The sequence below is a fragment of the Camellia sinensis genome, chromosome 15 (genome assembly GCF_055761805.1).
Source record: "Camellia sinensis isolate YWXY chromosome 15, ASM5576180v1, whole genome shotgun sequence".
Lineage (NCBI taxonomy): Eukaryota > Viridiplantae > Streptophyta > Magnoliopsida > Ericales > Theaceae > Camellia > Camellia sinensis.
This window is the reverse complement of record NC_138975.1, coordinates 112966785-113110963: the sequence shown is the minus strand read 5'-3', so window position 1 is coordinate 113110963 and position 144179 is coordinate 112966785. Positions and strand designations below refer to the sequence as shown.

At 36.0% G+C, this 144179-nt stretch overlaps 1 protein-coding gene and 2 long non-coding RNA genes across 13 annotated transcripts; 1 reads left to right on the top strand and 2 right to left on the bottom strand.

Moving 5' to 3' along the window:
• The first annotated feature begins 38401 nt into the window (after positions 1-38401).
• On the top strand, positions 38402-102680 carry LOC114293554 (AMSH-like ubiquitin thioesterase 3). 11 transcript variants are annotated; one of them, XR_014357173.1, is made up of 8 exons: positions 38402-38548; positions 39664-39728; positions 39981-40027; positions 40244-40364; positions 40508-40597; positions 40696-40758; positions 41515-41589; positions 102495-102570. XR_014357173.1 is itself a non-coding variant. In XM_082909904.1 (7 exons), the coding sequence occupies exons 4-7, from the start codon at positions 40356-40358 to the stop codon at positions 102582-102584; spliced, it is 252 nt and encodes an 83-aa protein (XP_082766030.1). In that variant the 5' UTR covers positions 38402-38548; positions 39664-39728; positions 39981-40027; positions 40244-40355; the 3' UTR covers positions 102585-102680. The 11 variants fall into 11 exon arrangements, 4 of the variants coding, with proteins under 4 accessions (XP_082766030.1, XP_082766027.1, XP_082766029.1 ...); XR_014357170.1 differs by lacking the exon at positions 102495-102570 and adding an exon at positions 45696-46009; XR_014357171.1 differs by lacking the exon at positions 102495-102570 and adding an exon at positions 45696-46009 and having other exon boundaries at positions 40508-40604.
• LOC145813790 (uncharacterized) lies at positions 42689-43017 on the bottom strand. The gene is made up of 2 exons (XR_014357177.1): positions 42881-43017; positions 42689-42828 (listed from the first exon to the last, which is right to left on the bottom strand). It is a non-coding gene; the product is annotated as an uncharacterized LOC145813790 (long non-coding RNA).
• An 886-nt stretch (positions 102681-103566) lies between the features above and the next one.
• Positions 103567-130174, bottom strand: LOC145813788 (uncharacterized). The gene is made up of 5 exons (XR_014357168.1): positions 129901-130174; positions 123651-123761; positions 122229-122286; positions 121923-122013; positions 103567-103828 (listed from the first exon to the last, which is right to left on the bottom strand). It is a non-coding gene; the product is annotated as an uncharacterized LOC145813788 (long non-coding RNA).
• Positions 130175-144179: the final 14005 nt, after the last annotated feature.

The window sequence follows — 144179 nt, the reverse complement described above, 5'->3', positions numbered from 1 at the left end:
ATATGGTTCTCTCTTGGTTTGATGAATGAAACGAAAATGATCCGTAGCTCGAATATTTCAGGCTTGAATGGCTCGAAAGTACAAATATACCACCTTCAACAAATTGGCTCTCACCTCTCTCACTCTCGCCTCCTCTCTCGCCTCATCTCTCTGATTCACTCACTCTCGCCTCATCTCTCTCACATCTCTCGCCTCATCTCTCTCACATCTCTCGCCTCATCTCTCTCATTCACCTGCTCTCGCCTCTCTCTCCTTTCTATCTCTTCACTCTCGCCTCTCTCACCTGTCTCTTGAAGGAATATGAAGGACGACAAGACGGTGGACAAACGACGTGAGAGGACGACGGAGGACGATGAACGTCGACAAAAGACGACGAAGGACGACGGAGGACGAACGACAACTTGCGATCTAAGGTAAACCTGAAATCGGAGAGTTAGGGTTTACGTTTGGCTTCAATTTTTGTAGAAATTAGTCGATTTAGAGTGATTGGGGTTGTATTTTGCTTGCAATTTGTGTTAGGGTTTGGGATTTGGCTTTAATTTGTGATGTGTTAGGGTTTGGGATTTTGCTTGCAATTTGTGTTAGGGTTAGGGTTAGGGTTAGAGTTAGGGTTTTGCTTGAAATACACCTCTGTGATGAGTTTGGTCATGCAAAATATACCTGTTATCAAGAATGAACTTTGTGATGAAGATTAACCTGGTTAACCTGGTGATGTGCCTAATTCAAGGTTGAACTCTGTTATGAAGATTAACCTGGTTAACAGGTTAATCTTGAATTAATTTTGAATCTTGATGAAATGTTCCTATGTTAAATAATTTCAAAATTAATTCAATGTTGTGTGTGTGAAAAACAGATTGAACTCTATTATCTTAATTTAACAGATTGAACAGAGTTCTGTGAAAAAATAATTCAAGATTGAACTATGTTATGAAGATTAACCTAGTAAATTCAACATATCAAGATTGAACTTTGTTATGAAAATTAATTTAAGATTAACCTTTAACAGATTGAACAGAGTTCTGTGAAAAATTAATTCAAGATTAACATGTTAACCAAATTAATTCAAGATTGAACTCTGTTATGAAGATTAACCTGGTTAATTCAACATATCAAGATTGAACTCTGTTATGAGAATTAATTCAAGATTAACCTTTAACAGATTGAACACAGTTCTGTGAAAAATTAATTCAAGATTAACATGTTAACCAAATTAATTCAAGATTGAACTCTGTTGTGAAGATTAACCTGGTTAATTCTCTGTTATCACAATTAATTCAAGATTAACCTTTGGCAGATTGAACACAGTTATGTGAAAAATTAATTCAAGATTAGCATGTTAACCAAATTAATTCAAGATTGAACTCTGTTATGAAGATTAACCTGGTTAATTCAACATATCAAGATTGAACTCTGTTGTCAAAATTAATTCAAGATTAACCTGATAAGAGAGTTCAATCTTGAACGCATCTGTCTATATTTTAAACAGATTCAACTGTGTTATCAAGACTGAACTCTTTAAACAAATCTGTTATGAAGATTGAACTCCAACATCATCTTCTACTAATAATAGGAAGATAAAAAAAAAATAGAAGAAGAGCTTCGTAAGTAGTTGAATCATCATCTTCTACTAATAGGTAGTTGAATCTGTTGGTAGGTAGTTCAATCATCATCTTCTAGTAATAGGTAGTTGAATCATCATCTTCTACTAATAGGTAGAACAGCTTGGAAGATAAAAAAATAGGAAGAACATCATCTTCTACTAATAGGTAGTTGAATCTGTTGGTACTTTTTTTTGCAGATAAAAAAATGGCTTCATCTTCTACTAATAATAGGAACATAAGATTAAAGCCAAGATTGTGTAATTGTGGAAGAACAGCTTCCATGCATATTGTACGAATCAATGAGAATGGGAATGAAGGACGTGTGTTTTTTGTTTTCCCAACAAAATATGTAAGTATCTGTTATATAAATTAATCTTTTACTTTTTACAAATTTAATTTGTCATTTATTCATTAACTAATTGTTGTGCATTGTAGAGCACGAACGAACACTGCAATTACTTCAAGTTCGCAGATGATGATGATGACGACGACGTTACCTCCACAATCCGTGCCAATGCTGGACCTCGGACAGATTCAAGAACAAAAGAAATTAATGATCTAAGGAGAAGGCTTGGTGAGATGGACAATGCAGTTCATGAGCATGATAGAAGGCTTCAAAGGATGGAGAAGATTTTGAAGGCAATGACTTATATCATTGTATTTTGTTTATTTTTTTACTTTATCATCTAAATGAATCAGTTGTTAGGTTTTGGACAATGTTATGAATGTAATCAGTACTTCTTTTGTATTTTATTTTGTATTTCGTATTTTGTAATCAATACTGCCTACCATCTTTATTTTGTATTTTATTTTATTTTGTATTTCGTATTTTGGTAGCATTGGATATGTTAGCTATGACATAAAAGTAAATAGTGATTTGGATATCAATGTTTATAGATTCTGAAATCTGTTGGCTTGAATGAGAAACATTGATAGACTAATAGAAAGTTATTGATGATGGCTTGAAGGAGAAGTGTACACACAGGTTTCAACAAATTCACACAGGTTTCACTCATGATATACAGGTTTCAATAAGATGCATACACACAGGTTTCACACAGGTTTCAACAAATTCACACAGGTTTCACTCATGATATGTTGGCTTGAATGACATGCATACACACAGGTTTCAACAAATTCACTCATTTCATGGTTCCATGTTCAACAGGTTTCTATTTTTTGGGTCTGTTTTGGTCTTGAGATGAGATGCATACACACAGGTTTCAACAAATTCACACAGGTTTCACTCATGAGATGTATGCACACAGGTTTCAACAAATACACACAGGTTTCAACAAATCCACACAGGTTTCACTCATGAGATGCATCTGTCTGGGTCTGTTTCGGTCTGTTTTGGTCTTGCAAAACCTGTAGTGATAACCTGAGAGGGAAAAACATGTAGTGATAACAAGATACCATAAAAGCAATTTATTTTTTTTAATCAACTTGTAAGGCCCCGGTGTCCCACATCGGGAATGGAGGGGGAGTTCCTGGGCTATAAAAGTAAAAACCTGGACCCTTATATAGCATCGAGACCTTTTCCCAAGTGGTGAAATCCCTATTAGAACTCCCCAGTTAAGCGTGCTTAGGCTGGAGTAGTTCTAGGATGGGTGACCCACTGGGAAGAACAAATCCGCGTGGCCCAAAGCGGACAATATCGATGACGTGTAAAGGGTCGGGGCGTTACAAATGGTATCAGAGCTGACTCTCCGGAGTACCGAGTGTGGGCCCCTGGCATCTCTCAGTGCATGTAGGCGGGCTTGCGAGCTGGCAGGCTACTGCACGGGGACGTGCAGCCTTATGGGGGGTGGATTGTAAGGCCCCGGTGTCCCACATCGGGAATGGAAGGGGAGTTCCTGGGCTATAAAAGTAAAAACCTGGACCCTTATATAGCATCGAGGCCTTTTCCCAAGTGGTGAAATCCCTATTAGAACTCCCCAGTTAAGCGTGCTTAGGCTGGAGTAGTTCTAGGATGGGTGACCCACTGGGAAGAACAAATCCGTGCGGACGTGGCCCAAAGCGGACAATATTGATGACGTGTAAAGGGTCGGGGCGTTACACAACCACATCAGCATTAAGTATGAAATAATTGTTTAGGTCAGCAAAGTAATTGAACCTGTCTAGTGAACAAATTTTAAGAACAGTCTAACTGAACTTGTCCAATTCAACCTGTCTAGTGAACAAAATAGACCAACAAGAAATTTTAAGACCAGCAACAAAACATACCAGTAATTGAACCTGTCTACTGAACAAATTTTAAGAACATAGTCTAATTGAACACAGTCTAATTGAACCTGTCTAATTGAACCAAACAGACATTGATCAAAGGAGACATTGAACACAATCTACTACATTATCACCCATAAAATATAATTATGAAAAGAAACTATTTTTCTCAGGAAACATTACATATCGTCCATGATTAACCAAACATTACATATTGATCAAAGGAGGCAGCAGTGTCAGAATTGATACAAGTTTAGCAAATCACAAATTACATATCGTCCATGATTAACCAAAAACACAAAGGGCCACACAATGGCCAACAATTACTAGTGCAAAACTAAAAATAAAATGGGGCATTTGGATCCAATATTGTTGGTATTGTAGAACTTTGACTGCTTATATTGTTGACCATTCTTGATGTGCTTCCAATATTGTCCGACGTTTCCATTGTGCAAACCCGTGCCTATAAAAACAAAGTACATATTACAAATTGCATTAAAAAAATATTGACCAATACATTCATCATTACAAATGTGTACTCATATATTGAACACGTACCGGTACAAACATGTTGTCTTCTGTGCCCACTATAGAAGGAAAATAGTAAGCTTGATCGTGTGGCACCTTATGATTATATAGTAACACAATGTTATTAATAATTTGAAGCATTAACATAAAACCCAACAACAAGCAAAGTGCAATATTTTAAGTCCATTCAACACATACCGGTACATACATACTATCTTGTGTGCCAACCATAGAAGGAAAATAGTAAGCTTCATCTTCCGACACCTATCATGGAATAGTAACACAATTTAATTATTAATTGTAACCATTCAACTATTAATCCACAAAAAGCTTACGAAACAACCTATGCCAAGTGTTTACCTGTGCAGGAGTAGTCTTCTTGTTCTTTCTCTTCAACGGATTCACTATTTGATCAACCTTGCTAACCTTCCGCTTTGTACATGGATGGCCTCTTCGGCGAGCAACCAAAGGACTGAGTACCTTGCGAGTGTTGCTTGCTTTTGTAGTATTCAAATGTGGCGGACTTTTCGGTGAAGTATGGGAAGGTGGTACAATACTAGTAGAAGGTGGTACAGTACTAGTACATGGCACATTATTCGCAGTACCCGATTCAATAGTTTTCACTCGATCCTTGATTTCCCTCAACCCAAGTTGAATCATTTTGTGTTTAACATCATCATTGGTGGCAAGTTCTAGGATCTCATCTAACGTCTTGTGATAGGAATCATGCAACTTTGGATTTGTCACGCCCTGAAATAATTCCAACATAAATAATACACAAACTACGTATATTCATCAATTACAACCATTCTCTATTCTCTATATCGAAAATATCCAAGATTTGTACAAGGGTTCCACATGCAAATATACATTCAATGATAAGAAAACACCTGAATCTATAGCATGTAAAACATTCAATCTTCAACATAAAAATAAAATAAACGAAATGCCCTTACGGGCTTACATCTTCCAAGGCAATAGCCCGGTTACACAAAATGGTCTCTCGGACCCATACCAAATTAGCCCTAGGCTTTACAAAAAAATTTCAACAAAAGAAAGGGTGATCTACTCTTCACCAAAACATATCCCCACCCTTAGCTTGGCGGGATCACAACATCTTTACCTGCACCAAATCCCATAGGGGTGAGCATAAAGCCCAGTAGAGAAATACCAAACAAAGTATATACATTTATGTTAGATAGCCAAATTGAATGCAAGTGCACATGCAATGCAGTACTCCTATCAAGATATTAACCATGTTTTTCTTGAGAAACACCATGCGTTTCATTTACAATCACAATCTCATAAATTTCCAGATTTCAACTTTTTAATCACAAAGGGGCGGTAAATACGACGCTGATAATCCCTAGGCTGGTGTCTGCAAGTAGACTCTACGAGTACTACCAAACTGTCATTTTTACTGGTATTAATCGGAAGGCTTGACACCTATCCGCGCGGTTTTCTAGTCTTTCACTATGGACACTCAGGCCAACTTATCAAATTTATCTACACCCCCTAACCGGACTTACCACCGTATTTACCCCTTACGCAGTTTCATAGTTCTCATTATAGTGTAATTCTTCTCAAATTAAACACGATGAGAATGTGCAATAATAATGACAAATCAAATAGAGACATGATGCAATACAAAGTATCTCAAAACATCTTTCCATTTCAAAACATTTCTACAACAAAATCAATTTACTACATTATTCATTACTTCTCCTCAACACTATTTCACAATGGCCATGCCATCAATTTATAGCAACAACAATCCCTCAACATGCCCAATTCATAACAAGTTATCCCCTTCAAGGTCATAAGTGATGCCTTTCAAACATCAACCCCCATACACAACCATTTATTATCTCACAACAACACACTTTTAAATGCTCAACCATAATGTTAAAATCACATTTCATTTCTCAGTATCATGTAAATTGCCATTTAGCAAAACATATGATGAAAGTTTACTCTCTTAATATTGAACAATAAGATGCTTCTAAGCATAATCACATTTTATTCAAAATCCCAAAAATTTCTAGGGTTTTATGTCAAAGCAAAACAACATCCCCATCCTTTGAAAAGATTTTCTTTCAAGACATCACCTCTCCTAATTTATAAGTTAAAAGTCCCAAGAAAAATAGTTTAGAAGGAGAGAGAGATCAAACCCACCCTTAAAACTCTAGCATTTATGAGACAAGACCAAACTTCCAATATCATTAATGAAACCCTTAAATCAACCAAATCAAACATAAATATATATATAACTCAAGAAAATTTCCCTACCTCAAATTTTGATGATGAAAGAGATGAAAACCCTAGCTTTTAGATGGAGGATTCTTCAATTTCTACTACACCAAGGAGGGTCTAAGCTTAATCTTCAAGATTTAGGAGAGGTGCTGATGCTCTAGATCCAAAGATTTACAAGGAATCAAAGTGTTTAGGTGTTTTGGTTAGGGTTTCTAGAGGGAAGGAGGAGAGAAATGAAGTATAGAGTGAGAGAAAAAGCCCCAAAATGTGATACAACTTCAACCAAAAGGGTTAAAAAAAATAGAGATCTGGGCTGCCCGTCTGCCGCACGTGTGGCACCCTTCCCCGCACATGCGGGATGCGGAGCGCCCCTCCCGTACGTGCGGGGCTCCTCTCCCGCACCACATCCCACTCGTGCCTTTTAAGCAGAAAACAACTCAAACAAACCCCTGCATTCCGCACGTGCGGCCTTATTCCCCGCACGTGCGGCCCAAGGCCCCCATACGTGTGGCCCCTGGCCTCCAGCCTAGAATTTTTCCGCTTCGTTTCCGCGCACTCTGAACCTGACCCCGGACCTCCTAGAACCAGTGAAGCTCAACACTGACGAACAAAACAAGAACAAGAGCTTTAATTGGAAATAACTTCTGAATGTTTCAAACCCAACGAGAACAAAAGAAAACGAAACTAAGAAGAATGAGAGAAAAAAAAAGGACCCAGTCATCACAACCTCCCCACCATAGGAAATTTCGTCCCCGAAATTTGAGCGGACTTCTCAAAATTTAATAAACTCACCAATCAAGAGTGTTCTAACTACTATAATCATATTCAACAACATTATTAAGTTGCAACCTTATGTTACTCAACATTTACTATTTTCTTCCTCATCATTTCATCAAACATAATCGTTCAAGCTAGAAATAAAATGAAGCATCTATAACAAAATATTATCTTTCCATAACATTATGCTCAAATCAACAATACATACCACAACATGTGATCAACAATTCAACCCCATTTTCCCTTTAACACAAGGAAACATTACAATCAAATAAAACAATTAAGCATGCTCAAATAAGTTCGGGTACTTGGAGCGGACTTCCGCCTCCCTTTCCCACGTTGCTTCCTCAACTCCGTGGTGTCTCCACAACACCTTCACTAACGGTATGGTCTTACCCCGTAACACTTGCTCCCGGGTATCTAGGATTTGAACTAGCCGCTCTTCGTAGGAGGCATCCTTGTCTACCTCCAAATCAACCTAATCCAACACATGAGAAGGGTCGGGTTCATACTTCCTAAGCATTGACACATGAAATACATTGTGGACCCCCGAAAGTTGTGGCGGTAAAGCTAACCGATATGCCACTTCCCCGATTCTCTCCAATATCTCGAAAGGCCCAATGAACCTGAGAGACAACTTACCACTCTTACCGAACCTCATTAAACCTTGTCTAGGTGAGATCTTAAGGAGCACATGATCACCCACTTCAAAGGATAATGGTCGTCTCCTCCTATCGGCATAACTTTTCTGTCGGCTTTGAGCCGTAGCTAATCTCTTGCGAATAAGGGCAACCTTCTCGGTTGTCTCCCTAACAATCTCCGGACCCAACAATGGTGCATCTCCCACCTCGGCCCAACAAACAGGTGATCTACAAGGTCGGCCATACAAGGCCTCAAACGGTGCCATCTCGATGCTAGCCTGATAACTATTATTGTAGGCGAACTCAATCAACGGTAAGTGCCTCTCCCAAGACCCCTTAAAATCTAGGATACAAGCTCTAAGCATGGCCTCCAAGATTTGAATGGTGCGCTCCGACTGCCCATCGGTTTGAGGGTGGTAAGTGGTGCTAAAAGTCAATTTGTTTCCCAATGCCTCATGAAAGCTTTGCCACAACCGGGCGGTGAAACGAAGATCCCTATCCAACACAATGGTTACAGGAACCCCATGAAGCCGAACTATCTCCCTGACATACAACTCTGCTAAATGTTCAACTGAGTCGCTAGTTCGCATCGAAATGAAGTGTGTGGACTTAGTTAAGTGATCAACAATTACCCAAATGGCATTACAAGGAACTCATAGTGGCCATAACGCGTACGAAAGGTCGTCTTCTGGATGTCCTCCTCCCGGACTCTCAACTGATGGTACCCCGACCTCAAATCTATCTTGGAAAAGCAACAAGACCCTCTAAGTTGATCAAACAAGTCATCTATTCTGGGTAAAGGGTATTTGTTCTTAACGGTAACTTGGTTCAATTTACGGTAGTCGATGCACAATCGCAACGACCCATCCTTCTTCTTTGCAAAGAGAGTTGGCGCTCCCCAAGGTGACGTACTAGGGCGAATGAAGCCCTTGTCTAGAAGCTCTTGGAGTTGGATCTTCAACTGATGCAACTCCGCGGGTGCAAATCTATATAGCGCCATAGAAATTGGTGCCGTTTCAGGTACTAAGTCGATGGTGAACTCAATCTCCCAGTGGGGTGGCAAACTAGTAAGGTCCTACGTCCGGGTATTCACAAACTACCCTTGGCAACTCAACTCGAGTCCCACTACTCTCATCATCCAAAAGAGTAACAAGAAGACCACTAAGCTCATTCCTACCACGAGAATCGAATATTGGCGACAAGACCCTATCAACTCGGTCTCCTAGAAAGTAAAAACAATCACCACTCGAGGTGCACACGGTAACCTTCTGACAAAAGCAGTCTATCACTGCCCGATACGAAGACAGCCAATCCATGCCTAGGATGACGTCAAAACTTGACATGTCTATCAACACAAAAGAAAACGGGAGTCTACGCTCAGCAACCTCTATCTCACAACCATGACAATCTCGATCTAGTTCAGCTGGACCCCCAACTGGAGACTCTACTCTGAGTGGAGACGCTAATTGAATCACCTCTAGCCCCAATGCAGATACGAATGCAGCAGATATGAATGAATGAGACGCACCCGTATCTATCAACACATTGGCCAAAAATTACACACAATAAAAATACCTCTCACTACCAAGGATCGCGGCAACTGCTCTGGCGTGGTAACTGCATACACGCGCCCCTGTGGCCTCTGCTTGACCTGCTCATCTCTCGGAGCATAGGCCTGCTGCACTAACTGAGCCGAGGTGGCTCCCTGATGAACTCTCGAAGTCTGAACTGAATGAGTCTGCTGGTGACTCTGAGTCTGCCTTGACCCCGATGCGCTAGACACACCTCCCAACTGAGGGCAAGCTCTCTTCATGTTCCCTGACTGACCGCAATGGTAGCAAGTAGGCCCCTGACCCCTACTCTGAGATTGACTCTGAGATCGGTTAGGCAGTGGTGGTGGCAACACCTGTTGTCCTCCTCCCTTCTGTGGACAAGCAAAGGCCTTGTGACCCGGTTGGCCACACTTGAAGCAAGAAAACCCACTCGGTGCACTCTTTCCCGGGCCCGCACTAGGCAAGGGAAAAGTAGATCTAGATTGTTGCGACTGAGACTGGGATGAAAAAGTACTCTTACTCCTCTTGTTAGGCCTAAAGTCCCCCTGTGACCCTTGGCCCCTAGACCTCGAATTCCGAAGTCTCTCCTCCTCGGCCTCCACAATAATCTCCACATGTGCGGCTGCCTCCACAAGGCGATCATAATCTCGAATCATGTTCCCGGCAACCTTGAACAAAATCTTCATTCTCAATCTCTGCTCAAACTCGATACAACGGTGCTCTTCCATCGCTACCAATTTCGGTGCAAACCGGGACAAACTCGAAAAGGCTGCTTCAAATTCGGCCACAGACATGTTAAGTTGCTTAAGGTCCTTGAACTCTTGCCTCAACCTCTCCCTAGTAGTGGAAGGTAGGTACTTGTCTTGGAAGGCTACAACAAATGCCTCTCATGTTGCTGCTATTCGACCCTTGGCGTACTTCCACCATTGCCCTGCATCCCCTTTGAGGTAGTAACTTGCAAGAGTCACCCTCAATTCACTACCTTCTATATGGAGCATCTCAAAAGTCTTTACCGTGTGTTCTAGCCATTTGTCTGCCTTCTTTGGCTCGGGGCCGCCATGGAATTCATTTGGCTTGGCCCGCAAGAACTCCCTCGTGAGGAAACTCGCCCTTGTCTCCGCAACATTCTCCCTAGCTTGGGTCTTTGCCCTCAAAATGTTCATGGACTCCCTCAATGCCCCCGCCATTTCCCGGGCTAGAGCCCCCATTGTGGCTTGGCCGGCTTACCCCGACACCTCCGCTTGCCCAACTTGTTCGGCCATGTTAGCTTGGCCTAAACACTCTTCTTGTATCGGAACCTCATGGACCGGTATCTCATGTACACCCCGGCAACCTCGACCTCGCCTTCCACCCCTACCACCTCGTGTTCGAATCCTTCCTGACATCCTAATTGAGAATCAAGGTAAACAATTTAGCACATCATTCCAAATGTGCTCATAACTTGCTCCGCACGTTAAACTAATACAATTATATACACTCTAACACATAAACAATTCAATTCACTCCACATAAGCACGTAGTCACATAAACACATACGAATTATCCTTTAGCGATGAGATTCGTCCCATGAGAAACCAAGAATTCTTAGTAGAATGAGTATTGATTAGGTACCCTTCTAAGAAGACCTCAAGGAATCTAATATGCGCAAATAACATCCCAAAAGTCTAATCCCATACCCACATAGTCACATAGACATGCTATCAGATAATCACATAGACAAAACATTTCCTAATCATGCGAAATGAACCCATTGTGGTATAGCAACCATTTCCCGCGAGCCCAAGTATTCAAACCCGGTAGCTCTGATACCAAGTTGTCACGTCCCGAAATAATTCTAACATAAATAATACACAAACTACGTATATTCATCAATTACAACCATTCTCCATTCTCTATATCGAAAATATCCAAGATTTGTATAAGGGTTCCACATGCAAATATACATTCAATGATAAGAAAACACCTGAATCTATAGCATGTAAAACATTCAGTCTTCAACATAAAAATAAAATAAACGAAATGCCCTTACGGGCTTACTTCTTCCAAGGCAATAGCCCGATTACACAAAATGGTCTCTCGGACCCATACCAAATTAGCCCTAGGCTTTACAAAAAAATTTCAACAAAAGAAAGAGTGATCTACTCTTCACCAAAACATATCCCCACCCTTAGCTTGGCGGGATCACAACATCTTTACCTGCACCAAATCCCATAAGAGTGAGCATAAAGCCCAGTAGAGAAATACCAAACAAAGTATATACATTTATGTTAGATAGCCAAAATTGAATGCAAGTGCACATGCAATGCAGTACTCATATCAAGATATTAACCATATTTTTCTTGAGAAACACCATGCATTTAATTTACAATCACAATCTCATAAATTTCCAGATTTCAACTTTTTAATCATAAAGGGGTGGTAAATACGACGCTGGTAATCCCTAGGTTGGTGTCTGCAAGTAGACTCTACGAGTACTACCAAACTGTCATTTTTACCGGTATTAACCGGAAGGCTCGACACCTAGCCGCGCGGTTTTCTGGTCTTTTACTATGGACACTCAGGCCAACTTATCAAATTCATCTACACCCCCTAACCGGACTTACCACTGTATTTACCCCTTACACAGTTTCATAGTTCTGATTATAGTGTAATTCTGCGCAAATTAAACATGATGAGAATGTTCAATAATAATGACAAATCAAATTAGACAATTTGCAGTGTTACATCCAGAGGGAAATGCAATGAGTGAAGGCAAGCCTGTACATATCAAATGAAGTTAAAATAGGGGAAGAAGTCAAGTGTTTATAACAATAATAGTTGTTCTCCCAACTCTTTAACAAGCATAATCAAACAAGATATATAAATGGCAAACAAGAAAATATAAAATAATTTATTCAATTGAAAGCATGACTAGATTCCAAAAAGTGATAGAAAGTTCTTACTAGGGACAAAATCAAGTGACAATCATTTCAGTCATAAAATCCAGATTTACTGTCTACTAGGGGTGGGCATCGACTGGTTTGGGTCAGGCTTCCACTTTATAGTAAGAATAAATGCATTATCCCAAGGCCCGCCCAACCTCGGCCCTAATCTAACCATCCCAAATTCGGCCCTAAAAATACTTCTACATCCCAAGCCCGTACAATTAACTCGGTATATTCTTTGTGCAGGTCATTTATGTCAGGATGCAGTCCTATCTTTTTGCAGTTCCATTTGCAGCGTTTTAAAAATTTAGTTTGCAGTGCTTAATCATTCACGTTGCATATAATTTATGTAAATTATATGAAAGAGAGCAAATATTTGATCCATAGCATAGGAGATCAATATCTGTTTGGTGAGATTTTGTGCTGTAAAATCACAAAGATTGCTCAATGAACTATTTTGGAGGTGTATAGGGGCAAAGAGTCCTAGTTTTTTTTAGTTTCTTGGTAAATATTCTAAAATTGAAATTTAAAAAATCTAATAAACTATTTACCATTTTGAAGGAAGGTTGCCCTGTAAATGTCTTCTCAGCAAGGTAAGTAGTAAACTGAACTTCTCCAAGTTCAACCATCCCAGTATTTGCCATGCCATCCAACAGAGAAGCTAAACAAAGAAACAAAAACAAAAACCACTTATATCAACAAAGTAATCTAGAAACATAAAACTTCATAGAGAAAATGAAATAGAACCAAGTTGATCAGTCCAACCAAGAAAAGGGAAAAGACAAAAGAGAAGAATAAAGAATGATACACGAAAACAAATATTAGCCGAGGTAAGCAATTTGTTACTTAGATTCTTATAGCAGATTAACTCCTTTTTCAATGTTCACCGAGTACAAAAGACAAAATGCATATGCTTTTGCTTCCAGATTTGCATCAGCCAAAAAAAATAGACAAGAACTGTGTTGGCATTCTTTTAAATCAATGGTCCAAAAAAAATTTTTTTTTTTGGCAAAATTCGTTTACCACCCTATGGTATGGTCCCCGTAGCACTTTACCCCTTATCTTTTGAAAATAGCCACAAGCCACCCATGTGGTTGTGGATTAAATTGCAATACTAACTGTTAACTTTAGTGATAAAAAGACAATTATACCCTTGTTTTCTTCCTCTACTTCTCATTATTTGTGTAAGAATAAATGTAAAAATAAATAAATAAATAAATCAAACTTGCCTCAATTAAGAAACTTGATTTTTTTTAACTTCTAACTTAATTTCTAAATTTGTAACCTAATTACTAATTTAATCACATCTTAAGTTATAATATATTCATATACATATATATATATATATATATTACCATTAGCAAGCAAAATAGAGTTTGAAAAAAAAAATTGAAAGTGTATACAAAAATAGAAACATAATAAACAAATGGCTAAACAATAGAAGAACTGTAGAAGCATGGAAGGGTTGGTGAATCTCAAACAAATGCTGAGATTTGTCATTACGATTTTAAAAAAAGGGACCAAAATCAAACTCGATATCATATTATTTCTTCATCACAGAACAAGATTACATATTACCCAAGTTTCTGTGTATATATAGTGCGTATATATATATATATGAACTATTTAATAAGTTAAGAATGAGTTTTGTCGTTCAGTTTGCTGGAATCGTAGATTCTGCCAATTGCATTGCAGTGACAGGGGAGTTTGTACAGTGGTTGAGAGGAGGGAACCGGTGGCTGAGTGGCAAGGAGGTAGGTGGTATCCAGAAGGTGGGGAGAATGGCAGGGAAAAGTGAGGGGGAGTGGGGGTGGCTGGGAGGTGGGAGAGTAAGGAAGGGGTGGCTGGCATGATGGAGGAGGTGATGGTAAGTTTAGGTTTAGGTTTTTTTTTTTTGGAAAAGATGGTGAAAGGTGCGATTTTGTCTTTTTACCTTAAAAAGTTGACTTTATTTAATTATTTTTCTTCCTAACTCTCTCAAAATGCATGTGTAGTGTAATTTATATTAGTTTTAGACAGAAAATGTAACGGGAGCAATTTAGTCCAAAATCACATGAGGGTTAATTGGCTATTTTCAAAAGACAGGGCTATGCTATTGGACCAAACCACAGGGAGGTAAAATGAATTTTTCCCCTTTTTTATTTAAATATGTTGATCTCATTTTATGCTTTCTAATCAGAGTGCTAACTTTCAATCTATAACATGAAAAAATAGTTAAAGTCTAGAACAATAGGGTTTGGCAATTTCATGACTCATATTGTAGCAAGGGTGAACAATAATCCAATATCCATAGAAGGGTTTGGAAAGGGAAAACTCATACAAGCCTCAAGCACTTGACAATTTCAAAGAGGCATTAAAGAGTCAAGGAATGATGAACTCAAGTCATAAATAAGAAAGATGTCCAAGTGACACAAGAAGACCAAAATGTCTTAAATAGAACCACCTAGGGTAAAGACTTGACTTTGGAAGACATTTATGTTGGTCCCGATCAAGATTGGTGACCATTTTGGTAAATTAAGTATGACCTCCTAGCCATCCAAAACCATAACTTAGTGTAACAACCTTCACCACTGTTTACCGATAAACTACCAATTTCTGCTAAACTGAGACTGATTATGAAAAGTAATTGAACTGATTGAAATACTGAACTGACTAACTGAAATCTGAAACTGATTGATTGACTGTATCTGTTTAAATGCATTATTTATCTGTTGTCTATTTGATTATTTGTTTGTGTTTTATGCTTTAAATTGCAAATTGAAGGCCTTTTTGGTGGCCGAATCTGAAATTGATTGACGTTTTATGATCATCTTAATTTATGTGATTTTGTGGTGTAATTATCTGAAAACTGATTAGGTATGATTAAAATAGATTAAAATAAGCTAAATTACATAGTTCGACTTAATTACTTTAGTGCCATCTAGTGGGCCACTTATTTGACACTTTAGAGGCTCATTCTTATGCATTACAAAACATTGGTTCAGCCATTGTTCCTTGTTATTGCTTACTAGAGAGAGAGAGTGAAAGAAAAAGAGTGTATTCAACTTGATTTTGTGCATTGGCTTGAAGAATTGGAATATAGGTTGCAAATTAAGCTTTCTCACCTTGTATTGGAGACTTAGGTAAGGGAATTCAACCTCTCATTGTTGTGTTTAAGCTTGTTCTTGCACGGTTTTGAGCAAAGTTGAAGTCTAGAGCCAATTTATGGCTCAAATTGTTGAATTGGAGCTTATTTGTTGCATGCATGTCTATGTATTGAAGTTTTGAGGTTGTAGTCCATAATTCCTCACACGCATGTCCATGTTTTGAGAGTAGACCATGATTTCATCATGTTTTTGTAAGAGTTAGTTCATTTGAGCTTGTATTTAAAGCTTTGAAATGATTTAAGTTCATACATGTTCATCTTGTTCTTGAAAATTGGTTTGAAATTGGATTTAATTGAAACATCCTTGGGCTTTGATTTTACAATTGAGCTTTGGAATCATGTTAAATTATGAGTTTTGGAATGTTTTCTAGAAAATTGGCCCAAGAGGATCGAAATTTGTACATTTGAACTTGGTTTTGAGCTTGAAGTTCAAATCTGGAATTTCCAGAATTTGGACTCACGCTCGAGCGGGGTGACTGGCGCTCGAGCGTGAAATTCGTGCTCCCAGCACTTTGCACTGTTTTGAAGTCCGCTCGAGCGGGGTAATTAGCGCTCGAGCGGGACCTTATGTTTTACGCTCGAGCGGCTATCGAGCGCCCAATCAAGCGTGATTTTCACACATCCAGTACTTTTGCCCTGTTTTGCGGGAGCTCGAGCGGGAAAGTCTATGCTCGAGCGGATGCCTTTGTCTGCATTCACGCTCGAGCGGGGAAACCTACACTTGAACGGGACCTCTGTTTTCTGAAAATTCTGAAAATGTTTTTAAAGTGCATCCTTGCATCCTCATTCCATTCTAGGCATTCTTAAGCCTAGTTTGAAGCATCTTAATGATGATATAGATGTAGAACCACACCGAGTCTAAGTAGGGACTAAGTCTTGTTTCCCGAATGTAAAACTTAGTGTGTGTTCGTTCTGTCACTGTATAGGGTTGGCTTCCGGAGACGCGCTCTAGCTGCTTATAGCCCAGAACTCTGTGAGTAACAACTGTGTAAAAATATGTTCAACTGTGAATATTTCTGACTGTTTAACTGAACTGTTTTCTGAACTGATATTGTTAATTGAATGAATGTATGTCCTATATTCTGAACTGTATTGTGGCATCCTTAGCAACTACTGTTTACTGTTACTGTTACAGAGATCTCTGTCGGTTCCCTTGTTGGAACCACTACTGTTTACTGATTGATGGCTATCATTGACTGTTCGATCTTTTAAGACCTACTATTTACTATACTGTTATGCTAATGGATGTACCACATATGACTGTTATGACTGAATGACTGATATACTGAATCAACTGATTGTTTTCAATACTGAAAGGACATTCATTTTTAACCTCTTTATGCATTATGTTATTCATTAGGCTTTAGCTCACTGTTTATATATATATATAGGTGTTCAGGCACCAGACCGGAGCTAGGAGCATGGGTTAGACTCCCCTTTTTGTCAAACCAACCACTGTGCCTCACTGCGAGGTTCCGAGCCTGCCAAGCTATGGCTTAGGGGTGTTTTAATTTTCCCCCCGTCTGTCTCTGTATCTGTTTTGTAATAACTGTATAGACTGATAGCACTGTACTGTACTGTTAATAGGGATTAGATCCCTGTTCTAATCGACTATAAATGTTGTACATACTATTCTGTACTGTTCATGTATATACGTATGAAAAATCTTTTTACATACAGACTCACAGCTCATTGGACATTGTTTATTTACTGTTTTGGCTTCCGCCAGCCTCTGTACTCGATTTTACTGTCCTACTGTTAAGCAGGCCTTCGGTAATTCTCGGATTACTGGCCGGTTACGGTACTGAACCCATAGGGGCGGGTTTGGGTCGTGACACTTAGGATCTAGGCTTTTTTCTTTTTTTCTTTTTTTTTTATCGACCATAACTTAGGTTCTAGTTTAAAATTTTGAATCCTTGAGTACGACCAATTTCAAATGAAACTAGATTTACAAAGTTTCAATTTGAGCACAATTTTCACCCAAAACAGAGTTAAAATAAGAGTTAATAATCTTTCGAAGTTAGCCCTGTGTTGCGGGTGGAAGAAATCAAAGAGACTTGAATGATCAACTATTTTGGCCGGCCAAACTGGGTGTAGTTTGAAAAAAATAAACTAGCCATTATCTAACAGTTGGAACACACGCATTATACATAAGTTTCTTTCATTTTAAACCCAGAACTTGATGATTTGAGACCCAATATTACCTATATACATTAGAGAACATATCTTGAGAGATTTGGGAGAGCTTAGAAAGAGTATTCATCATACGCCAACTATCAACAACTGGCCCAAGCTTGAGAATATTGAAAAGCAAACTTTGGACAACTTTTGGGCTTCAATTTAAGGTATAAATTCTTCCTATTAGTGTATTGTTGAGGTACGTTTACCACCCATTGATATTTATTTTGTAAATTGCAAAGGTTGGGGTAGGACTTGGAAAACTCTTAGTGTTGGTGCCTGTTTGACTCTGATAGTTTGTGGTAGTAGGCTACCCATTGTGAGTTGTGCATTGTGAAAGAAGTTGTGGGGGAGCCTATAAACCCATTGTGAGTTAAGGACTGTGGTTGAGATTGCAGGTGATCCTAGAAACTCATTGAATTCTGAATTGAGGAAGAGGCTAAGGGTGACCTTGTAAAACCCAGTGTGGTGGGTTCTAGGTGAGCCCTTGAGTGAAAACCTAGAGACTTCAAGTAGTGGGTTTTAGGTGAGCCCTTTGTGTGAAACCTAGAAAGAATAGTAGTGTTCTTCAAGACGAAATATTAGGTAGATTAGTAGCATATAGGTTAGCCTAGGAGAAACCTTCATCAAATGCAAGTGTAATACTTGAATAGGAGACAATAGGTAGATTAGTGGGTTTTAGGTTAGACTAGGAGAAACATTCTTCAAATCCTAGAGATTGTCTTTGCGAGGAGAATTTAGGTGGGTACTGGCGTGCCCATTGTAAGTCACCTGTTGTTTGGATGATTCATGGATACTTCAACCGAGAAGGCAAATAAAACCTGAACCTTTGATAGATATTTTCTATCACATTGAATCACTTACTAAGTTTTAAACATACCGAATGGTTAGAAAAATTAAGATTGGTCATTGAGGACTGGTGAAGAAAAAAACAAAAGAATTGTCCTATTCACCGCCTTCTAGGGCATTTTCATAAGCACATAACGAGACACAATGACGTGCCAATTCAGGTTGGTTTCCAAGGCAATGGACTTCTGCATGAACCTTAAAAAATTTCAAAATTCCTAGTTTCAAGGTGGACCAATTATGATATGCATTGAGTTTTATTAAGAATCTTACTTGCCTTATTTCATGTCATGTTTGTTGTGCCAAACACCATAACATGAAATAATCTCCCATCCTCCAGTTATATCCTTCTAGAAAATCAAATCAAAGTATTAGGATTGAAATAGAGCAACTTGTTTATTCTTTCCCAATTAAAGGAAAAAGTTGAATGATGCCAAGGAGTTCTTTCATATCTTCTCTCTTACAAGTTGTAAAATAGCTAGCAAAAATGTGTATGGATGTTGGATTGAACATTAATAATTGATACGATGTCATACAAGAACAACGGACAAATGGTGACAAGGGCATCCATATAAAAGGGCACTACTTTAGTAGCATTCAACTCCTTGGTTGATATGTGAGACACTATTTAAAGTACCACCTCAGGTTTCCTCCTGCCCCCCTCTCAAACACAACTCAATTCAATTTATCCCACTCAACAAAGCCTTGTGCCATTTGTCTCGGGTGTGAAAGTTCTACTTATCCATTCCACTCATTCAAGGGCTATAACTTTGGTTAAACCACCAACCTACGTTTTAAGGTTATGATATTATCAAAATCAACGAATATCATGTCAATATCCTCATTAGACAGACTACATCAAACATACTTTCTTTAATCCTTCATATATAATGAATAAATATTCGCTATAAAATGAGTTAATAAAATGTGATGACAGCCACAAATTGAGAAAGAAAATAAATAAGCTCAAACTGCAAAATTGAACAACTTGAAGAAAGTTAAAAAAAAGAGAAAGAAATATGTTAAAGAGCAACAAGTTGTTCAACTATATACCATCACATAGCAACTCAATTATCTCAATTATCCATAGACATGTCTCATTAGATATTTTGATTGATATGTGCAATGACAAAATTGAGACATCCATTTCCCTAGTATTTTTACTATTATTGACATACTTCAATGATTATCAAAAGGCTACCAACATACGATATGTCAAAATCATTGGTTAATGGTTATATATATTCTGTTTGGGTGTCATATGCCATGTTCTCAAAGGCTGATTAGCGCTCATGTCAATGTTAAATGTACATTAAAGTATAAATTACCATCAATATAACGTACAAATTGTGTTTCATTTGGGAGACATTAAATTTAAATAACTGTACTCTTAGGAAAATTATGACAAAATCACCTCCATTTGGATTTGTGGTGGGTTTAGGGCTGGAATATGTTTTAGTGTTAGGGTTCTAAAAAGACAAAAGATAACTTCTAGTGTTTGTAGAATGAAAAAAAAAAAAAAAACACTAAATTTGTAGAATTTCAAAAACAATAGCTTGCTAGATTTTCAAAAAAGATTCTATTCGAGAGTAATTTAGTGGCTAAAATGAAGGACCTAGGGAGAGGTCATTGAGGGCCAATAAGAAGAGGAAGGGGAAGGGTTAAGGTTGATTTAGGCTGGAATGGAAATAAAAAGGTAATTTTTCTAGGGCTTTGAACAGTAGTACGAGATCAGTGTTTACAGATGCTTTTGAATATCAGTAATTTTTTGGATCACTACTACATTGCCGTGATTTTTTGGTTTTGAAATTTTGAAAGCTATCCTGGAGTGCTGTTGATTCAGTGGCTGATGGAGAACATTTAGATGCTTTCAGAGTTAATTTTAGTCCAACTGTAACTTAAACTTTAAGGTTGGAAAGAATATAAGCAAAGGAGGAACTGGAATACCTGCGCTCATTTCTTTGTCTTATCCAACATAAAGTTTTCCAGCTCCCATTTCTTTGTCTTATCCAACATAAAGTGAACACAAATGAAATGTTTCAAATAATTAAAATGATACAATACAATATCATTTAATCCATATTCCGAAGATCCCAAGTCTTCCCACTTTACATCCAAATCTAAAAACCTTATGCTGGCCACATACTCGAATGCAAGAAGAGCAATAAGGATGAATGAGATTCAATGAATTATTAGATTTTGCATGCAAATAAACCTATTCTGTTACAAAAGTAAATAAACTAATTATGTAAGTAGGTTTACTCCGCCTTGTGTCGGAGAAACATCTATTGACTATGAGAAAAAATAAGTTTTTAGTTTGTTATTTCACAAAATTGGAATCAAATCATTTCACTTGAGTTTCATTTAAATACAACTCGTGCCTAACAACTTAGTTTACTTTGAAGTAAAATCTTTTATTGGGTTTTTTACACCATATCTTTTTCAATGAACTAAGTTTCCGATAATGAGAAGCACAAGCTATGGAAAAGAGATTCATTTTATACAAATATAGGTTCCACATCTTTATCATGGACATATTAAGTACAACGAAGGAAAGAAGGCAAGCAGAGAACATATCAAAAAAGAAAAAATATAGTAACAAAAGAGGGCAAGTAGGCAGATATAACACGAGTAAACAGCATCATCAATAACAAATATGTGCAACAAGTAATATCAGAAATCCATACCAATTTTCTTCCAGTTATTAGAAAAATGGGCAGAGCAGTTACTCCCAAATGAAAATACCTGAACCAAGTTTTGATAAACAACAATAAACACCTATAAAAGATCTCTTTCCAGTACACTAATATTAGAATAACCACGACAACAATAGGAATGACAAAGACAAGATCAAGAGTTCATAATATTTACAGCAGCCTTCTATGATTATTTTGTATAGCTGGTATTTCACACATTTTCAACATTTGACTACAAACTCAATTGTTGCTTATTAAGAAAAAAATTCCAACATATGAATAATGTATCTAAGTTTTTATATCAGCATGAAGAGTCTTTCCATCCACACTGACATTAACATTGAAACCCTAGATTAAAGAAAAAGGTTTAAATTTCAAGGATTTTCTTTTTCGCTGTTATTTATTTTTCAGATTTTGGTTTTCTGGGATATTTCAAGTTAAGATATTTGTTACATATTACATGAAATATCATTTGTACAAAATGAACAAAAACAACACAGCCAGTCCTTTGTACATAGATTCTAAGCTTCATGTACTAGTGTCGAGTGCAAGTATGTGTCTAAGCATCAATTCATCTAATTCCCAAGTCCTAGGTCATCAAGCATGTTACATATAGATTTCTAATACTGTTTATAATTTCACAAGCTAAAATGGTATTTCAAGTGATCTTAAGTGTTATACTTCACTCACTTTGAATAAAATATGTAACAGAATTGATGTAGTAACGAAGTTTTATGTATAATTAAAGTTGAATAACTTTACATGCTTGCTAGGTGAATGTCCAACTAAAAATGTTAATTATTTAGAGAGTCCATGTAACATTGGTCCACTAAGTACTTGCTCTTTTGGTAATAGCCAAGATATATCAAGTCACTGTACCTATTGAGAATACCTGAATTAGCAATGCCTCTGAATTTTCAAACTTAGACAGAAAGTTCTCAGAGGTGATGACCTCAAAATCATGATCTCCTGGATCTGATTTAACAGGAAAAGAAAATAAAAGAAAAAGATGATGACATCATATTAGAGTTATATTTCCCACAAAAAGAAACATATAGTACATGTTTCCAAATTAAAATCTTTGGTACAACAGCAAATAGTCTAGAATGGAACAACTCAACTAACCATAGGAAGCAGACTCTAGCAATGGAAGGTCAATTTCAAAAAAAATTGTCCCAGCATGTCGCTCCTTGTAGCACTTGTGTCTTTCAAAGCTTTTTGGGAAGTATTTGAATCCTTTATTTTGTTTTAGGAATCTTTGGTGTTATTGTATCTTGGTTTTGGATGAGTGAAAATTGATTTAAACTTGTTGGGATTGCTCGTTCATGTTGAAAAGTTGTTTGAAAGCTTAAAAATCTTGTTCTGGGGTCGACACCGGTCTTGGTGGTGTCGACACCTTCTCTTTAAGTTGGCCGCAAGGGTCGACACCAATCTGGGAAGGGTCGACCCTTGTTCTGAAATTGCTCACTGTATTTTGGTGTCGACACCAGCCTGGGGAAGGGTCGACACTTGCTGTGCAGTCAAACTTAGTGTTCCAGCTTTTCTTCATAAGTGTTGACACCTGTGCTGCAAGGGTCGACACCTACAAACTTTTTTTCAGATTTCAGTCCGGTTTTGGGCCTATCTTTTTGGGGATTTTGACTTGATCTTTTGGGTTGACTTTGGGACTTCATTTTACTTTGACCTAGCACTATAAGTAGGTCCCTTACTTAACCTATTCTTTACCTTTTCTTCTCTTTTTCCTTCTCCAAGCCATGAGGCTCTTCCATCCTCTCCAAAATCACTTTTTTGCTCAAAGATCACTTGGAAGCATCTTCTTGCCTTGCTCCTTTGAGATTAAGTGTAGAGCTTATCAAGAGCTTCGTTTTGATCCAAGTAGAAGTTGGTTTCGACAACTTTGGAGTTTCAACCTTGTTTTGCTCATCTTCTCTTCTAAGCTTGAGGTAGGGATTTTCTACACTCTAATATGGTTTTTAGCTTAGTTATTCGCTATTGTGTATAGATTATGAGATTTGGTTGTGGTTTGGACAAATCTAGGATTTGGGTATGGAATGAAAAGAGGGGTATTTGATGAATATGAGGTAAATGAGTATGAGGCTTGAATATAAGATCATGTTGTGCCAAAATAGTTGATTTTGGTGTTTGGGTTGATATTTGGAAAGAGGGACATTAATTTTGATTAAATTATTATTTTGTATAAATAATTGGGATTAGCATTGAAAATGTGAAATTGGAAGGTTATGGGTATAGATGGTGAAATTAGATATGTATTATCTAACACTTTTGAAAGTTGTGAATAAATTATTATCTTGAGATTGAATATCTGTTTAGAGATGAATGTACTGGGCTATCGGTGGATGATAGCTATGATTATTGTAGAAATTGCATGAGGATTAGGCGATTTAATGCTAATCAAATGTTGGTTGTCATTGCATATGATTATGTTTATAAATACATTGTATATGTATGTTTATTTGGGAGGAGAAAGAGGATGGATTCTGCTGAAAGCAAGCTGGCCGAAGTGTCCTAGGTAAAAGACCCGAAATCATATATGGGTGCCGATTCCCGCGGACGAAATATCCGTAAAATGGCATATTTGAGAAAATATCCATTTGTGTCGATTCTCACGGACGAAAAATCTGTAAAATGGCATATTTCAGAAAATATACATGGGTGCCGATTCCCGCGGACGAAATATCCATAAAATGGCAGATTTGAAGTGTTTATGTGTGTTTTGCATAATTGGAAACCATTGAGTTGTAGTCTCATTTTGGTTGTTGAAAGATAATGAATTTAACTCATGAATTGAGTAACATATATGAACTTGAAATGAATTGAAGGAAAAAGGAAATGAGGTTTGGTCTTAGTGGCATATGAACATGCAGGCCTTGTGGATGTTTTAGTATCGGTATTGTTTATGCACGTAGTATTTATACCTTTGCTGAACCTCATATATTGTGTTAGATTATTTCTACTGGGCTGTTGGCTCACCTTATACGGGAATGCCATTTTCAGGTGCATGTGAGATATTTCCTCCAAGGCAATAGCGGGGATGGACTTTCGGGAAGCAAGAGCTTCTTAATTATGTCTTGTTGTGTGTATGTTTGTTATTTGTAAAGCCAAGGGCTTAAGATGTAATGAGCGAGACTCACTTTGTGCAACCAAGCAATGACTTGGGAAGATGTAAGCCTACATGGCATTTAACTGGTTGTTAAACAGTAAACTCTGATGAATGAAAGGATTGTATTTCTGTTATATTCTTCCGCATGATAGATAGGTTTATTGTATTATTTTGGGGGCGTTACACTCCTTGAGACTATCAAGAACATGATACAGTCAACAAATCAATGTCATGCATCAAAAGATTATTAGTAAAGTCTATTGAGCAAAGAAAAATAGTAAAGGTTCAAACAAGCACCATAGGCTTCATATTGATAGGTTGATAGTTAAAAACTCACAATGTGCTCGTCAATACCGAATATGTCGTAATTCCTCTTCCATAAAGGATTTGTCAGCAGCTCAAAAGCATATCGAATCTGGAAATCAGACCACATAACTTAAATATTTACAATACTGGAAGTACTCAAGCTAACTCAAGTAGGATTTGATATTGGTGCCAACAAAACCACATAATTTCTAGACCAACCAAACCAAACCAAACCAAACTAATCCAATCAAGTGGTGTTGGCAACATTAATTCTTTTTTATCATTCTACTTTGTCGAGGGCTATATGCTCAATTAAATTAAATAAAATAAATACATATCATTTTTTACTATAGCATCCCATATCAATTTAGGTTTGGGGCTCTCCCTAACATTTCTATTTATGTTGATCATATCACTATCTGTTACTATTGCATCTACACTCTTCATTGTACATGATCAAACCATCTTAGCATATTCTCTTTCAACTCATCTTAAATCGGTGTTACTCCGGTCATTTCACAAATATATTCAATTTCTAATCGTGTATTTCCTAGTCTTACCACACGTTCTTCTACGTATATCTCTTTCTCAGCTACACTCATTTTATAAACGATATTAAATTCCTTACAACTTAGTCGTGATGGATGGACTTTACAGGTAGCCATTCAATAGTTGACATCTCAAACCCATTTTGTTTTTTTACTTATTTTCAATTTCTCCTCTGGTTTTTGTCTTCTCTCTCCCAGATTTCTCACTCAGTTCTTTCAAAACATCTTATTGATAATATGATCTACATACACACGTAAAAATCTGACTGATAATCTACAATGTTCAGACTATATTATTTATCTGATGCAACTAACGGAGGGGGCATACAATCTTAAGAATACTTTATGAGCAAGAATATATAGAAGCTATGATATCATGGAGATCAAAATTACAAAGGATTGCAAAAAAATAAAAATAAAAATTAGTAAATAAATTTTTTGCAGTTGATGATGATGCAAATCCCCATCCTTCCATGAGTTAGTATTGCAGAATCTTGTAGATCTTATCATAAATTCCATCTTTCATAAAATAATACAATAATTTCAAAACAAAACCCAAAATCTTGTAGAGCTTATCATAAATTCCATCTTCCATGAAATAATTACAATAATTTCAAGACAAAACCCAAAACCAAATCAGTTTTTCTAGATCGGAACTCAAGAGCTCTGTTTCTAGCTTGAACATGCGTGGCTTTTCATTCCTCCAGTCACCAGATCTGACTTCCATACAGCCTTAATCGACAGCTTCTTCATCAACACATCACTACCAATGATCTGGATTCTTCGTTTTGATTGCTTGGTTTGTACCATTGTATAGAGAGGGAATGAAGAAAAAGCATCGAGAGAAAGAACTAGAGAGAAGAGAAAACCAGAGTGGTGGACATCTGTTCAATGGCCAACATAGCATCTGTTGAGTGGCCACCCGTAAACTAGGTGGTTTACGGCTAAGCCGCGTAGAATTCATTCTCTTTATAAATATGTTGTTTTAGTTGCCCAACATTCTATCTTGTAAAGTATCACTAACCTCATAGTTCTATGAAATTTCCATTTCAATTTTGTTAATATTCATCGATCACATAATATGTCAGTAGCACTTCTGTACTTGAGCCAACCTACTTTTATTTTATGGATCACATTATCTCTAACCTCTCCATCCAAATTAATAATCAAACCTAGGTTAAAAAAATGTCCACTCTTTGTAATTTGCTAATTTTTAATTTTCACTTCATTATTTCTTCTACTATCGATACTAAAGTTACATTCCAAATATTCATTTTTAGCTCTACTAATTTAAACCCTTTTCACTTGAGTATTTCTTTCCAAGGTTCTATTCTAGTGTTAATTTCTCCCTTAATTTCATCCACTAGAACAAATATCATCTAAATGTATACAAGACATCATGCTAACTAAATATATATAGTTAATTCATCCATAACAAAGGCAAATACATAAGAGCTCAAAGTTGACCCTTGATGTAATCCTCCAGTAATTGGAAATTCACTAATTTCCCCTGCATGTAATTATAGTTACAACCTCATCATATATGTCCATTATCACATAAATAAATCCCTTGGTCACACCATTTTTCTCTAACACCCACTATATCACATCATTAGGCACCCTATCGTAAGGATTTCTTAATATATATAAATATTATATGAACAGAGATGACTTCCACGTTAAGTAACTCTTTCGAACTGGGCATGGTGCCATATCTATGTTTTGTGATATAAAGTAGACACGATAATTAAGACTTCATAAAGCATTAGATTTATAAATCAAACACCATTACAATAAAAAATAAATAAATAAAACCTTATATTTCAGAAAAGAAAAGTTTCAAATATTTTGAAGAAGCAACCCAAAAAAAAATTAAATGTAGAATTTGGTCAAATTTTCAAAATGACTCATAAACAAGCCACAGATTGTATAAGTAAGAACTTTTATAATTTATCAAAGGAGATCCTTTCGCCTTGAATAATTTCATTGTCGTAACAGATTCCAATAAAACAAAGGGGAAATTTATTCTTAATTTCAAGAAGCAATATCGAGTGCAATGCAAAGAATCTGTACAAATTATCACATGGCTCAACTCAATAAAATATTATGCTTCCATGGATCTTATTTCACGAATATGTCATCTGGGACTGGGTCCAAAGTTAAATCAAAATAAACTTACATGTTTTTTCCAGTCCTTTTAGGTCCTTTCTTTGTATTCCCTTCATTAGGCAACACCTTCAAGACATTGCTCTCTAGTTGGCACAATTATTGACCTTTGTTTCACATGATCAGCCAATCTAAGTCTGTCATCCTGTACCAATTAATCCTACCACTACCCTTCCAGTTCTATACTTCTGCTGTATTTCTACTAATCCATCTTGGAAAATTTATTCCAATAATGTCATCGTGGAAAAATTTTGTTTCTCAACTTCCAATAAATAATGTGGCCAAATTGGAGAAGCATAACAACAGGAGAACATATATACAATACAACGATATTTCACATATGACATAAAAATATATAACAATATTACAAGATGTTCAAAACCCAACCCCCACGCGAGACATACACACATATATGCATAAACATACACATGAAACTGATTTTGTAAATCGCCTTGAGAGCAAATGGAGACTTACAAACATTGATAAACTCAATTATAGGAGGAACTTTTGTGCCTGAATTCCTGAATCAATGCATTTGTTAGTTTAATATAAAAATATTTGGCATAACACCAATTACAGGGGGGGAAAAATACCATATATACAGTTAGTTACATATCTTATTAGCATCGTCTAGAAAAGATCAACATCAACTACGTAAGAAAAGTTACTGTGGCTAATTCACAACAATGCATAATCGTGCCAACCAATATAATGACACAAAGTGACATAAACACACTCATATTGTAGCAGAAAAATAAATTAAAAAAACAAACAAACAAACAAAGTAGAACCTTGAGTATATGACAATTATTAAGCAAATTAGTCATTTTTCTATATTGGTAATGAATCAGTGATCATAAACATCCATTATTAAACTAATGCTTCAACTTTTAAAGTGCACAACTTTAACCATCATCAAACTTCAGAACCTGCAAAAAAAGAAATTGTTGTTTACAAGATTTAACTTCTAAATATTTCCACAAGTCAATTCTCCTTCTGAATAAGAGAAATATAACCAGTTCAAAGCTTAAATATAGTTATTCACCCCCTCTCCTCCCCCCAAAAAAAATGCTTATTGTAGTGGTCATTATTGGTTAAGAGTAGAGAAATCATTATCGTTAAGAATAAGACTGGTCACAAAAGTAGTTGAAAGGAAGTGGAAATGATGTAGCTCTTATTCACGAAGACAAGAATGCTATGCTCAATTTTAGCAAGTTGAGTAGTTGTAGGGCTGAGGAAAGTATGTTAACCAGAACTTTATAATTCAGTAGTTGAATTTAAAGGACCATAATAGTGTTTTTTTACTTTAAAGCTATAAATCAGAGAAGGGCTAGCCATAGAAATGTGGGAATAACAAATGAGGGTGGTTCAGTCATACTGATCCAAATGAAGTAAAGACATTGTCTCATTTTTTGATAAACTTTTAGGGCCCACTACTGCTGACCATGGGGCTGGTGATGACATAAAAACCTGTATCAAGAAGCAACTTACTGAATGTAAGAAATGTGAGTTGCTTAGGTATGTTGCTCCTGTAGAGATGAAGCACTATGTTCTCATTGAAAGATGAAAAAGCTCCAACAGCTGATAGATACAATGCTATGTTCTTTAAAAGAGCTTGGCCTATTATAGATGATGATGTGATTGCTTGGATATCTTTTTTCTTCAGTTCTAGTGCTTGCTAAGAGAAGTTCAATCTATAATGATTAATTGGATTGGCAAGCTGCCTAATCCTTCAAATCTAAGTGACAGACCTATCCCTTATTGTAATATCATTTATAAGTGCACTACTAAAATTGTAGCAGATAGACTTAAAATGGTTCTTCTTTCAATTGTGTCACATTGTCAAACTGCCCATTATGAAGGATGGAGAGGATTGCTGATAATGTGCTGCTTTCTTAGGAAATATCATTGCAGTGCTAATGGCAGGAAATGTGCTTTGAAGGTGGACTTAAGAAAAGCCTATGATTCACTGAGTTGGCATTCCAAGCTCCAGACACTTGATGGGACGGGGTTCCTGAAAAGTTTATCAGTTGGGTCAAGGCATGTATTACTTCTCCATGCTTTTTAATTAATGGCAATGATAATGAACTGAAAGAATATTTCCCAAGTGCTAAAGGCCTTAAACAAGGGCACCCATGTCATGCTACTTGTTTGTTTAGGCTATAGAAATTCTGGCAGGTATCCTGAGAAAGAAGATAACAGTGAGTAACTTCAAGTACTCAAGGTATGCAAAGGAAAAGATTACTCATTTGACTTCCACTTATAACTAACATCATGCTCTTTTGCAAGGCAGATGTGAGTTTTATTACTCTATTTAAAGAGGCTTTCACTGTTTACCAGAGTTTGTCTGGTTTAACTCCGAATCCTGCTAAGAGTGACGAGTCTTCTAATATGGCGTTTCTAGCTTAATTAATTCAAAGTTCATGGCAGAGTATTGCAGATGTCTTGTTGAATCATAGCTAGAGTTAAGTTCTGGACTAATGTATAATCTTGTGCTGGCAGATTTCAATTGATCAAAACCTATGTACATAGACTCGGCCACGGGTGTTGAGTGTAGATATGTGTTAAGTGTCAAATTCATATAATTCTCATGTCAAGGACACCTAGACACGACTATATTTCATATATGTTATTTTCTTTATATTTTAAGGATAAAATGATGTTTAAAAACTAAAATATAGTATTTATATAGAAAATATAAATCTTATGCATATTACTATAATAAACTCGACAACTTATACATACTTTTTGGGTGCATCTCCAACTAGGCATATCGGACATATCCCATACCCTTACTTAAGTGTTAACTTTCCAACACATATACTTCATAAATTTAGAAGAGCCCATATAATATTGATCAAGGCAGTGTTATTCTCTATTCAAATATACTAGTCCTCGATGTTACATGGACCTCTTCAAAATAAATCAAATACTCGTGTCGGACAAGGGTATGGAATATGTGTCGAATACTTTCCAACAGATACTTCTTATATAAGTATATATAATAACACTATTATTATATGTACATATTGTTGTATAATTGCTGTAAATGTCTTTTTGACACTGCAAGTTACATATAGCACCATTTTATCTTACATACTTGATTAAAAATATAAAAATATGACATTTTTTTGCAGAGTCCACGTACCCTTAAATTATGGTTTGATGAGTTCGACCTCTAGATACATACCCACACCGGACACCCGTATTCAAGTCCATGTAACATAGAGTCCAGTATGTTTATTCTCCAAAAGAAAGTTCTCACTTCCATAGAAAAAGTTTTACGAGCCTTTCTATGGAAAGGAGTGGATCTCACCTCTACCATAGCCAAGATTGCCGAAGATTCTATATGTTTGCCAAAGGAGGACCATGGTTCAGGTTTTAAGAAACATGAAGAACGAAATAAAGCTTAGTTAGTAGGCATTCATGGATTTTTTTTTAATTACTAATGTTGGATCTTTGATTTGGGCAAATTGGTATAGATGACAAGTTTAAAAATTCTTGAGGACTCACTTGGGCTTGGACAAAGAAGTATTTTTTTATTGGCAGCAAAGAAAATTATATTAGAGAACGTAGCGAGGGGCACAACCCTTCTACAACCAAATAAAAACGAAAGGAGGGTAAAAAACATGAAAAAATTCAAAAGATAGACCCAATACCCCTTATAACACACAAACACACACCTAAAAAAAATTAATAATTCTAGGTACCCACCCTTAACTTCCCCAAATTTACCCCGATGGGATAGTGTGGTTGTGATTGAATTTGTGTGGTGTGGGGTCCATGTGTAGAATAAATCTCAACCACAAGATGATAATTTTGGATAATTTCTGAGTAGTTAAGTTTGGGTTTGTAGTATTATTGGAAAAAAAAAATCCACTTCAATTGCTAAGATGACGTCACTATGGTTTAACAAACGGCTGCCTCCTTTTTTTTCTGTTCTTTTCTTTCAACTGCCTGAAAAAATCCACTCCAATTATATTTGATTAAAGTACGTGCAAAGAGGTTTATGTTTCCTCTATTATTTCAGGCAATTGCTGGAAAGGCCAAGTGCAGATTCTATCAAATTGACAGATTAAAAGAGAGATTCTCACTTACTTCTCCCCTTGCAGTAAAGACCCCAAAAAAGATTGTATGGATATTTAGTGTTCAAGCTGTTTGGAGGATTTTCACAGCCTAAGGTTCTAGGGTAGATTAGAATAAGCTTGTGTGGTCTCACAAGTCTATTCCCCATCATCATTTGGTTATTATAGTGAAATAAACATGGTTCACGCCAGTCCAACCCAACGGTTCCACAATTATATTTTACTTTTTTCTTTAACAATAAATATACACACCTTTTAGGTTTTAAAATAAAGAGTTTTCACTTTATCTTTCTTCATATTCTATAACACTTTGTACTTTTGGGTTTAGAATTGAAGTGAGGTGTAATTGAAAGTTGTCAAGGTTTGGTGGATATGTATGGTGCTCTCATGCTTTGTTGTGAACTAAGGGTTGTTAAGAATTGGTGAGCATAAGGTTGTTGCTATTTTTGTTAGAACGGATGCAATTTCGATGATGAAATTTCTTAAGGTGGGAAGATTGTAAGGACTCGGATTTTAATTCACATTGGATTGATGTAAAGTGGTGCCCGTCACCTTAAAACTTGTACGGTTGTCGGACTCTTGATGTTGATGGGTGGGCAAGTGAACTTTAAATATTATAATTGAGGACCCTTAGGTGATGTTTGGAACCTTGATTGAAGCCTTGACAAGGTATTTAGGTAGATTAGATAAAAAGCCCCAAGTTTGAGTTTGAGTTTTTGACCAGCTATCACTCTTTTGCTCTTTTCTCCTTCCATACTTTGAATTTGAATGTGAGGCTGGAACTATTGGAAAGCTTGTTTCTGGAGCTTCAATTTGGACACAAGAACGGCCTAAAACAGAGTCCGAACGAGAGAGTTACACCTGTTTAAATTTTGAGTTTATGTGCTGAAAGCATGCTCGCCTGAGCGAGATTTTATTCGCTCGAGCAACCAAGTCGCTAACAGACAGTATAAAGTGATATTTTGGCCCAAAAGCTTCATTTTTTCATCCTCTCTTCTTCTCCCCTCCTCCATGTCCGAAAACCTAGCCCCCAAAACTTTGATTTCATCCATTCTTACCAACAATCCACCATGGATCTTGCATCAAGGTTCAAGAACAAGCAAGGATCAAGGCGTTGACCGATTATTTTGGGGATTTCATTGAAGTTTGAAAATGGGTCTTCACCCATAGCTTCCAATCTTGAGGTAGGGGTCCTAGTTCTCCTTCAATGCTTACATTAATAGATAGATTTGTGGTATTTTGGATTATATAAATGCAAAATCTACATTTTGAGCATATAGTGTTAAACCATGAAATTTTGGGGTTAGGGTTTGAAATGTTGGGGTTCTATTATTGGGTTTAGATTATGGATTATGGACCTAGGGTGTATAATCAATGGGAAAATTGGAATAAAAAGTAAAGGTTTAAGAAGTTTGAATTTTTCTTGAAATTCTAGATTTTTCTTGAAAACCCTAAGTTGATTCATGATGATAAATAATGAGTTTGCCCAAATTGAAAGTAGAATCATGAAATTGAGGTATTGAATTGTATATATATACAAGTTTAATTGAATTTTGGAAGTGTTTGAAATCATGTTAAAAATTAGCGATTGAACCTTATTTATGGATATTGTAAATCATGCTATGATATGAAATGAAATTTGGGGAAAAGGATTAGTTAATGATATGGATAACATGAGCCTTGGGATGAAATGATGAAATCAAAATTTAGGAGTACACTTTGAATTATAATTGTAATTAGTGGTGTTGAGTTAAGATATGTTGAATTGTGGTGATTATGTGGAATTGTATTGATTATGTTGATTTTGGTTTTTGTGATCTAAAATGTAGAGTTTCCAAAATGGGTTTAATCTCAAATCATTTTATTAAATTCCTAGTGGGCTTCTTTAGTCATTCAACTCAAGAGAATGATTCAATGGGGTTTCTTTATGGGGATGGGAAATGTTTGGTTTTTGGTGAAAATCCTAGAAATTTAGAGATTTTTGGGGAACATGGAAATGTTCATAAAACTCCTTTCTTTCTTTGAATAGAAGATGAATGGGTGTAAATTCCATAATGTGTTTTGCAAGAATGGTAATCTTTTAAATATATTGAGTTAGAGAAATGGTTTTGAAAACTTCATGTGTAGTCCTTGATGAGGCCATGTTGCTATGACTTGTGAAATGAGGAAATTGATGGTACATGGTTGACTTGAAAAGGAATGTTATGAATCATGGAAATTTTTGCATTTGCATATCATTTCATTTATTATTGTGCATTGTGGTTCTAAATCGAAGAGATTTGCATTCATGACAGAAAATGGTTTGTATGAGAAATATGGAAATGTGTATGGGATAAATACGGTGGTAAGTCCGGATAGGGGGTGTAGATGAATTTGATAAGTTGGCCTGAGTGTCCAGGGTGAAAGACCCGAAAGCAGCGTGGATAGGTGTCGAGCCTTCCGGTTAGCACCGGTAAAAATGACAGTTTGGTAGTGCTTGTTGAGCCTACTTGCAGACACCAGCCGAGGGATTACCAGTGTTGTATTTACCACCCCTTTGTCTAAAGTTGAAAGTTTTGAAATGTGTTGAGATTGCAAGCTTTTATTGAGAAATAGAAATCTTTGAGAAGAACATGGAAATTAATTATAAAAATGGTTGGTTTTCGAAAATGTTTTGGGTGCCTACATCCCGCCGTATGGTAGCCGGCAAATGTGGGAGATGGTTTTAAAAAGTTGACAATTGGTTTTTGAAAGAAAATGGCTTTTATGAAAATGGTTTTTGGGAGTTCACTTCCCACCGTATAGTAGCCGGTGAAAGGTGGAAAGTGTTATGAATTGGGTGCCCGCTATCCCGCCGTAGTAAGTCGGCAAAAGGTGGATTGTGTTAAGCTATGTGTTGAGAAGTGTGTTGAGTTGATGATGTTATTTGTTGCTTGTGATGAACTTGTGAAATTACATATTGATGTGTAATTTGGTTTAAAGAGGAAACGTGCATAGGCATTATTTGTAAATAATGGAAACCAAAAATAGATATGAGGATTATAGACTATGATGGTAAACTTAATGAAGTAGTTGTGTTAATAAAAGTAAATTGTGAGCGTTGTTCTATAATTTAATAAAGGATTGGATTGAAAGGGGTTATTAATATTGTGTTATCTTGAAATGAAACTTTGCGGGTGTAGTTAACGGTGTGAATTGAGTATAGGAGAATTGTTGGCGAGTCAAAAAGGAACCTGAACTTGAAGTTATGGGGTTTTAAATTAAAAATGAAGAGTAGAAAAGAAGAATGAAAGGAAAAGAGGAGTATTAAAAATGGAAAATTAAATAAGAAATGTCTTGGGAATTGGTTAATAACTTTTAAATGATGTTGTTTCTTAAATATGTTTGTTTCACACGGATCAATGGTTTTCTAAAGTTAAGGGATGATTTTTTGATGGTTGAAGGTTTTTCTTGAAAGTATTCAAATAGTTTTTGAGAAAAGGTACTCTACTTATGATATTTTGAAATTATAAAACATCACTCTACTATATGGTATCACCCTGCATGCATGATCATTTCTATCTATGTGTTAGTTATTGATTGAGAACTATGAGATTCCTACTGGACATTAGTGCTCACCCCGTTGTTGTTTTATCTTTTTACAAGAAGAAAGTTTGGATTATTTGATTGAAGATGTATGGAGTTCTTGAGTCCATTTGTATAACTTCATAGTAGATGTAAAGGAAGTGGATTTTGTATTTGTATTTATTTATTTGTAGCACAGTAGGAGATTGGCATGTATGATTGTCATTGTAATATTTATTGAGAGAGAGAACATGTATTATTGTATTTCTATTACTCAAGTGTAATAGATATTTGTATATGTATAAAAAAAAAAGGACCTAAATTACAGGCTTTGGTAATGTTTTCGAGTAATAAAAATTCGGGACGTGACATATTCTACTCTATTTAGAGTTCATAGGTCCATCTTTTGAATGTCAAGTTGATTGAGAATATATTATATAAACATAACACTGCCATTCACATAAATATATTTCATTATGGGCCTGTTTGATTCTAGTATTAGAGCATAGGATTGGATTGTTAATCCAGTGATATACACATTCCTAGGTTTCAATGGCATAAATGGTGGCCGGCTTAGTAATACGTAGGATTTCTAATCCCACAAAATCGTGGGATATTCAATACCATATGGAAGTAGGCATTATTATTAATAATCCACTAAGGGCTTGTTTGATTAACAAGGATTAATAGCGAGGGTATTAACAATCCATGGGGTTAGTATAGGATTAGTTATCCAGTTGGAATGCTGAGATTAGGGGTGAGCAGCGGATATACCGATCCGCCCAAACCGACCGAACCGAACCGATCCGCCGCATTTTGGACGGATGCGTGACGACGAGTGGACGGTTGCAGATTGATTTTTTCCAATCCGCCTAGTTTTGGACGGATGGCGGATTTGAGGTTTATTTGGTCGCAACCGAACCGCCAAACCGCCGAGCACCCCTAGTAATTTGAAAGATTTTGTGTTTTCAATTTGTTTATATATTTTATTTGTGTTTTCAATTGAAAAAGAATTTAAATATTCTGTTGAATATATTATGTTGAAAAAGAGTTTTCAACTTAAATATATTTTTTGAATTGAAAAAAATAAATGTATTATTTATCTATATATTTTAGTTTTTAAATCTAACTCTAAAAATAATAAATAAAAAAGATTATATATGTTGGTTGGTTTTTGTTTTCAAAAACAGATATGGATGTAACAATACAGAAGCATACAATCTCTACTACTGCTCTGTTAATGGTTTTGGTGGTTTGAATTGTTTTTATATTTTAAGAACCACGTATTATAATACTTTATGTGGATGAGGCATGTTGTGATTGTAATATGTGGATAAAGTTTCAAACTTTCTGTCTTTGGATGAGGCATGTAGTGATTGTAATACTCTATTAAGTCATTGACTGTAATTTTTTTTTTTGTGGAGAAAGTGCACAAGTTGAATTATGTTAAAAATTTATAAAATTTTAAACCGCCAAACTAATTCTCATCCATCCACCAATCCGCTCAATCCACATCCGTCGGATTGGCGGACGGATGTGGATTGATTTTTTCTAATCTGCCAATTTGGCGGACGGATGGCGGATTAGAAGTTCCGTGGCTGCAACCGACCCGCGCCCACCCCTAGCTGAGATACATAATTTCCTATTACCTAACTTTATATTGCAATAGATATAAAAATTCATTATCCCAATTATATTTATAAGTTGTAAGATTAAACAAAAAAAAATCATCAATTTTGTTGGATAGAATGACTATTGGAATCTCATTCGAATAATAAAATTTGCTAGCAAACAATGGAATGTGGGCCCTATGAATTAATAATCACAATCTTATGTTATAATCTACCTAATCAAACAAGCCCTAATTGAGTTGGACAGTCAATCCAATGGTTAATCCCATGGATTATTAATCCCATCACTATTACTCCAACCAATCAAACATGCCCTATTGGTATCGTATACCATTGTATACCATAGTAAAGCCACTCCATGAAATGTATGCCTTCAAAATATTAGATAGAACACAATATAAAAAATTGATTAAAAATGACGTAAAGCTATGAAGCATACAAGAAATTACACTTTTGGCGACGACGTCAATTTTCATAGCCAAAACTATATTTTTGGCGACACAGTGATCAATTTCGTTGGTAAAAGTAGACCTTTACTAACGTAATTTACTACCGTCGATAAAAAAGCATAACATTCATTAGGTGTCAAAATTATTGGTTGACGTCAAAATTTCAAAAATTTTAGTTACGCGAAATATTTTTTAGCAACACAATAAGTGTCGCTATTAGTATGCTTACTTTGGTGACGACAAGTTGGCGTGGGCAAAGAGTTAAACATTTAGCGACAATAACACTATTCGTCGGTAAAAGTTTGGCTGAAATGAGGTGATTTGATTTGTGTTTTTATTATAATTTTTCAAAGAGTTTTAAATATTCTAGTTATTGAACTGTAAAATTAAAGTGATCATCGAATTAGATCACAAAATGAACCTATCAAGCCCAAACACACTCTTAAGTTGAGATGGCTAATTTGAGATAATCTAAACTTTTCCAAAGAATGTAGTTAGATTATCAATTTCAATATGTTTAGTTTTATTTTCAGAAACTTGTTTCAGAATTTTTTTTCTAAAAAACTAAAAAAAAAAAATAAAATTGGTGAAAAATAAAAAAATACTTATTGTTTTTGTATAATTTTGTCTTTTAGGAGGTCATAAATAATTTTTAAAATTTTAAAAATATATTTTTGATTTTTATACTTCTCAAATTAGTTTTAATTTAAAAAAAACTAAAATTGTTTTTATTTATTTATTTATTTATATTTTTTTGGTGATCTGCCTCTAAAAATTGAGGCGTGGAAAGTTTCCTCTCAAAATTCCCTCTTTTTTTTTTTTCTTTTTTTTTCCAAACGATAGGTAAACCCCTCGTCAATCTGTACGATTTTCATTCTTCTTCAGCGGCAAGATTTCAACTTGGAAACGGTGCTCTCTTTTTGGTTATGAGACTGCTTGGGCCACTACAAGAAATTACACTTTTGGAGAGCAAATTTGATGAGAATAAAATTTAGTGGCTAAAAATTATGGAATTGGCAACCAAAAATTATATTAGTCGGCAATTATTCAGTTGTGGTGACTAAAAAAGTAGTCGCTGTATAAAATTATTTACTCCTTATTTATTAACATTTTCCGACAAATAAAACATTTAGTCGCTAAAGCTCTAAATTTTATAGACGGAATGATTTCATATTCGTGCCTGTGTCTCATACATTTAGCCTCTCTGTGTATACACAACCACAAAACCTCTCTCTCACACAGATCAATCACCAACAAACCTCACGACTGCGCATCCTCAGCACCGTCGGTCCCCGTACGCCGCAAATCAACACCACCACCGCCGCTAACAGGTTCGCTCTCTTTTTCACTCCCTTTCGCTCTCTTGCTCTCTCCCTCTCTGTATCGCTCTCACTCTCTCTATCTCGCTCTCGCTCTCGGTCTCTCTCTCTCTCTCTCTACCCCTTCTTCTATTTCCCCAACTGTGAACTCTTGCGCTAGGGTTGTTTATTCTACCCATTTAGTTTAATTTTGTCTTCATTTCTGAAATGGGTTTGTTTGAAGTGGTTTCATTACTAGAGTTTTATGGGTTTCATGTTGTAAATAGGTTTGATTTTAGGGTTTGATACCTTTCCCCCTCTTTTTCCTTTCTCTCTCATTAGTTTCAAAGCCCTAATCCATTGATTGTCTATGTCTTTTCATGTATGGCTACTCATTGATTGTGTATGTTATCTCATGTATTCTGATTATTTTCATTGAAATTTGATGCTCTGATTGCACTAGTAAATAATTTATTTGCTTCCCTTTGATGATTATTTATCAGATTTTGGGCAATACCCATCAAGTCATACATTGGGGATTTTTATTTATTTTTTTACTTTGTAATTGCTCGGCGAAATAGTCTCTCGGCAGTGAAATAGTTTCACTTTGGATATAGTTCTCATTGTAATAAGTAAAGCTGCATTTTGGCAATGAACTAATGAGAGAAAAAGAAGTTTCATCCAGCATATGGGGATCTATTCTGTGATCGTTGATGTGCTTCTGTATTTTTTATTATTATTATTTTTTTTCTAGTGATGCAGATATTCATGCAGTTACTTTTTTTCTTTGGATGGCTATGTTCTGTTTGCTGTGGACCTAGACAATTGGGGAATATTCATAAAAAATGAAAGTATGTTCACTGGAGGGTAGCAGTACCAAATGACACTTCTGTTCATAAAAGGATGCTTTAGCAAAGTGATATTGATTCTAAAGTGAATAATATATTTCTGCTTGTTCAAGTACATTAAAAAATTTCGTCTATTGTTATATTGAAGATTGCTTCTGTAGCATAAACATTCTTGAATTTGGTAGTGTTAGTATATAATTTCCTAAGCAAAATAAAGTCGTAATCATATTGTTGATTTTCCTCCCCTCTTATCTTTCTGATGTACTGTACTTTATCTGTTGGGAAATTTCTAACGTCCAGGCAAGTATTTATCGGGAGGAGAACAACGTTATAGACTTGTATATCATACTTCTTAGATTTTCAAGGTATGTTAAGGAGAATGTTGCTGACTTTCTTTCAAATTGCTTACTTTGCAAGAAAGTATGTATGTGTATGCTTAATTATTTACCTCTGCCAAATAAGGAAACGTTGTCTAGGCACTCTTTTTTGGGCCCAAATGGTCTTTGGGGTGAATGGCTGGGGCCTAGCCCAGAGATAAAGGTAAAATTTGTCAGGTTGCATTTCATTTTGTATTGATTTTTGAACTCTTTTAAGTTTAATCCCATTGTACAATGCAGGTTCACTATCTAAGCAATACTGACTTGACTCCAAATGAAAATTCAAGGTCAGGGCTATAGCAACCTTGCACTTCTGTTACTACCTGGTTTTATACTTTTAATTTGTTTTTCTTGAGGCATTCTTATGTACCAAAACTATCTAATTATCCCATTGCTGCTTTATGTTACGTTTCTCCCCAAACTTGGCCCTTTTGTAACATTTTCTTCCTGGTATTATCCTGGATTATATCCTGAATCAGGAGGTTGCACAATATGACCTTCAGGAAGTAAAAGATGGTGAGTCAGAAGTGGGTAAATCTACCATGGAATCATTGCTGTCTTTGGATGATGGAAGACAGTCACTTCCTGCTGATGACTCTTGTCCTCCCTTAAATAATGAAGCAAGTAATGCTCCTCTTATATTAGGAAATATTAGGCAACCTTCTCCACCTCCTGTTTTGATTACAATTTTATGCCTACATAACATTTTATGTTGATTTTTTATTCTTGCTGAACATGATGCTAGTTTCATTTAACTTTCATTGCAGCCAGTAAAAATGATGGATGATTTTTTGAGATTGGCACGAGAAAATACTGCAAAAAATTTAGAAACATGTGGTGTTCTTACTGGTTCATTGGTAATTGGTACAAGATTTGTGAATACAAAAAGAAAATGATAACTATGTTTAGATATTTTATACTTGTGGTTACTTATGTACTTGATCACATTTTGTAGAAAAACAGGGTGTTCCATATCACTACACCGATAGTTCCAAAGCAAGAGTCAACTTTAGATTCGGTAAGATAATTTTTCTGTAGTGTGTTAATTACTGTGATGCTGTTAGTTCTCCCCTGCTTTCTCTTCTGCTTTTTTTTTTTTTTTTTCTTTTTGATTCTAAGTCTTGTCTATTTTTGTCTTGATATTTCATCTTTGTCAGTTTTTGATGTTGTCAACTTGAAATTAATGAATAGCTAATTGCAAATTGAGTACAACTTTGGTATTTTTTTGGTAGAACTAGGCTTCTAAGGTTCTAAGATTAAGTGATATGATATCTAAAAATGCCAGAATAGTCCCATTTTCCATTTTGATATATTTATCATGCTTTTGCCACTTATACAAATGAAGCAACATTCCTCACTGGTTAATGTGTCCTAAAATGGAGGTGAGGTGGTTATAAAAGAAAGCAATTTAAATTAAGGGTTTGGATGAAAATATTTTTTGATAAGTTGCAATTTTAAAACATGGGCAAAATATCATGGTTAGTCTCTTGATATTTGAAAAAAAATAAAATAACAGTAGAAGAAATTTTGTTGTTGTCGTTGTTGTTGTGAAAACATTTAAAGTTTGATGGAACTCTCAGTCATAGCCGTTCCACAGCAGTGGCATCAAATCTTATAGAAAGCTTCTGTGTGTGTCATCGATGTCGAGTCGTGCCCCATACCTGCAGCATGTCATGTAGTGTCCATGTGGGCCATTTGTTTCACGATGGCAGTTTTTTACTTGTAGCTACTGATAATTTGAGTGATACTTATCAATACATTTTTTAATGTTCAGTGTCAGACCTTGAATGAAGAAGAAATTTTTGAAGTCTAAGACAAATATTCGCTTTTTCCTCTTGGGTGGATCCATGTTAGTGTTTCAGTACCTTGTTGACAACTTAGTGTTATTTGTTCTACTGAATTAGTTGTGTTCTACTTATTCGTTTGCTTCTTCTTCTTCTTCTTTTTCTTTTTTTTTTTTTTTTTTTTAATAAAATTTGTGGCTTGACTGAAGTTAAAGTTGCTCAAATCCATGGAAGAACGTTTTGTCTGTGCACTTAATAGAACTTATTATCTAATTTAGGCCTTGTTTGGCGACTAGGATTTTGGCTAAAATAGCCAATCAAACAAAATCTCACATCCTATACATCAATAGGAAAAACTGAAAGAGAAAAAGCCTACTTTGGCTTAGGCACTTACTCAGACTCTTCAAGCAATGCACAAGTCTGGGTGTTTGAATCTTGTAGACATTGTTGAAGGCAGGTTTTGCCATCGTTTTAAATTTGATTTATTGCGATAATTGTTGGATACCTTCATGATTTGTTCTGCCATTAATTTTTTGTTTTGATGATTCATTAGCTCTCTAGTTTTGTCTTTTGTGCTGTTTTTGGTATGAGCTCATTAGATTTTGATTATGAACTAAACTGAAGAAAGTTATAAATCATTGCAATATTGAATGTTTAGGTGCATATGAAAGTTCAATTTTTTATATTATTTTATTTATTTTTTTTGCGGGATAAATTTTTATATTCATTGATAAGTATATGCAATTGCAATTGGCTACCTCTTGTAAATCTGTATATTTTTTCGTTTTAATTTATAACTTACTTACCCCCTGTGGACATCCCATTTTTGACCACCCGCAAGGCTCGAGCGCTTTGTCCGGTACACTCAATGATGAAAGTGGTATTGTGCATGGTTCGAGGTCTCAACGAAGGAGCCTTGTTTAAGCTTCAAAACGACTCCAAACCTTTCATATTCCCATTGATTATACCCAAGAAATCCTTTTTTACACATTGTGCCACCCTGTGCTGAGGCTGAAACAAAAAAACAGGGGAACACATTGAGGCCCGATTGTGCCTCAGTGAGGGCCGACTGTGGCTATTAAGGGCCGGCCGGGCCTTGGTAGTGAGAAACACTGTTCTGGGCGGGAGGTCGCCAGCTGTCCATTTTTGAAGATATTTATGATATTTTTGGCTCAATTTCTATTAAAACGACCATATACCTCTGTTTTGAGGGTTGAAGAATTTCAAGAAAGCCTCTATCCCACCTTGAGAGCTCCTTCTTCTCCTTCTTCTTGTGCAAGCAACACTTTGAGCTAACCTATCACCTTGAACCTATATCCATACACCATATACACTTTCATACCTTAGTTTAGGAACCTTGGTTGAGCCTTGAACACCATAATTCAAGCTTGAGAGTGTGTTGGAGCCTAGTTTGATCACAAACAAAAAGCTTACTTTCTTGAGAGGTATAAGCTTGCTATCTTCCCTTTTGCTTTCATCCCTTTCATTTGCTATATGATTCTTGTAGTTTCTTGTTGCTTTGATTCTATTCTAAGTGTTTGAGTTTGGGTTTGGAGAGCTACCAAAAGGATAGAGAGAATTTATACTCTTTCTACACCTTTATCTATAGCTCAAACCCTTACTTCTACACTCTTTTTCTTTGTTCTCTACACTAATTTTCAGAGTTAAAAAAGGGGCTAAAAATCATGCTTTGAGGTTTCAAAAGTGGAGGGGTTAGCCACCCCTCCTTGTTCTTGCTTACTAGTCTTGTTTTCTCTCTTTGTTGTTTAGCTTCTTAGGCTCTTTTCATGCATTATAAGCCACTGATTTTCATCTGTTTAGGGCTATTTTAGAGCTGTCTTAAGTTGTTTAAATAGTTCATACTTTGATTAGCTTGGTTGCTGTCTCATAAGTTTACATGCATAGCATGTAGTATATTGTTATAAGCTTTTCTTCAATTCATTTCCATGTTTAAGAACCTCATTTTAATAATCAACTTACCATTCATCTCTTTCATTTGAGAGTTGTTTCAATCGGTTGACGGTTATTCAAAACGTGAACTAGCGATTTACGTTTAATGGCTTAATCTCTACGGAGGTTCATTGCCAACGGTGTAGTCTTTTTTTTCACGTTGAGAATCACCTCTTGATTGACATATTTCTCACTTAGTGGACATAACAATTACCTTGGACTTAATAGATTAAAGGATGTTAAAGACTAATGAATGTGGCTTAAAATGAACCAACTCACATAAAGAAAATAAGTTATATTGCTTGGGGTTCGGCTGGACGTTATGTCGGATCCATTGTGTCAAGGGTCGTCTAACATCAATTCATGATGTTTTGGATGAACTTTGAAGCGTTTCTACCTCCCTCTTTGAGTTCACTTCATGATAGGAGGAAGGGGTGGTTGTTGTTCATTTCATTTATTAGTTTTTGTCCAAATAGTACATCGAAATCATCAAGCAATCGATTTGCTCATTGATGGTTTTAAAAACAATTCTAACCTTCTCTCAAGGCTTTCCCATGACAGAGAAGTGTGAGAGGGACAAACAGAGTCCAGAACACTCTGTCTGCACTGTTTTCACTTCAGAGCACAAAACAGAATTTTACATGAAATTGAGGCATGGCTGGCCTTCTTTAGGCCCTGGCCGGGTTTCATTGAGGGCTGACTGGTCCTCAATGTTTGGTCGACAGTGTTTTTTTGCAGAAAACAGAGGGTAGTGGCTAAGATGAAACAGAGCAAGCCTAGGGCAGACAGAGCTGTTCTTGGACATTGTGCACGTGCATGCAACCCCTGCGCATCATTGCTTACATCATGATCATTGTTGTAATTAATTTGTTTATTATCGTTGCAATTAATTATTGTTGTTAATAATTATTGTTTATTTATACTTGTTATTAGCTGATTAAACTTAGATAGTTAGATTACTTGTCATGATTACCTTTGTTGTAATAGCCTAGTTAGCTAGTTAATGTTTTAATTTATTTATTCGGTTTTGTAATAAGTAGTTTAATTAGGACTTCCGAACTTTGATTCGCAGCCTCTTGCACGAGGGCAATTATGTAATAAGTTATATGTCTTCCAACCCCACGTCTTTCTCCCTTTTATTTACTTGCTTACGATGGTTAGAATAGAGCATCATTTAAAAATAGCATACTCTATGTTTTGTATTCATTGTCTTACATGCATCCAAAGATTCAGTTCATCATGCTAACCCAATATCAAATGTTCAAATCCATTGCTTGAATATGTGCTTTATCGTATGTCTTGAATAGAATCATATGCCATGCTCATAGCTGAGCCTATAAAATACATAATATATGCATTATATTAGTCATATTGCATTAAATTAGGAACATGCATATTTTTCTAACTATTTTGCTTTGTTTTGGCTCGGAGTACTAGGTGAGCTATTTTGAGTTTTAGCATATTGTGTAAATGTTTGTATTACCATGTCAAAGCATACTTCCATGAGGCTAATTTCTTAAATGATATAACTGTTTGAATGTCTGTGGATGAAGGCTACTTGCTTGAATTTGAATGATTTGATTAATGTATATTTAAGCTCACTTTTTCAAGTGGCACATTTGAACTCTTTTCAAAAACAAAACATGAAATCAAAACGTTTCAATTCTTGCAAATTAGTCTATACCTTGTGTTCGCATCACATAGTAAAATAGCTAATAATCTAAACAACAGCATATAATATAAATAAAAATCACATTATGATTAGTAGAGGCTAATTCTTGATCCGGTGAGTGGGGTGCTCAATTCATGACCTTCCTTTCTCGTACCTAAGTTTCCGAGCCGAGACAACTTTGGTGATGACGGACTAATAGCCTTTGGCATGAGTCTTAGGTTTCCTAAATTTTCCAAAAATATTTAGGTGACGACTATGAAATTTGACAAAACAGTTCATTTGCATTTTTTATTCAAAATTGATTTTTCAAAAGAATTGTCGGATTTGGACTCTTTTTGTGTTTCCACTGTTTCACATTTCTCTTGTGAAATCAGATTTAGAACCACAGGTAGAGTCCGAACTGTAGGGCTATTCGCTTTCCGAAAGGAGGGCGGAAAGTCGGGCTACACCCCCCCTCCCACCCAAAAAAAAATGCTCTTCTTGTTGCTTTATGATTGGTTTTACCTGTATCATCTTGGTAATGCTTATCTACTGCTTCATAATGGACAGGGTTACTTGATGCTCTTTGGTCATTTTGATGTTCAATGGTTTGGCTTTCAAGTTTGGTGGTGGCTAGAACTTTTTTCGCCATGCTGTGTCAGTGAAGTGGATCATTCTACAGTTTTCAATACTTTTTGTATACATTCCTCTTTGATGTTGCTGCTACTACATCCATTAGTTTAGTACCTACTCTTACGGGTTGTGTAGGAGATTATAGTATAATTTTTGGTTGGGTAGTTGAGGTAAGTAATGGTGATATGGATGTAATACTTTTTTGTTACTGTAAAATAGTGTTGTTGCTGCCAAAGAAGTTGGGTTTACAACTAGTATTCTACCTTGGTCCTGGTGCTATAACAAGTGTTAGGTTTTATTTCTTGGCAATCCCGTTTGACAAAACTCCTTTGAGTTGTAATTTGTTTCACACTTTTTATTTCAGTGAGGCTATGAGTGTTTAGATGCGAATCCAACCCGAATTGTGCCTTTCAGAGAAGTTTGTGATGATAAAGCTTTCAAGATTGCCACTTCGCTGATTATGACGGGGATCGAGCTGCCCGGTCAGCTCGCAGGGGTCCAGGGGGCAGCGCCCCTTGGCGGGTCCGGGGCAGCGCCACGGCGGGGTTGAGGGGCAGCGCCACCGAAGCAAATTGCAAAAATGCATTCAAAGTTGCCTGTCCGATCATGTTATTTTTTTCCAGTTTTTTCCAGTTTTGGCCTTCCCGCTCGAGCGGGGAAAGGGACGCTCGAGCGGAGATTGGAAGCTCTCAGCATCTCTGCAGTCGCCTGTAAAAATATTGGAAGGTGTGATTTTACGCTCGAGCGGATGCTTCTACGCTCGAGCGCATCTCAGTTTGTTCGCACGCAGTTTTTGGTCAGTCCGCTCGAGCGGGCTGTGTTGAGCTCGAGCGGAGATCGCGGGACAGATTCTATAAATTCGCGTGTTGGGTTAGATTTTAGGATTACTACTCCAGATCTTCTTTTTGATTTCTAGGGTTTATATCTGGAGATACTTTGGGAGTTTTCTTTGATGTTTCTATTGAGTATTCAACTCATGATCTAAAGAGAGTACATCAAAGGTTTGTTTGTTATACACAAACGAGAGAGTTATTCTTCAGTTGTGGATTCTGAAGAATTCGAGCCTGAAGCTTTGGTGGAATCCGGAGTGGCTCATCAGAAAGACAATTCCATGGTGAAGATGGGATTGGAAGAGGCACATAAAGGTTGGTTCAATTAAGCGTTGTGGATTCGCTAGGTAATTGAGAGTATACCTGTGTAATTCCTTTAATTCTTCTTATTGGATTGTCTTGTGGCTGTTGCCCGTGGTTTTTTGATCACAGTTGGAGGTGTCCAATTGTGGTTTTTTTCCACGTTAAAATCTTTGTGTCTCTTTGTCTTGATTGTTTGATTGTTTGATTGGGATTGTTATATTCTGCTTAAAATTGATACATAATCACAAATCAACATCTAGGAGATTTCTAGATTTTTCAACAAGGATCATAGGGGAGCATTTTATAGAAAATTATTGTCATATATGCAGTATATATATGCCAGCGATTTTTGCATTCTTAGCGACAATCAATTTTCTGTAAAATAAATCTTATAAAAAATACAAATGATTTTCAATTATTTTGGCCAATGCAAATTTGTTGTTGCCAAAAAGTAAAGCTTTCTCGACAAATATCTCGTCGATAAATGTATTGCCAAAAGTTTACTTTTACCGACCCATATTGTGTTGCTAAAAGTATATTTTTTGTCAACGCAAATTTGTGTCGGAAAAAGTGCCACACAATCATCATATTTGAACTACTTTTACCGACGCAAGATAAATTGCCGATGGCGGATTAAAGCTTTTACCGATGACTATATTTGTCGCTAAAGGCATTACTTTTACCAATGCAATGATAACTTCGTTGGCAAAAAGTTTTGCCGACTCACTTTTACTTACGGGTTGCCGACGTAGCTCCGTGTGTCGGCAAAACTTTTTGTCGACGAGTTTTTCCTTTTAGCAACATATTTTGTTGCGTTGTGAAAAATGCAATTTCTTGTATACTGGTGTCTAACATATGTTGGACATTGACACGGACATGCTGGGATACTTTGGACACGCTATGGACACGTTGAGGACACGCTAGGGGCACCCTAGGGACACATTGGAGACACACTGAGTACTATTTTTTTTTAAAAATTAAAATTTTTAATTTTTTTACTAAAATAGCATACCGAAGGTTGATAAATTTGATCAAATTAAATATTTGACATAAAATACATATTAAATATTTAATAATATACATATAACAAAAATATATATTTTGAATGTGTGCCAACATGTCGTATCTTGTATTTTTTTTTTAAATTTACGTGTCCGCATAGGCGTGTCTTATCACATGTCCATGCATCTTAGAGGTAAAGACACAAAGGGCCTGTTTGGGAAGCACAAAATAAGGCTATTATAGCCTATTTTGACAAAGTAGCCCAAAAGCAACACTATTGCAACCTTTTTCAAAAAAAAAAAAAAAAAAAAAAAATTCTGCACAGCCGGCAGTGTAGGCTGTGCCTGCACTGTCAGCTACAACCTTTGTCCCATCAATAAGTAAATTACCATTTTACCCCTTGATATCAATTTAAAAATATATATTTTTAGGGATAAATTTGTCATTTTAAATTTAAACATCATTTCAACACACTTTTCAATACAATAACTCAACTAAAAAATCATCTCATCTTCCCAAACACAAAAACTAAAATAGCCACTAAAATAGCCAAAAAGCCAAATAACCTACTAAAATAGCCACTTCCCAAACGAGGCCAAAGTTAACCTACCAATTTTGTATCTCACAGGTCACAAATAAAACTGTCAAGGGTTAAAACAGAATATAAGAGTACAAATAACACATAATTGAAATGATACCCAGAAAAGGCTAGGCTGTAAAGTATCACACTTCACTATGCATGCATATATATAGATTCAAAATTTGATGTACTGAAAGATGAGATTTAAGAGAGTGAAGAGCATTAGTACCACTCGGATGAGAACTTCTCGTAGGCTTCAGTGACTTGTTCCATGGAACTATACCTCTTGATCCCCAAAACTGAAATTACAAAAATTGATTGTTATGAAAAGTAGATAGTGAAGAGAGAGAGAGAGGGGGAGAGAGAGATAGTGAGTGAGAGTGGACCAAAAAATTTTAAAAAAAAATTGATTAAAATATTGTAAAAAATTATTAAAAATATAAAAATATGAATTGAAAATTGAAAATTTTGTTTTTGAAACTCAAAATTAAATAAGGTATTTTTTAAAATTTGAATTAGGGATAATATGATGAATTTAAATGCTTATAAATTATATACCCTTTTTTAATATTGATTTATTAGGATGAAATTTAACGTAATGGACTAGAATAGGGAGAGTAGTGAATGATCATTTAAGGTGATTTATGATTTCAGTATTTTTTTATTATTCTTTTAATTAATCAAATATGGAAATAGATTTTTTTAATATCATTTTAATGAATCAAATACCACCTAAGTTTTAAAATGTTTATTTTGCCTCAACATTTTTTTAAGATATTGATAGGTAAAATAAAAAAAATAAAAAAATAAAACTTATAGATAAATAAGTTTGATCAATGGAAGTGACGGTAAGTCTCCTTAAAATAAATAACACAAATCATTTTATATTGATTTTAAAATAATTTTTTTATGACAATTAAAAATAGTTTCTTACATAAAAAATTAATAAAATATATATTTTTCAAAATTTTGAAACAAATTATGCAACCTAAATCTAAAAAACAAAAGTAAAGAAAAGAAATTTGGATTGCTCCAGCACTGCACAGCATGTTTGAACTGAAGACCTCTACTATAAGATAGGGATAGTATACCATTGGGGAATGTTTGATTGCAGTATTAGAAGAAAGGACCCTTTTCGAAGAAAGTACTAAAAGACGAATTGAATGTGGAGGAAATATGTGGGTCCATTAAAATATTAATTCAGTATTTGATTGTGGGAGAAGGGAGATGAGACTGAAGGTGAGGAACATGTTGATCTCACCTAATAATCTAATTCGGTATTTTCTTTGCAAACTAAATTTTAGATAGTTGTAGTATTGGTATGGAGAATTAAATAACAAAAAAAAAACAAGAGAATTAAATAATACCATAGGTAATGTGGTATTAGAAGAATGAAGCCTTTTTGGATTATTTTTTTATTCATCATTCAGTCAAAAATAAGCTTTCGTTTGGAAAGTGGGTTGGCTTTTGAGCTTTTTGGCTATAGTCTGGACTAAAAAGTCTCGTTTGAGATGTGTTTTTTGACTTTTTATTTTTTATTTTTTTGGCTTTTGTGAGAGAAAAAGTAAAATAATTATGGTTTGGTTATGACATTTTATCTTATTGATTTTTTAGCTTATTTTATTTTTTTTGTAGCTATTTATCTTTTTATTTTATCCTAACCAAATAAAAGGGTAAATTACCGATAGGTTCTACTTTTGAGACTTATTACCCATTAAATCCTATTGATAAATTTATCAAGTGATACATTTATCAATCTCTTGTTTTTATGAATAAATTTATAGTGATAAATTTATCAATCTCTTTGTTTTTATGCATAAATTTATAGTGATAAATTTATTAGTCTCTTGTTTTTATAGTGATAAATTTATCAGTTAGGACCTGTAGGTAAATAAGTCTAATTAATAGGACTAATTGGTAAGTGCCCCCAAATAAAATACCTCACTCATTTTATTGATTATCTCATGCTATAATCTTGTCCCTCACAATCTTGTCCATAATTCTATTATATATACAATTCTTATTTTATCTTATTTCATAGTACAATTTTATCTCCCACAGTTTTATTAATAATCTCATTGAATATAATCACATAAAAAATAGTATACTACAATCAAACAAACATGGCCTTGTAGCACAGAGTAATTGTCACGACCTAAACTTACCCCTATAGGTTTAGTATCGTAACCGGTCAGTAATCCGTAAATTATCGAAGGCCTTTTAAACAGATTCAAAATATTAGGGGCTAGCGGAAGCAATCATACAAATATATAATGTCCATTGAGTTGTGCAGACATATATGAGACAGAAAACTTTAAACTTATATTTACATATATTATAACGTCATTCGTGCGTCATTTGTATACCGATAAAACAAAAGGGTCTTAGCCCTATTTACAGGTTAATAAAAAAGTTGTCCACATAGAACAAAATAATTGAGTGAATTATATCAAAGGGTTTTGTCTATTTTATTTATTCAACACAAAAGAGAGAGTTGTTCTTCGGTGGATTCTGGGGAACTTGAGCCTGAAATTTTGGTGAATCCCGAAGTGATTCATCGTCGTGGATTCAACATCAGTATTGTGGATTCGTTATGGATTCAACGTTAGGCAAGACAATTCCGAGGTGAAGATGGGGCTGGAAGAGGCACATAGGGTTCGGTTCGATTTAGGTGTAAATTCGCTAGGTAATTGAGAGTACACTTGTATAATTCCTTTATGTCTTCTTAGTGGATTGTTTTGTAGCTTTTACCCGTGATTTTTTTTTATCACAATTGGAGGCGCTCCAATTGTGGTTTTTTCACATAAAATCGTTGTGTCTATTTGGCTTCGATTGCTTGATTGGGATTGCTATTTATTGTTTAAAATTGATACATAATCACAAATCAATATTTCCGGGATTTTAGATTTTTCATCCATTATATTTTTCACATGTGCTTTAACTTAACTTTGCAACTTCTCTTAACTCCTAATTGATCAAGAAAGTGCCACGTGTCCTGCAATAATAACAATAATAATAGTAATAATAATAATAATATTACTATTTATGGTGTCAACATTACCCCTCGCGACTCTTTAAAAATGATATTTATTTGAATTTTTGAAGAGCCGAACTAAACACAGAATTAGTATGAGTAATAAAGTGTTTCGAATACCACAACAGCACCAACGAAGTGCTTCGAAGGGACACTACACTAAAGGCATATCCTTCGAATTCAACATGAGTGCTTCAAAGTGATCAATTCGAATCAAGAAGCACCAATTTGATTTGGACACAATACATACCAATCATGTTTGGTATAAGTCGTGAGTAGAAGCTTTGTACTTTCTTAGATGGCAAGTTCAAAATTTCAACTTGAGACACCAATTTGTAATCAATGAATGCATGCACTCACTGTGTATGGTGTCCAAAAATCATGGCTAATACTTCAATGACATGGCAACACTACTATGTTCATTATAAAAAACCTCTTTGAAGCTCTTTTGGAATCCTTCAACGCTTCTATGGAACCCTTCGAAGCTTACTAGAAGGTTCATTATAAAGAAGGACATATTAAAGCCTTCTTAGAGTTACTTCGAAGCTAATTCAGAATGCTTAGAAACCACTCCGAAATGATTTGAAGTTTACTGCCATGTAAAAGTAGCAAATGTCTCACTTGATATTAGCCAATATCATGGAAAAATTTATGAGACGTCTCGAATTCTTGAAGAGTTGTAATTCAAAGGATGAAAGTCATCCTCTAAAGGTATTACTAGAGGGCCAAAATATTCTTTCGAAGGTTGAAGGTGCTGACAAAGGACTAATTACATCCTTAGAAATACTCGGCAAAGTTTCGAATGTTCACAACCACCATTATTTTTTTTCTTTGAAGCTATTATTGATGCAAGATAGAGTGCTTTGAACTAAAATATTATGGCAAAAAGGGCTTTCGAAGCACACACGTTGACCAACAACAAAGCCAAAATGATAGTTGTTTACATACCCACTTCGAAGACAATCTGGAGTATAAAAACGTCATGTCTAATACATAGCAAAGACTAGCTTTTGGTCAAGAATGATGGTTTTACATTGCATGGTAGAAAACAACAAACATGTGAACTCATTGTGTTTTCTACAGAGCTTATTCTACCTTGGCCAACTATAAATTTGTATTGGCCACTATTTCACATATAACCATGAAAATAACCAGGGCCATTATTATTGTTCATTTTCATGCTTCACATTGTGAAAATGTAGGAAAAAAACTCAACAAATATATTTTCTAGACTTTGATATTTTGTTAACCATTTCATCAAAGTTAAATTTTGATGTGAACCACAAATCCAAAATGGATTTTGAACAATGAAGATAGTGGTATATGGTGTTTTTAGAAATTCAAATATTTTGAGATTTTCCACATCATCAAAAATTTCAAATCCACTAGCTGTGGGTTGCTCATCATTTTTAACCAAACTTGGTTTAAAAGCATGCTCCCTAACAAGTTTTTCATGACTGGCTCTCTACAAATGGATGTATGAACCCCCTGAACCATATATAGAACATCATTCTCAGCCATGTTTGACTCAAGAACATGCTCTTTCATTATGTTAATTTCATAATTTGGCTCTTTAAAAACGGGCTCTTGAACTCTCCGAGCCATTGATGAAGTTATTTTTTCACCAATTTTAGTCATAAAAAACTTGAAAACATTTTGTAAAATCCCATAAAATTCAATTATTAAAGACTTGACAAGAAGGGTTGATAACTAATGTCTCAATTGGCAAATTTTCATATCAAGTTGATGAATTACTCCAATTAAACGGTATATTTTTTCTTGTACCAAATAATATGATAATGAAATAACAACTTGAAAAATAATTTCATCAAGAAAATGGATCTCTTCTTGAAGATCCAAAATTTTTCTTTCACGCCAATATGTTTCAAATTGATAAAGTTGAATGACAAAATCCGATTTGTTTGTCATTTCTTCTTCTATGCCTTCTTCAAGGCACTCATTTTCTCCTTCTTGTCTTCGTCTAGCCATTATAATGATAGTCCCATTGGGCGTACCAAAAATAATGTTTGCTTTTTTGGCTTTTGAATGTTAGAATTGTGATTTGAGCGTGCCAACAAAGATCAATAAGTCCTCACAAAAATAGTAAATGCCAACCAATTTTTCAGACGATTGCTTCAAAGTTCTTTTAGCCTCAATGAAGAGGATTTTCACTGATGGCTTGTTTTAGGAGAAAATTAAGAAGACTAGTCAAAGTCCAAGAAAGAGGAAAAAACAATGTTAGAAATCAAATTTCATTAAGTAACAAGAGTTTACAATTATACTTTTGCACTTTTACAGTTTCGAAGAGGGTTACAGCAATAAACTATCTTAGAACTACTCCTAGGAATTTGAAATGCAATGCAGGAAAATAAAGGACTGAAAAGAAAAATATAAAGTAAATAAACTGGCTTCTGAATTTGGTTCTAGGTATGTAAATGTAGCCATCAATGGATATTTATAGAAGAAAAAAAAAAAAAAAAAAAAACTTCCAGCAATAATTGCCTAATAACCACCTAAAACTACCCCACTCTTCCACCTTCATTCCCACAATGCCATATATCCCTCCATCACTAAGTCACTTTGTCTATCATATTCTTCACATGCTTTAACTTCTTCCACATTGTCTTTCATTTTTCACTATGCAAGACTACTAACTTTGTAACTTCTCTTAACTCCTAATTGATCAAGAAAGTGCCACGTGTCGTGCAATAATAATAATATTAATATTACTATTTATGGTGTCAACAATATTATAACTCTTTAGTAGTGATGGGTATCACATCTACATCTATTGAGTCATAAACCATATGAATTAATTTACAAAATTTGAATCTTGACTAATTATATAATAGTATAGATTATTTATTATAATCACATTTGATAACGTAACCTAATAAAATTAAGGGTAAATCATAAATACACTTCTTGAAATTTGTTTAAAGTACAAATTTTTTTCTATGATTTGAAAATTTATAAATACCCCATTGTCAAAAAAATTTATTTAACACAATTAACTGAAAAAATAAAATTCATAATTGCACTCCTATACAATAATAAAATTACTTCAATTATTAATTGAAACATATTTCTAATATCATTAAAAATTGTTAATTGACTTAATAATTTATTAATAAAAGGGATAATTTGTTATGAAATTAAAAATGTGAAATGTAATTTCTAAAATCATAAAGAGTAATTTGCATTTTAATCAAATTTTACATAGTGTATTTATAATTTATTTTAAAATTAAAGTAATAGAATAAAGTCACCACTAAAGTCAGTCTTCATTGTCTTTTGCTGCCTTTTTTGTTTGGGGAAATTACTCGGTAATTTCATAAAGTTATTATAAATTTATAAAATAAATTTTATAATTTTAATTATTAATATTTATAATATTTTTTGAAAACTTTTCCTTTTATTTTTCGTAAATTGTTAGCATACAAACATCTCACTCGTTTAAATGACATCCTTCAGATCAAATCAGATCAATTCCTCTTTTATACTCCCCACTATCTGTTTCCACAAGTGAAAATTACATTTTACGTCCTAAATTATTATTCCATCCGTTTTAAAAGGTTAGTTTTTTATTTTATTTTTTATTATTCTAAAGTATTAACTTTTTTTCAATAACTAAAGATTAAAATAATATGAATTTTTTATTTTATCCTACTTTTAAATTCATTAACTTTATTTGAAGTATAATAATTGTACGATTCATGGATAATTTCAGAAAGTTAATATTTTTAAAATGTAATAATTAAAGATTTTTTCAAAAAGAACTATTATTTTAGAATGGAGGGAGTATCTCATATCACTTTATCCCTTAAATTAAAAATTATAACACATAATCTTCATTATCTATTAGATCTTTTTAATTTAGATTTTAATGATGAAAATATCCTTTTTACTATAAAAGTAAATTACACTTTATCTCTTTAAACTATCACTAAACATCACTCTACTAATCAATTTAAAAAAATGTTTGATATTTTTATTTAAAATACAATTTTTAGCCGCTTTTGTAAAATAATTTTTCCATTATTTATTTTTAGTAATTTTTTTTCATATTTTAGTTTAAAAAATTAAATTTTTAGATGCACCTACAATATAAATATTTGTGATTTTTTTTTAAATTACTAGACGAAAAAAAAAAACTGATATATTTTTATATTTCTTATCTTTAGTGAACATTTGTTAAAGTTAATCACATATATTTTCGATGTTTGGCTTTCAAAAAGTTAAATTCTTTTTCTAACAAACTAAAAATTATAAAATGAAAAAAATAAAAGAAGTCCAAATTAAATATTAGGTGATAGTTCAAGAGAGTAAAGTGATATGAGGTGATAATTCAAAAGGATGGAATGCAATTTATTCAATTGATGAAAATGTATTTTAGTCATGAAAGTCCAAATTGAAGAAAAAATTAATATATGAGGATGGTTAGTTGTTACAATTTTTAATTGTGGGGGCAGAGACATAAAGTGATACATGACAATAGTTGAGGGGAGTAAAGTATAATTTAATTGTCTTCTAATGCAATAACACATGAATTGGCCCCCACTCCGAAAGATTACTTACTTTTAAACATCCCTTCAAGGGTGTATATCATATGCACCTTATTATAAATTGACATAATATTATTACAAAATTTAGTAATATCAACCATAAAATACGTAACCTCATTACATATTGGCGTAACAAAAAATATCGTAACCGAACCACAAACTTTTTATTACATAAACTATAAAGTTTTAGACATTTTTTTTATGCTAATTTGTGATGAGGTTAAATATTTTATGATTAATGTTATAAAATTTTGTAATAAAATTAGATCAATTATGATAAGATGCATATAATACACACCTTTAGATTTTCCAATGTTAAGATGTTTTAGGCGTGAGAAATGATTCTCCTCCATATCCTTAAAATATAAATATGTATATATATATATATATATATTGAAACCCAAAATTAGTTGGGTTCTAAACTCACATGAATAAACTAATCCATAAAGGAAAATTCTATTATGCACCTATGTGAAAGAGGCTTATTATATGTATTTTTAGTTATGTCGTTTTATTCGTTCTGTCATTTTTTTATTTAATCATGATATTATTTTAGTTATGACTCATAAAATCTTTAGTTATAGTGTTTAGTTATGATTTTTTTTTTTTTAAATTATGACTTAAAAAATATAAAATTATATCATTTTATTTTTTAATTATAATGTGCATATAATACATACTTTTGAGAGGTGTGTATCTTTTCCATCAATAAATCATTTTTTTTTTTTTTTTTATAGAGAGAATCACTTAATAGTTGAGCAGAAAAAAATTATAAAAATATAAAAAATATAAGTAATTTTGTGATGAATTGTAAATGAAAAGGTTTGAAGCTACCACGTTTTTGTAATTTTATTTTTCAATAATTCTTCCTTTCTCGTACATAGATGCCCGCCAAAGGCAATTATTGCCTTTGATTCCCCTCGTCATCAACGCTTACAAATAACACTTTACAGCTGTGATTGGATAGTAAATTCAGATAAAAATTATGACAAACGTGCTTGTTTCTTTTTTTCAAAAATATTTTTCACAAAATTTTATTTTCTTATTTTTCGTATTTTTTGTTTTTATTAAATTTTTTAATATTTTAAGTAATTTTTTTTTCTAAACATACCTAACATAAATATATCTAAAAAATAATTATATCATTTTATTTTTTAATTATAATGTGCATATAATACATACTTTTGAGAGGTGTGTATCTTTTCCATCAATAAATCATTTTTTTTTTTTTTTTATAGAGAGAATCACTTAATAGTTGAGCAGAAAAAAATTATAAAAATATAAAAAATATAAGTAATTTTGTGATGAATTGTAAATGAAAAGGTTTGAAGCTACCACGTTTTTGTAATTTTATTTTTCAATAATTCTTCCTTTCTCGTACATAGATGCCCGCCAAAGGCAATTATTGCCTTTGATTCCCCTCGTCATCAACGCTTACAAATAACACTTTACAGCTGTGATTGGATAGTAAATTCAGATAAAAATTATGACAAACGTGCTTGTTTCTTTTTTTCAAAAATATTTTTCACAAAATTTTATTTTCTTATTTTTCGTATTTTTTGTTTTTATTAAATTTTTTAATATTTTAAGTAATTTTTTTTTCTAAACATACCTAACATAAATATATCTAAAAAATAAAAAATTTGTGAAAAAAATCGTTTAAAAATTCACTAAATACCAAAAATACAAAAAAAAAAAAAACGAGAATTCAATATATTTTTTTTTATATTTTTATGTATTTATTAATTTTTTAAAATATTTTTCACAATTTTTTTACTGTTTAGATACATCTAAGTAAGGTGCATCTAAAAAAATAAAAAAAAATGTTTAAAATTTAAAAAATATTCACTAAAAAAGAACACGAAAACCAAAAAATTCAGTTTTTAAAAAATTTAATCTAAAAAATTTAAACCAAGCACACTTTTAATAGTTTTTCATAATTTTTTGGATTTAATTTTTTTTTAATTGAATTTTTTATTTTTAATGAATATTTTTAAAATTTTAAACAATTTTTTTTTTTAAAACTGTTTAGATGGACATTACCTAAATATATCTAAAAAGTAAAATATTTGTAAAAAAATATTTTCAAAAATCAATAAATACACAAAAATATAAAAATGTATTAAATTTTCATATTTTTTTCATAATATTATACTTTTTTAGTGTATTTATGTTAAGTGTATCTAAAAATTAAGAAAAAATTACTTAAATATTAAAAAAAATCAGTAAAAATAAAAAAATACAAAAAATAAAAAAATTTAATTTTCTAAAAAATGAATTTAAAAAACTCAAACCAAACATAGTGATTAGTCACAGAAAAAAGTATTACGAACTCATGATAAGAGTTACGATTATTTATTACAACCGTACTAGGGAGCTCGAAAACGAGCTCCCCCGAATCCCCCTAATCTTGATTTTTTTTTCCAGAAGCAAAGAAGGAGAAGAGAAGGGAGGAGGAGGAAGGAGGAGGAGGAGGAGTGGACTGGAGGGGGCCATAACAATGGGAGGAGGCGGAGGCGGGGCCGGAGGCGACGGCGAAGCTGCTGCGACGATTGGAGCTGGGCGACGGCGGCGACGGACTGGGCGATCGGCGGTGACGTGCTAGGCGACGATCTCTTCTCTCTTCCCCTCTTCTTCTCTGTTTCTCTCCCTCTCCCTCCGAGCTGTTGCAGAGTCGAACATGGAAGAAGAAAAAAGAAAAGAAAAGAAAAAATCCCCAAAACGACGTCGTTTTGGGGATTAGGGGGATTAGGGGGGGGCCAAATTCGAGCTCTCAAACATTATTCTATTTATTATTTGTTAGTAATTAATTTTTGTTGACATTACTGTAATGTAATTTTTATTTAAATGCATAATTTAAATAGGATATACACATTTCATAAGACATCAGATAATAGAATAGAATTATTCATATTCAAAAAAGCAATTTTATATAGAAGTAATAAGATTAAACTAAACATAAAAATAAAAATGATTCATGTACCCAACTTTTCTACCTATATCCTCTGGAATGAGACTCTTATATAAAAAAAAACAAGAAGATACATCCATCTAAAATTAAAATTCTAATTGAGCTCTAGTGAAATGAAAAATCAAAAAAAAAAAAAAAAAAATAAAATTAAAACATCACATCAAATAAACCCCCACACATATATATTAAAACTATTAAAACTCACAAGTTAAAGTTTCAAAACATTTCTCATAAAAAAACATGGAAAGGATTTGGAGAGAAAAATGGTGTGCACAAATTATTAATAACAGACTTACTATAGAACTTAACGAAATGACCGTTGGTGCGATCCTAAGTTCTAGTGAGGCCCAGCATGACCATGGATGTTCCAAAGAAGAGAAAGATCATCTAATTCGTAGCACTAAGAAGGTCAAAGGTATTTCTGATTCAGCTGATGATGGTATGGAGGTACAAAGCTCGGTGGATGATACTTAGGGGAAGGCGAACCATACCCTTTCGATACCTGAGGAACCTATGTTGGAGGCCTCCCTGAGCCAGCAAAAGGAAATTAGGTCGAAAGCTCCACCTCCTCCCATGGAAGGGCAGTCAAACCAAGATCGATCGTTCAAACAAGCCTTGCTGCATTCTTGATTTAATGAATGTGGAAATGAAAAGAATTTTGACTGTGATGTTGAGACACTCTCTTCGGATGAAGATGATTTGGCCAGCGACACAGGTCCTGAGGATCACATGGAGATCAATGAAGGAAATAGGGCAGGTATTCCTAAAGTTACCATACCAGCCAATCTCCTAAAAAAAATTAGGGATCCTTGGAAAAAAATGTTTAATTGTAAGGTTGCTAGGGAAGAAAATAAGGTATAAACTGTTTATGATCAAAATGACAAAGATCTGGGCCCTTCAAGCTGATTTTAAAGCCTTGGACATTGGTAATGGTTTTTTTATTGTCAAGTTTGATATGATGGAAGATTATACAAAAGTGTTCACAGGTGGCCCATGGGTTGTTCTGGATCACTATGTGACGGTGAGGAAATGGCAACAAGATTTCAAATCTGATGAGACTGAAGAAGATACCACTGCCATTTGGGTGCGGTTTCCTAATCTGCCAATTGAGTATTATGATGAGAAAGTTCTTTATCATATCGCGAAGATCTTGGGGATGCCTCTAAAGGTGGATATAAATATGGCCATGGCAGCTAAGGGGAAATATGCTAGAGTTTGTGTGGAAGTTGATCTTCGAAAACCACTGATTTCTCAGTTTTCTATAGGTAAGTATACATATGTTATAGAATATGAACACTTACATGGTCTCTTCTTTTCTTGTGGCAGGGTGGGACATCGCAAAGAAAGTTGCAGTGAGAATTTTTCACCGGTGACAACCATTCCTAACCATGATCCGACCGGAGAAGAAAACCTAGGGAAGAAAGCTACTATAAATGGGCTGGACTTATGTAATGGAAGAGATAAAGAAGGGCCAGAGACTGATAAATATGGCCCTTGGATGAAGGCCACCACAAGGAGAAGAAGGCAAGGCCAAAAAAATTCTAAAGGGCCCAATGCCCATGTACGTAATAGATTTGAAGTTCTAAGTAACGTGGAAGCCCCACCACGGATGATAGAAGCCCAAGATCCTTCAGATCAATTCCTACTAGGCTTGATCAAGCTAATTTGGGCTTAACACACAAAGAACAATCTGCCAAGGCAGCGGACAATATGGCTAATTTGGGTTCATCAAGTGACTTGAACATGGATAACCAGAGAGAAGAGATTAGACAAGGCAAACAACAGAGTTGCACTACTGCAACAAGTCTTCAGAAGTGAGAACAGGAAATAAGGAAGTCTATGTCATCCATCCTAATCCCCATCAGCCCCAGGACTTCTCAACAAGTTAAAAGAAACCCTAAGGCTAAGGTTAGAGAACCACCAGATCGTAACGGCGGAAGAATGAGAGAATTATCCAACAGAGAAGCATATCCTGAACATGCACAGAGTCTTGTTAATGCTTGCACCAAACAAAGAAGTGTTTCACCTCGTCACTGCAAAATGGTGGATAGAGAGAGCAAAGCTGAGAATCCAACCTTGGAGACAGATCGAAGCGAGCCAGGAGTGGCACTTTATAGCATTAACACCAACATTGTCAATGGAGGACAACCAGAGTAAAGCTAAGGGTATTCTGGGCTTGTCTAACCAGAACACTCTCCCTACCCTTAACCAGTCATCTATGAATCTGTTGGTTTGGAATTGTAGAGGTACAGGTAACAAGAAGTTTCGTAGGAATATGAGGGAATTAGTCCAGATTAACAAACCTGATATGCATTTGGTTAGTCTGGAACCCCATCCTTGTGAATGTGAGAGTCACTGAGGCCAGTTTCCAGTTGATCACTGCCACCGTTTCGAGGCAAGATTATCCCGATTGGATTTTATCTGCTATCTATGCTAGTCCTATTAGCCAGAAAAGGGATGAGCTTTGGAATAATTTGGAAAGATCTTCCCAAACTATCATTGATCCTTGGCTCTTAGCTGGGGACTTTAATGACTTTGCTTCTCTTGATGAAAAAAGAACCATGTCTGGAAGCCAAAACCAAAGTCAAGATCAAAGGAGAGCTCGGAAATTTACTGAGAGGGTGAACAATTGTAACCTGATGGACTTGGGATGTACAGGTCCTAAACTCACTTTGTCTAACAATAGAAAGGGATGGGCTAATACTATGGTGCGACTTGATAGAGCCATGTGCAACACTGAAGGAGGACGAGCTTCCCGATGGTTTGGTCCAGAATCTCCCTCATACATACTCTGATCATTCTCCTTTGATGATCTTCACTCAAGGTAAGCATTCTTTTAACCATGCTTGTAAACCCTTTAAATTTGAAGCTGCTTGGATCTCTCATGAAGAGTTCCAGTCAGTTGTGGATTCTAATTGGAAGTTCCCCTCTTCATCCGTTCTAGATAAGCTTGATAACCTTACTAGCAAAATCACTGTTTGGAATAAAGAGGTGTTTGGTAACATTTTTAGAAAAAAAAGGATGGTTACTTGGTAGAATTGAAGGAATTCAAAAATCCCAACTGTGTAATTTTTCCCATAACCTCCATCTTTTGGAGTTGGATTTGGTGGAACATTATAACAAAATCTTGTATCAAGAGGAGCTACTTTGGTTTCAAAAATCAAGGTCTAAGTGGATTACCCAAGGGGAAAGAAACACTAAATTTTTCCATCTTTCTGCTTTAGCTAAGAGGAGGAGGTGTAATATTGTCATGCTCAAGAATGAGGCAGGGACTTGGATTGATCAAACTGAGAGCCTTAAAACTCTGGTTATTGATTATTTCCAGAACCTGTTTTGTTCTTCTTCTACTGTTGGTTTGGCTCATTGGAATAATTGCATTGCTCCTAAAGTGGATGTTACTGATAATCTTTCTCTCACTAAGTTTGTGACTAATGAGGAAATCTGGCAGATTGTTAAAAAATCCAAGCTTTCAAAGCTCGTGGGAGAGATGGTTTCCAAGCTATTTTTTACCATACTTATTGGCCTATTGTTGGGCCTGATGTCAGTGCTTTTGTTCAAAACTGCTTTGTCAATAAGTGTATCCCTCCTGTTGTCAATAGAACACTTGTGGCCTTGATTCCCAAAACTGAGAATCCTGGGACTATTAAACAATTTAGGCCTATTAGTCTTTGCAACATGACTTATAAAATTCTTGCCAAATCCTTGTTAGTCGAATCAGACCCCTCTTATCTAAACTTGTCAGTCCTTACCAGAGTAGTTTTGTCCCTGGGAGAACTACCAATGATAATATTATCATTACCCAAGAAATTATCCATACCTTGAACCAGAGAACAGGTAGGAGTGGAGGGATGATTCTTAAAATTGACCTTGAAAAAGCCTATGATCTTGTTTCTTGGGATTTCTTAGAACAAACTCTGGTGGAATTCAATTTTGAGGCTAATTTTATTGAGCTCATTATGAGCTGTGTGACTTCTGTGCAAACTGCCATTCTCTGGAATGGTGAACCTCTTCCTGAATTCAAACCATGCAGAGGTTTGAGGCAAGGAGATCCCCTCTCCCCATATCTTTTTGTTTTGTGCATGGAAAGACTCTCTAGTATGATCATTGCCACCTCTGAAGGCAATCATTGGAAAGGCATTAAGACCTCCAAGCATGGGCCCTGTCTCACTCATCTGTTTTTTGCTGATGATCTAATGCTGTTTGCTAAGGCTGACTTCGCTCATTGCAATATTATCATGAGGATCATGTCTGAATTTTGTGATTTATCTGGACTTAAGATTAATGCCCTTAAGTCCAAGATATTTGTCTCTCCTAATGTTGATAGACATAAAGCTAAAGAGTTGAGTAAAAGGTGTGGCATTCCTTTAACTTCTGATTTAGGGAAATATTTTGGGGTTCCTCTCATTCATGGCAGAGTGAGTTGGAGACACTATAATGGCATTCTGAATAAGATGCAAATGAAACTTGTTGGGTGGAAAACTAGTGTTTTATCACTACCTGGTAGAACTACGTTAATCCAATCTGTTAGCTCTGCTATTCCTGCTTATACTATGCAGACTGTGGCTTTTCCTAAAAGGGTTTGCAATGATATTGATAAAATAAATAGAAAATTTCTTTGGGGTGATACCCTAGAGAAGAACAAAATTCACTTGGTCAAGTGGGATGTTGTGTGTCAGCCGAAAGGGATGGGTGGGCTTGGCATTAAGAAAGCTAAGGATCAAAATCTTGCCCTACTGTCTAAACTTGGCTGGAAAATGATTAGGCATGAGAATGGTCTTTGGAAAGAGGTTCTTAAGTGTAAGTATATGAGGAACAATTGTCTTCAGGCTTGTTCTAAAGACAAGAAAGCCTCTCATACCTGGAGAGGCATTCTTAACTCTAGAGCCATCTTGAGGAAAGAGGTTAAATGGACAGTTGGTAATGATGCCACTGTTAATTGTTGGAAGGACTGGTGGTGTGGAGATAAGGCCATTGAGGATCTCACCCTCAGTAGCTCACAATCTGCTCCCGTTTGGGAGAGTGATGTTAATGTGAACAACCTGCTTTCTGAGCAAGGAAGCTGGAATGAAACTGCTATCTGTGAATTGTTGCCTCCTACAGTCGTATTTATCATCCTGAACAGGCCTTCTCCAACCTCTCTTGAGCCTGATGAACCTAACTGGAACGGCTCAGCAGATGGGATTTTCTCATCTGCTAGTGCTTATGTTCTGGTGAGTGGTAATCAGCCCCAAGGTGAGGATTGGCAATGGCTTTGAAGTTACGGATTCCTTAGAAACTGAAAGGGTTCTTGTGGTGTTGTATCCATGGGAAACTCCTCACAAATAAGCATCGTTTGAAAAGGGGTTTATCTTTGGAGGCCACTTGTCCCAATTGCTGTAAAGAGGAGGATATGAATCACCTCTTAAGAGATTGTTTTAAAGCAAAAGAAGTGTGGTTTGCTATTTTTGGAAGGCATTGGTATTTGAATATGAGTAGCAAGCCTTGGAAGGACTGGCTTATTTATAATTCAAAAAACAAAAATCATTTTAATGATAATCTTACTGTCTACACTGTTTTTATTGTTACTCTTTGGGCTATTTGGAAGAATAGGAACCACAAAGTCTTCAATAATAGTGTAACTAATAGTCTTGACAGTGGCAGGTTCATCATGAAATACTCTAATGATATTCATCAAGCTCTTGTTCTGTCTATTGTTAATCCAAAACCTGCTTTTAGACTCATTTCATGGTCTCTCCCACCTACAAGTGGATTGAAGTTAAACACAGATGGTTGTAGGAGAGTGGGAGGGGAAGGTGGATTCGGAGGTCTAATTCGTGATGAAAGGGGGAGATGGGTGTGTGGCGATTATGGGAAGCTTCATAGTGGCACTAGCTTGGAGGCTGAGCTATGGGCGATCTACAAAGGGCTCACGGTGATTCTACAAAAGGGAATGAACAATGTAGCCATTGAGACAGATTGTGAGCAAGCAATGAAGCTGCTACAAGAGGAACCAGATGTTAAATGCCCATTGAAGGGGCTGGTGGAGGATGCTCGCATCATCATGAGAGGCTGTGAATGCACGGTGCAACATGTGAATAAAGAAGGCAACCTCTGTGCTGATGCTCTGGCCAAATTTGGTGCTAATCAACCTGAAGAGATCTTAGTGGTTAATGAACCACCAGCTGTTCTTAGGGACTTCCTAGTAATAGACATGATTGGCATGTCTTGTGAAAGGGCTTAGGCCCGTGTTTCTTTTTTATTTTTGTTGTACCTAAAAAAAAAAAAAAAATCATTAATAATAGACAAAATACATAGAATGAGAAATGTTCCACACATTTGCGCCATCACACAGGTTTCTTCCCGAAGGAATCAATCTCTCTCTCTCTCTCTCTCTCTCAACCCAACTGGCAACCACCATTTTATCAAGATTCTGAACCAATTCAGTCCATTCTCCAACCCCAAAGGCACCTTTTCTCCACCCTTCATCCACCCACCCTTTTGAACACATTTTTATTGTTGGGGGAGACTGGTGTGAGTTCAATTGAATTGACCTCAGATTGGAATGGAAATGCCTGTTGTATCCATCATTGTAAACAGACTCGGAGTTTTGTTATTTGAAGAAGCTAAATTCTTAGACGAAGTAAGCGGCTAAGTTGAACAAATCCGAGCCGAGTTAAACCGAATACAATGCTTCTTGCAAGACACAGATTATGCAACACAATCTGATCATCATGTAGATGCGAGGGTCAACAACTGGATTGCGAAAATCAGAGAACTTGAACTCTGCGTTGTGGAAACGAGAAATGCTGCTTATGAAACAGAAAACATCCTCGAAACTTTTGTTATCCAAGTTTCATCTAAAAGGGGTTTCCGAAACACCCTTAAAATATTCGCTTGCATCTTCAACGATTTGATAGACTTTCATAGGGTTGGAAGTGAGATGGATGCCATTGAAAACAGGATCACTGTCGTCGCTACTGTACTCGCAAGTATACAACCTATAGGTGAGCTAGTTCAAGTGTAGATTTTAAATTTAAGTTTTTATTTATTTATTTATTTGTTAATAATTTTAATTATTGTTATATTTTTATTTAAAGTATATTTTTCTCTCTTTTGAAATGTAAAATTCATTAATAATTAAAGTTTGAAATTTAAATTGTGTTAATATATTCCGTTAATCTTTCCGTGCGACATTATCAATTTTAGGGAAAAAATAATATTTTATATTTTAATTTTTCTGGAAAATTTAAGGAAAATTAAAAAGACATCTCTCTATAAGTTTGTGTAAAAATTTAAGGACACCAACAATTTATTTACTAGTTAGAATTCTTGAGATTTGAAATCTTAAAATAATAGGGCAATTTTTTTAAGGTCCCTGGTATTAAGATTTTACAGGATAAAGGACACTCAATATTTTCATAATGTCTAAGGTCCCTCAAGTTGATCAAGAGAAAATTGGTCCAGAGAAAATTCATGTCACAGAGAAATTTCTCACTGTAAAATTCTCTGGACACATCACAGAGAAATTTCAAAATTTCTCTAGACTCCCCAAACCCAAAGAAATTCTCAGACAAAATTCTCTCACCCAGAGAACCCAGAGAAAATTCTCAAACAAATATTTCCAGAGAAATTCTCTCAACCCAAAGAATTTCTTTGGACTCTACGACCTAGAGAAAATCCCAGAAAGTAGGAGCGAGATGGTTTCTATTGGCGTCGGAGGTGGTAAATCACTGGTTTTGGCTGTAAGCGTTCCATCTGTGATACTATTCGTTGCAATCACCGTTGTTGGCTGCATCGTGTGGCTCATTCTTCACCCACAAGAACCCGTCTTCGACGTCGACTCACTCTCTGTATCCAACTTCAACATCTCCGACTCGCAGAAAAATGCCCGATACGAAGTCCAATTGACCGCCAAGTCGAAGAACAAGAACCCAAATTAATTCAACACACAAATTGACTTCGAATTCAACCAGCAATCAAGAACCCAAGTCACTTCAGGTGTTTGTGCGAAACAGGGTGAAACCTCATCAAAGACTTTCGGGTCAATTTCAGATCTCACCCCAGCCTCTCTGAATCAATTTTGGATCTACCCCTGGGTGTCGAATGTGGAATTCAACAGTTCAAATTTCTTTGTTGTTCATTCAGATCGTGATGGGTATGCGAATCAAATCAATCAAAAATCTGGGTCGAGTGGAGAAATGGTAATCAATTACGAGAAGCCCAACAATCTGGTTTCGATTAGAGTGGATCAAGATGGCCGGTTTTGAAATTCAAAGGTCACAATGTTCGAATCAAGGACGAACTGAAACCGCAAGTCAAATTTCTCTGATATATGTTAGGGACCATAGACATCAAAAATAATTTTGTGGATCTCTTCCATTACTAAAAATGGGAGAGGGACTGTCACGCCCCACTTTTTATTACTCGAAGTATTACTAATTTCATTTACTTAATTCCATTTCAGAGATAACATGCGGAAATAAACTCGTATATTCAACTTGTAGAAGTGAATAACATTGCTCTCATTCGTATGCAAGTAAATACAACATGAGAACACTAAATAAATTGCCCTTGGGCTTACATCATTAAAAGTCAAGAAGAAGGGTATAACCCTTTTACATAAATGGCATTCCGCCAACACAAAAGAGGCCCCGTGGCCAACAAATAAGAAGATCCAAAACCTTGTAGAACATCCTGGCTATCACCTGAAAAAGATTCAACAACGTGGGATGAACAAAAAGTCCAGTAGGGATCTCAACATGATCTCCAACAATAACAACTTACAGATAGCTATGATCATGAATGTTCATTCTCATACTAGAATAGTAATGTGGCAGTTTATACAAAATATACATAAGTATGAACTTTTCTCAAAAAACAGCCATTTTATTCGACGCTATAAGCGGTTCACCTTTTTCCCTTTCCTTTTTATTACTCATTTTTCCAAACTTTCATGACTATAACAGTTTTAGAAAAACAATTTCACCAAGCCCATTACTCTTCCCCCATTTTCCGTACTTACAACAAAATGACCTTTTTTGAAAACATGTTCACAAATACCCCATTTTCCTTCACACTTTCCAAAATCTCAAAATGGCATTTTGGTTTGTTCCCAATACATTCATATCAATACATGCATGCCTTAAATAAAAGGGAAATAACAAATCATCAACATGTATATAATCCACAAATGAGGCAGCTCGGCCTTTCAAAATTGTAACCACTGCAACCCATAACATACTTAGACACACTGACGATAACAATTAAAACTCTGCTTTACCGGCTATATGCACAGTAAGCTAAGGATATGCCAAAGCGATAAGCGAGATAATAACTCATTTTAAACATTTCATACCTCATAATAGATACACATTTTAGTCCTGTATCAATCTCAGACAAAAACACTTCCATACTTCACAAATAATACACATTTTGGTGTTGTATCAATATCAAACAAAAACACTTCTATACTTCACAAATGATACACATTGTAGTGCTGTATCAATGTCAAACAGTTTCCGGTTTAGAGGTCCATCCCCTATCTTCCCCTAAACCGTGGAGTACATCCCCTATCTCCTCCCACACAAAACAATGTATGTAAACAATTATCATATACAAATTCCTCAATACAACAAAGCATCAATAACAAGTGTAATACATACACATAAACTATTCAATAATGTTTAACCAACACAAGTGTAACGCATACATCACAATTCAACACACCAATGTCATCCTCCACCGATGACCAAGGACAAAACCTCTAGATGCATGTATTCAGTACACCTAATAAAAGAGACTCAACTCTCAAGCAAACCTTAAACCCAACAACGACACTAGTACGATGGGTAAGGATAAAACCCCCAAATGTGTGTATTCGACACTCATGACACAATAGTTTAATTCTCAAATTTATTTTCCGAGACTCACATAGAGTTAACATTTCATTTACCATTTTTAAGATCAACTTCATAATTTTCTTAAGTCAACATGTTCCATCACTTATTCCAAAAACACTTTTCCCTTTTCACAAAACCGATTACATTCTCTTCATTTTACAAAATCAATTCCATGGATAATAAGCCATAACCCAACTTGATTCAATACGTTCATTTCAAAATAACCCCAATACCATAATTAATCCCTTAACTGTTAACACCTCCTACACAACTCATATTAACAATAGAAATTTACTAACATTGTTCAACCGTAAATCCTTTTTATTTTACCAAATTAAAATCCGTAAATCCTTTTTATTTTATCAAATCAAAATATAATTTAGGGCTTTCTCTTCTTTCAACAATAACATACTAATTTTACTCTCTAATTAGTCCAAACCACAGTCAGTGATAACAAAACCATTCTCAAACAACCAACCCTAGGTTCCCCTCATGATTTTCAAACAAATCCAACATGGATATGATTTTCATGCAATACAAAATTACCACATGTCTATCTATAGACGGAGTATTGAAAAAGAACAAAGAAATCCCTACCTCAAATGGAGAAGATGAAGGCTAAAAACCAAAGTGCTCCAAATCGCCAAACTTTCAGATTAAAATGAAGCCCTCAACCCACTCTACCTTTCTTACAAAGGACTTAGTCTAGATTTACACTAGAGGGAGATGAAAACCTAGAGAGAAGGTGTGTAGGGAGAGAGAGAAGATGGTTCTAGGGTTTTGAAATCAAAAGGGAGATAAACAAGTGATATTGAAAGGTTGTTATTAAAGCCCATTAATTGGAAAATGAAAGGACAAGTTAGAATTAAATGAACACTAACTAGCATTAAATGAACACTAACTAGAATTAAATGAACACTAACTAGAAATATGAATGGACAAGTTTGAATATGAATGGACCACTAATAAGGGTAGTAACTGAACTACTAATAAGGATATTAAATGAACAAGTTTGTAACCACTAATAAGGATATTAAATGAACCACTAATAAGGATATTAAATGAACCATTATGAAAATTTAATGGACACTAACCCTTGGTTTCCAAACACAACCAACGTGTTTTAAACCTACCCAACACGACCCAAGACTCATATACAAAGAGTAAAGGATGGAAACTAGAAAAAGACAACAACACATCCACGGAACCGAGTCTGAAATACAATTAAACAATGAAAGGAAAACTGGGATCGCTATAGGGACCTTAGACTAATTTTCCCAAAATAATAAGAGGAAATATCATTTTGCTCTCCAAACTATCACGCATTTTTCACGTTGACCCCCAGACTTCGATTAATATCAATTTTACACACAAACTTTTACATTTTTAATCAATTTGGCCCCTGCTGTCACATTCCATCTACAATTGGACGGAATGTGTTGACGTGGCACTAAAGTTCATTTAAAAGTTCATTTTACCCCCCAAACTATACCGTAAAAAATCAATTTACCCCCCAAATTAAAAATCAATAATTGCCTCCCAAACTATACTTTAAAAATCAATTTGCCCCCCACATCAACACATTCCGTCCAATTGTGGACGGAAGGTGAGGACAAGGGTCTAATTGATCAATTTGTAAAAAGTTCAGGTACTAAATTGAAATAAATCGAAATATGGGAATCAACGTGAAAAACTCGTGATAGTTTGGGCGGGGGGAGGGGGGATGATATTTCCTCAAATAATAATAGGGCAATTCTATTTTCACACACTAATTACCCTCAGTACACACACTTAATGAACACATTCTCAATTCAAAAAAACAAAAAAAAAAGAATCTCACTAGACATCTCTTTATTCCAATAGGGAAATTATTCCAATAATACCTGTATCTTCAATTTTAAAACTGTAGGCCATGTTTCGTTTGGTTTGATTTCCAAGATTTGTTTTTTGAATTTTTTTCTAAAAAATAAAAGATTAGTTTGGTAAAAAAAATAAAAATAAAAAACGCTTATCCTTTTTATATAGTTTTATTTTTTTGGAGGATAGAAATAAATTTTTTAAATTCAAAAATATATTTTTGATGTTTATTTTTGTCAAACTAGATTTTATTTTTATTTTTTTTAAATCCAAAAAATAGTTTTAGAAAATTAAATCAAACATGGTCCTAATTTTTCTTCTATCTATCCGTCTCTTCTTCGCTCCCATTGCCACTACTCTTAACCCTTCATCGCCAGGGGCTTCAACAAGAGGCTTGTGGGAGTGTATGGTTCTTGACAAAAGGTGGTCATAGGTGGAAAGAAAAAGTGGCTACGAGACAAGATGGCAGAGGAAAGAGGTGGCATTAACGATAAAAGATAGTTGTGGTATTTTATAATTAGGGTTTGGTGGAAGAAGATAAGGATAATATGGTATTTTCTTTGTAGGAGAAAATTATAATAAGAAAATTTTTCATAAGTGTGTAAACTGAGAGGAATTAGTGTGTGAAAATAGAATTACCAATAATAATGACAACCTTTAACATATATAGTCCAAAATGCCCTCATAATCTTAAAAATGCTAATATTTATTGTTGTTTCTCTCGTAACGTCATTTTTCTCTCAAGTGACCTTTTACGTTGTTGAAGTGATTTCAAAATTTTAAATTTAATAACTTTTGATTTATATCTCCATTTTTTTTTTGGTTGTAAAATTTACATTTTTAGAAATTTCATTGACATAGACTAACTTGGTTATCAAAATTTCACTGATCAATCGAAATTTTACCGACCTGTCTCAGGTTGGTAAAATTTTGTCAACTATTTTTTGAAATTTTGTATTCATCATAGATCTTGATGAAACCATTCCAAAAAAATACAAATTTTATGAAAAAAAAACAAAAATCTAGATCAAAATTTATATAATTTTTAAATTTTTAAATGAGTTAAAAAAGTAATATGTGATACCTGAAGTGGTGTAGTGGGAATAATTTTGTCATCGTATATTTTGGAGCAGCTATACTACTATAAAAAATTGTGTTATCCTTATCCTTCTAAAATAATATTACTAGAAATGATAAACAAAAAATCCCCTAAATTTATAGAAACGTATAAAAATAATATTTTACAGTTTTAACCTCTAATTTTTTTAATATATTTTATAAAGGATGTATTGTTATATGGTGAAAAATGATTTATAAAATAGAATTTTTATACAAAAAATTCATACAAAATTATGTGACACTATTATTTGTGGGCCATAAAATGAGTGTTTTTTTTTTTCTCTTTAAGATGAAAGAATCACAAAAGAAAAAAAAAACATCATTTTATTTGAGTTTTTTTGTATAAAAATTTTATTTATATGACATTATTATTGAATATCAATTGTTAGAAAGACTAAACTAGTACTGCTCTAGGTGAAGGCAAAAGAAGTTCGACAGTTGAGACGCAACAAGAATTGAGGCAATCGGATCAACCTGTTGTTGAAGAGGATTTTGTTGGGTTTAAGAAAGACTTGAACAAGGTTGTGAAACATTTGGTGCAAATTGATGACTATACTCCTAGTCGAGTTGTCTCTAGCTGCGGCATGGATGGCTTGGGGAAGACCACTGTAGCTAAAGTAGTATATCATCACAAAGACGTCTAGGGTCATTTCCATGGTTTGGTATGGGTACACATATCTCAACAGTACCAAACAAGAGATATTTTGCAAGGAATCTTCATCAAACTTATTCCGGAGAGGAAGAAAGAGGTTGTGAAGATGACATATGACGAGCTTTTTAGGCAACTCTATCAAGTCCAGCAGAGGAAAAAATGCTTGATTGTACTAGATGATATTTGGTCAATCGAGGCTAGGAACAACTTGAAACTGGCCTTCCCAACTGTAAACACAAGAAGCAAAAAATTGCTAACGGCTCATAATAAAGCATTGTCTTCACAGATAGATCCATACCATATCCTTCATGAACCCCAGTGTTTAAATGACAAGGAAAGTTGGAATCTACTTCAAAAGAAATCATTACTAAGAAGAGATGGTAGAGGTAATATCAATCATCCACATTGCTATATATTTTGATAATAATTAAATTGTTTTAATGTTAGTTTTCATATAATCTGTGTGATCTATTACCATCCCAAAAGATTAATGACCTATGGGTTGAAATTTGGGGAAAATAAAAAATAATTTAGCTCTACTAGCCATAAGGCAGTACCATATGCCATTTTTTTTATAGATTGGGAAGAAAAATTTCATTGCAATATCAATAAAAAAATCAGATCAATCTAGTACAACGATATCACAAGATCTTAAAAAGAGATAAACAATTTCCATAGAAGGAAGGATCCAAGCCTCCATAGAGGAGGAGAAAAGGCCCTCACAAGGAAGGGAAACAAACCTTCACATAGGAAGGATTATTACATGACCAAACTAAAAATTAAGAAAACCAAACAAAAAAACCAAATCCAAGTTGCCACCGAACTCATCCAAACTCCATTGCTTCGCAGTCTTCAATTTGGAATTTGAAGACCCCACCTTCGTTGGTCAAGATAGAACATTGAGGTTAAGGTGGTCGCCTAGCTTAAAACAAGCTCGTTATCCAGCGTCAACCTTCGGATTGTAAGAAGATTTGAAGCTAGATCTTAAAGTTTTGGACTCAATGGTGGAGAGGGTAAGGCGGTGATGGTCAGACTTGTGAGATAAATATCATATCTAGGTTAAGAAGAGGATCGAGGGGAGGGAGAGGAGAGGGAGATTGGACAGGTGGGGGAACCATTGTCGTCTCCCTCTCCCCTTGCAAAAAAATGTAAAGAGAAAAAGCAAGAGGGATTTAGGGTTTAGGGAGAGGCACGTAGTACCATATGAATTTAAAATATTCATTAACAAAAACTACATACAATTGAAAACTTTCAAGGTGGAATTACTTCTCAGTGATACAAAAAATAAAATTTTACATAAATATGGGGGGTGCAAGAAAGACTTGCACTCCCAGCTGTAATTCCCCCAACTGTCAATAGTTGGAATGGGAAAGAACTCATACAAAAAAATTAAATTAATCAGGTATTCAAAATTGTTAGGATTGGTCCACCAATGTGATAAAGGTGGGTCTCATATAGTTGTTAGGTTGGTTTATATATACATTTGGGTTAAGATAGTTGAATTTGAAATCTACGGGGAAACCCAATATGTGTAAGATTTGGTCACTTAATTGTATAGAACTAGAATTCTTATGGGTAGACTATTATAAATAGTCATGTAGACTATAGGATTTCTTTGAGAGAGACTGAGAGCTTAAGGTGAGGAAAAAAATAGAGATGTAAGGGTGAGAGAAAAAATACCGTAAGGACACCGAGTGAGCAAGGGCTCAACTACCCTTAAGCATGGGGTTCAAGTAGTGGTGTTGGTTTTGAATTTTTTGGTCATTTCACATGTATTCTCTATTTTATTCATAGTGAAAAATCTTTCTCCTGTGGCTATAGGCAATTTGGGCCGAACCACATAAATCTGTGTATGATTGTTTTTCTCTTTGGTGTGTGTGTAAGTGTGCTTCCTTTTGCGTTGGTGGGATGTGATATAAATCTCAACGAGTGGTATTGATCCTGGGTGCGGTTACTGCAGACGGAGGTCTTGCACAAAAGAGAAAGAACTTCTGGTAGTACAGGAAATAAATAAATAAATCAAAATCTAGTGAAGGCAACGCAGTGAAGGCAGTGCATAGTAGAGTGCACAATTAAGGGTTTGGTTTTGTGTGTTTGTCTTGTCAAAGGACTATGATCCTGTGTGACAAAAATCATAAAATCAACGGTTTAGAATATTTCTGTTATATCGATGTATATATAATAGATAAATTCACGGTGAAGGTGGATCTCAAGGTTTTCAGGGGTTGCAGTTTCATTGGTTTGGTCATAATTTTCAAATTCTGAACAGGTTTAAAGGAATAGGACAAATTCAAGGGTGATCAAAGGTGATTGCATGTGATCTAGGTGATCCAGGAGTAATCTGATTTAATCAACAAGGAGTCCAGTCATTGCGAGGCCAATCAAACGGTGTTTTTTTGATTGGACATCATGATTGGCAACTTGTACAAGTTCATGGAGTATGTTGTGACAAGAGGGAAGCTGCTGTCAAACATCAAACAAATAGTACGAGTCATGGGTGAGCAGTGTAAGTAACAGTTGCAAAGATATTTGGTGGCCACCAAAAGGAAGACAACAGGTTGTTAGACGTTCATAGAAGGAAGCTTCGAGCATAGAATCGGAGACGGTTTCACGACAAGATGGTGTACACCAAGGGAGGATGCTTTTTCTATGAAGGTTTTGGTTCGCGATAGTAGAGACACCTTAGGGAGGTGCAGCGGATCTCATCAGCTTGAGTATGAGGACAAAGGAAGCCACGAAGGACATGTTTCAACACTATTGTCATGAGGTGCAAATAACATGGGCACTCGCTTCAAGGGGGTGCAACGTCTTCTAAGTGAAAGTGAAGTGTATCACACAAACTAGGGCATCTAAGTTAGACGGTGCATATAACATTTACCCCACATGGGTGGAGGAGTTGATTGTTATGATTGGTCCACCCATGTGATAAGGGTGGGTCCCATTAAGTTAGTTTATACATGTATTTGGGCTAGGATAGTAGAATTCAGAATCTACTGGGAAACCTAATATGTGTAGAATTTGATTACCTAATTGTATAGAACTAAGATTCTCATTGATAGACTATTATAAATAGTCATGTGGCGTATATAGTTTCTTTGAGAGAGATTGAGAGGTTAAGGTGAGGGGACAAAAATAGAGATGTAAGGTGAGAGAGAATGTCGTGAGGACACCGGGTGAGCAATGGCTCAACTACCCTTGCGCATGAGGTTCGGGTAGTGGTGTAAGTTTTGAGTGTTTTGGACATCTCACATGTATTTTCTATTTTATTCATAATGGAAAATCTTTCTCCCGTGGATATAGGCAATTTAGGTTGAACCACGTAAATCTGTGTATAATTATTCTTCTCTTTTGTGTGTGCGTAAATGTGCTTCTGTTCTCATTTGTGGGATGTGATATAAATCCCAACAAAAATCACATCATCCATAATTGTTTTCTAAAAATAGATACTATATTATCAAAATTCTATTTATCGTTTATATTTTAAAGAATAAATGTAATCTTATTATGTGATTACAAATATATGATTAACCATGATTTTTTTTTTCATGGTTGATTTACTCAACAAATCTTACAATATAAATCAACAATATTACATACCCACCCTTATCAACCCAGAATTTATCTGGAAAAAGAAATCAATGGCTCAAATTCATTTCATATATGAACCCCACACTTCATCAATTCAATTTTTACCACACAAACATATTCGGAGCAAATTTGGGGACCATAAGAGTAAATTCCTAGCACTTTTCAATATAAATTATTCAAATAATCGAAATAGGCCCAAAATTGCCCCACACAAAGGGCCACAACAGCATTCCCAAGTCTCCAACAACAACTCAATGGTTATCAAACACATATAAACATAAAATTTATATGAATATATATATACATATATATATATATTTATATAGATATGATGTGACATATTTAAGTCTTAATTTAGAGAAATTCTAACAAACACACCTTTAAAAGAAGTGCACCATATGCACTCCTAATTATATCATTTTCTTCTTTAGTTATGATTCATAAGTTCTTTAGTTATGCCGCATATTGTGTTTAGTTATGACAAAATTTCTTTTTTTTAGTTATGACTCAGAAAATATGAAGTTATACAATTTTCTTATGAAGTTATACCATTTTGTTCTTTAGTTATAAGGTGCATATGGTACACACCATTTGATGGGTGTGTACCATAGTGTTTCCCATTAATTAAAATCAAAAGACTTACTAGATGGGTCTATATGCAAGTTATGACATTTGTAATTTTGGTTATACAAATTGTGATAACTAGATTATTTTCAATCATAATTAAAATAAAATAAAAAAAGAGTCATAACTAAATACCACATATGGTATAACCAAAGACATTTTGAATCATATCTAAAATAATGTCATAATCAACATCACAATCAACATCACAATAAGTCATAACTAACACAATGATGAATTATAACCAAGTCGTAATCAAATTATAACAAACAACACAATAGATAATAATATCACAAAAATTATAAGTGGAGCATATGATACAAACCTCGAAAGTAGAATTTTCCCTCAGTGGCCTTTATTTCAAAAATACAACTATCATATTATTCTGATTAAGTATTTTGCATAAATTAATTATAAAATAGCACTTTCCAAGCATTCCACTTAGAAAGAAAGCTACTTCTTTTATGTAATTTATTAATCTAAAAAAAACCCCAACATAATTGGATGCTAAAAGATTTAGGTATCGTTTGGTTTTGTTTTTAAATTAAGTTTTGGATCAAAAAATCAAAAAACATGTTTGGTTTGCTAATTTTCAAAATTCTTTTTAAAATTATTTTTTCTCTCTCCTCGCTGCTTCTCTTTTTTTGTTAATAAATCAATTAATTTTTCTCTCTCCTCTCTCCTTTCTCCTCTTTCATTCTCTCACATTCTATATATCAATCAATTAAATTTTCTCTCACACCCATCTATTCAATTACAAAAAAATAAATAAAAACTACAAATCATCCCACATAACTAAACAAATTTTTAATTTTCAAAACTCTTTTCAACAACTTATCTTTCAAAATACATCTCAAAACTCAAAACTCTTTTTAAAAACTAAACCAAACGAAGTCTTAGTGTTAATTATAATAACATCTCGTGAATTAGTACTGGATATTAGTGTCCTCTTAAACTATAAAATTACACAGTTAAACTTTTTAATTTAAAAAAATTATACAAATACCTCTGTTTAGCTGGGTGAATGAGTCTCTAGAGCTAAAAATTATTAAATACTTCCAGAGTAACTACGTTATCTACATGATCCACTCTTTGCCAATGAGAAACCACAACACACAGTAAGTAGTCATCATTTGTCTCCTAACTACCTCACAAAGATGAGTTAGCATGTTCAATTCATAAAAGTTTTTGCTATGTAATTAATTTGAAATATCATATAGACAATGACACATAATACTCTAAGACAAGCCACTAATTATTCATTAAAATTTGAATAACTTAAGTTACATGTGACAACTTTGTAATACTAGCGCTGAGAATGGAATCTAAAAGGAAGGTTAGGGGTACATACACTACCCTCTCTATTTTTTTTTAATACATTTTTTCATAAAAAAATTCAAAATCAACTAAAATAGTCAATTCCCAAACAAGGCCACAATTCACTTCTTGCCCCCCCTAACATCCTTCTCTCTGCGCCAAATCCCTGCATGAATTTGAGAAATCCTTTTTCTTCTTCTTTGTTGATATAGTACCTTTCATTGAAAAGATGCAAGTATCAATGTAAACAGCTTTGGCTTTGAGGCAAAGTTGAGAGAACGGCTATTTTGGACCCCAAAAATTGGTTGAAAAAAAGTTTTTAAAAACCTATCCCGTAAATAGAAACAAAAAAGCTCATTGATGTAGTAAATTATTTAAAACTAATGGATGATTATTTTCCAAATATATAGTTTGTGTATAGAATGTTATTGACTATACCTGCTACAGTTGTTTCTGAGGAAATAAACTTTTAACAGTGAAATTTATTAAATCGCACCATTGGTCAACTTGTCACAAGAATGATTCAATGGATTTGATTGTTAAATTGAATTATGCAAGTTTGATTAGTAATTTTATAACTAATATTTTGAGTTTTATACTTGAGAATACGGAAATTCAAAAATTTTAAATAAAATTTAAATTATCAACCGATTTGATTTTGCAAAAAAAAAAAAAAAAAAAAAAAAAAAAAAAAGTGTTTAAAAATTAGTCCATATTACAAGCTCGCTTTGAAATTATCTATCTATCTATGTATAAAAGGCCCATGCTAAAAAACTTGATTTGGCTCTCAAAAAAGTAAGCAAATTTTTCTTTTTTATTGCTTATTCACGCATGCATTCATTAAAATTTTCATTTTTGTTTTATAGTCTCTAGGCAGTAATCTATTTTTTGTTGTTTTTAAATTTTGCATTTTGTTGCTTTTGAAGACTCCGGAGTGCTTGATACAAATATGGAGGCATTAGGGAGGGAAATGGTAAAGCTGTGTGGTGGTTTACCGTTAGCAATCATTATGCTTGGTGGACTTTTGGTAGCAAAGCATACATTAAAGGAATGGGAGATGGTATACCAAAATGTATGTTCGTATAAATGGAGCGCCTTCGCTGGAGTATCAAAGGTATTAGTTTTAAGCTACCACGATTTGTCTTATCGATTGAAGCTATGTTTTCTATATTTTGGTCACTTTCCGGAGAATTCTGAGATACATGCAAAAAGACTAACACTTGTGGATAGGTGAAGGTATAATTGTAGATGGTGAGAGAATGGGGGATGAAACAATAATGGATGTGGCAAAACGTTACTTGGGTGCGCTCGCTCAGAGGTGCATGGTTCAAGTACAAGTACAAAAGCATACTCAAAGTATCGATTATTGCCGCATTCATGACCTTATGCTGGATCTGTGTTTATCAGAGGCAAAAATGAATGATTTTCTTGAGATGATTCAAAAGAGTTGTCCTCCCTGACTTGGGGACAACTAAACAACTAAGATCAATATTGTTCTGCAATCCAAGACGTGACAACAAGTCTTCAATAAAGTTCCAAATCCCATTTCAAGCACTTCAAATTGCTTAGGAATTTTGATCTTGAAGGATTTAAGTTTGATGAAAAGTCAGTCAAATCAATAGGTAACCTAATTAGATTGAGATACTTGAGTTTTAGAAGTTGTTTCATACCGAAATGGCATTCGTCCATCTGCAAGTTGAAATACTTGCAAACCTTGGATTTACGAGGTTGCAATTTCAACTTAGGTGAAGAAATAGTCTTACATTCAATGGAAGGAATGAGGCATTTGTTTATTTTTTCGAACTATAATTTCAGAAACAAATTCAAATTGGATGAGTTAAGCAACCTCGAGGCATTCGAAGGGTTCAACATATGGGGGTGTGATGTCAATGATCTGTTCAAATTAATCAATCTTCGGCAACTAGAGGCAACTTTCTCGGAGACAGACAACAGTCAGGACTTTGTGGCATTCATCGACTACCTAAACATCAGTGCCAGCTATCTCCGACAAACATCCTTATCAGTTTATTTTTCCTTCGAAGAGAAGAGTTGACTATTCTCAAACAACTGTTAGGGTGTCGCCATCTTTACAAATTGTCTATATTTGGATTTATTCCTGAGTTACCAGAGTAACAAGATTTCTCTCGCAGCATCATCAAGTTACAGTTGTGCTCATGTAAACTTCAAGAAGACCCTATGCCAACATTGGAGAGGCTGTGTAGCGACCCCGGTCTTTTCCCATTTGATTATTGTATCCGGACTTAGGTTCCGTAGACTCTATCATTGTATAATTGTTGTTGTTGTCCCTTATTTTTTTTCATTTGGACTTAATGGATGTGTTGGGCAGGTTTGTTTCAGGTTGGTTGGGTTTAGAAACCAAGTGTTGTTGTCCAGAATTTTGGATCTTCGCTCGAGCTAGGAGTTTGTCGCTCGAGCGAGCTGTTATTTTTGGTTCTTCGCTCGAGCCGGGGTTTGGTCGCTCGAGCGAGAGGTTGTGTCTGATTTTGGACCTGTAGCTGTGCATTCTTGGCTCGAGCGAGATTTTATTCGCTCGAGCGAGTTAGTTCGTTCTTCGCTCGAGCGATAGTTCCTTCGCTCGAGCGTGTGTCTGGTTACAGACCTGAGGGTTTGAGTTCTTCGCTCGACCGAGTTTTGTTTCGCTCGAGCGAGCTTTTGTGTTGTTGGCTCGAGCAAGGCTCCCTTGGCTCGAGCGTAGATTTTCTGTGTCTGGTCGCTCGAGCGACCAAGTCTTCGCTCGAGCGAGCCTGTCCAGTTTATATACGCAGTAGCGGGATTTGATCAGTCCTTTTCATCTTCTTTTTGATCCCAAACCCTAGGTTCGACTTCTCTCTCTCCCTACTCACTTTCTCTCTTAGATTTGATCTACTTAGGGTGTGTTTCTACCCTAGATCCTTCATTAAAAAGATAGAGTGTGTCGAGGGCTTCCATTTAATCTGAACATTTGGTGATTTGGAGCACTTTGGTATTTGGGTATTCATCTCCATCTTCTCTTTTGGGGCTATTTCTTCGAGGTAGGGATTTCCTACTCCATTGTATAGGTTTTGTTCTAAGTTTTGGTATTTTGATATGTTGGGGATACTTTGGTAAATTTTGGGAAAAACCCTAGTTGTGTTATTAAATTAATTTGTATAATTAATTCATGGAATTGGGAAAAGATGGTTAAATTCATGGAATTGGGAAAAGATGGTTAAATTCATGGAATTGGGGAATTCATTGATTAAATGGCATAGTTGAATAATTTGAATCATTTGTCTATTGAATTGTTGACATAGTTATTTTCAGTTTAGAAATAACTGTTTTGGGCTATCGGTGGAGGATAGTCGTGATTGTTGTAGACATTGCATGTGGATTAGGAATAACTGAAACTAATCACATTGGTTAAGTCATTGATTTTGACTGTTGCATTGATACAGAAAATACGTGTATTGATTGAGCATTGCATTTGCATACATTGTTTTTGTGTGGGAGGAGATAGGGGATGTACTCCACGGTTTAGGGGAAGATAGGGGATGGACCTCTAAACCGGATTTTGTTTGGGAGGAGATAGGGGATGGACTCCATTAGCATCACTTTTATGTGTGCTTATTTATATAGAAGTGTTTTATTGATACAGCACTAAAATGTGTATCAATCTGGAAGTATGAAGTGTTTTGATTTGAGCTTGAGTCTCATTTGTTTGTTGATATTGGAAGGATGTGAATATGATATATGTAATTCACTGTTGTAAGTTTGGCCAGGTTCTGAGCCATGTTGATAAAATTGGAAAGTAAACGAGTCTTAGACAATAGTGTCATGAGACTGTAAAATGAAGTAATTGATTATCTTGGTTAACCATCTGTTGAATGCCATTGCTTTATTCATTGCTTATATGTGGTTTAGTATATTTCTACTGGGCTGTGGCTCACCCTTTATGGGAACATCATTTTCAGGTTCAGGTGATAAGCTACCTCCAAGTACTTAGCTTGGAAGGACTTGGATTTTGGAAGACTACTTTTAGTTATTTGTTTTCATTGTTAATACATGTAAACACTCAAGCCTAGGGCTTTATTTATATTTGAGTTAGAACTCATACTTTGTGACCAAGTGTTGGCTTGGAAAGATGTAAGCCGGTAGGGCATTTACCTTGATGTTACATGTATATGCTTTTGTTTTTGTAAGACTTTGATGGATATTATAATGAATTATTAAAGTGTTTTCTTTAAATAATGCATGTCAATGATATATAAAATGGGTTTATTTTTGAGGGCGTGACAACTTGGTATCAGAGCGTACCGGGTTTGAATACTTTGGGTACGTGGGAAGTGATTAGTATCACATTGGGTTCGTCTCGTTTGATAGAGACTTAGTGTAATCTTATATGCTTATGTGATAACATGTTTATGTGATTATGTGGGTATGGAATGTAGTTTCTAGGATGTTGATTGGACCCTTGAGTTTCTAGTAGTCTTGTTGGAAAGGCACTTGATCACTGCTGCTTCCAACCGGAACTATAGTAACGCATTGGGACTATCATTATTCTGGAAATGAAATTCGTAGGTGCTTATGTGATTATGTGCTTACGTGGAATGAATTATTGTTGTCCCATGCATTAGGACACGAGTGTTTAGTTTCGGCACATTTATTAATGTGCTAATGTCTTTGTTTCCTTTATTAGGATGTCAGGACGAGGACGAGGACGCGGTAGGCGTGGTAGGCCGGGTAGGCAGGAGGTGCCTGTGCCAGAGGAGATACCGGTAGTTCAGGAGGGAATTGGCTAGGCCAACGTGGCTGAGCCAGTAGGCCAGCAGGCTATGGGCGCTCTAGCCCGAGAGATAGCAGGGGCATTCAGGGAGTCAGTAGGCATTCTCAGAGCTGAGAATCAAGCCCAGGTTGTTGTTGCGGATGCAGGACCTGCCTTTCTGAAGAGGGAGTTCTTCCGGTCTAATCCGGATGAATTTGTGGGTGATCCTAAAGAGCCGCTTAAGGCAGATGAATGGCTCGAACAGACAACGAAGACGTTTGAGATGCTTGGCATCGAAGACGAAGGGTTGAAAGTGACCTTGGCATCTTTTCAGTTGAAGGGGGATACGGGTCAGTGGTGGAAGTTTACTAAGGGTCGTATAGGAGGTACGTGGGAGGCTTTTGTGAATGCCTTCCAGGAGAAGTTCTTATCTCCAGCAGTTAGGGAGAAGCTGCGAGACCAGTTTTGTCAGCTTAAGCAGTCAAGTTCTTCAGTGGCCGAGTTTGAGGCTGCATTCACTAGCTTGTCCAGGTTTGCACCTGAGTTGGTGGCGTCTGAGGAACGCCGTTGTATCGAGTTTGAGAAGAAGTTGAGGCGTGGACTCAAGCTGAGAGTTGGGGGAACTATGATTCGGGATTATGGGCGTATGGTTGATGCTGCAGCCCATATGGAAATCATGATGCAGGAGGAGGAGGAAGGACAGAAGGGCTCCAAGAGGAGTCAGGATGGTCAGAGTGATGGTAGGAGACAGAAGGGTTTTAATCCTCAGCAGTCTCAGGGTAGTTTTTCTAGATCGACTTTTCCTGTATCGAGTGCTAGTTCGGGGAAAGGCAGTCAGGGAGACATTACCTGTTTCAAGTGTGGCCAGCTGGGCCACAAGTCTCCAGTTTGTCCTCAGAGGGGAGGAGTTTAGAGAGCAGCATCTTCTTCGGCTCGATCTCAGAGCCAGAGTCAGGGTAGAGGCCAGCCACTCTCGTGTTATCAGTGTGGTCAGCCAGAGCATATGAAGAGGTATTGCCCTCAGTTGGGTGGCACACCTGGTGCATCTGGTTTGAGGCAGATTCAGGGTCAGCAGCCAGCTCAGTCAGGTCAGGCCTCGAGGGCCAATCAGGGGGCTTCATCGTCCCAGTCAGTGCAGCAATCTTATGCTCCTAGGGGTGAGCAGGTTGATCAGAGGTCGTCTGGGCTCGTGTATGCTGTTACCGCGCAGGATCTCGTGCCAGCACCATCAGTTGTGAGAGGTACCTTTTTGTTTTGCAACTCGGTTGCTAATGTTTTGATTGATACGGGTGCATCTCATTCCTTTGTGTCTGCTGCATTTGCATCTGTTTTGGAGTTGGAGTTAACACAGTTAGCATCTCCTATTTGTGTAGTGTCACCTCTTGGGGGTGAATTGATTTTGAAACAAGGTGTTAGGGGTTGTGATATAGAGGTTGATTATCATAGAATCCCATTTTCCTTTGTAGTTATGCCTATGAGAGGTTTCGATGTTATTTTGGGTATGGACTGGTTATCGTCATACCGGGCAGTTATTGATTGTTACCGCCAGAGGGTCACTTGTTGTACTGTGAGCGGAGAGCATTTTCATTTTCTGGGGGACCGGGTTGGTGATGTGTTGCCACCGGGGTATGTTCCGCGAGGACGGAGTGAGCTTAGTGGTCTACTTGCTAACCTTTCGATTAGTGAGGATGATGAAACTCAGATTGTGTTGCCAAGGGTGGTTTGTGAGTACTCAGATGTCTTTCCCGAGGATCTTGTTGGTTTGCCACCGCATCGGGAGATTGAGTTCTCTATTGACCTAGTGCCCGGCACGGCGCCGATTTCCATGGCACCTTATCGTTTTGCCCCAGCCGAGTTAGTTGAGTTGAAGATCCAACTCCAGGAGTTGCTAGATAAGGGCTTTATACGTCCTAGTGTTTCGCCGTGGGGAGCACCGGCCCTCTTTGTTAAAAAGAAAGGTGGTGCTTTGAGACTTTGTATAGATTACCGAAAGTTGAATCGGGCTACGGTCAAGAATAAGTACCCTATGCCCCGTATAGATGACCTGTTTGACCAGTTGAAGGGTTCCCGTTGTTTCTCTAAGATAGACTTGAGATCAGGTTACCACCAGTTGAGGGTCAGGGAAGTCGATATTTCGAAGACGGCATTCCGTACGCGGTATGGCCATTATGAGTTTCTGGTGATGCCATTCGGACTCACCAATGCACCGGCAGTCTTTATGGACTTGATGAACCGGATCTTCCGGGAATTTTTGGATCGGTTTGTAGTCGTTTTTGTGGACGACATCCTTATCTATTCGCCTTCTGAGGAGGAGCACGAGGCACACTTGAGGGTGGTGCTTGAGTTACTTAGAGCCCATAGGCTGTATGCCAAGTTTGGGAAGTGTGAGTTCTGGTTGAGGGAAGTCAAATTCTTAGGCCATGTGGTATCCGGGGAAGGAGTGTCTGTTGATACATCCAAGGTTGAGGCAGTGCAGGATTGGGCACAGCCTAAGAGTGTGTTTGAGATCCGCAGTTTTCTGGGATTAGCTGGGTATTACCGTCGGTTTGTGAAAGATTTCTCCCGGTTAGCATCACCGTTGACTAGACTGACTCGGAAGGGAGTCAAATTTGTATGGAGTGAGACTTGTGAAAAGTCGTTTCAGGAGTTGAAAGTTAGACTAACCACCGCTCCAGTATTGATTATTCCGGAGAGAGGGTTGGGATATGCAGTCTATTGTGACGCCTCACGAGAGGGTCTGGGTTGTGTGTTAATGCAAGAGGGGAAAGTAGTTGCCTATGGCTTATGTCAGTTGAAAATTCACGAGTAGAATTACCCTACGCATGATCTAGAGTTAGCAGCTGTGATTTTTGCCTTGAAGATTTGGAGGCATTATCTTTATGGTGAGAAATTTGAGGTATTCTCGGATCATAAGAGTCTGAAATATTTGTTTACACAGAAAGACTTGAACTTGAGGCAGAGGAGGTGGATGGAATTTATAGAGGATTATGACTTTGAGTTGCATTATCATCCGGGAAAGGCCAATATGGTGGCGGATGCCCTTAGCAGGAAACCTATTGGTGACATAGCTAGTATAGCCATCCGAGAATGGGAGATGTTGGGTGCACTTGGGGAGTTTGATTTACTTCTGGGCGAATCTGTTGAGGCTGCGGCCTTGTTTTCTGTTGTTGCACAGCCTACACTTGTGACTCGAGTGTTAGAGGCTCAGAGAGGCGACTTTGAGGCAGAATCTCTCCGTGAGAAGATTTCCGGTGGGAAGGTTGAGAAGGGTTTGACGGTGTATTCTGACTTGAGTGTGAGATACCGAGACCGTCTGTTTGTGCCAGAGTCTTGTCGAGAGGAGGTACTCCGAGATTTTCATCATTCACGCCTTGCGGTGCATCCGGGAGGCACTAAGATGTATCGGGATTTGGGTCGCCAGTTTTGGTGGCGGGGTATGAAGAGAGATGTGGCAGCTTTCGTATCTAAGTGCCTTACTTGCCAGCAAGTGAAGGCCGAGCATCAGAGGCCAGCGGGTTTGTTGCAACCCTTGCCTATTGCCGAGTGGAAGTGGGAGCATGTCACTATGGACTTCGTTGTAGGTCTTCCGAGGACTCAGCGGGGTAGTGATGCTATTTGGGTGGTTGTAGACCGGTTGACTAAGTCGGCGCACTTTATTCCTATGCGCGTGAGAGATTCGGTAGATCATCTTGCCGACTTGTATATTCGGGACATAGTGAGATTGCACGGGGTCCCAGTGACGATCGTCTCAGATAGAGATCCTCGTTTTACCGCCAGGTTGTGGCAGGGTTTGCAGAGTGCCTTGGGCACTAAGTTGACCTTTAGCACGACTTATCATCCTCAGACTGACGGACAGTCCGAGCGTACTATTCAGATCCTTGAGGATATGCTTCGGGGTTGTGTTCTAGACTTTAGTGGGTCGTGGGAGAGGCACTTGCCGTTGGTGTAGTTTGCCTACAACAACAGTTTCCAGTCTAGTATCGGTATGGCACCATTTGAGGCCTTGTATGGCCGACCGTGTAGATCTCCTGTGTGTTGGGCCGAGGTGGGTGATGCACCTCTGTTGGGTCCGGAGTTGGTGAGGGAAACGACGGAGAAAGTTAAGCTTATTCGTAAGAGGCTTGTTACAGCTCAGAGTCGTCAGAAATCGTATGCCGACCGTAGGAGGAGACCTTTGGTGTTTGAGGTGGGTGATCATGTCTTTCTGAAGATATCACCTAGACGGGGTTTGATGAGGTTTGGGAAGAGTGGGAAGTTGTCCCCTCGGTTCATTGGTCCGTTTGAGATCCTTGAGAGGATTGGCGAGGCTGCTTATCGTTTAGCTTTGCCGCCGCAGTTGTCCGGAGTACATGACGTGTTTCATGTGAGTATGCTTCGGAAGTATGAGCCGGATCCATCACATGTGTTGGATTGGACCGATTTAGTGATTGATGAGGATGTCTCGTATGAGGAGAGACCGGTTCGGGTCTTGGATAGGCGGGATCAAGTTTTGCGAGGCAAAACCATCCCTTTGGTCAAAGTTTTGTGGAAACATCACGGAGTGGAGGAAGCCACTTGGGAACGTGAATTAGAAGTCCGCCAGAAATATCCGGACATGTTTATTGAATTGTAATCTTATAATTAGATTCTGTTATATGGTTGAACTTAAGAGCTTTATATATGTCTTAAGTTGTACAACATTGAGTTTGTGTTGGTAAATGGTTGTATCTTCAAACTTGCTTCATTATAGAAGTTTAGTGTAACATTGTATCTATTAAGTACATTGTCGAATGGGTTGTATATATCATGCGATTGAATATGATATGGGAATTATTAACCTTGAGAGGAATAATGCATAATATTGATACAAGTTGAAATATATGTTGTTTTATATATATGTTGTGAGATGCCTCTTGATAAAGAGATAAGTGACCAGTATTGGGTCAAGCTGTTTATTATTGTTATATAATATCTTTGGGAATTGAGAAAAACTTGTTTTTTTTTTTTTTTTTTTTTTTTTTTTTTTTTTATAAACTTATGCTTAATTTCGGGGACGAAATTCTTTTAAGGGGGGGAGGTTATAGCGACCCCGGTCTTTTCCCATTTGATTATTGTATCCGGACTTAGGTTCCGTAGACTCTATCATTGTATAATTGTTGTTGTTGTCCCTTATTTTTTTTTCATTTGGACTTAATGGATGCGTTGGGCAGGTTTGTTTCAGGTTGGTTGGGTTTAGAAACCAAGTGTTGTTGTCCAGAATTTTGGATCTTCGCTCGAGCTAGGAGTTTGTCGCTCGAGCGAGCTGTTATTTTTGGTTCTTCGCTCGAGCCGGGGTTTGGTCGCTCGAGCGAGAGGTTGTGTCTGATTTTGGACCTGTAGCTGTGCATTCTTGGCTCGAGCGAGATTTTATTCGCTCGAGCGAGTTAGTTCGTTCTTCGCTCGAGCGATAGTTCCTTCGCTCGAGCGTGTGTCTGGTTACAGACCTGAGGGTTTGAGTTCTTCGCTCGACCGAGCTTTTGTGTTGTTGGCTCGAGCAAGGCTCCCTTGGCTCGAGCGTAGCTTTTCTGTGTCTGGTCGCTCGAGCGACCAAGTCTTCGCTCGAGCGAGCCTGTCCAGTTTATATACGCAGTAGCGGGATTTGATCAGTCTTTTTCATCTTCTTTTTGATCCCAAACCCTAGGTTCGACTTCTCTCTCTCCCTACTCACCTTCTCTCTTAGATTTGATCTACTTAGGGTGTGTTTCTACCCTAGATCCTTCATTAAAAAGATAGAGTGAGTCGAGGGCTTCCATTTAATCTGAACATTTGGTGATTTGGAGCACTTTGGTATTTGGGTATTCATCTCCATCTTCTCTTTTGGGGCTATTTCTTCGAGGTAGGGATTTCCTACTCCATTGTATAGGTTTTGTTCTAAGTTTTGGTATTTTGATATGTTGGGGATACTTTGGTAAATTTTGGGAAAAACCCTAGTTGTGTTATTAAATTAATTTGTATAATTAATTCATGGAATTGGGAAAAGATGGTTAAATTCATGGAATTGGGAAAAGATGGTTAAATTCATGGAATTGGGGAATTCATTGATTAAATGGCATAGTTGAATAATTTGAATCATTTGTCTATTGAATTGTTGACATAGTTATTTTCAGTTTAGAAATAACTGTTTTGGGCTATCGGTGGAGGATAGTCGTGATTGTTGTAGACATTGCATGTGGATTAGGAATAACTGAAACTAATCACATTGGTTAAGTCATTGATTTTGACTGTTGTATTGATACAGAAAATACGTGTATTGATTGAGCATTGCATTTGCATACATTGTTTTTGTGTGGGAGGAGATAGGGGATGTACTCCACGGTTTAGGGGAAGATAGGGGATGGACCTCTAAACCGGATTTTGTTTGGGAGGAGATAGGGGATGGACTCCATTAGCATCACTTTTATGTGTGCTTATTTATATAGAAGTGTTTTATTGATACAACACTAAAATGTGTATCAATCTGGAAGTATGAAGTGTTTTGATTTGAGCTTGAGTCTCATTTGTTTGTTGATATTGGAAGGATGTGAATATGATATATGTAATTCACTGTTGTAAGTTTGGCCAGGTTCTGAGCCATGTTGATAAAATTGGAAAGTAAACGAGTCTTAGACAATAGTGTCATGAGACTGTAAAATGAAGTAATTGATTATCTTGGTTAACCATCTGTTGAATGCCATTGCTTTATTCATTGCTTATATGTGGTTTAGTATATTTCTACTGGGCTATGGCTCACCCTTTATGGGAACATCATTTTCAGGTTCAGGTGATAAGCTACCTCCAAGGACTTAGCTTGGAAGGACTTGGATTTTGGAAGACTACTTTTAGTTATTTGTTTTCATTGTTAATACATGTAAACACTCAAGCCTAGGGCTTTATTTATATTTGAGTTAGAACTCATACTTTGTGACCAAGTGTTGGCTTGGAAAGATGTAAGCCGGTAGGGCATTTACTTTGATGTTACATGTATATGCTTTTGTTTTTGTAAGACTCTGATGGATATTATAATGAATTATTAAAGTGTTTTCTTTAAATAATGCATGTCAATGATATATAAAATGGGTTTATTTTTGAGGGCGTGACAGGCTGCTTTGCCTACAATTCCTCAATTTAGATTTTGATGCCTTTGTAGGGGACAAAATGGTTTGCTCAGCTAATGGTTTCCCCCAACTCAAAGCCCTACAACTCCATTGTTTGATGCACTTTAAAGAGTGAGAGGTGGAAAGAGGAGCCCTGCCCAATCTCTCTGTTTTAACCATTCATTATTGCCAAGGACTGGAAATGGTTCCAGAGGGCCTAAGATTCATCGAAACCCTCCAAGAAGTTACAATTGAAGAAATGAGCGAAACATTTAACAACAAGCTTCTAAGAAATGAGCGAAGATTTTTACAAAGTGCAACATGTGTCTTCCGTCAACATTCGGTAAATTTCTTAATTTCCTATAATCCTTTCCCAAGAGACGAAAGCACAGTTGTGTCTCTCACCATTTCTTTCACATTCCCCTCATTAATTTTCATCATAAAATTTGTTGATATATCTGTCCAAGCTTTTTTGCCTTTATATTGGTTTAGGGGTCGACAAATTACATAGAATAAAAAAACTAAACCAAACCAAACCAGCCTCTTTAGATTGGACTGGTTTGATTTTTTGAATACATTGGTTTAGTTTAGAGTTTTCAATTCTTCAATCCAATGGGTTTGGGTTGATTTTTGGTTATAAGATTCAATTTATATTGGCATGTTTTTGCCTAATTGGTCCATTCTAATGGACTTGATTGAAACTAATCATTTCTCACTATTTATTTTGACTTTCAGTCAATAGGATATTGGCCAATGGGAAGTGGAAGAAGAAAATATTAAAAGTTAGAGTTGGAATTCACGGTACTTAATTTTATTTTATTGCTGGATTTGTTTTGTATTAGTTGTGTTTAAGCTTGAGTTGGAGTTCACTATACTATTCACAACTGTGGGCTTATATTAAACAATATTTATTTTATATTTGTGTTATATTTAAATATTAAAGACTTGTTTATTTTGATTATTTATTATTGGTTGACTATTTTTTTGGATTGGATTGATTTGGTTCAAGTGCATGATTCATTTAAGTTCATTCTAAATTTAATGTCAACTTAAACCAAACTAACCCAATCACGCCCCTATATTGTTCATATCCATAGAGATTTTTTTAATACATGGCCAGAACAATAAAAGTTGGAATTTTTTATAATAGACCCCTTATAATAAGATTTTTTTATAAGAAACAAACAAGCTCATAAGTTTTACTGTGAGAAGGACAACACGTGCAACCCGCACAACCCAATTATTGAAACAACTAATTTCCCTTTTTTTTTAACTTTAAAATACTGCAACTCTTTTAAATTTTTTTTTTAAATGATATTTTTTGGACTACACTTCTCGAATCCATTCAATAAGAGTTCACATTGAATATAAAATTTTGAAGAAAATGATAAAATTTCACTATGTTATTTATTTTTGAACAATGAAATTTTTATTATCTGTGATAAAATTAAAAGCTAAAAATCCAAAATTAAATACTACAAAATGAAAAAAAACATATTTCATATTGTCTGTAGATTACAAAGAAATTTCATTGAAAATTGACATCAAGTACTAGTCCAAAAAAAAAAAAAAAAACTGACATCAAGTAGAAAATTTTAAATTAGAGGATAAAATGTAAAATTAGCATAGGTTGTTAAAAAGATTGCGGTAAAAAGAGGCTTCACGCTCAACGAGAAACTTTTGTTATGTATAGGGTTTCTCTCTTTTTTTATTTTATTCCTCTTATGCTCATTAATTTGTTTTTTACGAGCAATAAATTCAAGTGATGGATTAAAAAATATATATAGATATATTGGATAGCCATGAAGCATAGGACTTGATTTGATAAAGAAACTAAAATAAAATAAATTCACTTTCTTTCATTTTAATTAACATTCTTCATAAATGTCGCCCTTCAACTTTTTACCAAAGATAAATCATAGTTCCATAAAGTGCAAATAAACATCCCTCCTCACCTTTTTATCCAGGGAAATTTGGCTATAAACCCCCTTTACCTTCCTTTCATTGTTAGAAGGACTAAGAAAAAAATTATACTTTCTATACCCCCTCATAATTATAAAATCTTGCATAAAGGACAAAATTTATTATTTAAATATTTTATCGGACTATTATACCCTCACATATACACAATTCAGATACAAAATTTATCTTCTCTCTCGTCTCTCACTTCTAACTCTAGCTTCCTCCATGGCCGGAGCTGTATCATTCCTAAGCTCCGACGATCTCTGTCACACCCCAAATCCGGGCATGACCGGCCGTGGCCCACATGGACTTAGCCCAAGGCACACGTAAGCCTAAACACGAATCCAATTACATTGAACAACTGAACAATAGTCCAATAATAAATAACCAAAACTCAATCCAGACATGGCACAATTATAAACGGCAAAATCAACCGTAATAAAAAACCATCCAAACTTATGGGATATAAACAACCCACATAACAAAAATAATCCTAAATGAACTTTGATAAGAATAAATATAAATATGCACAAACTTGACATAACACTCAAAACTATAGGAATGCCCTAGAGGTCCATGCAATTGAGTCCCCGCTACGCCATGAGTCCACTCTAAGTCCTTCTAACACCTGGAAATGGTAAACAACTAAGTCAGCTGATAGCTCAGTGAGTAGCAACATGGATAGTAAATACAGTTTTGAAAACAGGGTTCAATTCCAAAATAAGATATATATCATAGAAACTAGATTGGCATACAGTTTGGTAAATACAATATGTTTCAAAAAGAAGGTTCCACAATTCAACACTTAAAATACTCATGTCTCGCAAGAACATGATAAACGACATTTTCCACTTAAAACAGATTATAACATGAACACCAATAATTTTCTGGGTACCAATAAAAACAAATAATCTGCCACACAGTTCTCAAGGCTAGAAGCCCCGTTGGATCCAATACCGAACTAAGAGTCATCCTCAGGGTGGCACCTGGGCCTTTTCTCAAAGACGATCCGATTGAAGGTCACCTAGTTATTTTTAAAGGTCTTTTCCTTGCAATCGTTGAGCACTAGAGTCATCACGGCCCATCCCGGATCTTTTCCCTAGTGGCCAGAGTCACCACACACAGTGGAATAATTTCCCTGGACTAAATACACACATGGTCCCAATAATCAATACACATCAGTTTTGCAAAACATGGTAGTTCATCATTATAAACATGAGACCAAAACAAATAGTTTACAGTATGCCAAGTTCACACATGTTTCAGAAATAATTTGATTCAATTGATAATATAATAATTTATCAAAACAGTTTAGTCTTGAAACAACAATTTAATTTTCCAACAGTTTAGGGTAGGGGAACATTTATAAAAATACGTAGCATGAAACTACTCACCTGAAACCGAAATAATATAATCCTTGAATAGAGTATGAACGTCCAACTAGTGCCCTGAACCAAGTATGAAACTACACGTCACTACTAATTTAAAAACACTAAAGAATAGGAACTAAGTAACCTCAAACTTAAAGTGCACTAACACGGCTCAACCCAACTCACCGGTACTCGTAAATATTATCTAAGTTCATGTTCTTCACGGTCTAAAATCACCCAAGACATGGGTTCCGGTCAAAACTTAATTAAATGTGACTTTGAGATAAAACAGAGCTTTAAACAAGTTTTCCCAATCTATTCGCTAACTTTGAAAATTACAAAACCCACTCCACGCTATTTGAAAAATTCCAAAAATCTCCAGATATCAACTAATATATCCTAAGTTTCAAATCCAATTGGTTTCACTTGATTTTCTTATCAAAATAATTTTCTACAATTTATTATATCCAAACAGGTTGTTTTCTGCAGCACTTTAAAGAAATTGACGGTTCTCTTAATATACACAAGCAATCAATGCAAGGCCAAAAACATACGAAACTAGACTCGTAACCGGTTCTAATGACACTAATTTGATAATTTTTGGATTTATACCCAAAGAGAACAACACTCCCGAATTTACTGTTTCAGACTAGTTTCCTGGACAGATTTGAATACCTCAATTTATATGGATTTTGACTCCAAAAAATTATGAAAAAATTCAGATATGCAATTCAATATGTAATTGATCTACTATAAAAATTTCAGATTAAAATTCATCCGTTTGATATGGTTTCTTGATTTTTAAAGTTTGCGATTATGTGCAGAATTTTTGGACTAAAAATTACACCCAATCTTTACACATAAATTTAGCTCCTCAAGTTTCTTAATAGGATATCTATATACACAATACATAAACCTACAACCTCTCCATCAATGAACTAAATAATCATAGAGTAAGGATAAAGAACAAAGAAAGAAGAGAAGAAAACCTAGGAGGCCACACAGCACAACACACCCAAAGCTCTCCTTCTTGGCTACAACAATAATCTTGATGATTGAAAAACCCCTCTCTTTCCTTCATAAACCCACGGTTGCTAGGGCTGCTAGTGTTGTGGAAAACAATTATAACAAGAGTTAGGGTTTGTGTTTATTTTATTTTATACTAGTGGTGGGCACACATAGGTCAAATAGATAGATAAATATACAAAATACGTATATAAGTTACATGCAATTCAAATGGTAAGAGTCTAACTTATTAATTTTGTGGTCTAGAGTTCAAGTCACACCCTCTTCTCCATTTTTTTTTTAATAATAAATCTTGCTTCTAAATCAATGACTTTCACCATAAATTTATTTTAGGTTTAAAATTAATTAAAAGATCCTCCAATAATATTTAATTTGCACTTAAAGATTCATAATAAAATATTTGAGATTTGTAAAATTATTATTTAATTATTTACTTAATTTTTATATTCGGGTTCTCACAATCTCTCTCTACATCTTCTCAACTCTCCTCCTTCAACTCTCCTTCAACTGTTCATCTTCTATCTCGTCTCTCTCTCCTAATCCTAGCTTCCTCCATGGCCGGAGCTGTGGAGAACTTGCAAATCGCACTGATACATATATATATATATATATATATGTGTGTGTGTGTGTGTGTGTGTGTGTGTGTGTGTGTGTGTGTTTGTGTGTTTTGAGATTTGAATTTGAATATATATGTGTTTTGAGATTTGAATTCGAATATATATATATATATATATATATCTACATATATCTACATATTCCGATCTGTAATATATATATATATATGTGTGTGTGTGTGTGTGTTTGTGTGTTTTGAGATTTGAATTCGAATATATAGATTTTTGAAAGCTCAAAGTTTTAAAAATCTGAAAAATCTGAAGAACCGGGGTATGAAAAATTGAGATTTCTCTAAAATTTTCAGATTATAGGCATGATTCAATGTTTTTCAAAGTAAACATCGATTGATTCAAGGATTATAGGCCTGATTCAAAGCTCAAAGCTCAAAGCTCAAAGTTCCATCGATTTTTCAGAGTAAACATCAAATTTCATTTGATAGAACCAGAGTAAAATTTTACTCTGGTTCTATTGCTCTGTTTTTTTTATTTGACAGAATCAGAGTAAAATTTTACTTTTATACAGAGTAAAATTTTACTTTTAGCTTCAGAGTCTTACAGTTTACTTATTTTTCAGAGTAAAATTTTACTTTTATACAGAGTAAAATTTTACTTTTAGTTTCAGAGTGTAAAATTTTACTCTCATTCATAGTAAAATTTTACTTTTAGTTTCAGAGTGTAAAATTTTACTCTCATTCATAGTAAAATTTTACTTTTATACAGAGTAAAATTTTACTTTCATACAGAGTAAAATTTTACTTTTAGTTTCAGAGTGTAAAATTTTACTCTCATTCAGAGTAAAATTTTACTCTGAAATACATAGTGAAAATGTCTTAATAGGAGAGCTGATAGATATAAGGGTAATATAGTAAAAGAAACAAGTTTTAAAATATCAGGGGGTTTTGAAAGTACTTATACAATTCTTGTCCTTTTGAAAGAGAAATTAGATAGTGAGGGGGCTATGACCAAATCCCCCTTTTATCCATTGTCATCAACACAGCCTCTAGATAAAAATCTAATATCCACGTTATTATATACATACATATATTTATATACAGAGAGTATCATGAATAACTAAACAGCAATTTTTATATTTTTTGGATTATCAATCAATGCATGTGCCATATGACTCTTCTAATAGATAAGCACATAATTGAAATTGGTAAATCAAAATTTCAAATGTAAAAGCAATTTGTTATGCATGGGCATTATGGTTAAAGGTCCTTATTTCAAATCATGAAAAGAGCATACTTATATTTTTAAGTTGTGTTTGAATCATAAATTTGAGTAGCAATTAAAAAAAATAAAAAATAAAACTAGGTAAAATATGCATAAAATATAGTTATATTTCACTTACTTTCACCCACTTTTATCTTTTAACAAGACTCAATGGAGACACCCATGTCCAACCCTTCCTACTTAGAAGCCTTTGGGGGCTAGATATTATCTTACCAAATCTCAAGGAGGCACATGAAATTAACCTTAAGACTCCATTAAATTTGAACAATATATTATTCTAAACATGTTGAAATTTTCTTTTATGGGAACTAACCTTCTAAAATTTCACATATCTCCTTAATCAATTTCATGAGAATTTTTCACTAAAATTTTACAACTTAGTGATACAAGCACATATGTGCTTCCTTTTCTAGGTAAGAAAGGTAATGCAGCTCTTGAAGGTAACACAACGGTAAGTAAATCAAAACTTATCCCAAAGTTATGATTCAATCACACATTGTGACTAAAACAAACAAACTATCAATTCAAACAAGTTCACAAAATTCATGGTATAATTTCTAAATGCTCTATGTATATATGTTGGGCAGCCATTTGCTAGTTACTTGATACACCTATGACCAAAAATCAGTATAATCACAATGGAGATAAAACTTTGATCTTTAGGTCAAGAACCCCAGGTGCTTAATTTGCTTAATGTCAAACCTAGATTCCTTTGAACACCATCTATTACTCAGGGTCAAAATCTGATAGTGGCATCTGGTAATATAGCGATCCCGGGTTTTACCTCTTGTTGTACAGTGATCTGGACTTGGTTCTGTGGATGTTAACAGTTGTTTATATCTTGTTTACATCCTTTCATACTTTGTATTTAAGTTACATGATGTGTTGGGCAGGTTTGTTACAGGTTGGTTGTGTTTGGGAACAAATGGTTGCTGCCCAGAATTTTGGTCCTTCGCTCGATCGAGCAGTTTGTCGCTCGAGCGAGCTCTTTGCATTTGATCCTTCGCTCGAGCGAGAGTCGAGTTTTGTGTCTGGTGGCTCATGCCAAAGTTTCTTCGATCGAGCGAGAAACTGCGTCTGGTTCTGGACCTGAGAGTTGCATTTCTTGGCTCGAGCGAGCTAGTTATTCTTCGCTCGAGCGAGCGTTTTGTCGCTCGAGCGTGCGTCTGGTTACAGACCTGAGGGTTTGAATTGTTGGCTCGAGCGAGACGTCATTCGCTCGAGCGAGATAGGTTTCTTGTGTCTGGTCGCTCGAGCGACCAAGTCTTCGCTCGAGCGAGCCTGTTGTATATCAGCAGGCAGCAGCGGGTAAACACTTCACTTTTTCACCTCTTTTGTTTTGAAAACCCTAGATCCGAGCTTCCTCTCTCTCTATAAACCTTCTCTCTAGGTTTTCATCTCCCTCTAGTGTGAATCTACCCTAAGTCCTTTGTTAAAAAGGTAGAGGATGACTTGGGCTTCGTTTTAATCTGAAAGTTTGGCGATTTGGAGCATTTTGATTTTTGGTCTTCATCTCCATTTGAGCTCTAATTTCGAGGTAGGGATATCCTACTCCTTCTTATGAGCTTTGTCTTTAAATTTTAGCATTTTGATATGTTGGGGTTGTTGTGTAATTTTGAGAAAGTTTGGGGGTCTTTATGTAATTTTCATAAAAGAGGCGTTTTGGACTAATTGAACCCATGTGTATTTGTAACATTGAAAATGGAAGTTATGTTATGAAATTGATAGAAATGGGACCTTAGGGTCGGTATTGAGAATTATGGGAAAATGCCCTAATTAGTTTGAATAAATTGATTTGTATAATTAATTTTGATAAATGCGGAATTGAATGAAGAATAATGGAATTGGGAAGATATGGGATTAAAGGGTGTAGTTGGATAAATCTATCGCTCACCTAGTTGAAATGTTGATTATTATATCCATTTTGTGCATTTATTTCCTGTTTAGAAATAACTGCTTTGGGCTATCGGTGGAGGATAGTCTTGATTGTTGTAGACACTGCATGATGATTAGGCAAACTAAAACTAATCAATTGAGTGTGCTATTAGATATAGTCGTTGGTATAATACATCAAATTGTGTATTGAATGATTGGATATGTATATGATAACTGTTTATATACATTGTATTGTGTGGAAGAAGAAAGGGGCTGAACTCCACGGTTTATTGGAAGAAAGGGGCTGGACCTCTAAACCGGAAATTGGTTGATATTGATACAACACTAAAATGTGTATCATTTGTGAAGTATGGAAGTGTTTTTGTTTCATTAATACAGTACTACAATGTGTATTATTTGAGACATATGAACGTGTTTTTCTTTCATTAATACAGCACTACAATGTGTATTATTTGAGATGTATGGAAGTGATTTTATATGTTATTGATACAGCACCAAAATGTGTATCCATCCTGAATTTCAAAAGTGTTTTAGTGATGAATTATAATTTCATCCAATGATTTGGCCAGGGTACTGAGCCTTGTTTTCAAACTCAAAGTTGAATAAGAAATGGGAAGTGAACTGTAACATGGACATGATAGTCATGGAACTGTAATGTGATAAATGGATGTATAAGGGTTGACCATCTATCAACTGCTAATCTTTTAGTCATTGTTTATAGCTGGTTTAGTATATTTCTACTGGGCTGTGACTCACCCTATATGGGACATCATTTTCAGGTACAGGTAGCGTGCCACCTCCAAGGACATAGCTTGGGAGGCTAGAGGCAGACAGAACTTTTGTTGTTTTACTTTCTTTGATGTATTACATGTAAATTCAAGCCAAGGGCTTAATCTGTATATGAGTTAGTACTCATTTCTTGTAACCAAGTGTTGGCTTGGAAAGTTGTAAGCCCATAGGGCGTTTACTTTTGTTGTCAACATGTAATACTTTTGTAAGAATTACTCTGATAAATAGAAAGATGTTTATTTCTCGTATATTGTTGCATGTCTAGAATGATGGGTTTTACTTATTATTTTGAGGGCGTGACAAGTAAGCATCTTTTGGTTCTGTGTCAGTGATGGAAGGAGAACGATCTTGATTTGACACCACTCTCTTCTTGCATGTCCGATTTGGTCTATCTTGTCATCCTGGAAATTTTCATACGGTGATTGAGAAAAAATATAGAAAGCAAAGGAAAATAAAAATGCATTTAAAAAAAATAGCACAAAATACTTATGCAAGTCCCACTGCAGTGAATTCTTTTTAAGATCACTGATGTTTATGTTTGTTAGTTATAATTATGTGTTAAAATATGAATTAATATTGGAGATTGATGTCAGCTGTAAATTGTTTTTGCTAAGTATAAATAAAAGGGCAAATTACATATACCCCCTCGAGGTTTAGTAAAATTACAGATACCCCCCTGAGGTTTGAGAAATTACAGATACCCCTCTGAAGGTATTATTTGCATAACAAATTAGGGGGACAAATTGTTATGAAAATATAAATATCATGGGGCAATTTGTTATGAAAAATATAAACCTCGGAGGAGGTATCTGTAATTTAGCTAAACCTCGAGAGAGGTATATGTAATTTGCCCTAAATAAGTTGACAATAAGTTTGAGTTGTTTTTCTTTTATTTCTTTGAGATTTGTAGGTTTGAGAGGTTCTATCTCAGTTGAGTGTGAGTTTCTTTCTCAATGGAAGCGAGTTTCTTACAGGTTTCTTCCTTGTGAGCTAAGAATCGTGTTTTTGAGCAAGAATCGTGTTTCTGAGCAAGAAACGTCAACCAAGAAAGAATTTTTTGCTACTAAGAGTGAAAAGCTCGATAACGTAAGCTCAAAATGCCAATTTCACCTTTGATGATGGCAAGCTTCCATCTCTACAATGAAATATTTTGATGCCTTACGGAGAAAAGTACTTCTAGCATATTTAATTTTTAATTTTTTTCACTATTTTAATACAAAATTTAAAATTCAAAATTCATATGCCTCAATGTCTTGAGGCTTATGCCTCCCCTCACAAGACGTAAAATGCCTCGCGTTACACATTTGCCTTTAAAAACTTTGATTATTAGTTGTAAGAGGTGCCAAAATGAGAAATGTCGGCAGTGGCTCTAAAAATTATTCGAGTTTCGAGGTTGGGAACTATAAAACACATAACACCACCAGCCTCTAGGTAGTTCAACACAAAGCGAGACACAATTTCCTTTTCCAAAGGAGCCACTGAATCAATATTGTCCTTGAACAAAATCTTTTTAAAGATTCCATACAAAAAAAATGGTGGGGGATAAATGTGAAAGAAAATTGTCAGAGAATATCAATTAAGGAACACAATCATACAAGAATGATTGGTAGTGAGGGAAACAATTTCAACTAGCAAGCACTAGATTCCCAACGAAGGAACAATCGTACAAGAATGATTCGTGGTGAGGGAGACAGAAAAATCCTTCTTCAGGGTTTTTTTTTCTGTCTTTTTTAATGTTTGGGGTGGGTTGTTCAATGAGAATGACGAGTCTCTAGAAATTGAAAAGCTAGAAAATGTGAATTGTTCAATGAGATGATTCAGAGATATGCACAAAGCTATCACTCAGTACAATAATCTGTTAGGGGCAGTAATAAAATGCTAATGAATAGGCAATAACCTGACTGTCAAGAAAAAAAAACAAAAATAAAAACAAAAAGGGTTGCTTTCCACAAGGAATATGTGACTGCATTTGAACTAAATAAAGGGAAACTTTGAAGAATATGTTGAGATATAGCGATCCCGGGTTTACCCTTGTTGTACAGTGATCCGGACATGTGTCCGTGAATGTTGGTAGTTGTTTATTTTCTAGTTTGCATCCTCTTTACTTTGTATATTGGGTTATAGGATGTGTTGGGCGGTTTTGTTTCAGGTTGGTTGAGTTTAGAAGCCAAAACTAGTTGCCCAGATTTTGGCCTGTACGCTCGAGCGGAGGTGTTGGCGCTCGAGCGGAGATTACACCCTTTCAGTATTTTCCTGTGCAGCGTTGTACGCTCGAGCGTAGGGTTGGGAGCTCGAGCGGAGGTCTGGTTCTGCAAAAGTGCTGAGCGAGTGCATTCTACGCTCGAGCGGGAGGTTGGCCGCTCGAGCGTAAGTCTGTGAGTGGCCGCTCGAGCGGGGTGTTTTACGCTCGAGCGGGAGACTGGGTTAAAGTCCCGAATTTGTGCCTTTTCAAATCACTTTTTGCTTTCTCTTCTCTCTCTTACTTTTCCAAAAAGCCATTTTCAGAGCTTCTCACTCTAAATCGGCCCTTCTCTCTTAGATTTGATCTAGTAAGGATCGTTTACTCACCTTGTGTCTTCACAAAAGTTGTGTTGATCGTCGAGAGCTTCCTTTTGATCTGAAAATTTCGAGGTTTGGAGCATTTTGGTTTTGGTCTTCATCTCCTTTGGGGCTCCGAATTTGAGGTAGGGATAACCTACTCCTCTCTATGGGTTTTGTCTTTAAATTTTGGTATGTTGAGATGTTGGGCTCGGTTTGGTAATTTTGTGAAAGATTGGGACTTTTGTGTAATTTTACAAAAGTTGGGGTTTTATTCTTAAGATACCTAGATGCATGTTTGGCATAGAAAAATGGAATTAATGTTGAATCATTGATGAAAATGGGACGTAAGGGTTGAAATGTAATTATGGAAAATGGCCTAATTACATTGTTTAATTAATTGAGATAATTAATTGTGAGAAATGAGGAATGAAATGTTGATTGAATATCCATTTGTGCATTTATTTTCTGTTTAGAAATAACTGCTTTGGGCTATCGGTGGAGGATAGTCGTGATTGTTGTAGACAATGCTTGATGATTAAGTAAACTGAAACTAATCAATGAAATGTGTCATGGAACTTGACGGTTGATAGAATACATTAATTATATGTATTGTGTGATTGTATATAGAACCTTTGTGTTTGTATACGTTATGTGTAGAGGAGGAGATAGGGGATGTACTCCGCGGTTTAGGGGAAGATAGGGGATGTACCTCTAAACCGGATAGGTATTTGGAGGAGATAGGGGATGAACTCCGTAGACAGAGCTCATATGCTTGTCTAGAGAAGTGAAGATAGAGCTCATATGCTTATCTTTGTGAAGTGTGGATACAGCTTGTATGCTTATCTGTGGATATTGTTGATATACATATCTGTTGTAGAATGTGGATATAGCTTTTATGCTTATCTGAATGTGAGATATAGTTTTTATACATGTCTGTGGAAATGATGATAGAGCTAGCATGCTTATCTGTTGAAAAAGGGAAAATGAAAAGTAAATGGGACTTGTAAGTCGTTGACATAAATATGTAATTTATGTGATTGTATCAGTGTTGACCAACTATCAATTGCTAATGTTTTAGTCATTGCCCATGGTTGGTTTAGTGTATTTCTACTGGGCTGTGGCTCACCCTATATGGGAATATCATTTTCAGGTACAGGAAGCATGCCACCTCCAAGGACATAGCTGGGAGGCTAGTGGCGGGCATAGTTTTGTCGCTTTACTTTTGATGTATTATATGTAACTTCAAGCCAAGGGCTTAATGTGTATCGAGTTAGTACTCTTTGTTGTAACCAAGTGTTAACTTGGAAAGCTGTAAGCCCGTAGGGCATTTTGTTATGAGGTTAACATGTAATATTTAATTAACGGAACTCTAATGAATATAAGAGTGTGATTAATTTATATGTAAACGCATGTCTTATCTGATGGGTTTATTGTTATTATTTTGAGGGCGTTACATGAGATTTATACCACATCCCACCAATGTGAATGGAAGCACACAATGCACACACCAAAGAGAAAAACAATCAAACAAATTTATGTGATTGGCAACAATTGCCAACATCCACGGGAGAGAAACTTCACTATGAATAAAAATAAATAATACATGTAAGATGGTCAACACACTCAAAACCCACATCACTACCCGAATCCCATGCTCCAGAGTAGTTGAGCCCTTGTTAACCACGGTGCCTTCACAGTATTTTTTGTCACCCTTTACATCTCTATTTTATCCTCCTCTTAATCTCACCAAAACCGATAGTCTCCATGACTACTTATAATAGTCTACTCACAAAAAACTTAGTTCCATACAATATTAACCAAAACCTACACATTGAGTTCCCCAGTAGATTCCGGACTCTACTATCCTAATCCAAATACATGTTTAAACTAACCTAACAACTTTATGGGACCCACATATATCACATAGGTGGACTAATTCTAACAAAATATTAATAGAAGTTCCTAAATTAATCAAGTAAAATGATATGTAGCCAAGACATCACATATATAAAAATAAAGACAATGATAATAATTATATATATGTATACTAGCAGCCCGCACAATCAACTCGAAAAAAAAAAAAAAAAATTATAAGAATAATGACGAAGAAAAATGCACATATATTGTTTGTTGCTCAATGAAATCACATTGGAGGTAAAGATAACAATAGATGGAAAACAAACAATAACAATGCTCCCAGGAGCGCAATATGCCATCACTTACTTTTTTGCTCGGTTGAGTTTGATTATTTGATCGACTTGGATGAGTTGATTGGCTCCTTCACAGCCAGATGCTACCAAAAGACATCAATGCTCCTAAGAGCAAGACTAGGCCAATCCTTGGATCTCCCAGGCAATTGTGGATTCCATTCATGATGCTGCCAATTCTCTGTTTCATTCCTGACCTTTCGGATATAATGCTTTTGGAACCTACTGACCAAATAGGATCTGCATCTTCTGGAACTAGTGCAGGAGATTTTGCTCTCTGCAATGAGATAAACATAAAAGGTTTGAGCAGACAACATCTTGTATGAAAGAGAACTCTAAGTTCCAGAGTGTATACATCCTTAAAAACCCACAAAGTTCAATGAGTATCAATCTAAGAAGCACGGACACTTCTAAGAAGGTAACGTGCTGTGTCTGACACTAACATGACACAACGCTCACTAGACACTTTCCAACACTTACACATGAAACATATTATGAGTTTGAATAAAATAACTTAGAATCCAATGATAAAACAAAAATTAAGAAAATTTATACCTATTCTCCTCCGTCATACTTCAAAACTGAGTATTTTACTTATATATTCATATGTATGACATAATAATTATTTAGCCTTATAATGACATGTAAATTGTAATAAATAAAAGTACAGTTCAGTATGCTGGTTAGACCAACCAATCTTTCTAGCCAACACCTTAGCCTGATGCAAAATTGACAAAAAAGAAAAAAAGGAACAGTTGATTCTTCTCTGAACTATTTAATAAGGAACAAGAAAATAGATGCCTACCAGAAAAAAGGAACAAAAAAATAGAAAAGGAAAAGAAAATTTCAAAAAAGAAATGCAGATTAAATATGAAAAGCAATGTTGTCAGAATCATTATGAAAAATATATGTATTGCAGATTCATAGGTTGGTAGATTGAATTGTGAAATATGTTTTGTATTGTATCAATTTCATATTGTATCACAATTTAACATGTATTTTGTGATTAGCTATCAATACCTTCTCTTTGACCTTTTGCCCTATTAACAGCATTTCGCAATGTCAATTGCCATTGCCCGCACTCGTTGAACAAACCCAAATCCAAATAAACCCGCAAACAAAAATGATTCCCATACTTCCTTCGCTACAAAAATTGAACAACTATCATGGATCTAATTCAGACGACAGAAACAAAGAGTTTACACACAGTCCATTTGGATTTGGGTTGAGACCCAAGATTATGACCATATACCTCATAACAAGTATGTTTAAGCTACTCATCCAAACAAGTCCTAAAGAATGTCATTGATTGCAAACCGGGAACCAAACGAACTAGCGATGAAGAAGTTGGGCCCAATTGAAAAACAAAAACCTTTTGTGTTATTTTTATATTTGCAATGAAATTTCATTAATCCTTCTATTATATTAAATTTTGAATTTTCTTTCCAATTTCTTATGAGTTGAATATTTGGGTTTCTAATGAAGGCATATTTACCTTTTTGTCCAATTTGTAAGTTTTTAAAGATAATTTTTCATGTCATTGGTTATATGCTTTAGTACTTCATTTTTTCAATATATTTATGTATCATATGAAAGTACTTTTTATTTATTCATCTATAGTCATATATGTCAATGTTTTTTATTATACATGATATGACATGAGACATGAGACATGATACACAATGCACAAAAGTGATATAACAATACATGACATGTATTCAACAACACTGATGACAAGAAATTTCTTCACTTGATTTTCATCTAAAAACTTATGCTGTAATTTAATAGTCAAAAGCAAAATAGAGGAAACAAATATGCTTGGAGGTCGACTTCATAATCTTCACATAAAAATTTAAGGAGATGCCAACAAAAGCATGAAATGATACAGAAAATTTGTGAGCCTAATTGAGATTACAAACAGAAGCATGAAATGCAAATTTTAAAAGTTTGCACAAGATTTTTCAAAGAATTTGAAATATGAATAATCGACACTAACAACTTTAAAACTGTGCAGCATGGACTCAGGTAGATATGTCGGATCTAACTGTCAAGCCTCTTCCAGAAACCTAGATCTTATGATGGGACTTGGCTCAAAATACGTACAAGGGCTGGGTAAAGCTATAAGAAAACATCCTACACTGTCAAATGCCTTATATTTCATATAATACTGAACTGAAAATTGTTATCCCCTTTAAGGATATAATTGAACATAGTGAAAGTTAAATAGGATGTCGTTGAAAGAAAAAATTTGTATAACTCTTTCCATGTGAGGCAAGAAAAAAAAATTCACAGATAACACTATTATTGTCACGGGTTAACATGACCACAGACATTTTCTACCCCCTACCATTGCAATAAATAAATAAATTTGATAACTACACTTATCCAAGATATAACAGCCTTCCAAAAAAATTAAAATTCACATAGGACCAAGGTTTTAAATAACGCTGGCAGTTACCATAACGATAGAGGTAACGCGGATGCGGTTGCGGTGTGTAACAGTTGTAGCGTAATGGTGGCGACAACCGAAACCATGAATTTTTTAATTATTCGCACAACTTTAGGAAAACATACCGATACACGTGTTTTTATTTCAGAATCACATTTAGTGAGGCACAAAATGATTTTTCGTATTTTTGTTTAGTTTTAACACATGATCCAATATATATACTAATTTTTATATTAGTTTTAAGTTGCTATAGAGAATTATCCTATTGTTAAATTTATTTAATTTTCTTTACTTTACTAATTATAATTATGGATAATTTTCCGATTTGTTAAGAAAAAAAATGAATATTAAAAACACAATTGTCTCATAAATAGAAGTTCAAAATACAAAATGTCAACATAATAATGTAGAAGTATATAACATGAAATTTAAATTTTGTTCAATAAATTTAACATAAGAGAAATAGATTAAGTTCATATTCAAATATAATTAAGTAAAAAAGTAATGAAATCTTGTAGAACTTGAAGATTGGACATTCAAAACATGTATAGGTAACATTTTTTCTTAATTTCTATGTAACTAGAAAATAAAAAGAGAAAATAGCAATATCTACAAAATTTTTTAAAAAAAAAATATATATATATATATAGAAGTGTAACGGTTGTAACGATGTTGTAGCGGCAATGTAACGGTTGCTACGGCCTTTACGTAACGGTAGTGGCTGTTATGGTAGTGAATTTATGTCACACCGCTATAGCAGTCATAACAGCTAGCAGTAACCACTGCAACCGTTACGTAACGGCGTTATGTAACAGTTGCAGCCGCTTTTTAAAACCTTGATCATCAACCACCACCACCATCATCTAACCCAATTCCAACCCCATGTTTCACAAACTCCAATCACTACCTACTTTACCACCACACTCAACCTTAAACATCCACAACAACACAATCATCCATGAATCACCATAAAGTTTCCAAATACCCAAACACGAGAGGCATTTCTCTTCGATTTGGAGAAGCTTTGCAATGACAGACCCAATGCAATATAGATCACAATATGCAGAATTTCAGTTCCACTAATCTTTGCCAATGGCCATAATGGTGGGTGCACACACACTTCACTAGCCAAAAAGACCACAACTACCACAAACATTGCCGATGCCTCCTCCACCACCAAAATCAAACCCCTATCATCCATCATTTATCAAATATCATACACAACCCAAAGCCTGGCTTGGTAAAAGATATGCTCTGAGAAGGATTATTGACCAAAAATAAGAAAAAGGCTTGGCAATGAAAAAAAAATTCAACAAGGGTATTGTTATAGTAGTTGTAAACTGATCAAAATGCCACTAATGCAAGACAAGGTTTGTTGATGTTACAAATCAACACCATTTCCATCTAAATCTACTCCAGATAAGCAACATGAATTAGCCACCAGGTCCACCAATAAAGCATGGCCTTTAAAAAACCACTGCACCCATGACCCATATATTTTATATTCTTTTGCCTATTTTCTCCATTGATTCAAATATAACAATCATTTGGCTATTGTTGGACAATATGCAGGTTGAATGGGTTTAAGAGCTTACAGATGGGCCAAAAAGTTAGAGATTGCAAAGTTCAGCTCACCAGAGATGTTGAAGTTGATTCGGGAGTTAGAATGTGTGCCCATTGAGTGCTTTGTTGATTGGTAGTTTAGATCAAAGGTAGAGGGCTTGGAATTCATTATGGCTCATATTATTGTGGATCTATCAGAAAGAGAGATAGAAGACGAAGGCAAAGAGGCTAGAGAAATATGGGTCTTGGACCTGGTGGTGGAAGTGAGTCGTCAAAGACAATTTTGTCCAGGTTTCATTTGAAGGGGTGGGCAATGCAAGAGAGGGTTGTGATGGTTATGTTGAGAAAAAAAGGTTTTGAGTGATAAATTGGCAGAAATAGTAAAGGCTTTAATTTATTAGGATTAAAAAATAAATTGACATCATCCGTTAATAATGTTTCCAACAAAGTCTGACAAGGGTGGTCAATGTAATTTTTTGTATGATAGGGTCAATGGGAGTATTATAGCCAAACCTTAGGAGTGGTCAATGTAATTTTAGCCATAAAAAAAACTCTTTTACCTTTTCTTTTTAAGTGAAAAGGACGAGGTCAAATTGTTACCCATCTTGCCCAAACCTATAACAGTTTAATAGAGAGCGTAAGTGAGACAAAAAGAAGGGTTTAGAAAAGGAAAAAAAATGGTGGAGTCCCCTACCAATGAAAGAGCGAACTTAGTCATGATTATGCAAATAATAAATTCAAGAGAATATTGCATGATATTGGTGTAAGTTTAGAGAAGAGAAAGAGATAGGGAATCAGTGAGACCTCATCCCCATTTATATTGATAATAATATGTAATTACAGGAGTGCCATTAGGCATAAATTATGGGCCAACCCATTACATCAATCAAGGGAAAATAAAATCAAATAAGAATAAAATATGGCAAATATTATTTCATATTCTAACACTCCCCCTCAAGCTAGTTTGAAGATATCTCTCATATCCAGCTCGTTGAGAATGTTATGAAATGGTTTGCTCCCTATTCCTTTGGTGAGAACATCTAATCTTCACAAATGGAGTACATATGGTGCCACTAGTGAGCTTTTCCTTGATGAAGTACCTATCAATCTCCACATGCTTGGTTCTGTCATGTTGAACTAAATTATGAGCTATGTTGATCGCCGCTTTGTTGTCACAGTACAATCTCATGGAATTAATGGATCCCCAATTCTCCCAACAATAGTCTTAATCTATAGTAACTCACATACACCTTGAGTCATAACCCTGAATTCTACCTCAGCACTAGATCTAGCAACCAAATTTTGTTTCTTACTTCGCCATGTGACTAAGTTGCCTCCAACAAATGTGCAATATCCAGAAGTTGATCGTCTGTCAGTGACTGATCCAGCCCAATCCGCATCAGTAAATACCTCCACACTGAGATGTCCATGTTTTGAGAAATAGAGACCCTTTTCAGGAGAAGACTTCAAGTACCTCAAGATTCTCATAACCGCCTCTAAATAGGAATGTCTAGGAGCATGCATAAACTGGCTAATCATGCTTACTACAAAGGCAATGTCTGGACATGAGTGGGATAAGTATATGAGCTTACCCACTAGCCTCTGTATCTCCCCCTGTCCACTGGATCTCCCCTTCAATCCTCACTTGGTTTCTGGCCCGGTTCTAGAGGTGTATCACATGGTCTACCTCCAAGCATTCCAATTTCCTTTAACAAGTCAAGTACATACTTCCTCTGGCATATGAAGATGCCATCCTTGGACAGAGCTACTTCAATGCCCAAAAAATACTTCGAATTACCCAAGTCTTTGATTTCAAACTCCTTGACTAAGTATTCCTTCAACCGAGGGAACTCCTCACCATCATCTCTTGTCAGAACAATATCATCAACATAAACAATAAGAGCTATGGTCTTACCATGTGAGGAGTGTTTTACAAATAAGGTGTGATTAGCTTGATTTTACTTGAACCCATATCTCAGCATAGCTTGAGCAAACCTTTCAAACCAAGCCTTAGGGGACTACTTTAAGCCATAAAGTGACTTTCGAAGCCTGCACACTTTACCTTTGGACTTAGCATCCTCAAACCATGGGGAATATCTATATAGACCTCTTCTTCTAGGTCTCCATGAAGGAATGCATTCTTCGCATCAAACTGATGAAGTGGCCAATCCAAATTTGCTGCAAGAGAAAGTAGTATTCTCACAGAGTTCATCTTAGCAACCGATGCAAATGTCTCTTGGTAATCTACCCTATAAGTCTGAGTGAAGCCCTTAGTAACTAATCTTGCCTTGTACTGTTCTATGGAACCATCTGTTTTGTGTTTTATAGTGTACACCCACTTAGAACTAACTGGATTTTTGCCTCTATGTAACTCCACTAACTCCCAAGTGTCCATTCTTGTTAAGAGCTCTCATCTTCTCCATCATAGCATGTTTCCATTTAGAAATAAAGATAGCATCCTGAAAATTATTAGGTAGACTCACAGAAGAAATCTTAGATAGAAAGACTTTATATGAGGGAGACAGATTAGAATAAGGGACATGATTAGTAATAGAATACTGAGTACATGACCTAACCCCCTTCCTATTAGCAATGGGAACATCAAGATCTGAAAACTCAGGAATAGGAGCATTAGGATCAGAATTACCTAAACTCTCAGAAGAGGGGGGTGACTCTGGACACTCATCCGGAGAAGAAGTTGGCAATAGAGGAGGCAAAGTAGTCTCTTGCATCTAGGTGACTTTCTATCTATCCTTATCCCTGACATAAACTTTGCCTGCTTCCTTTTCCACAATAACCACTGGCTCATCATCCTCTATTTGTTCAACCACTGGTGGTAGTGAAATAGGAATCTTTTCACACCAAGGCTCCCCTTGAAAGGATGACTGTGACACTAGGGAGAGTAGAAAGTAAGACTGAGACTCAAAGAAGATGACATCCATGGAGACAAACCATTTGCGAGTGGGAGGATGGTAACACTTATAACCCTTTTAGGTTGTAGAGTAACCCAGAAAAACACACTTAAGAGACCTAGGATCCAATTAGCCACGAGTGAGAGAATGATTATGAACAAAACAAACACATCCAAAGGTCTTAGGTGAAATGGAGAACCCAGAAGATGTGGACCCAAACCTGAAGAGGGGTTTGTTTGTGAAGAACTTGGATGGGAAGGCGATTAATCAACTAAGCTGCGGTGAGAACAACTTCCCCCCAACAAGAACGAGGGACAAGCATTTCAAAAGACAGACAATGAGCCACATCAAGAAGATGACAATTTTTGCATTTGGCAACACCATTTTGTTGAGGGGCATTAGAACATGAAGTCTGGTGAATAATACCATGACTAGCAAAATAACTAGCAAGGCCGGAGTCAATGTATTCCCTCCCATTATCAGAACGCAAGATTTTCACAACTGCCCCAAACTGGGTGCAAACCATTCAATGAAAATTTTGAAAAACAGAATACACCTCACTCTTGTCTTTCATAAGATACACCCAAGTGGCCCTACAACAATCATCTATGAAAGTGACAAACCATCTTTGACCCCTTAAAGACACAGACCCCATACATCAGAATGAATTAAAGAAAATGGAACAAAACTTTTATTCAAAGTAGGAGCAAATGTAGCTCTATGTTGTTTTCCAAGTTGACATGACTCACACTAAAAATCAGACACATTATTTTTCTTAAAAACATAAGGAAAAAGATGCTTAAGTAGCAAAAAAGAGAGATGTCCTAAGCAACGGTGCCACAACCAAAGGTCTTCCTTGGTGGATGATAACTGAAGGGATGTATGAGCCAACTTGTCTGTTTGATCCAAGAAATAAGACCATGTTCCTCTCTACCACTGCCAATCCTATTCCTTGTGAGAAGGTCCTGAAAAAGATAGTGATCAGGAAAAAATGTCGTGCTACAATTCAAGTCACGAGTTATACAACTCAAGGATAACAAATTAACGCTAAAATTGGGAACATGAAGTACAGATGATAAAGAAAGGGAAAAGGTGACATGGATTAAACCTTTTCCCTGACACAGACGAAATAGTGCCATTAGCAATTCGCACTGTTTCCTGACCTGAGGAGGGTGTTGTTAAGTTTAAAAGAGAAAAGATTAGGGTATGAGTGGTTAATCATACCCTTTTATATTAAATCATAAACATAAGTTAAGGCCTAAATAAAGGCCCATTACAGCAAATAAAGAGACTGAATGAAAATAAAATGGGAAATATCCTAACACATTCTAACACTCCCCCTCAAGCTGGTGCAAAGATATCTCTCATGCCTAGCTTGTCGAGAATGTCACGGAACGGTTTAATCCCTAATCCTTTGGTAAGAACATTAGCCAATTGATCCCCAGACCGCACGAAAGGCATACATATAGTGCCACTAGTAAGCTTTTCCTTGATAAAATGCCGACCAATCTCCACATGCTTGGTCCGATCATGCTGAACCGGATTGTGGGCTATATTAATGGCAGCCTTATTGTCACAGTATAGCCTCATAGAATCTGTCTGATGAATCCCCAAATCCCGCAATAATAATCAAATCCATAAAAGCTCACACATACCTTGAGCCATAGCTCTGAATTCGGCCTCTGCACTAGACCGCGCGACAACATTTTGTTTCTTGCTTCTCCAAGTAACTAGATTTCCGCCAATGACGGTACAATAGCCAGAGGTGGATCTTCTATCAGTTACTGAGCCAGCCCAATCAGCATCTGTATATGCCTCCACACTGAGATGACTATGCTTTAAGAAATAAAGACCCTTTCCTGAAGAAGATTTCAAGTATCTCAGAATCTGCATAACCGCCTCTAAGTGAGTTGCACGTGGAGCATGCATAAACTGACTAACCATACTTACTGCAATAGCAATATCAGGCCGCAAATGGGATAAGTAAATAAGCTTACCCACTAGTCTCTAGTATCTCTCCCTGTCTACAGGCTCGCCTCCTTCATCCTCACTAAGCTTTAGTCCGGGTTCTAGTGGTGTATCACATGCTTTACTTCCAAGCATTCCAGTTTCTTTTAGCAAATCAAGCACATACATTCGTTGACATATGAAGATACCATCTTTGGACCGAGCAACCTCAATGCCTAGAAAGTACTTCAGTTTGCCTAAGTCTTTGATTTCAAACTCATTAGCCAAATACTCCTTTAACCGAGGAACCTCCTCAACATCATCCCTGTGAGTACAATATCATCCATATAGACAATGAGGGCTGTCGTTTTACCATGTGAGGAGTGTTTCACAAACAAAGTATGATAAGCTTGACTTTGTTTGAAACCATATCTCAGCATGGCCTGAGTAAACCTCTCAAACCAAGCCCTAGGAGACTACTTAAGGCCATAAAGTGACTTGCGTAACTGGCACACCTTTCCTGTGGTTTTAACATCCTCAACGCCAGAGGGAATGTCCGTGTACACTTCTTCTGCCAGATCTCCATGGAGGAAAGCATTTTTTACATCAAATTGATGGAGAGGCCAGTCAAGATCAGAGGCAAGGGAGAGAAGGACTCCGACAGAATTCATCTTAGCAACCGGTGCAAATGTCTCCTGGTCGTCTACTCCATAAGTCTGAGTAAAACCCTTGGCCACCAATGTAGCCTTGTAACGTTCAATTGAACCATCGGCTTCGTGCTTTACAATGTACACCCACTTACATCCAACAGGTCGTTTGCCCTTAGGTAAAGCAGCCAATTCCCAAGTGCCATTTTTAGCAAGCGCGCTCATCTCCTCCATCATGGCATGCTTCCACTCAGGAGTAGAAAGAGCATCCTGAAAATTGGAAGGAAAACTCACAGAAGAAACTTTAGACAAAAAAGCTTTATAGGAAGAAGACAGATTTGTGTAAGAGACAAAATGAGAAATAGGATGTTGAGTACATGACCTAATCCCCTTCCTTTTAGCAATGGGAACATCTAGATCAGAAAGAATTGAGTTACCTGGAGGTTCACCAGAAGGAGAGGATTCTGGACACTCATCAGAAGAAGAAGATAGCAGTGGAGAATCTGAATTGGTCTCTCATACCCAAGTAACTTTCTGTCTACCCTTGTCCCTGACATACACTTTGCCATCTTTCACTGCAGATGGAAAGTCAGCATTCTCAATAGTTGGATCATCAGTAATAATAGTCTCAGGAGTCGCAATAACTGATCGTGATGATAGTGATACAGGAGTCTCTTCACACCAAGGCTCCCCCTGAAGAGATGACGGGGACACCGGGGAGGAGAGAAAATAAGACTGAGATTCAAAGAAAGACACATCCATAGAGACAAACCATTTGCGAGAGGGGGGGTCATAACACTTGTAGCCCTTTTGAGTGGCGCAGTAACCCAAGAAGACACACCAAAGAGACCAAGGATCTAACTTACTACGGGTAGGAGAATGGTTACGAACAAAGCACACACACCCAAAGGTTTTGGGAGGAATGGAGAAGGCAGCAGAAGCTTAGAAGCCGAACAAAATCGGAAGAGGAGTTTGTTTATGAAGAACTTGGGTAGGAAGCCGATTGATGAGGAACGCAGCAATGAGAACCGCTTCCCCCCAATAGGATCAAGGAATGCACATTTCAAAGGATAAACAATGCGCAATATCACGAAGATGCCGGTTTTTACGCTCGGCAACACCATTCTGTTGAGAGGTATTGGTACAAGAAGTTTGATGAATAATACCATGAGTGGCAAAATAGCTGGCAAGTCCAGAATCAATGTATTTCCCCCCATTATCAGAACGCAGAATTTTGACAACTGCCCCAAATTGAGTGCAAAGCATTTTACGAAAATTTTGAAACACAGAAAACACCTCACATTTGTCCTTCATAAGATACACCCAAGTGGTCCTAGAACAATCATCAATAAAGGTGACAAATCATCATTGACCCTTTAAAGACACAAAACGAGAGGGACCCCATACATCATAATGAATCAAAGAAAAAGGAACTAAACTTTTATTAATAGAAGGAGCAAAAGAAGCTCTGTGTTGTTTTCCAAGTTGACACGACTCACAATGAAACTTAGAAACGTTATTTTTCAAAAAAAATAGAGGGAAAAAGATGCTTAAGTAACAAAAAAGATGGATGCCCAAGACGGCGGTGCCACAGCCAGATGTCTTCCTTGGTAGATGGAAACTAAATGGATGAGTGAGCCAGCTTGTCTGCTTGATCCAAGATATAGAGACCATTCTCGTGTCTACCACTGCCAATCATCTTCCTCGTGATAAGGTCCTGAAACAGACAATGGTCAGGGAAAAAGGTCACACTACAATTTAAGTCCCGAGTAATACGACTCAAAGACAAAAGATTAACACTAAAACTGGGAACATGTAGGACAGAAGATAAAGGGAGAGAAGCAGTGGCATGAATTAAACATTTCCCAGACACAGAAGAAATGGTACCATCAACAATTCGAACTTTATCCTGCCCTAAAGAAGGGGTATACACAGAGAACAAATCAGAAGAACCAGACATGTGGTTGGAAGCACCAGAATCGATAATCCAAGGTAACATTTGATGAGAGAGGAAAGTACTTGTAGAAGAAGCTAAGTTACCTAACTGGGCAATATTACCTGAAGATGAACTAGAGGCCCGACGGTCTAGCAAGTGGCGAAGAGCAACCTCTAACTATGAAAGCATAACAGACTAAGAACTCATATAATTTTTTTTTTTTTGGCTACATATATATATATATATATATTTAAGAGAAAGAAAACAGAGAAGAAGGTGTTATAGATGTATGTACCACGACAAGAGTTTAGTCTATTCGTTAGACACCAGTTAACCAACCAAGAGACACCAGTCGACCAACCAAGTCAACTAGACGCAGTCTACAGAGCATCCAGGAGTGCCGACAAACCTATAAGGACAGGCTAGGGCTGTTGACAAACCTAGAGGAGAGCAGAGGAGGCTTCGGCTGCACTGGTAGAGGGCCGATTGACCTTTGGCTAAGCTGGGTGGGGTCCGACTGACCCAGACAAGGGTTTGGGTGGCCTTTGGTGGAAGCAAGGTGGTTGTGATTGGTGGTAGGGTCCTCCTATTGTGGCTATGATACGCATGTAAGTTTTGTCACTTCCCAAATTTTAATTACTCGGAAACATTACCAAAAGCCTGTAATTTAGGTCCTTTTTTATTTTTTCTTGTTTTTTTACACATATCTATTACTATTGAGTAATAGAAACATAATAATACATGATCTCTCTCTCAAAAAATACAACAATAACAATGATACATGCCAAGCTTCCACTAAGGAGCTACAAATAAATAATTACAAATATCAACATACAATATTTATTTCCTTCACATCCACAACGAAATTACACAAAAGAGACTTATGGACTTCTTAACTCTTTAACTATTGGATCCGAATTCTCTTCCTGGAAAAAAATAAAATGAGGGATGAGCACAATTGCCCAGTAGGAATCTCATAGTTCTACAACAATAACTAACACACAGATAGAAGTGATCATGCATGCAAGGTGATACCATATAATAGAGTGACATTTAATAAGCTCAAAATATTATATGTAGAGTATCTTTTTCTCAAAATTTCTTTGATCATTTAAGGAAAACTTTCAGCTATAAAAATTATCCCTCATTATCAGAAAAACCATAAATCCTTTTCGCAAACAAATATATTTAAGGAACATCATTTTAAATTTATTAACCAATTCCAAAATATTCCTCATTTAATTTCCATTTTCCTTTTTACTAATTCCCATTATTATGACTCCATAACGTAGAAATCCAAATCTCCTTTATATTCAATAACAATTCTCCTACACCCAACTCCTATTTGTCTAACAACTACATCACATCCACATTTGCATTATCAATTATAATTCAACATAACACAAGAATAATAAACCCACTTAATTCAATTTCTCAATTAATTACGAAACAAAACTCTTAATCTTTCCTTATAATTACATACAACCTGGCGAGTTCATTATTACCAATCCCTTATCTAATTACTATTTCCTTATCCATACTTTTCGAATCATTTCTATATGCATTCCCCTTCCATACCAAATTACACATCAAATTGTAATTTCATAAGTTCATCACAAGTCACACATATCATCACCGATTCAATGCATTTCACAACACATTCCACCTTTTGCCGACTTGATACGGCGGGATAGTGGGCACCCAATTCATAACATCCTCCACCTTTTGCCAACTATTATACGGCAAGAAGTGAACTCCCAGAAACCATTTTCTCAAAAACCATATTTTTCCAAAAATCATGTTTTTCCACATTTACGGACTCTCATACGACAGGACGAGGATACCCAAAAACATTTTTAAAATCATTCGTTTTTGCACTTTTGCCGACTACAATACGGCAGGACTTTGTGGACACCCAAAAAACATTTTTCCACTTTTGCCGACTACAATACAGCAGGACTTTGTAGACACCCAAAAACATTTTTCCCACATTCGTCCAGCGATAAGCCTAGACAGGGCCTTTGGGCACCTTGAATTCAAAACCACCCCCACATTTACCGGCTCTTGTACAAATGGACGTGGGCACCGAAAGATATTTTTAACTCCCCGTGCGGGTACCAACTACAACATAACTCAACCCAACTCAACTCAACTCAATCCCAACTCAACACAACTCAACCCAACTTAACACATTTCAAGATAACTCAATGCAATTCAACATAACACAACAAAACTCAACACAACCCAATTCAACACCATTCAATACAATTCGGCATAATTCAATACTGTCATGACCCGAACCCGCCCCTGTGGGTTTAGGACATAACCAGCCAGTAATCATGAAATTACCTACGGCCTCAAACCAAAACAAACGTATTTTAACAGAGTTAATGGGGGCCAAACGGAAGCAGCTCAAAACTTTGTCCGTAGAGCTGTGCTTACATGGCACATCCAAACAACCAAACATATATACATTAATAACTCACAACAGAAATACAGTAGCATAAGTTCTGTACAAACAGGATCATCCAAAAACTAAGTCGACCCATGAAAACCATATATAGACATATGCAAAGTCCTCGCCAACTTGACAAAAATAACATAACATAGTAGAAAGGTGAAGACGAGTCTCGTGCGTGAGACACTAAGGCTAACTCTCCAAAACTCGGTTGTTCCACACAGACTTCACTGGGGCTGGATCTGGACCTCTCTTGGCGCACCTACAAACACATGAATGAGCGTGAGCGATAGCCCAGTGAATAATATCAAATAAGACGATACAAACGATATGTAGAACAACATACTCCGAATGGCCTTGGGCCCAATTCACATTTTTATTTAACATTTATATACACAATTTAAGCCAAGTGATTGTAGTTTCAAACATACCAGCCTTTTGGCCCATTTAGCTTTCATTCCTGTCAAAACGGCCTCTGGCCCACTCATTCATGTCAAAACGGCCTCTGGCCCATCCATTCATGTCAAAACGGCCTTTGGCCCATCCATTCATGTCAAAACGGCCTTTGGCCCGTACATTCAGGTCAAAACGGCCTCTGGCCCATCCATTCAGGTCAAAACGGCCTCTAGCCCATCCATTTTTATCAAAACGGCCTCTGGCCCATCCATTTTTATCAAAACGGCCTCTGGCCCATTCATTCTTATCAAAACGGCCTCTGGCCATTTCATTCTTATCACAACGGCCTCTGGCCCATTCATTCTTATCACATCGGCCTCTGGCCCATTCATTCTTGTCAAAACGGCCTCTGGCCCATTCATTTAGGTCAAAACGGCCTGTGGCCCATTCATTCATGTCAAAACATTTGTCCATAATTCAAACTGGCACACTTATAAGGCTTATAAGGAAATAAGCAATTGGACAAATGACAAGCTTCAACTATTGATATTACTCACAGTGATCGGCTTGTGGATTTGCCCTGGAGCTTGACCCTACATATCACATAACACATATGGGTCACAAATAATTCGATCCGTTCTAAATTCACATATTCCTCTTTAGGCTTCATTCTTATCTCTTTAACTCAATTACAATGCTCAATGCATGGCTAAGAGTGCTTGCAAGTGAAAGAGAACGGAAAACGAAACACAGAATACACTTTCAAAATTTCAGAAAACAGGGTCCCCGCTCGAGCGTGGACCCTTGAGGCCTGCAAAAGTACTGGTTGTGTCAAATTTACACTCAAGCGGAAGGCCTCTCTGCATGGCTCCCCGCTCAAGCGTGAACTTCCCTGCTCGAGCGAACACCATGTCTGCAAAAGTGCTGGATGTATCATTTTTACGCTCGAGCGTGAACTCGGACGCTCGAGCGGAAGTTCATCCTACATAGCTCCCCGCTCGAGCGTGAACTTCCCCGCTCAAGCGGACACCATGCCTGCAAGAAAATACTAGGAGCTCGAAATCCCCGCTCGAGCGGCGGTTCCCCCGCTCGAGCGGACATCAAAAATTCTGGGTTTTCCAGGATGGTTCTTGAGCTCGAATTCAACACTCTAACCAACATTTCTTGCATGCCATGGCTCAAATTTCACATATACGGATACTAACATGATACCAACACCAAACTACAACACAATGAAGCTCAATTTCTTGAATTACTTACATGCATGCCTCAAATTGACCCAAACTCATCACCAACACATCAAATTCAAACATGCAAAGCTCATACCTCCATGATCTACTCTTGCATGTGAGAAACATTCATTCATATTAACTTAATTGGTGAAGAGATGATCAAATACAAGTATTTCAACCAAGATTCAACATAGATCATGTAATTCAAGCTCAAATATGCAAATTCAAGACAACCACACACATGCATGCATACATTGACCTTCAAATTCATCAAATACTACACAATTCCTTCACTTATGGCACAATTCTTGCTCTTAATCATTAATCAACTTGAATTTACAAAATCACAACTAATATACACAAATTCACTCACCTAGGAGCTTCAAACACCCAAGCTCTAGTCAATTCTTGAGTTAAATCTTCAAATCCCCAAGCTTGAGCCAAAAATTACACAATTCTCTCCCCCTCTCTCTCTATAGCCGGCCCTCTCTCTAACTTGAGTTCAAATCAGCCAAATGAAGTTATAAGGAGAGAATAGAGGGTGTAGTGCCTCTTTACATAAGTTCCCACTAGCACCAATATAATATTAATAAAGTAATTGGGCACTAATTTAGCAATTTAATCAACTTAATCTGGTTCGAATCAATTTTTCAATTAAACTTCACTGTAGGCTCTAAAAATTATGCCAATCACAATGGCGTAATCAATTTCGGGTTCTATGGCCAATAAGGCCCTCAATTTAATTTCCAAAGCAGATAATCAAACAGATATTCCTACGGTGAACAGATAGAAATTCAAAACCATATATTTTCACACAATGGCGCATGAAATCATATTAAACACATAATCATACTCAAATTAAGGACCAATTAGCATACTACGGAACAGGGGTATCACAAATACAAACTCTTAAACCTCCACATCATCATTTCATCACAAAGCTCATATCATCCGTACCATTAGTAATTCCTTTTCCCAAGTTTGGTTTCATATTATAGCATAATTTAAAATATAAACATTAAGAGTTCAATTGCAACTTTTACATAAATTTTCAAACTCTTTAAAATTTCAATTAAACTTATATATTTGTAATTTAACACCTCAATTTCATGATACTACTTTCAATTTAAGCAAAATCATCATCTATCTTCATGAACCAAACTGGGGTTTTTAAGAGAAATTAAAGCTTTTCACAAAACACTTTTTATTTCAACTCTTCTATTGCTTACACTCCCAAAATCATAACCCAATAAGTAAACCCCAACTCTTCAAACCCGAAACTCCCAATCTCATGATTTTTCACAATATGCTAAAAAATGTAAATTTTGTATTTGTATAAGGAAAATACCACAAATCTATCTATAAATGAAAGTATTGAAGGAGAACTAGAAACCCCTACCTCAATGACCAAGCAAGAAAGCAAGGCTCCAGGAGATTCCTTCATAAAACCAAAAATCCAATCGGTAGGAAAATGAGATCTTAATGTATTCTTCACTTTTTGGTAAGAGATTATGGCCAAATCTTTGAGAAATGGAAGGTATTTGGGTCAAGAAATCAAGATTTTTCGGACTTAGATGAGAGGAGGAAAGAGAGAAAAGAAAAGTGGAGAGAATGATCTAGACAGGCACTTTTTAAACTGCTGAATTCGCACAGTCCGCTCGAGCGCCACTTTCTGCGCTCAAGTGCATTTGCTTCCAGCACAGATACTAAAACTTCAAACGAATATAACTCTCTCATCCAGACTCCGTTTTAGGTCGTTTTTGTGTCCAAATCGAAGCCCCGGAAACAAGCTTTCCAATGGTTCTAGCCTCATATCCAAATTAAAAGTGTGGAAAAAGAAAAGAGTAAAAGAGTGATGGTCGTTCATAGGAAAATTATTCGAATCAAAGTTTTTGGTCCAGTCTTACTCAACCATCATGTTACTACTTCGATCAATGTCCCAAAATAAAACAAGGAAGCTCCAAACACAATAATAAAAATGTCAAGAGCAACCCCACTAGTCCTAAAAATTCAGACTCAACCAGGCAGACCGCTCGAGCGTCCAATCTTGCTCTTGAGCGAATAGACTACCAAAGCCGACCGCTCGAGCGACCACTCCTGTGCTCGAGTGGAAATTCACAACTCTCAGAATCTCGAACAAACTGCAAAAGTACTAAGAGCCTCACAAGACCGCTAGAGCGTGAACTCTTGCACTCGAGCAGAGGGAAAAATTCTGGGGTGTTACGAGTTTAGAGAAGAGAAAGAGATAGGCAATGAGTGAGACCTCATCCCCTTTTATATTGATAATAATACGTAATTACAGGAGTGCCATTAGGCATAAATTATGGGTCAGGCCATTACATCAATCAAAGGAAAATAATATCAAATAAGAATAAAATATGGCAAATATTATTTCCTATTCTAACATATTCTAACAATTGGTCCAATGCCAGAAAAGCAAACTGAACATAAATAATCGGTCTATTAGAAAAGACTCCTAATTAAATAATGATTTATTTTCATGTTGCTTTTTCAATGCATCAATCTATGAAATTCCACTCCAGCATTACAACGTAAAGCAAGCCTAGTCAATTGTTCCCAACAAAAGTTCATTCCTTCTACCTTATTCTCCACAAATTAACTTCAAAAAGCAAGACAGTTATAATCCACTATGGTCACAAACACTAGAACCATCCAACCTTATTGAACTCTAAATCCACGACCATTCTTGGCCCTAAAACTAGCAAAAAATCAAGTGTGGACAGCATCATCCACGCTTCCCAAACTATCCTATGTCACAATTTAGTCATAAAAAATGTGTATATGGACCCAGGAAAGAGTGCATTCGTTACCATTGAATCCTTTGAGTAGTATAGAATGCAAGGCAAACTTATGGTTGCAAACCAATTAGTAACAGCGTCAACATAAAGCTCTCTCTCATACCTGCATCAAACAATCAACATGATGTTAAAATTTCCTTTAGAATCCATCAAGTAGCAAATTAGAAGACAAATTCCATAAAATATATAATATATATAGATTGCATTGGGCATAATAGAAATGTGCAAAGCTTATAAAGCTTGTGTGTTGACTGACTTTAAAACTCACAATGCAGCATAAGCGCAGCTTCAAAATTTAAACCTCAAGCGGAAACTCACCTAATTAGACAATTTGCAGTGTTACATCCAAAGGGAAATGCAATGAGTGAAGGCAAGCCTGTAAGCATATCAAATGAAGTTAAAATAGGGGAAGAAGTCAAGTGCTTATAACAATAATAGTTGTTCTCCCTACTCTTTAACAAGCATAATCAAACAATACAAATGGCAAACAAGAAATTATAACATTGTTGTCAAATCGGGATACGAATCATGTATCATGTTTTAATTTTTCTGAATCGCGTATTGTATCGTATCGTGTAGCATAAGATACTTTAATACCTTTAGAAATAGGTAGAAAAATAAATATAGTTATAAAAAACAAATATCTTATGAGAATAAAACACTAAATAATGTATAATTCTGTCAATTGTAAAAGCAAAGTTCCTTAAATTAAATATATACATGCAGCAATACGTATTATCTTCACAAGGCATAAATTAATAATGCAAGATTCTTAAACCATACAATAGATATGTCAAAAAGGTTGAGAAATAAACTAGAAAGTACTACATCTCAAAAATAGCTTTTTTTTTTAAATAAGTTAATGAAAATTTTCGACAATATTAATTTACTTAAAATAATTTGAATATATTTTTTTCTTTTCTAATTTGCTAAAGAAATTTAAGGACAAGAAGTAACATTCATATTGCATTATGTATCGCATATCGTATATTGCGTCACGTATCGTATATGTATCGTAAGATACATTTAATTTAAGATACGTATTGATGATAGTATCGATTTCCTTCTGAAAGGTATCGAATCATAAGATACATATCATGAATCGTAAGATACTGACAACACTGATAACATAATGTATCTGAGAAATTTACTAACTTCATTCAATTGAAAACATGACTAGATTCCAGAAAGTGAGAGAAAGTTCTTACTAGGGAGAAAATCATGTGACAATCATTTCAGCCATATATCCAAATTTGCCTTCTACTAGGGATGGGCATCAACTAGGTTGGGATAGGCTTGCACTTTATAGTGAGAATATATGTATTATCCCAAGGCCTGCCCAACCTCGGGCCTAATCTAATCATCCCAAATTCGGCCACAAAAATACTTCTACATCCCAAGCCCACACAATTAACTCGGTATATTTTTGTGCAGTTCATTTATGTCAGCATGTAGTCCTATCTTTTTGTGGTTTCATTTGCAATTTTTTGAAAATTTAGTTTGCAGTGCTTAATCATTTTCATATTGCATATAACTTGTGTACATTATATGGAAGAGAGCAAATATTTGATCCATAGCTTAGGAGATCAATATCTGTTTGGTGAGATTTTGTGCTGTAAATCCCATAGATTGCTCAATGCACTATTTTGGAGGTGTATAGAGGCAAAGAGTCCTAGTTTTTTTTAGTTTCTTGGTAATTATTCTGAAATTGAAATTAAAAATATCTGATAAAATATTTACCATTTTGAAACGAAGGCTGCCCTGTAAATGTCTTCTAGAAAAGGTAAGTAGCAAGATGAACTTCTCCAAGTTCAACCATTCCTGTATTTGCCATTCCATCCAACAGAGAAACTGAACAAAGAAACAAACACCACTTCTATCAACAAGGTATCCAGAAACATTAAAAAATCGTAGAGAAAATGAAATAGAACCAAATTGATCAGTCCAAACATGAAAAAAAAAAAGAGAAAATAGTGAGAGAGAGAGAGAGAGAGAGAGAGAGAGAGAGAGAGAGAAGAAGAATAAAGAATGATACAAGAAAACAAACATTTAACCAAGGTAAGCAATTTGTTACTTAGATTCTTATAGCAGAATAACCAAGGTAAGTAATTTGTAACTTAGATTCTTATAGTAGGACAACTCCTTTCTCAATGTTCACAAGCACAAAAGACGAAATGCATATGCTTTTGCTTCCAAACTTGCATAAAAAAAAAAAAAATAGTCAAGAACTGTGTTGGCATTCTTTTAAATCAATGATCATAATTTATTTTTTTTAAACATGTTGATCTCGCTTTATGCTTTCCAATCACAACGCTAACCTTCAATCTATAACATGGAGAAACAGTTAAGTCTAGAACCATAGGGTTTGGCAATTTCATGACTTATATTGTAGCAAGGATGAAGTGTAATCCAATATCCATAGAGGGGTTTGGAAAGGGAAAGCACATACAAGCCTCAAGAACTTGACAATTTCAAAGAGGCATCAAAGAGTCGAGGAAGGATGAACTCAAGTCATCAACAAGGGGGATGTCCAAGTGACAAGAAGACCAAAATGTATTAAATAGAACCACCTAGGGTCAAGACTTCAGAAGACAGTTATGCTGGTCTTGGTCAAGATTGGTGACCATTTTGGTAAATGAAGTATGACCTCCTAGCCTTCCAAAAACCATAACTTAGGTTCTAGTTTAAAATCCTTGAGTAAGACCAATTTCAAATGAAACTACATTTATAGAGTTTCAATTTGAGCACAATTTTCACCCAAAACATTGTTAAAAATGAGCGAGTTAATAGTCTTTTGAAGTGTGCTGCTGGTGGTAGAAATCCAATAGACTTGAATGATGAACTATTTTGGCCTGCCAAACTGGGTGCAGTTTGAAAAAAATAAACTAGTCATTATCTAGCCATTGGAACTCACGCATTATGCATAAGTTTCTTTCATTTAAAACATAGAACTTGATGATTTGAGACCTAATATTATGTATATACATTAGAACATATCTTAAAGAGATTTGGGAGAAAATTAGAAAGAGTACTCATCATACACTAACTATCAACAACTGGCCAAGCTTGAGAATATTGAAAACCAAACTTTGGACAACTTTTGGGCTTCAATTTAAGGTATAAATTCTTCCTTTTTTTTTTCTTTTTTTTTTGTTTTGTTTTGTTTTTTAATTGGCACCGGGGTGTCCGGATCAAAGCCCGACTAATCCTCAAGGGTGCACAAGCCCTTAGTAAAGAGTTTTCCACAAGTGTACCACAGTTAATTCCCACAAGTGCACCATAGTTAATTCAAGGGTTTTCATGGCCCCAAGGAATTGTTAACACCTAAGAGGTTTTAATCCCTAAACCTTAGAGAGAGCACACCCCCAAGACACAAAGCATTGTCACTAGGCCAACCCCTTGGGATTGTATAAATTCTTCCTATTAGTGTATTGTTGAGACAAGTTTACCACACATTGATATTTATTTTGTAAATTGCAAAGGTTGGGGGTTAAGACTTGGAATGCTTGTTTGACTATTATAGCTTGTGGTAGTAGGCTACCCATTGTGAGTTGTGCATTGTGAAAAAGGTTGTGGGGGAGCCCATTGTGAGTTAAGGATTGTGGTTGAGGTTGTAGGCGATCCTATCCTAGAAACTTGTTGAATTCTGAATTGAGGAAGAGGCTGAGGGTGACCCTGTAAAATCCTATGTGGTGGGCTCTAGGTATAGACTTGAAGTAGTGGGTTTTAGGTGAGCCCTTTGTGTGAAAACCTAGAAAAAATTGTAGTGTTGTTCTTCAGGACAAAATATTAGGGAGATTAGTAGGTTGTAGGTTGTAGGTTAGCCTAGGAGAAACCTTCATCAAATCCTCGTGTAGTACTTGAATAGGAGACAATAGGTAGATTAGTGGGTTTTAGGTTGGGCTAGGAGAAACATTCTTCAAATCCTAGAGATTGCCTTTGTGAGGAGAAATTAGGTGTGTGCTGACATGCCCATTGTAAGTCACCAGTTGTTTGGATGAATCATGGATGCTTCACCCAAGAAGGTTTGAGAAGAGTGGCCAAACCACTATATATTATTTGTCCATATCTTTACAATCTTGCTCGTTATTTTAAATATGTTATATGTATGAGATGAATGTATGCATTTGAGCCATCATATAAATCTCTATAATTGTTTATGTGAATGATCATATATTTTGAAAGATCATGTGTATATTCAATTGTGATCAATTAAGAATTGAGTCAGCATCCTTCCATTGAACTTGATTTCACATAAGTACTTTTACATTAGACTTAACAATAAAAGCTAGCTCTAATTAATCAACTAAGCAAATTAAAATAATTGAGATAAATTAATTAGAAAAGTAAGCACAACTTGAACCTTTGATAGATATATTTCTATAATTCAATTAGATATCATAAGCGTAAGTTATAAACTCATGGGGTGTAAGACACATTGAATCACTTTCTAAGTTTAAACATACCGAATAGTTAGAAAAATTGAGATTGGTCATTGAGGACTAGTGAAGAAAAAACAAAAGAACTGTCCTATCACCCCCTTCTAGGCCATTTTCATAAACACAGAATGAGACACTATGACCTGCCAATTCAGGCTGGTTTTCCATAGCAATCAACTTCTACATGAACCTTAAAAAATTTCAAGGTGGACCAATTATATAATATGCATTGAGTTGTATTAAGAATTTTACTTGCCTTATTTCATGTTATGTTTCTTGTGCCAAACACCATAACATGAAATAGTCTCCCATCCTCAAGTTATATCCTTCTAGAAAATCAAATCATAGTATTAGGATTGAAAGAGAGCGACTTGTTTATTCTTTCCTAATTAAAGGAAAAAGCCGAATGATGCCAAGGAATTCTTTCATATCTTCTTTCTTTTATGTTGTAGAATAGTTAGCAAAAATGTGTATGGATGTTGGATTGAACATTGATAATTGATATTATGTCAGACAAGAACCATGGACAAATGGTAAAAAGGACATCCATATAAAAGGGCACTACTTTAGTAGCATTCAACTCCTTGGTTGATATGTGAGACACTATTTCAAGTACCACCTCAGCTTTCCACCCTTCCCCATCTCAAACACAACTCCATTCAACTTATCCAACTCAACAAAGCCTTGTGCCATTTGCGTCGGATGGGTATGTAAGTTCTACTTAACCATTCCCCTCTTTCAAGGTATAACTTTGGTTAAACCACCAATCTACATTTTAAGGTTATGATATTATCAAAATCAATGGATATTTGATTCTGATAATATTTAAGTGTAATTTTATGGATTCTAGGAATTCATTACAGAGAAACTATTTAACAGCCAACTGAAGTTGGGCAAATGTTCAATGAAAATTTTAAAATATTGTTTTGCATAGCACTTTCAACCACCAAAATAATGGAAATATAAGGTAAATTTAAGGGAGCAACATTATTATTTTTTGACTTCATCATGCAACTAAGAATTGGCTTTTTAACCATTTTATGTTTTTCCAAAACTTTATTTAAAAAACTAGGGATCTTTTGCATTTTATTCCCAAACCATAGTTGCACAAAGCCGAAGCGAGGGCTTGGGAGGGGGCTGGAATGTGAGCGGGGGAGCAAAGGCCCTGTAGAAGAGTTTTTTGTTGGGAGCAGAAGCGAGGCAGGAGTGGGGGCCAAGACGGGGGTGGGAGCATGGTTCCGAGTGATGAGCAAGGCCCCCATAGGAGTTTTCTGCTATTAAGTCCCAAACTACGTGAAAGCATCATTACTTAACATGCTTTTAAATTTCCTCATTTTGAAATTAGATTTGGAGAAGTGTGCTAATAATTGAAGTGTAGAGAAAGCGTGGTTGTTGGCCACACTAATCATGTTTCCACAAGAGTTTGAATATAAATAGGAAACTAAAATGCATGGTTACTAAACATGCTTTCAAGAAAGCAACATTTAGAAACTACATTTTCAAGTAGTTTGGGAAGTAAGTTCAATATACCTCTAATTTTTTTTAATATGTTTAAAAAAACTGTAAAATGGTTAAAGAGCCCTAAGAATTTGTTGATGACTTCAAGTAAAATTCAATCTGAGTGGTTAATAATGCACGCAATGCAAGTATGATGGTATTGGGTTATGCAACTCTATTACGTGGATCAAGCCCTGTGGCAATGTCTGTCTAGCTCTTGAGGAAAATCATGGCCCAACCAGCTATCACACTGAATCATAGTTTAGTATAGTATATTAACAAACATTTAATGGGCAAAACTCAACAAATACCATTCATCAATTTGACACAAACATGTTAAACGAGTAAGAGGCTAACACACTCCACCAACTTGACTCTTTCAAGTACAAAGCTTTCCACTTGAAATTTCCTAAATTCGGTACATCAACTCTACTTTTTGGGTTTTAGCTAAGTAAAAATTATAAGAGTTAAATGTTATTTACGGTATTGGCTTAGGGCATTTTTATCCTCTGACATTTAAATATATGCAAAGTTTGTAGGTTTTGTAGGTTTTGTGGAGGATTTGATCTGTTAATACGTTGAGCCTTTCTGGCTTATAGTTCTGTATTCTTTGCATCTTCTTGATGCTTTTCTAATAAAGTTTGGTTATTTATCAAAAATATATATATATATATATATATGCAAAGTGCCCTCACGTGATTTTGACCCATTTTGCACTTTACCTCCCTACTGTTACTAATTTTGTCCAAATTGACAGATTTTGGGTCACACAAGCCTATTTTAAGAGTTGGCATGAAAAACAAAGAGTCAAAAGTCAAATTTTAGTGTAAAAAGACAAATTTTCCATTTCATTTTCTTTTTCCCCGTTTGAAAACCCTAACTCTAACTCACCCACTCTCTCTCACCACTATCCCCCCACCTCTCCCACCATCCCCCATCTCTCTACCTCTCCCACCATCCCCCACTTCTCTACCACGCCCACCACCTCCTCTCCGGCACTACTCGGGTTTCAGAAATAACTTTCATTTATTTACAACATTCATTGCAAAAATTGTTTCAAAATCACTAATTATAGAAACGTAAGCAAGTTTTGACAAAATGGAGGTGAGCTTGAAGCAAAGAAATAGTTTGTTCTTATTTTTTTCTTATTTTTTAATTGTTTTTTTTAAGGAAAAGAATCAACAAAACAAAACAAAGTGTAGATCGCTGCACCAGAATCATCTTCGTTTTCCTTTTTTCTTTTTTCAACTAATCTCTTCAGGTTATTTGGATTTCGAAGTAAACAATATACATATAAACAACACACATGCATATCTACATACAGATCACTCTATATATACATTACACATATATATACATAATTTCTTTGGGTTTGAATTTCAAATTTAAATTGGAAATTCAAAATCAAAAGCAAATGTGTATCATGTGATATAATGGGATTATTGGATCTTAAAACCATGATTTAGGCTGGTTGTAACAGTGGGTTGAAATTCAAACCCAAAATCAAATGTGTATCATGTGATGCAGTGGGATTGCTGGATCTTAAAACCATGACTTTGGCTGGGTGTTACAATGGGGACTAGGGAGTAAGACAGTGTTATAGTATTGAGTTGAGGGTGTTCAATTCTTTTTGCAATTTCCAAACACATTGTTATTTTAGTTCAATTTATGCACAGGTAAAGTGCTTTTAAGGTAAAACCACAAGGGGGCAGAGCAGAATTTACTCAATGATAAATTACAATTCATTAAGAACAAACCCATTAATCCCCAAAAATGCAGAGTACCTTCATTGATTATTACCTAATACTATTACATAATGCAATTAATCAGCTGAATGATCCAATCAATTCAACACAAGGTCAAAAGAACCCATTTGGTTTCTCTACTGGGGTTTTGAAAATCAGAACATAATCAATATGGTGTTTCAATCTTCAAAACTCCATAGGACTAGTATCCATATGAATACATATAAAATAAAAAATAAAAAAAAACTAGGAATCAAAATCCAAGGAGCATCAAGATATCAACAAAATGTGAAAAACCCAATATAGTACCTTGCAAAAGGTGAGAGAATTGGGATGAGAACGCGATTGTCTAAGACCTCCACCAAACCCGCTAATCTGGGACTGGAGAAGAGTTGACGAACTCCACGAAGCTGTTGCCACTCTCTCCAAAAACCTCTCTCTCCACAAAATAATGGGTGGGTGAGGCGTTAACGGTTAAGCAGTAGTGAGAGAGTTTTTTTTTTTTTTTTTTGAACTAGAGAGAGTTTGGTGCTTTTGTTTTCCGTCTCTCTAGTCTCTCTACCTGTAACCAAAGTTCCAGCCCCCGAAGAAATTATGGCCTTGCTTGGATAGTTGATTATTTTAGTTGGGTATGTTTTTGGTTATTTTAATTTGGTTAAAAAAAAGTTTGTATTTGGAGTTATAGTTGGCCTTTTTTTTTTGTAATTGATCTGATAGTTGTGAGAAAAAAAAATGTAATAATTATGAGTTATATATGACATTTTATCTTATTAATTATTTTAACATATTTTATCTTTTAGTGAGCTATTTTAGTTCAACAATCTTTCCAAACACCCCCAATATAAATAAGAGTAAGTTACAAATACACCCCATGAGGTTTGTTTAAAATACGAATTGTCTCCTGTGGTTTGAAAAATTACAAATACCTCCTTCTCAGAATTTTTTATTTAACATAATTAATTGAAAAAGTAAAATTTCTAACTGTTCACCTATATAATAATAAAATTATTTAAATAATTAATTAAAATAAAATTTTCATATTACTAAAAACTGTTAATTAACTTGATGATTTATTAATAAAATGACTTATTTATTATGAAATTAGAAACCTTAGGTGACATAATGTAATTTTTAGAATCACAAGGGTAATTTATAATTTAAGTAAATCTCAGATGATGTGTTTGTAATTTACCCTACAAATAGTAATAATAATGATAATGAAATTATTTAGCAAAAATTTATTGTTTTAAATTTTTTTTTTTCTATTTGTATCTTATTGCCGCTAGATCATCAGACTACTGCTGGAAAATGGTTGGAAAAGTCGCCATAAAGTTGTTGATACAACCATTGGTGGTAGCAATTTGGACAGACAGATAGATAATTCGATAGACAAAATAGACAAATCAGTTGGACATATGGGTGATATATGAACGAATATGACGATTACACGTGGACAAATAGATTGACAGATAAATAATATTTGGATAAATAAGTGAGGTTGACAGTAACAGATCAAAAACATAGAATTTGGAGCTATTATTCCAAAAATTTTAAAATTTGACTTATGGCCAGAGTTCCCACCCATAAATTACAAATATGTCTTCATAGATTTGTCAAAAATATAGATTCTCTCCTTATATTCTGGAAATAACAAATGCCTCATTGTGAGAATTTATCATTTAATTCAATTGACCTAATAGAAAGAAAGAAAAAAAAAATTACTCAAAAGAAAATATTTGTAACCCCTAGAAAAGTCAATTTATGTCACAATAATATGGCATGATAAGTGTCAATCTTTTATTTGTCATACACTTAACTCTACATTGAACCCAACTCTATTGATATATCATTGTGGATAAATTATTGTGAATCCTTAGCATTTCTCATTATCCAAATATTCTCTTGTAACAAAATGAAAATTATGATACTACTTTCATTTCAATCCACAATTCACCAAATCATTCTCTTCATGCGATTATAATATTCTCCAACTCTTCTCGATGACACGCCAAACACTTATAGGCAATAATTGTAATAGTGTTGATTGAGAGTGCGAGAGAATTGTAACGTCCCAAATTTTTTCTAGTCCAAATGATAATACAACAATCATGGCTCTTTTAAGGAAAACCAAATATAAATCTCCATACTTGCATTACATAATATAAATAGTTCCTCATGCGATATTACATTGATTCAACAACAAGTAAATAACCAAATAAGCACCCCCTAGGATTTACAATCTTCTAAGGCTTAAGTCCGGTACACAAAATGGTTATTCAAACCCACACATATATAGCCCTTGGCTTACAAATAGGATCACAGCAAATGAGAACCTTTGTGCTCTCAACACACACATTTCCACGCCCTCAATTAGGCAAATTCACCACATCTTTTCCTGCACAAAAATCGGGTAGGGTGAGCATAAAGCCCAGTAGGAAATCCTTAACAAAGTATATACATTTTATACAAGTCTCAAGAGATGAATGTACATGCCATGCCATGCCTTTTTGAAAATAAAACACATCTTTATCGTTTGAAAACCATCATACTCAATGATGTCATGCAATTTCAATTGTTCAAAACTTAACAATTTATTTCAAGGGCAGTAAATACGACTCTAGTAATCCCTAGGTCGGTGTCTGCAAGTAGACTATATAAGTACTACCAATTTGTCATTTTTACCAGTATCAACTGGAAGGCTCGACACCCATAATCTGTCATTTTTACCAGTATTAACTGGAAGGCTCGACACCTATCCTCTATACTACCTTTCAAGACTTACCACCGTATTCACCCCAAAACCAACTCATGAAAACTTGTTTCTCAACATTCTTTACTCAATGCAAAGTTTTCAAATCAAATTTCAAAACTCTTCATTATCAATAAATTGATATGCTAATGTATCAATTAATGAAATGCAACATTTTATCCATTTTCAGTTCTTCCACACAATATTTCCATTGTGATCAAAATTTCCATTTCTCCTTTCAATACAATTTCACAATATGAATAAATACATTTATTTCAATTCATCCAAGGGATAACATAACTCCCACATTTCAAGCCATCTCAACAATTCCCATATTCCATGAAAATATCATTTATATGTAAATAAACAAACAATTTTTCTAACACCATTTATTTTGGCACACAAAACAAATATAACAACATCTTCCAAAGATCTTCAACATCTCTCTAAAAACCAATTTTTAGGTTTTCTCACCAAGACCAACCATCTTCAAAGATTTGAGAAGATCTCACCAAAAAAATATTTCTTTTACCCACATAGTTCAAAACCCTCTATTTCTATTTTAAAAGAAACAAGAAAGTATACCCACTTCCAAAATCATTCATCTTCTTGAATCAACAACCCATTTTCCAAAACAAATCAAAGGATGATTTCGAAAATTATCTAGATCTTACAAATATATATATATATATATATAACTCAAAGAAAATCTCTACCTCAAATTTGGAGAAGAAAAGGGTTGAAACCCCAAAATTAACGATGTCGAAACTTGATCACCACCGCACACAATGAAGCCCTCAAGAAGTTACACAACTTTGATGAAGAACTTAGGTCTAAATCCCAATGGATTCGGAGTCAAAGGCATAAACGCAATGCTTGATCACTGTTCCTCTCTTGAAGAGCTCTCCGTCAAGTGCCTCTATGGCATCAACAACAGCGGAGGCGTGGCCACTGCCGCCGAGCCTATTGGTCCAGGCATCGCCGCTTCGTCTTTGAAAACCATATGCCTCTAGGAGCTTTACAATGGACAATGCTTTGGACCACTCATTGTTGGAGCGAAGAATCTGAAAACGCTGAAATTGTTGCGATGTTTAGGTGATTGGGATAGGCTTTTGGAAATGATCGCAAATTGAAACAACTCTTTGGTCGAAATCCATTTGAAGAGGTTTTAGGTGAGCGATGCTGGTCTTATGGCTATTTCGAATTGTGGCTTTGATCATACTATTGAGTTTTAAAAGATATTATTTTCAATTTGTTTCACTATATGAATGGTCTTTGAATTTTGTGATTAGTTGGCTATTGTGTGAATTGTTTTGATAGGTATAAATTTTGGAGTAGAATTGTTGGATAAGCTAAGATAGAGGCTTTCTTCATAGAGAAATTTGTGAAGAAAGCTAGAGAAATTCTCTATGAACAACGTCAGAGAAATTTCAATTTTCTTTGAACAAAGCCAGAGAAATTTCAATTTTCTCTAGTTTGAACCCAGAATAATTCTCTGCACGTAATAAGGCAAATTTCTCTGGTTTGGAGAGAATTTCTCTGAATCAAATTTTTTTTATATCGATTTGAGAGACCTTAGACATTATGAAAATATTAAATGTCTTTTATTCTATAAAATCTTAATACTAGGGACTCTAAAAAATCTCCTAATTTATAAGGTAAACTACTTATAGGTCATAATAGTTGACTTAATTTCCATAAAGTCTTATTCAAAATAAGTTATAATAAAATCGTCATTAAAAATAAATTTTTGTGACGATTTTTTGCATATCTCGTTAAAAATTGGCAATTAATGACTTTTTTGTTTTTGTTTTTATAAATTGTCGCTAAAACTTACAATTAGTGACATTTTTTTATAAGAAAATTTTCAAACTGTCACTAAAAGTTTATGTTTTTTTGTGACAATTTTTTTAAACTGTTGCTAAAACTTTCAATTAGTGATATTTTTTATGACAAAATTTTTAAAATGTTACTAAAAATTAACAATTAGTGACATTTTTTTAATAATATTTAATAAAAAATATCATTAATTATCATAAGATCTATTCAACAATAAATCTACTCATTAAAGCCTATACATAACACCCCTAATTTATGGCCAATTTCCCTGATTGTGGCATTTTGAATATTTTAGTCCGACTCTAGGTTGTGTTTTCTACTTTATTCCCAATATAGGGTGAAACGGGTTTACTAAAACCGTTTTCCTTAAAACGGCATTGGCAAAGCCGTTTTTGATGAATAAAAAAATAATAAAATTTTCGTTCATAAAAACGGTTTTTGTAAAACCGTTTTTACTTAACACCTAATTAATTTTAAGTTTATATAAAACGGTTTTTGTAAAGCCGTTTTTATTTTTATTAATTTTTTTTTTCAATTTATCAATATTGTTTGCCTAAAATAATAATTTTATCATAAATAGAAAACAGTTTTCGTAAAATCGTTTTTATTTTTATTAATTTTTTTTTTCAATTTATAAATATTGTTTGCCTAAAATAATAATTTTATCATAAATAGAAAACGGTTTTCAGAAAGTTGTTTCATTATAAACAAAACCCATCTCCTTCTCCCTTTACGAAAGCCGTTTTTGATATCCAGCCCATCTTCTTCTCCCTCACTCAGCCGAACTCCGAAGGGAAGACCGATGACGAAGAGAAAGCAACAAACAATGGCCAACAGTACACCACCGGGAAAACGAGGAACACCTTCATCAAACACCCACATTCAGGTTTGTATCGCATAAATGAGGGTTTTCATTTCAAATTTGGGATTTTAAATTTCGAAATTAGGGATTGCTGAATCTAGGGCATTGAAAAGTTACAAATTTTGTTATTTGTAGGATATAGTTTATGATTTTCTGTATCTCAGTTCACTTTTTCTGTATCTCTATTCACTCCTTTTTTATTTATCATATAATATCCTTATTTTCCTCTTTTTCAATACACTCTTAGCCACAAGATGTAGTGGAATTTTGAAATATTGAAATCTTGAGACATAATCTTGTGTTTGGAAACGTATTGGGAATATAGGGCAAAATTTTAGAACAAAAGTAGGAATAGCAATGAAGTAGAGTGGGATTGGATTTGTGGTGTTCTATTCCTACACCATTCCTAGTTGGGGCAATACTACTAGCCTTGGCTCATTATTAGGATCCTTGGGGCATCTCCAATGGAGATGCTGAGCACACTACACACAGATTTATACAAGTATACACACCACACGTTTGGCCATAAGCTAATACACCTGAAAAATCAAAATTTTAATTATATTCTCTTTAATTAATACACACAGATCCTTGGAGCATCTCCAATGGAGATGTTGTGCACGTTTTTTTTTTAATTTATAAAAAGCTAAAAAATACTAAAAAAACCCACTTTCCAAATGAACGCTGAAGGCTACACTTTTTCTTTCCTTTTGATAAAAAGACTATGCACGTACTTAACACTAACATTTTCATTAAAGTACCGAGTCCTTCACCAAATTTTGCTAACGCTAAGTCTCAACTTGTCAATTTCAAGTAGTCCATCTATTTTACTTGGTATTTTTAACACATCATTGGAGTTCCTAGTGATTCCAAACCTTTAAAATATCCAAATTCAACCTTTTAAATCTCCACATTCAAGACGTATTAGTAGTATAATTTTCTCTCAATAAATGCAAATTATACAGATAGCAATTTTAAGCAAGAGACTATCCTATTTACGATTGACCCATATAAACACTAGCTTTATAGTCAGTCAGTAAAGAGATGAGACATAAGCAAAAGAGTGGACTCTATGATTTCTTCTTCTTCTTCTTCTTCTTCCCATAATCCCACTGTCCCACTGTCCACTACGTTGGGATTGATCTCTCATATTAGTCAGTCAATACGGCTGGATACCAATCCAAATATATATATATATATATGTATTTTTGAGATCATATTAGTTAGTCATTACGGCCGGATACCAATCAAAAAATATATATTTTTTTGTAAGTGGGTTGAGGAAAGATTAAAAACAAAGGACAACAATGAGTTGCTTGGAGTTTTTGGTGATTCAACATCACATTGTTGTCCTCGAATCCCCTACGGCCATTGATGGACACTTGGACTTGATAATTTTCTGAGACTTTACCACTTGAATGATCAATATGGAATTAATATGCCAAATGACCGAGGAATGGAGGGGCATAGTTTAGAAGATTTAATTTTAATTTCTACATTTGGATTTTAAATTTGTCAATAGAAATGGCAAGAAAAAAAAGAAAAAACAAGATAAAAAATTTCATAATTCTAAAAGTTTGGGAATAACAAATGCCTTCAAATAATAATATAATAGGTTTGAGAAAACTTCACAACAAACTTAACATATTTTTCCTTGTATTTTAATTACATTTTTTTAGTACATAAAAAGAAAATTATAAACACGTGCAAGAAAGATCCTCAAAACAAATATAAAAAGAAAAAGCCCACATCTAATAAGGGAATCAAACCTTTTTTGAAAAAAAGGAAAATCCTATAATTCAGAGCCTCTAGATATAGAAGTCTTATAATGATCCCGGTTTCTCTTCCTTTGATTGTTGTATTCCGGACTTAGGTTCCGTAGAGTTGGTGGTTGTATATCTTGTTGTTATCCTTTAATTCCGTGTATTTGAGTTTTAAGATGTATTGGGCGTGTTTCCAATAGGTTGGTTGAGCTTTAGCCCCATTCCTTGTTGCCAAGAATTTTGGTGGTAACGCTTGAGCGGGTCTCTTTGCGCTCGAGCGGAGTTTGATTTTTGGTTGTCCGCTCGAGCGGGTCTTCTTGTGCTCGAGTGAGGTTTACACACTCTCAGCATTTCGTGCCTCTGCAAAACTTCTACAGGTGTGTTTTTCACGCTCGAGCGGATTTTCTTACGTTCGAGCGGGTTACGCTCGAGCGGGTATCTTGGCGCTCGAGTGGGTAGTTCATTGTCTGTAAAAGCACTAGAAGGGGGAAATCTACACTTGAGCGGCTTTCCCTTTGCGCTCGAGCGAGTGTGTTTTGCTGTTGTGTCTTGGCGCTCGAGCGGGTACCCTTCATGCTCGAGCGGGTCCAGTTTTTGTGCTTGACGCTCGAGCGTCCTATTCTCCGCTCGAGCGGGTCATACGTATATCAGATATCAGCTGAGTCTTTGTAGATCACTTTTCAACTTCCACTCTCTCTCTTACTTTTCCAAAAACCCATTTTTGAGAGCCTCTCTCTCTACATTTCACCTTCTCTCTAGGGATTGATCTATCTTGAGTGATCTACTCCCTTAGTGTCTTTACAAAAAGTGTAGAGCATGGTTTCGGCTTCCTTTTGATCTGAAATTTTCTTGGTTTGGAGCACTTCGAGATTTCTCCATCATCTCCATTGAGTTTCATTTCTTGAGGTAGGGATTCCTACTCATTCTTATGTGCTTTAACATAGATGTTGAGCTTTTCGTATAAATGGTTTGATTTGGGTAATTTTGGGTGTTAGGGTTTCAAAGGTATGAAAAAGGGGTTTTGTTATTTTGACTCATAAATATGTAATTTGGGTCTTAAAATGATGGTATTGTCGTTGGTTGTTGATATTTGTGCCTTTGGGCCAAAGTTGAGAAAGAGGGAAGAAAACCCTAATTTTTGTTATAAATTAATTTATACAATTAATTTGGAAATGTTATGGAAATACGAAATTGAGTTGAAGAATATGAAATTGACTCATTATGAGATAGAATGGTGAAGTTGGAATTATTAATCAGTCACCTTGGAAATTGTTGATAATTTATTCTGTTGGGTGAAATTATTATCTATGTAGAGATAATTGCTTTGGGCTACCGGTGGAAAGTAGTCTTGGTTGTTGTAGACAATGCATGATGATTAGGCAAACTAAAACTAATCAATTGAGTATGCCGTCGAATATGGCGGTTGATATAATACTTGAATTTTATGTATTGATTTGATTATTTATATGATGTGTTTATATACATTGTGTTATGTGGGAGGAGATAGGGGATGTACTCCACGATTTAAGGGAAGATAGGGGATGGACCTCTAAACCGGATATTATTTGGGAGGAGATAGGGGATGGACTCCATTGATACAGCACCAAAATGTGTATCATTTGTGATGTATGGAAGTGTTTTTGTTTGACATTGATACAACACTAAAATGTGTATCATTTGTGAAGTACGGAAGTGTTGTTACGTGTTAATGATACAGCACCAAAATGTGTATCTGTTATAAAGTGTGAAATGTATAATATGAGTTATTATCTCATCTGTAATAGAAATACTGTTGACATGAGATGTGATCTCAATCAAATTGTTTGGCTAGGTTCTGAGCCATAGTTATGAATTGAGAATTGGATAGGAAATGGAAAATGGAATGAAACATGATCACTTTTGTCATGTAGTTGAAATGGATTATTTATTGGTTTATGTGAGTTAAACATTTATCAAATGCTAATGTTTTAGTTATTGCTCATAGTATGTTTAGCATATCTCTACTGGGCGTTGGCTCACCCTATATGGGACATCATTTTCAGGTACAGGTAGCATGCCACCTCCAAGGACGTAGCTTGAGAGGCTTAGTGGCTGGGACATCTTTTGTGATTACATTCTTGTATTACATGTATATCAAGCCAAGGGCTTATTTTGTATCTTGAGTTAGTACTCTCATTTTGTAACCAGGTGTTGACTTGGAAAGTTGTAAGCCTATAGGGCACTTACTTTTGTTGTCAACATGTAATACATTTTGTAATGAATACTCTGATGATATGTAATTATGACTTATTCTTTTATGTCTAAGCATGTCAAGAATGTATGATTTAAGGGTTTATTTTGAGGGTGTTACAACTTGGTATCAGAGCGAGCCAGGTTTGAATACTTTGGGTACGTGGGAAGTGATTGGTATCACAATGGGTTTGTCTCGTTTGTTAGAGACTTATGTGTAATGTTATGTGCTTATGTGATAACATGTTTATGTGACTATATGGGTATGGGATTTGGTTTCGAGGATGTTGATTGGATCATTGGGTTTCTGTGAGTCTTGTTGGAAAAGCACTTCATCAATGTTGTTTCTAACCGGAACTCTAGTAACGCCTCGGGACTGTCATTATCCTGAAATGAAATTCGTAAGTGCTTATGTGATTATGTGCTTACGTGGAATGAATTATAGTTGTCCATGTATTCGGACGCAAATTTTGTAGTTTCGACACATTTGTGAATGTGCTAATGTCTTTGTTACCTTTATTAGGATGTTAGGACGAGGACGAGGACGAGGTGGTAGGCGTGGTAGGCGTGGTAGGCAAGAGATGCCTATGCCGGAGGATGTTTCGGCGCAGCAGGAGGGGGTTGGCCAGGCCAATGTGGCCGAGCCAGCAGGTCAACAGGCTATGGGTGTTTTAGCCATCGAGATAGCGTGGGCTTTGAGGGAGTCTATGGGCATTCTCAGAGCTGAGAATCCAGTTCAGGCCCAGGTTGTTGATGCAAGGCCTTCCTTTCTGAAAAGGGAGTTCTTCTGGTCTAATCCAGATGAGTTTGTCGGGGATCCGAAGGAGCCACTTAAGGCAGACGAGTGGTTGGAATAGATGAAAAAGACGTTTAAGATGCTTGGCATCGAAGATGGAGCATTGAAAGTGACCTTGGCATCTTTCCAACTTAAGGGGGATGCGGGTCAGTGGTGGAAGTTCATGAGAGGACGTATTGGTGGCACATGGGAGGCTTTTGTGGATGCTTTCTAGGAGAAGTACTTATCTCTAGCTGTCAGGGAGAAGCTGAGGGATCAGTTTTGCCAGCTCAAGTAGCTGAGTTTGTCTGTGGCCGAGTTTGAGGCCACTTTTACTAGTTTGTCCAGGTTTGCACCTAAACTTGTGGCGTCAGAGGAACGCCGTTGCATTGAGTTTGAGCGGAAGTTGAGGCGCGGGCTCAAGATGAGAGTTGGAGGGTCTATGACTCGAGATTATGGGCGTCTTGTAGACGCTGCGGCGCATATGGAGATTATGATGCAGGAGGAGGAGGAGGGGCAGAGAGGCTCTAAGAGGAGTCAGGACGGCCAAGGTGATGGCAGGAGACAGAGGGGTTCTAACCCTCAGTAGTCTCTGGGCGGTTTTGCTAGATCTACCTTTCTAGTGCCGAGTGTAGGTTCTGGGAAAGGCAGTCAGGGAGAGGTGACCTATTACAAATGTGGTCAGCTAGGCCATAAGTCTCTAGCTTGCCTACAGAAGGGAGGAAGTCAGAGAGCAGCTTCATCATCAGCTCAACCTCAGGGCCAGGGTCAGGGCAGGGGTCAGCCACTGTCTTGCTATCAGTGTGGTCAGGCGGGGCACCTGACGAGGTAGTGCCCGCAGTTCAGTGCCTCATCGGGTGCGTCTGGTTCTAGGCAGACGCAGAGTTTTTAGCCAGCTTAGTCTGTGTAGGCCTCGAGGGCCAATCCGGGGGCTTCGTCGTCCCAGTCTATGTAGCAGTCGTTTGCCCCGAGGGGTGAGCAGGTGGATCAGGGGCCTACAGGGCGTGTGTATGCTGTTACCGCGTAGGACCTAGTACCGGCTCCATCTATTATGAGAGGTACCTTTCTGTTTTGCAACTCGGTTGCCAATGTGTTGATTGATACGGGTGTATCTCATTCCTTTATATCTGCTGCATTTGCATTTGTTTTGGGATTAGAGTTGGCACAGTTAGCATCTCTTATTTGTGTAGTATCACCTGTTGGGGGTGAATTGATTTTGAAACATGGGTGTAGAGGTTGTGATATAGAGGTAGCAAATCGCCGACTTCCATTTCTTTCTGTAGTTATGCCTATGTCGGGTTTTGATGTTATCTTGGGTATGGACTGGCTATCGTCATACCGGGCTATTATTGATTGTTACCGCCAGAGGGTCACAGTATGTACCTTGAGCGGGGATTGTTTCCATTTATTGGGGGATCGGGTTGGTAGTGTGTTGCCACCGATGTATGATCCGCGAGGGCGGAGTGAGCTTAGTGGTCTTCTCGCTAGCTTTATGAGTGGTGAGTGTGATGAGACCCAGATTGTACTGCCGAGAGTGGTTTGTGAGTACTCGGACGTCTTTCCCGAGGATCTCGTTAGTTTGCCACCTCACCGAGGGATAGAGTTCTCTATTGATTTAGTGTCCAGCACAACGCTGATTTCTATGGCACCTTACTGTTTTGCCCCAGCCGAGTTGAGTGAGTTGAAGATTCAACTCCAGGAGTTGCTAGATAAGGGTTTTATTCGCCCTAGTGTTTCGCCGTGGGGAGCACTAGCCCTCTTTGCTAAAAAGAAAGATGGTGCCTTGAGACTTTGTATCGATTACCGGAAGTTGAATCGGGCTACGGTCAAGAATAAGTACCCTATGCCCCGTATAGATGATTTGTTTGACCAATTGAAGGGTTCCCGTTGTTTCTCTAAGATAGACTTGAGATCGGGTTACCACCAGTTGAGGGTCTGGGAGGAGGATATTCCGAAGACGGCATTCTGTACGCGGTATGGCCACTATGAGTTTCTGGTGATGCCATTTGGGCTCACCAATGCACCGGCAGTATTTGTGGATTTGATGAACCGGATCTTCCGGGAATTTTTAGATCATTTTGTAGTCGTTTTCGTAGACGACATTCTGATTTATTCACCTTCAGAGGAGGAGCACGAGGAACACTTGAGAGTGGTGCTTGAGTTGCTAAGAGTCCATAGGCTGTATGCTAAATTTAGGAAGTGTGAGTTCTGGCTAGGAGAGGTCAAGTTCTTAGGCCACGTGGTTTCCGGAGAAGGGGTGTCTTTTGATACATCCAAAATTGAGGCAGTGCAAGATTGGGCACAGCCTAAGAGTGTTTTTGAGATCCGCAATTTTCTGGGATTAGCCGGGTATTACCGCCGGTTTGTGAAAGATTTTTCCAGCTTAGCTTCACCGTTGACTAGATTGACGCAGAAATGGATCAAATTCGTATGGAGTGAGACTTGTGAAAAGTCGTTCCAAGAGTTGAAAATTAGATTGACCACCACTCTGGTCTTGATTATTCCGGAGAGAGGTTTGGGTTATGCGGTTTACTGTGATGCCTCACGAGAGGGTTTGGGTTGTGTGTTGATGCAAGAGGAGAAAGTGGTAGCCTATGGCTCACGTCAGTTGAAAATACACGAGAGGAATTACCCTACACATGACCTAGAACTAGCAGCTGTAATTTTTGCCTTGAAGATTTGGAGGCACTATCTTTATGGTGAGAGATTCAAGGTATTCTCAGATCATAAGAGTTTGAAGTATCTGTTTACACAGAGAGACTTGAATCTAAGGCAGAGAAGGGGGATGGAGTTCATTGAGGACTACGACTTTGAGTTGCACCATCACCCGGGAAAGGCTAATGTTGTGGCCGATGCCCTTAGTAGGAAATCCATTAGTGATGTAGCTTGTATAGCCATCCGGGAGTGGGAAATGTTGGGTACACTTGGCGAGTTTGATTTGCTTCTGGGCGAATCTATTGAGGCTATGACCTTGTTTTCTGTTGTTGCGCAGCCTACACTTGTGAGTCGAGTGTTAGAGGCACAGAGAGGTGACCTTGAGGTAGAAACCCTCCGGGAAAAGATCTCCAGTGGGAAGGTTGAGAAGGGTTTGGCGGTGTATCTCGACCAGAGTGTGAGATACCGAGACCGTTTGTTTGTGCCAGAGTCTTACCGAGAGGACGTACTCCGAGAGTTTCACCATTTGCGCCTTACGGTACATCCAGGAGGCACTAAGATGTATCGTGATTTGGGTCGTCAGTTTTGGTAGCGGGGTATGAAGAAGGATGTGGCAGTTTTCGTATCTAAGTGCCTTACTTGTCAACAAGTGAAGGCCGAGCATCAGAGGCGAGCGGGTTTGTTGCAACCCTTGCCTATCGCCGAGTGGAAGTGGGAGCATGTCACTATGGACTTCGTTGTAGGTCTTCCGAGGACTCAGCGGGGTAGTGATGCTATTTGGGTGGTTGTAGACCGGTTGACTAAGTCAGTGCACTTTATTCCTATGCGCGTGAGAGATTCGGTAAATCATCTTGTCGATTTGTATATTCGGGACATAGTGAGGTTGTACGGGGTCCCAGTATCGATCGTCTCTGATAAAGATCCTCGTTTTACTGCTAGGTTATGGCAAAGTTTGCAGAGTGCCTTAGGTACTAGATTGACCTTTAGCATGGCTTATCATCCTCAGACTGACGGGCAGTCCGAGCGTACTATTCAGATCCTTGAGGATATGCTTCGAGGTTGTGTCCTTGACTTTAGTGGGACGTGGGAGGGGCACTTGCCCTTGGTGGAGTTTGCCTACAACAACAGTTTTCAGTCTAGTATCGGTATGGCACCGTTTGAGGCCTCGTATGGCCGACCTTGTAGGTCTCCGATTTGTTGGGCCGAGGTGGGTGATGCACCTTTGTTGGGCCCGGAGTTGGTGAGGGAAACGATGGAGAAAGTTGAGCTTATCCGTGGGAGGCTTGTTACATCCTAGAGCCGCCAAAAGAGTTATGCCGACCGTAGGAGGAGGCCTTTGGCATTTGAGATGGGTGATCACGTTTTTCTGAAAATATCACCTAGACAGGGTTTGATGAGGTTTGGGAAGAGTGGGAAGTTGTCCCCTCGGTTTATCGGTCCCTTTGAGATCCTTGAGAGGATTGGCGAGGTCGCCTACCGTTTGGCTTTGCCGTCGCAGTTATCCGGAGTACATGACGTGTTTCATGTTAGTATGCTTCGGAAGTACGAGCTGGATCCATCGCACGTGTTGGATTGGACCGACTTAGAGGTAGATGAGGATGCCTCGTATGAGGAGAGACCGGTTCGGGTCTTGGATAGGCAAGAGCAAGTCTTGCGAGGCAAGGCCATTCCCTTGGTAAAGGTTTTGTGGAAACATCACAGAGTGGAGGAAGCCAC

Coding starts and splice junctions, on each gene's coding strand:
- LOC114293554 (XM_082909901.1), top strand. Junction 40,598..40,695: donor GTGTTCTTACTGGTTCATTG/GTAATTGGTACA, acceptor CACATTTTGTAG/AAAAACAGGGTGTTCCATAT. Junction 40,759..45,695: donor AAGAGTCAACTTTAGATTCG/GTAAGATAATTT, acceptor CATAATGGACAG/GGTTACTTGATGCTCTTTGG.